We start from the raw sequence: 144,179 nt of genomic DNA on the forward strand, positions 1-144,179 counted from the left end.
CTTTCCGCTGACCCTCCTCTTTCAGGAGCTGCTCATAGGGTGCGGCCTGCAGCACCAGCTGACCGAGGTCAACAAAGTACTGACTAGCAAACCTTTTTCGAAGCTCAAAATTGAGTCCCCCCAAGGCCATCTTGGCGTATTCGGCCTCGGGCAAAGTGGTTGGGCATTTGTATTTGCCCGTCTTGAACCGGGTGATGGACCCCTCGACGGCCTCACCCGGTTCCTGGATTATTTTGGCCAGGTCCCCTATGGTGATCTCAGGCTCAGTTTGGAAGAACTGAGTGTGAAAGAGCTCCTCCATTTCCTGCCAACTCCGGACTGAGTTGGCGGGTAGATTGAAGTACCAAGTAAAGGCCAATCCCATAAGGGAGTTGTGGAACAACCTGAGCTTGGCCGCTTCCAGTCAGCCCAAATTGCCACATTGGACTGTGAAGCAGGCTATGTGTTCAATAGTGGACACCTTGTCCTCGCCTGAGAACTTGGTGAATTCTGGGATCTTAGGGTTCCTTCCGAGGTCCACTGCGTCAAAGTACTCAGGGTAAGGCTTCCTATATGCAGGACGTGGGGTCGTCCTATAGAAAGTGTTAATGCTGTCCTTAATGATCCTGGCCAGCTCTCCCCTGTCAATTACCAGTGGTGCCCCTTGAGCAGCTAGATATCTTGCTGTGTCTGGCGGCCATGGGTTACTGGGGTAGGCCAGGTCGGGTTGAGCGTTTGGGAATGCCTCCGGCCTTGGTTGGAATCCGGGCACACTTTCCCTGATGTTCGCCCCTGCGGATCTGTATCCAGACACTTCGATGGTCACATTGTCGCGTCCTGGAGGGGGTATCCTCCTAAGGGAATAGCGTTTGCCCTTATGGCGGCTGTGTTACCGGCCCCTGGGATGGGCCTGATGCCCCCTGTCTGGGCAGCACTTGTGGCAGCTGACCACTACAGCGCCGCTACGGGCGCATGGCCTGCCCTTAAGGTTGCTGCCTGATTTAGCGCCCCCTGGGACGCCTGTGGGAGGGCTATTGACCACATAGCTCCCAACAGGGTTAGGGGCGTAGGGTGCGGCGGCCTGATATAGGGGATTGACGAAAGTCATTGCTGGCAAACTGACCCTAGGCCGGTCCCCGACAACGGGATTTTGGCTAGAGCTGCCGCCATACATAGGCTGAGCCGGCAAGCCTACTCTGCCTACCTCAAGTCCTCTACCTTCAGCCCCCACGACAGTCCCATCAGGTGGTGTGACCGTGGCATTCGGTCTTGCCCCTGACGTGGCCTACTGCCTCAAGGCAACAAGGGTTTCACGGAACTCTTCAAACTGACTTTGCTGACTGACCACAGACTTATCAACCGTAGCCATCATGTGGCGTAAGTCATTGGAAATGGGTCTAAAGACATCCACAAGCTACTGTATACTGCCCGCGAGGGGGTCTACAACGTCATGCACCATAACCGCCAGCTGATGTACTGAGTCATGACTAGTATTACTGCCATGTGAACCGCATGGTTCATCCTCGACTTGGTCTGCAAATTCAGCCGCCGTGGGATTCTCCATTTCTTCATCCACCATAGTTTCCTTTTGGATACAAGGACGTCCTGGTCCTTTCTTTTGCTTGACCATAGCAGTTGTTGGCTTATGAGGGTCCCACTGGGGGTGTCAAAATGTGTTGGTGATAGAAATCCCAAACACTCACACGCGGGGATACGCACGTGGTGCGAATAGTGCGGGCGTGCCAGAACCTTTGCGCAGGTTCAAACAAGGCTGAGAACAGCCTAATCTGACTCCTTACCAGGCTAGTAGGTTTCCCTCCTGCCTGAGTAGCTCTAAGGTCTTTTGGGTTAAGCCAACAACTACGGACTACAGCCCAAACTACTATTGTTCAACCAAAAGAGAAAGAGATATCTAAGACACAAACGACAATGAACTGAAATAAAAAATGCATTAATCAATCATATCAGACACAAGGGTGAATCCTTTGCATGCACTCTTGTTGCCTTTAGCATGTGACCGTACATCCCTCCAGTCTCAAATGATGACAAACAACAATAGAAAACGAAACAAGGAATAGTAAAATGCGAAAACAAGTAAAATAAGTGTTGGTTGTCAGGTGTGTTTGTGTGTCCCCCTCAGATCTGTCATCCTCCTTATATAAGATAAGCACTAGCGGTTATCAGTTTGTGCAACTGTTTCCACCAGGGCTACTCCTCTCGGTCCATGATTCCTTTCCTCCAATCGGGCGCTGCCACGTACGTCACCAACCTGTTCTGCCCCCAACTGCTAAGGCAGTGGTGGGACCCACTAGCATCGTCCTTATTCACGTTCCTTGCGAGACGTGGCCCTGCGTCTGGTACTGCTTGTGCCCCTAACACGTGGGCCAACCCCTACCCGTCAGGGTGCAGCCACGTTCTGGTGTCTTCCCTTGATCTCGACCCAATGACGAGTGCTCAGCCTTGGTTCTCTCCTGGCCCAGCCTGGCCAGAATCGGGTGGTTTGGGCCACAAACAGAGACCTAACTTAAGCATTAGAGAGCCCTTGTCGAAGTCACCCCAACTCTCTGGTGCTAACTCAGTTTTTGCAGGTTCATCCGTGGGCGAACCGGTTGACGGAGGTTTTCACACACAACACTTCCCCTTCCCCAGCCTTATCCTTCTGCAACTCCACTCCTCCGCCCCACCCCAGCCACGAAGCCACCCATCAACAGAGTGCATTCTATCTCTCTCTCTCTTTGCAAAATTACAAAATAAGACTTTGTATTATACTCGCATCATTTTATGGAGGACAAAAGAGTCCGGTTACAACGTTTGTTTGTAACCTGCTTGGTTACAAACACTGACCCAAAATTAAAATATAGGATCCTTTATCCTTGTGACCGTGTGTGTGATCTTAGTGTGACTTCAAAACACCACTTTAGTCCTTTTAAATCATAGATATTTATCACCAAAAAAAATCATAGATATCCGGTGAAAGTTGAAGGTCTCCCCAGTTGATTTCAGACGAGTGGCGGCAGTGGTAATTCATGCGCTTTTAAAGTCCATGCTTTTGCCTCTTACGTCTTTAGTGTTCCCTTGTGGGTGTCGTACATCTCACCGTGTGGAGACTGAAACCATTTTGTCTGCTTTCGAGTTACTGTTTCTGCCTCTCTGAGAAAACCATGGCCGGCAAGGTTATGCGTGCTGTGCGGTTCGATGGTTATGGTGGCGGAGTTGCTGGTTTGAAGGTGATTCTCTGTTTACCCCTCCCCCCTCTTTCGTTCTGTTTCTTCCTTTGTTATTTTATTTCCTTTTTAATTTTTAATTTGCCCTTTTAGTTCCCTGGGTTCATGTTTGTTCAGTATTTTAAGATAATAAGAGTTCAATTTGTTTATATCACGACAACCCCATCTTTAGTTGCATGGAGAGGATGCGATCTGTGACCAATTAAATGGGTTTATTGTGATAATGTTGAAACAGATCCATCTGCTCTGCGGAGTATTCTTCCATGTTATAAGAAACTCAAAAGTGTGGAATATGCAATTTTTTTTTCGGAACTTAATTTATTCTACTGGCAGTATTGATGATTTTAAGATTTCTAATTCAACATAAATCTCACATAGAGGGGCTTGGTGTAGGAGTTTAATTTGAAGAAGCACCTTAAATTTGAAGACAGTATGGCTGTTAATTTGGTAGAATTACCAGGAAGTTAGTAGCCTGACTGAGTTTCCTCTGATGTACTGGTTCTCCTGTTCCAAAGCCACACACAAAAAAATAATAATAAATACATAAATAAAAAGAAATAATTCAAGTTCCTCACCCTGCAAACTCTTAAAATCATTTTCCTCTTTCTCACACTCCAGCTAAAGCTAAGGCACCGCTTGATAACCTTACCTGGTGTTTCTGTTCTAGAAGTGTGCTGCGTAACAAGAAAACATTTTTTTGTTGTGCAGCACATTTTTTTTCATTTTCTTTGCTGAGAAACTGTTTTTTACCTGGTTGGTAAACCTGTTCTGTTTTACCCTAAGATCTTGAACAGGGAGCAACAGAGAGGGAAAGAGAGAGTGAGCGAGAGAGAGTGCATGATGGAAAAGACAGAGAGTTACCTTGAGAGTTGCAGAAAACCACTGAAATCCGTTCAGATCGAGAACCCCCAAAGCGCGACAGAGCGAGAGAGCGAGACGAGACAGTGAGACCAGGGAGAAGAGTGCGTGAAGAAGCTCTTTTTGCGCCACCGAGATCCCTTCTGATCTGTAGGAGAACCCCCAGAGAGTTCCAGGCAGCGAGAGAGCGAGAGAGCGAGAGAACGAGACCTTCGTGAAGTTGTGAGATTGATCTGTAGGAGAACCCACAGAGAGCAAGAGATCAGAGCAAGAGATCGAGAGAGTGAGAGATCGAGGGAGCGACAGAGTGAGAGAGTTCCTTCGTTGAAGAATAGTGTTAGGTTTTGGGGTGGGGTTGGGTTAAAAGTATCGGGCACAGTTTTTAATCAGTTTGTGCTGAGCAAGCAGAACATGTAAGACATGTTCTGTAAAATGTCTTCTGGAGAGTAGAAATTCTGATTTATGCTCCAGAAAACAATTTATAAAGAACAGTGGTTATCAAGCAGTTTTTGTGCTCTGGTGTGTTTCTCAGCATAAAAGAACACCAGAAACTGTTTTTGGGAATGTTATCAAGCGGTGCCTAAAGTTCCATTAAAGAGTGTTTCCATGGGGTAGAACCTCCTCAGGGAATTGTTTTCATGAGGCTGATTCTGAGCTGCCATGCAATCCATTGTCCCTTCATGTAGACATATGCAGGAATTTCTGAGCCGCCATCCAATCCATTGTCCCTTCATGCAGACATATGCAGGAATCTTATCCCAAAATAATGAAAACTAATCTTCTGACGGAATAGTTCTAATAGAAGAATACTGATAACAGAATAGTGATTTACTGAAGTGTCCTAATGCTATAAGGAATACTGTTAATCAGATTCAGGTTGCAGTAATCGACTAGAAGGTCCAGAAGTCCAGAACAGAATATCTAAAGGATGTAAATGTAGAAATTACTGAAGCTATCTGAATGCTAACTGATAGAATATAGCAGAAAGAGTAAACATTAACAGAATCTGATAAGCACCAGAGAACAGAACAACCGCAGGGTAAATAAGTGTTCAGATCTGACCTGTATCTCTGATAGAAGGATAGATAATAGAATTGATAGAAAGATATATGATTAGAAGACTAGGAATCCACCTAAGCCTCACCCGGAACCTACCAGGTACACCACTGAATCCAGAGCAGCTTGCTTCGGAAATTCTGAAGTCCGTAGAACAATTTTATAATATACCATAAATCCCAAATCATGATTGACTTATGAAAGGTTAAATTCAACCTGATGTGGAAAGAAAAGCAAAAGCAAACCTGATGCTAACTCTTCCCATCGACCAGCTTTGAGAGAGTTTAATTCTGACTAGGAAAGTTAAATAATAAAGAAAACATAATGCAAACAGGACTGGAAATTAATTAAGCCTAATCCTGCTTGATTAATACAATCAGAAAAGGAAAATAAAATTGATAAAAGACCCCACGGTTGGACTGGAGATAACATTCCTGATGTGACCAGGAATCTAGAATAAAAAACTGGACATAAACTGAAACCGCAGGTTATCGGATTCTGTCAGTCTGTCAGGGTGTGGAATCTGATCTGGTCTTCTTCCTCCTCTGGTACTGCTGCTGGTACCATGCTTCTGCATCATAAGCTTATCTTGACAGTTAGCCTCTTTGGAGCCACATGGAGGGTTCTGCTGGTCAAAATGACCCTTATATGGAGAGTACGGCTGGATTAGGGACATGTCAAATTATATATTCCAACTCCACTAAATGGCCCACCATTTTACGAATTTTATCCTTGTATTTCAAGAGTTAAACCAAAGTTCCCCTGATGTTTCCAAAGTTGAATCTTCAACCAATTTTCAAAGTTTTATAGCTGTATGTCGGGAAATCAGATTGGGCTGAAATTAACCAGAGATATGGAAAAGTCATGCTTAAGAGAAAATTGGAGCACCATCAGAGCTGGAAGCTGGCAGATATGTGGGTCTACAAGAGAACTTCTGCCCATAAAGTATTCAGGTTTTCATGGTAATGTTCAATGGGTGGAAACATATGTTAGCATAATTCACTTGTTGATAATGGATCTTATTAAGTTATTTTGCTTGTTGTCCTTGCTTTTCCCCATTTTTTTTAATTCTTCTGATGGGTAGGTGTTTCTTTATTTATTTAACAAATAGCCTAAACACTGGTATGTCATTTTTGGCATTTGGTAGGTTTTCAGTGACTTTTGAGTTGAGAATAATTTTTCTTTTCAAGAAGAGCAACATCTGAGTGCTTCCTTATTAATCTCGTTGAGTAAAAATTAAAAATGATAAAAAATAAGCAGTGGAAGATTAGAAGCAGAAAAACATTGGCTGCTTGTCAGTAGTCATTTTCTCAGTAACTTACCCACCCTCACTCACCCCCCAAAAAAAAAAAAAGAAAAAAAAAAAGAGGGGAAAATAATCCTGTCCTAGTTGAAAACCATCAGACAGATAACACTTTCCATGTTGAGCAATGGAGTTTCCTTGATCTTATATGTTGTGGTTTTCCTTTCTTTTCTCATGCAATTTTTATCATTTAGTTTTAATGAATCATGATTTATACTACCTGACTTGCTTTAGCAGAGGGTTGACACTTTTCTTAAGTTTGGTTCTTGCTTAGGCTTTTTAACTTTTGCTTCCTCCTTTTGTAGCATGTGGAAGTTCCAGTTCCTGCTCCAAAGAAAGACGAAGTTTTGCTGAAGGTGGAAGCAAGAAGTCTAAATCCAGTCGATTGGAAGATTCAGAAAGGCATGCTACGACCACTTATGCCAGGCAAATTCCCTTACATACCAGGTAAAACCAGAGGATTTTGGTGTTATGCATTTTCTTTTGGATTATCTATATTCTGATACTGATTTCATGAGGGTTACAATGACAATGATTATCGAATACATTTCAACTGTAGGAAACCGTATGTTTTGTTATGAACACTAGATTTGGATTTTGATTTCAAAATGTTAACATATTAGGTGGTGCATATATAATCCTGGATTACTTTATCAATCCTTGACATTTTAAAGTTTTTCTATAATACATGATAGTCCAGGGCCCTGGTTATGCCCTTGATGCGAACCCAGGTTCCGAAACCCTTAAATTGGATTGCTATGGGCCCACATAAATGAAATAGGACACAATTTAAAGATGTAGTGGCAATTTGGTTATTCTTCAGAACAATTTAGGACCTTTTAAAAAAAGAAAACAAAATCAGGGGCATATAGGTAAATAATATTCGGGAGGATGGGACATGTCTGGAATTTTCGAAAGACAGAGATAAACCAGAAACAATGCATAACAGATTGGCTTATGGGTAAATTTATGATGGACTGTCCTTATTTGTAATTTAAGTAGTTGGTCATCCCCAACCTCTCGGCCAACTGAACTGCAACCCTTTCCAGTTTCAGCAGTGTGTTCCAACTCATAAGGGGTCCCATCAAGTTGAAACTATAGGATTAGATTTCTTCTTTAAAATCCTATCGAGGCAACCAATAACAAACCAGCTAGTTAATGGTGAAATAAATATAAACCTCTATAATCTGATGGGGCAGTGGTCAAGGACAGATTTAAAAATTTGGATAGAACTTCCAATTGCGACCAGATTTAGACCCCAGAATACACAAGCTTGATTGTTTCTGAGAGGGTTAAACTCGGTAAATGGCAAGTATAATACCCGTCCGACAAGTAGGACTGAAAAACAGCAATTCTAGCTGCAAGAGTGAACCGATAGGTAAAGTACCAGGGCTTAGATCAAGCCCAAAGTCTGGTCGAAAAGGTATCTAGGGTAGGGGAATAATACCCTAATAAATTTTGGTGCTGATCCAAGGGTTGTATCAATGGCTGTAGCAGGTAGAACTGAAAAAGAAAGTATGAACAGATTTAGTAACAACCTAGTACTGACAATCCATTGGACAGATCAAAACCAAAGTTGAATCGATTATAGGACTTGGTCAATGGAGGTGGACCTCCAAATATCACAGCATGTTAATGGTCAGATCAGGAAATATGATAGTAGGAATGAAAATAGTAACTTACTGCTTGTAGCAGATCCTGCCATTGGATGTGACTGAAACTGAGGCCGATACTAGTGTACCAACAGCAGTAGAGCACTTCAAAATTCCTTGGGTAGCTGATAACCAGATGTGGAGATAAAACCACAGGTCTGAAATTAGAACTAAAACAGATTTGGCAACATACAGATTGAAGTAGATGTAACAGTTAAAGGAGCCTGATGTTCAGGTCCATGGAGGTTCTCAAAGGGAGGACTACATGCTCAAAACAATAGTTGATTCTGATGGCCAGAATAAAGGTTGTAGAAGGATGAAGGTCTGCTGCAATATATCACCACAGAGGCTTCCGCAGGACAGGGAAGATGGAGAAGTATCTTCACTTAATGTGATTCTACTGATAACAGCACCTCAACTCCATGTATCAACAGGCAACACCTCAGCTTCAAACAGGTTTCGGACAGAACTTGTAGTGGCAGGATGGGCCTCTAGTTGTTAGAAGTTCATCTTTGATTCAGTGTTCCTGCTTTGAGACATCAACCTTGAAAAATTACAGGCAATATCCGTTTCCCAGAAATTTGTTGTTGATGGACCTCTGAAGTGGTACAGGACAAGAGCTTGATTTATTCTTGTTCTATTTCAATATTGTGTATATTTTTTTATGGGCAAGAGATTGCTGCTTGGTCGTGTAGCCCCTGCACCAGTGCGAGGGCCAGTGAGAGTGCGCACAGGGGTATGATACAGATGGGATTTTTAATTTCAGTAGGGGCTGGCGGTAATTTTGCGCTTGCCAGTGTCTCGGCACAGGAGCCACTCGACCAAGCAGCATTCTTTTTCCAATTTTTTATATATTCAATTGTGTTTTTGAATTTGAGAACTGTAGAAAACCTAGGACCTGTAACCAGTAACTTGAGAGAGAAGAGAAGATGGAAGAAGAATTGATTGTAATGCTTGAGTTATTTAATTGATAGGTAAACCCCTCTATTTATAATAGAGGGGAAATTACAAAGTGACTAAACTAGGCGATGTGGGACTAAAACCCACATAGCCGACATAAACTTAATAATATAAGAAGAATAAAATTACCCCAAAAAGACCAGAATACCCCCATGGTATTCTGGATTACATGTTCCAACACTCCCTCTCAAGCTGGATTATACAAATAAGAGTAGAAGAAAAATCCAGCTTGAACTAAATAAAAAAAGAACTCCATAATGATGCTAACACTCCCCCTCAAGTTGGCACATACAAGGTACTAATGTCCAACTTGAACAAAATGGGAAAAACCAAGTTGCAGTAGAATCCAGCTTGACATATGAATACAACTCCCAAATAAACCTTCAAGAACTTGAAAAAAATAGAGCTTCAAAACATGGACAAACATGATCAGCAAACCAGGACTGGAATGTCTTCCAAAAAAGGCAGCTTTCAACGATCTTCAATAGCTATCCAGTGATGAATCTCAGATTGTCATAGTGACATAAAATCTTGAAGTGAAATAACTAGAGTAGCAAGTAGCGAAAACAAACTGAATCAGGCAGCAGAAAAAATACTGTATCAACCCGACTGAAAGTCCTCAAATAGGCAACAACCAAATATCTTCAATACTCTTCAATACTTCAATCTCCCCTTTACGGCAAACTCAACCCAATAACGAAGGATACCCAATGGTAATGGTGGAGAAAACTGATCTTCTGTGTTTTGCACCAATGTTCCTGCAAGTTCTGCATTCTGCAATGTCTGCAGGTGTATTGTACATAATCCCCCCCTCACGTGTAGTACACGTGGACATAATAGAGATGATGTCAGAGATAGGGCAAAAACATAATATTCCAGAATTTTCCAAAGTTGCTATGGGTAAATAAAAAGGAAGGAATGGCAAAATTATAATTTACCAGAAGTTTTCAAAGGTGTTATGGGTAAATACCAAAGGTATGGGATGTGAAGGGAATTAGAATTATTGAAAGAGAAAGGTGTTGGAAAAAATGATGACATGGCTGTAATTTGGTGGAAATCCACTTTTAAATACAATCCAAGCCAAAGGGCAAACTGGTAATAAATCAGAATTTTCAAGGGTCAATTGGGTAGTCAAATAGGGGAATGTATAAAAAAGTAATGGCAGTTCCGTAAATAACCAGAATTTTGCAAGGGGAATGGCAGAATTGAAAATAACACAATTAAAAAAGGGATGGCATAGTTGTAATTTAGATGAAATCTAATTACAAATACCACCCAAGGCAAAAGGGTGATTTAAGAAAGTGATAAACTATAGAATATAATGAACTATGTGGATTTTATGGATGTATGATAGACATGGGGGACATGTGTGACATAGGGGACAAAACTGACATGAGATAATAATGAAGTTTGAGAAACCAAAGAAAGTAAAAGAAACCCATCCATCCTAAACGAGACTGCATACCAATATACAGGTTAAAAATAGAGGAAATAAAGAGGGTGGGGACCACGAGTAATGGTAATTTGGTAAAAGACAAAGCAGAAATACCAAGATAAAAAAAGAGGGTTGCGTCTTCAACCTTGCAACCGAGAAATCTGGGAAAGAATGGCTTCAACGTTGCAACCGAGAAACCAAGGAAAGAAAGCGTCAAAGACCAGATTCAAGACCGGCGGAGATCAGAAATCTCTAACAACCAGCGAACGAGAACAGTGAAGAAGATTTCTTCTTCCTCCCGACAAGCAAAGAGAAACCGAGCAAAAATTAGGCAGGTCATAAACTTCAGCCCCTCAATTACTCTCAAATCGAGAAAGAAATAAAAAGGTTTGCACCTTCAACGCAAGCAGGTTCTTTAGAAGCAACTACAGCCCAGAACCAGGTTCCTCATTAATCGATCAACAAATCATTATGCAGTCTGCAACGCATCTCAACGGAAGAGCAGAAATCATATTCAAAATCTAATGTGGAGTTTTCAGAATCGAATAAATCTTCAACAGAGATATTCAAATATCAACGATGGAACCAACAGTAGCAATTCAACAATGGAACCAACAGTAGCAAACTAGAGTAAAATCAAATAATTCAGCACCAGCAGTATACGAAAGTCATACGAACTTGGTACATGAGACCCTAGTTCTTCTTCTTCTATGAACTAGGGTTTTCTTCTTCAAACCAGAAACCCAAACCGACTCTCAAAACGGCAATCACGAATAGGAACAAGTACTGGTTACAACTGCTTTGATACCATGTAGAAAACCTAGGACCTGTAACCAGTAACTTGAGAGAGAAGAGAAGATGGAAGAAGAATTGATTGTAATGCTTGAGTTATTTAATTGATAGGTAAGCCGTTCTATTATATGGGAAATTACAAAGTGACTAAACTAAGCGATGTGGGACTAAAACCCACATAGCCAACATAAACTTAATAATATAAGAAGAATAAAGTTACCCCAAAAGACCAGAATACCCCCATGGTATTCTGGATTACATATTCCAACAAGAACCTTAGCGATTATGATATTCATATGATTCACATGTAAAGAACCTATTGTCCAGGTATGACAACAGACGTGTGTGTATATTTGTCACTTCTACGTATCCATGTGAATGCTATGTAGCTCGCTCCTATCTAAATAGGTGACATTGCACATTAATCATCAGTGTTCAGATTATCATCTACAGGGAAGGCTATTATCTCCTGTGATAAAATCTCTATGATTTAATTTTTGGCAAAATGCATTATGGATTTTTCTAATTCATGCTAGTTGGACTTTAAATCTTGTCATTTACTTATATTCAGTGGCTGAGCAATGTCTAATTCACTTTTGCCACGACATACAATTGCTAGCAACTAGTCCTGAGATGTGGAAGACTCAATAAAACCAATCCTCGTTGTCTGGTCATTTTGTTGGCCAAGGAATAGAACTGATAATTCTTGTGAGTTACTTCATGGTTAGGCTAGGCTTTATGTTATTTAGTACATTCAACAACTTCCTCTGTTTGTTTGTTCCAGTCACTGTGGACACAGAGGGATTACCTGTTCAAGTGGTCATGCCAATTAAAACATATCATGGATTTTTTTTATTTGGATAATGGAAGTAATTGATATTTCAGCCAACAACATAAATGTAGTATTGGATGAGCATCTGACAGTGTCAATACTGCTGATTCATAAGGTCTAACCTATGTTTGCGGACTCGTTGATTGTGCTCTAAAGCACCAAATTATATAAATAAATGTGGTCGGCTACATGGATCCTTGCCCTCCAATCAGCTCTATTCGAGGTCATATTTGAAACAAGCCCTAAGTTATGCATGTCTTTCCTCACCACTTCTCATAAGGTCATTTTAGGTCTGCCTCTGGCTCTTTTAGTTTATTCAATCTGAATCAAATCACTCCTCCGTACTGGAGCATCCAAAGGCCTCCGTTGAACATGGCCATGCCACCTCAAATATGCTCCCAAACCGGCTCTAATATGCTCATTCCTTACTTTATCCTTCCTAGTTTTTCCTCTCATCCATCTCAACATCCTCATCTGCGCTACATTGAGTTGAACTATACATCATAGCCGGTCGTAAGGCTGTCCTATAAAATTTTCCTTTTAAGTTTTAAAAGAATACACCGATCACACAACACTTTGGACGCACCTTTCCACTTTATCCATCCTATTTTAATTCTTTGTGAAACATTTTCCTCTATATCATCTTCTTATTTATGATTGAGCCAAGATTATCTAAAATAATCGCTTTGGGGAACTTCCATCTCATCAAGTTTCACCACCTCATTATCTGTCCTAGTGTAACTAAAGTTTTTCTTTTTTAATGAAAAAATAAAAATTAAATTAAGGAAAGAAATGTACAGCAGAGTTATGTTTATAGGAGTTACAGTCATCCTTGAGGGTATTTGAGGCCAAAGTCCTAATCGAGCTATAAAAAAGATCTTTACTATTCCATTCAAAACTAATACTAGTGAAGTTTTTAGTTAGATCGGCTAACTCAAAATAAAGCCTTACTAGGTTCCATGGAATGCACATTTGGTCAAAAGGTTATAGATATGTACATAGAGCTCTATTGTTGCACCAAATCGCTTTGAGTTAAATCTTAGCTTCTTCAACATGTTTCCACCCATGCAGAATTCCAAATAATTCGGCTTCCATTGAATCAGTTGTTGTGAGTGAACTTGTAAATGTTAAAGCACCCTTCAATGGCACATTTGTGTGCTTCTCTTCTCCATTCTAAAGCCTTGGATAAACAATCCTCTATTTGGTTTTATTCTGTTTTTATTAGTACCTGCTATTTTGTTTGGAATATACGGAACAAAGTAATTAGAGGGTTAGCAAGAGCTGATCCTCATTTGGTTATCAGGGATGGAATTAAATGGCTTTCGGTTTTACATATACAACCCCTTACCCTAACAACAATCCAAATTGCATCTTCACAAACCACACACTCCACAACTGGGATGAATCATGCTTCTAACCATGAGTTACAACTCTTTGTTTTAATTTATGCAGGCATATATGACCCTAAACTAAAATTAACCGGTTGGGCTTTTTGCATTTTGCTTTGGTTACACACTATAAACTCCGTCTTCGTTCTACTTACCTTAAAACCTTTTGATTCCAAGGTTGATCTCCATAACTCTAATTTGACATTAATCCCTGCTTTTGTCTCATCCACCAAAATAATATCATCAGCAAAAAGCATACACCAAAGAACCTCATCTTGAATGTCTCTGGTTAAACCATCCATGATAAGCGTAAACAAATAAGGGCTTAAAACTGATCCTTGATATAACCCAATTGTAATTGGGAATTTACTACTTTGTCCCCCTACAGTTCTTACACTTGTTACTATTCTATCATACATATCTTTAATTATGTCCACATATTTAGTTGAAACACTTCTTTTTTCTAGTACTTGCTAGATTAACTCTCTAGGGGCTCTGTCATAAGCTTTTTCTAGGTCAATAAAGACCATATGGAGATCCTTCTTGCAATCTCTATATCTTTCCATAAGTCTCCTAATTAGGTTAAATAGCTTTTTGCATTTTGCTAGTGTAACCAAAGTTGCACACTATATACTCCGTCTTCGTTCTACTTACCTTAAAACCTTTTGATTCCAAGGTTGATCTCCATAACTCTAATTTGACATTAATCCCTGCTTTTGTCTCATCCACCAAAATAATATCATCAGCAAAAAGCATACACCAAAGAACCTCATCTTGAATGTCTCTGGTTAAACCATCCATGATAAGCGTAAACAAATAAGGGCTTAAAACTGATCCTTGATATAACCCAATTGTAATTGGGAATTTACTACTTTGTCCCCCTACAATTCTTGTACTTGTTACTATTCTATCATACATATCTTTAATTATGTCCACATATTTAGTTGAAATACTTCTTTTCTCTAGTACTTGTTAGATTAACTCTCTAGGGGCTCTGTCATAAGCTTTTTCTAGGTCAATAAAGACCATATGGAGATCCTTCTTGCAATCTCTATATCTTTCCATAAGTCTCCTAATTAGGTTAAATAGCTTTCGTTCTGGAAATTCCTGGCATTAAACCAAATTGGTTCTCTGTAATGGTAGTTTCTCATCTCAAGTGGGTTTCAATAACCCTCGCCCATAATTTTATAGTATGACCCGTTAGTTTTATGCCTCTATAGTTATTGCAACTCTGAATATCACCTTTATTTTTGTAAATCAGAACCACGATGCTTCTCCTCCATTCATTTGGCATTTTCATTGTGCTCATAATCTTATTGAATAGCTTAGTTAGCCAAGATAAACCACAAATTCCTAAGCTCTTCAACACTTCTATTGGGATCTCATCTGGGCCTTGTGCCTTGCCTACTTTCATCCTCAAAGGTTCTTTTACTTCAGACACCCTAATTCTTCGTATATATCTATGACATGTGGTGTCTTGATGGATAATGCAATCTTCTGGAACATTATTACTTGAAGTGTCTTCATTTAGTAGGCTGCAAAAATAACCTTCCCATTTCCTCTTAATGTCCTCATCCCTTATTAATACCTTACCATCTTTACTTTTAATACATCTAACATAGTCGAGATCTTTACTCTTCCTTTCCCTCACTTTAGCGATCTTATAAATAGCCTTTTCCCCTTCTTTTGTGCTCAAATTGTTATAAATATCTTGATATTTCTTCGCCCTTACGTTTCCCACAATCTTCTTAGCTTCATTGCTAGCAAATTTATACCTTTATAAATCCTCTACATCCTTAGTCCTTTGCCTTGTCTTAAAACAACTTTCTTAGTCTTAACGGTTGTTTGAACCTCATCATCCGACCACCAAGTCTTTCTAGAGGAATGGCGTTTTCCTTTCGATTCGCTTAGGACATTTTTAGCACCCTTCTTAATACAAGTAGTCATCTCATTCCACATCGTATTAGTATTTAGTGCCTCCCTCAAAGTCCCACTTTCCTTGTTTGACCACTTCATTAGTAAATGATTTCAAAGTATCTCCTTCTAAGCTCCACCACCTTATCCTAGAGCAAATAAGCTTACCTTTATTACGATTCTGTGTAGTGAGGTACATATCCATGACCACTAATCTATGTTGTGCGGTTAGCCTCTCCCCTGGTATAACCTTACAATCTTTACATAACAATCCATCGGACCTTCTAGTTAGGAAGAAATCTATTTGGCTACACTGATGTCCACTTTTGAAGGTAACTAAATGTTAGAAGTTATGTAATAAGGGTAGTTTAGGAACTAGTCTTATTTCTAGTTGCCTTATTATGTATTTTTCCTCTTTTATCCTTTTTAACCTTTTACCTCCCTAGGGAGGTGGATGAAATACTTTCCTTAATATTATTGAAGTAATATAGATGTGTGGAGGACTCTCTCCAACACAAGTCATTCAACCGAAACTATTCTTCTCTGTTCTCTCTTGTCTCCTTCTTTCTCCTTTCTCATCTCCTTCCTCCTCCAATGTCTTCTTCCTCTCCTACTTACTTTCTTAACCTAGAATCCAACTTGGTATCAGAGCAGGTTAGGGTTTGAGAGTCGAATCGAGCTTTTTATCGCCATTTTTTTTTCTTCTCTTTGAAATCCTAGGGCACAAAGGGTTTCAAGGAGAAGCTTCCTATGTAAAGAATCTGTTGAAAGAACTATGAAATAGCTTCGAAATAACCTATTCTAGTGTTTGCTACTACTGTTTGAGCTTGGATGAAGCTCTCTTGATGAATTGAAGGTCTTCTAGCCATTGCTAGAGTTATCGCCAGCTCTATATTGCAGTCCCTTTATCTCTCTCTTTCTCTCGGCATGGGTTTGAGGATTGGAATAGGTCACTAGAATCGCCCAAGGGTGTTGTTTAAGGGTCATATGCTTCCTCTTGTTGCTTGAAGGCTCAATCTGAGCACAACTCCTTTTCGTGGAATCCTTTTTTTCTGCCCAGGTAAAGCCGAGAATGTCTGATTTCCCTTTTTATTGCATTTGGACTGCAATATGCTGTCTCCTTTGTTGGGTAATGCTTGTGCACAACTTTTGTGAAGCTTTTGAACTTGTTTAAGGTTGATGTTACCCCTTGGAGAGTATTAGAGTGAAGTATTCTCAAGGCTGTTTCTGCTCTTTTCTTGTATTTGGTTCCTTTTTTGGGTTGAGTGTGTACTCCCCACTTGGATTGGTATCCTAGTATATGATCAAGTTCCATTTTCCCTACAAGATGGTTGATTCAGAGACTTCTGGACTTGGTTTGGCTGATTCACAACCCACTCCAACAGCCCTCAATTTGTTTATGATAACTCTCATGCACAGATCTCCATTGTGAAGCTTGATAACACCAATTTCTTGGACTGGTCACGTTCTGTGAAGTTATCCCTTACGAGTATAGGAAAACTTGGATATATTACTGGCGCTATTAAAGCCCTAGAGGCTGGTTCCCCTACTTATGAGAAATGGGAGACAGAAAATTCCACAGTCATGACATGGTTAATCTTCTCCATGAAGCCTAAGATTGGGAGAAGGTTTATGAGAAAAAAACTGCCAAAGCAATTTGGGAAAGTGTCTCCCAGACATTTGACAGGGTTGGTGACTCCGCCAAGGTCTATCAGCTCCACCAAAAAATTAGTTCAATGAGGCAAGGTGACAGGACCATTTATGAGTACTACAATGCTTATATTTGTCTCTTGGAGGAGTATGATCACTACAAAGATCTTCAATTGAGCAATCTAGAGGATGAATCAAAGGTGTATCGTACTCTTAAAAAGAAGTGTGTCTTTACTTGGTGGTTTGAACCCTGATTATGAGCCAATCAGGCTCCAGATTTTAGGCCGGTCCCCACTTCCATCTCTTGATGAGGTTTGTAGTTATTTATGGAGTGTGGAGACTCGGCATGTTGCTATGGAATCAGCTCCAGTATCTTCTCTTGAGAAGTTAGCCCTCAATTCTAGCTCTTTCTGGGACACCCGTTGAGGTAATAGAGGCCAGTGGCCTAACCTTGGGGAAGACAGAGTAGTTGAGACCGGTGGTACTAGTGGAGGTGGTAGAGACCGGTTTAAATGTGATCATTGTGGGAGATCTGAACATACCAAGGATAGGTGTTGGGTTCTTCATGGCCGTCCTCCTGGCACACGGGGTGGTGCTCGTGGTGGCTGTAGAGGGGGAGCTCGAGGAGCATACTCTGTTATGACTGAGGCAGATGCTATCTAGGATGATTCCACTCTGGTAAATGCAGTGTTTTGCCGGGTCATGTCATAGCTGAGCACATCTCCTACACCCACAGTGCCCAACTCTTCTTCATCCTCAGCTTTGTAGGTCTTCACCTTAGCTTCTACTGCAGCCCAGTCTTGGGTCATTGACTCTGGTGCCACTGACGACATGACTGGTACGTCCCATTATTATGATTCCTATACCATTTGTTTTGGTAAGGATAAGGTTAGGGTGGCTGATGGCTCCCTTTTCTCCATCTCTGGTAAGGGCAGTATCCCTGTTACATCATCTATCTCTCTTACTTCGGTTCTTCATGTCCATAACCTTACCCTTAATCTTCTATCTGTGAGTCATTTGACTAAATCTTTGAATTGTTGTCACTTTTTTTCCTTCTCATTGTCTGTTTTAGGATTTGGTGACGAAGAGGATTATTGGCAGTGGTCGTGAGGAGCAAGACCTTTATATTTTTTAACCTTTTTTGCCCACAGCTCAGTCCTATGTGTGTGGATGTAATGTTAGTAGTTCTGTGGATTCTGTTATGTTATCGCATTGTCGTCTTGGCCATCCATCTTTTGTTGTAATGAGGAAACAATTACCTCACTTATTTTCTTCTATTGCCTCTTCTCATGTTTTTCAATGTGAACCATGTATGTTTGCCAAATACTGTCGTTCACCTTATCTATATCATGGTAATAGATCTGCTTCTCTTTTTCATATTGTGTATACAGATGTTTGGGGATCTTCCCCTGCTACCTCTGTATTTGGCTATCGTTACTTTGTTTCCTTTGTTGATGATTTTTCTCGTGCTATTTGGACTGTTCTTCTGAAGCATAAAAGTGATGTCTGTGACACATTTAAAAATTTTTATCAGATGATTCTTACTCAGTTTGATACTCGAATCAAAATTGTTTGTTTTGACAAAGGGGGGGGGAGTACATGTTTAGTTACCTCCAATCCTTTTTTATTGACAATGGCATTATCCATCAGTTAGCGTGTGTTGACATACCCTAACAAAATGGGGTAGCTGAGAGGAAAAATCATCATTTATTGGAGGTCACTCAGAGTCTTCTCTTTGGCATGCATGTTCCTAAGACCTTCTGGTCTGAAGCTCTTCTCACTGCTTCTTTTCTCATAAATCGCATGCTTACCAAACGCCTTGGTTCCAAATCTCCCTTAGAAACCGTATCTTCACAAGTTTCTGCTTTCTCTCTTCCTCCCAAAGTCTTGGCTGTGTTTGTTATGTGCATGTTAACAAACTCCATCGCACCAAACTTGATCCTAAAGCTTTCAAGTGTCTCTTTCTTGGGTATTCTTCTACTTCCAAAGGCTACAAGTGTTATCATCCTTCTTCTCATCGGTGTTTTCTCTTCAAAGATGTCACCTTCCTTGAATCTGTCCCTTTCTTTGCCCCTTCTCAGCATCCTCTTCAGGGGGAGAATTATGAAAGTGAACAGGCTGCTGATTTCCTTCATTCTCCTCTCCCTATCTCTCCATCTATGCTTGACATTGGAAAACACAGAACTGTGGATGTGGTTGATACTGATGATCAATCAGGTGTGAATATAGAATTGGTTTGATTGAGAAGGAGAAGGATTACCACATTAAGTACAAAAAAGGTGAAAGCTTGCAGAGTAAAGGAAAGAAGACCTGCTAAGAGTACTCTTTGGATCCAGATCCACATCCTGAGATTCATTCTCCTCAATCAGGTGACATCCCTTCTTCTCCATCTGATTTAGACCTTCCTATTGCTGTTAGAAAAGAGAAAAGAGCGTGTACTAATCCTATAGCCCAGTTTGTTTCCTGTGATGCTCTTTCTCCTACAGGTCTTGCCTTTATTACTGCTCTCTGTACTGCTTCTATTCTCAGGAATGTTACTGATGGTATGTCTGACCAAAAGTGGAGACAAGCTATGTCTGAGGAGATGATGGCTCTTGAGAAGAATGGTACTTGGAAATTGGTGGATCTTCCCAGGGGACGTGTCCCAGTTGGCTGTAGATGGGTCTATACAATAAAGTATAAATCTGATGGTACTGTTGAGAGATACAAAGCAAGGTTGGTGGCTAAGGGCAGTCAAGTCTATTGAATTGACAATTAGGAAATATTTGCTCCTGTGGCTAAGCACAACTTTATAAGAGTTCTTCTATCATTGGATGCCAATAAAGATTGGTCATTATATAAGTTAGATGTCAAGAATGCCTTCCTCCATGGTGACTTGGAAGAGGAAGTGTACATGTAAACTCCACCAGCTTTCAACATACCTTCAGCAAAAGGGAAAGTGTGTCTTCTCAAAAAGGCACTATATGGTCTCAAACAGTCACCAAAGGCATGGTTTGAGCGCTTCCGACAGGCCATTCTGAAGAATGGGTATTCTCAGAATCAAGTCGACCACACTCTCTTTACCAAGCGGGGCAATGGTACCATTACAGCTCTTATTGTCTATGTTGATGATATTGTGGTAAGTGGAGATTATACAGCTGAGATAGATAAACTGAAGGTCTACTTGGCTCAACAGTTTGAATCAAAGATCTGGGTCCCTTGAATTACTTCTTAGGGATTGAAGTATCAAGATCCAAGAAGGGAATCAACATATGTCAACGGAAGTTTGTTCTTGAATTGTTGACAAAGACAGGGATGTTAGGCTGCAAACCAGCAAGCTCTCCTATTGAGCAGAACCACAAATTAGGAGAAGCTTGTGGTCCCTCTTTTGTTGATGCAGGAAAGTACTAGAGGCTAGTGGGAAAGCTTATCTATCTTTCTATGATACGCCCAGATATTTCCTATGCAGTAGGAGTAGTGAGCTAATTTATGCACGCCCCCAAGAGTGGCCACTTAGATGCTGTGTATCGTATTCTCAGATATCTGAAGTCTTCCCCAGGGAAAGGGCTGTTGTATGCCAAGCATGATCACTTGAGAGTGGAAGGTTTCACTGATGCTGATTGGGCTAGATCCATCACAGGCAGGAGATCTAGCTACGGCTATTGTACCTTTGTGGGAGGCAATTTGGTTACATGGAGAAGCAAAAAACAGCATGTTGTTGCCAGATCTAGTACAGAAGCGGAATTTAGAGCTATGGCTCATGGAGTGTGTGAACTCATTTGGCTGAAGAGACTAGTTCAAGAATTGGGGTTTGACACTAAAGGGCCTATGAGATTCTACTGTGATAACAAGGCAGCCATCAGTATTGCTCACAATCCAGTGCAACATGACAAAACAAAACATATTGAAGTGGATCGACACTTTATCAAAGAGAAGATTGATTCCGGCTGCATTTGTACCCCTTTTGTGAAGACTGGTGATCAATTGGCAGACATCTTCACCGAGGAGCTTATCTCCCTTCAGTTTAGTACCCTCTTATGCAAGCTGGGAATGCATGACATTTATTCTCCAGCTTGAGGGGGAATGTTAGAAGTTATGTAATAAGGGTAGTTTAGGAACTAGTCTTATTTCTAGTTGCCTTATTATGTATTTTTCCTCTTTTATCATTTTTTACCTTTTACCTCCCTAAGGAGATGGATGTAATACTTTCCTTAATATTAATATATTATTGAAGTAATATAGATGTGTGGAGGACTCTCCAACACAAGTCATTCAACCGAAACTATTCTCCTCTCTTCTCTCTTGTCTCCTTCTTTCTCCTTTCTCATCTCCTTCCTCCTCTCCTACCTACTTTCGTAACCTAGAATCCAACTCTAAATGCTCCTCTCTCTTTTCAAAGTAAGTGTTTACAATGGATAAATCATAAGCCACGGCAAAATCTAAAATTGAGGTGTCCTCCTCATGCCTCTCTCCAAAACCATATCCTCCATGTAAATCTTCATATCCTCTACGATCTTTCCCAACATGTCCATTCAAATCACCCCCTATGATAATCTTTTATCCTTGACGAAAACCTTGCAATAATCCATCCATGTATTCCCAAAATTGTACTTACTATTTTCATCCAATCCTGCTTGAGGTGCATTTGCGCTAATTATATAAATAAGTGAATAATATATGAAAATAAGGAACATTAATGTTGGTAGTTAATGATTTATGATATGTCTAGAAATGGAGTTGGTTGTTAACACCTGTGAAAGATGAGACCAGGAGCAAGCTTATAAGAGCTTATAGACGAGGTATGTCAGAGAATCGTAGTATTGAATGATCATATCAAATTAGAGTTTGAATTTTTTTAATGATCAAAACAGAGGAAGTTTAATTTATAGCTGATTCTTATGTCTAAATATCAATGTAGGCCAAGAAGTGCTATTTCATTGGCAAATGAGAAAGTAATATGAAATTGGATGATGTTTGTCAGCTTAGAGGAATACTGTTTGAACTTTAGTAACTCATAATTTCAAAGGAGTGGCTTGTGTTGAAAAGTATCTATTTGATACCTCATACTACAGTGTATCTTTTGTCCTAACTTTTTGTCATAAACATTCTGAAATCCAAAAATGAAAAACATCAGAAACTGTGTCCTGATATTCACTCTTGATGAAACAGCTACCGACATAGCAGGAGAAGTAGTAGAAGTTGGTTCTGGTGTCAAGAATTTCAAAGCTGGTGACAAAGTTGTAGCTGCGCTTAGTCACTCTGTGAGTAATCACCGACATTTATATATAGAAACTGACTCTTCGTTTTGGAATGATCACCTGCATAGTTGTCAAGTTGTTGCCCAGGCGATCCCAAGGTATCATGCTGCCTAGGCAATAAGGTGCCCAGACATGTCCAAGGCGACCCAGTCATCTTATGTGTCTAGGTGCCCAAACCAGATTTAGTCCAAAAATGGAAAAAAATAAGGCATGGAAAGGGTGGAAAGTGGGAAGAAGAAGAAGAAAAGGGCTAGAAGAAAATAAAGAACTAGCACACAACATGCCTAGAACTGGAATCAGCGCAAGGAATGGGGCATGTTTTGTGAATATGGTGCTTGCCTTTGCAACTTGGCCTCGCCTAGGTGTCACTAGGGCATCAAGTCGCCTGGCAACTACCATGGCTCACGTTAGCACCATTACAAGTTTACAACTATGAATTTAACCTGAAATTGAAAAAAAAAAACTAAGTTTTCAGCTTCCCGACTATGATCGCTGTCTCAACATTTAGCATGGTTCATATTAGACTGGTCACAACTAGATGTTGAGAATTATCCTAGACTACCTGTTTTGGGAATAATCCCACATCTACTATGTTTCTTTCTATGTATGATGATTGTTATGAATCTTTCTATTGGCAGACAGGAGGTGGGCTTGCTGAGTTTGCTGTGGCCAAGGAAAGTTTGACTGTGAATAGGCCTGCTGAGGTATCAGCAGCTGAAGGAGCAGGCTTACCTGTAGCCGGCCTCACTGCACTCCAGGCCCTCACCCAGTCTGCTGGGATCAAGCTCGACAGCAGTGGAAAGCCAACGAACGTTCTAATAACTGCTGCATCAGGTGGTGTTGGTCACTATGCTGTTCAGCTGGCAAAACTTGGGAACACACATGTTACTGCAAGTTGTGGGGCTCGGAACATTGAGTTTGTCAAGAGCTTAGGAGCAGATGAGGTTCTCGACTATAAAACCCCAGATGGGGCAGCGTTGAAGAGCCCCTCAGGTCGGAAGTATGATGCAGTAATCCACTGTGCAACAGGAATCCCTTGGTCTACGTTTGAGCCTAATTTAAGTGAGCAAGGAAAGGTGGTAGATATCACTCCCAGTCCTAGTGCCATGCTCACCTTTGCAGTAAAGAAGCTAACCTTTTCCAAGAAGCAGCTGCTGCCTTTGCTTTTGTCCACCAAGCGTGAGAACCTGGAATTTCTTGTTAATTTGGTGAAAGAAGGGAAGCTGAAGACAGTAGTGGACTCGAAACACCCTCTGAGCAAGGCCGAAGACGCCTGGGCAAAGAGTATGGATGGCCATGCTACAGGGAAGGTCATTGTGGAGCCTTAAGTATGATGTTTGGGTTATTGGCTACTTTTATTGTGTTTATGTGAGTTGAAAGAAACTGTGTGTATTGATATTGCATGTAGATAGGCTTGTATTACAGCATATGCTTTTCCCTAGTTCGGCTTTCAAACTTAAGTTGATTTATATTTTTGTAATATAAGGTAAATCTTTACAGAACTGCCTTAGTAAAAAAGGTTACAAGGTGACCCAATAATCTGCCACGTGGTATATGGAATGAGGCCCTTGCTAACTTGTAAAAGTTTGCCAAGTCGTAAAATAGAGGTTTGGAAGTCCAGAAAAATGGGAGAATGCAGAGTCAATCAAGCATTGTTGGCAGGCATCAGTGGAACAGTCTTGTTAAAGGCAAATTTGTCCAGAAAACAAATTCTTTATTTCATTTACTGCCAAGGGACCACTCAAATTCACATCTTGTTTATGATACAGCCTTAATGAAGTCTGAGAGAGATAGATGTCTATGTCTAGCAGCCATCACAATGTACTTCTTATGGCAATGATACAGGAACATAGCAGTTTTTCAAAAAATTCAACTTGACCCACTCTTAGACCTAAAACAGATACAGAGATAGGTAACTGAGAGTCTTCTCATACAAGGTGAGATGGAGGATCTCCATCACCTACAGGAAACAACCTAATTACAGCAGCAAATTCCACCACCCATCGATTTTTATCTGGAACAGGAAACTCTGGATTCTTGCATCCTAATCACAGATGGCAGCTTTGACCCAACTTCAAAGCAAGGAGGATAGGATCAGTCATTATCTCTAAACATCAATTAGTTGCATCTTCAATGAACACTTTGGATTTGTAGAGAAAGCATAGGAGACGGAGCTCAGAGGATTCAAAGAAGGAATCGAAAAGGCACTTCTATTGGAATGCAGAAAACTAACAATCTGGACCGACTCTGAGAAATTGAAAAACTGGCTGACCGATGCTGAAGCTCACCCCTGGCCGTGGGAACTTTTTCATTTAATTTTTGACATTAAAGCTACCTTTAGTCTATTTATTTTTGTATCTATACTTAAACAACCAAGACCTTATATTCAGCCTGCACACAACTTAGCACAATATGCTAGATCTAAATAACAATCATCTAATTGTATGGTTCCGAATGTACCCATTATGTTTTAATTAAATGTTTTTCTTTTTCATAAAAAAAAGGGGACCATTCAAATTTTCGGCTTATTTACAGTAATTTAGGGTATTGGTTATGTTGAGCACTCCAACTCACCAGCCCTTATGATCTTCCGTCCTCTCTCTCACACACACACACACACCCGCCTTTCCTGTTGGTAATCACGAATCCGGATCAGCTACCCACATGGGGATGGGTGGGGACAGATCTGACCCCTCCATGGGGCGTAGGTCCCACACCCTAGAGATGGGTCCCACATCCCCATGGAGGGTTCAGATCTGTCCCCACCCGTCCCCATGTGGGTAGCAGATCTGAACTCGGTAATCACACATACACATAGAATTTATCATGGTCCAATACGAATATATACATCCACCTGAGAGGGGGGGAAAAAAATTGCACCTTGCTCCACCTCACTATCTGATCCTATAAGGTTTTCCCTAAAGATACAATAACTAAGCACCCTGAAAACCCTGACTCACACACAATTATAACTTTACCCTTGTATAAGAAATGGACCCAGAACTAACCTAGTAAAATATATACAAGCCCAATAATAATTGGTTGGTCCTGCAGATATAAGACACAACCCTAACAAATTTTCACCTTGGTTTGGATTCTGCAAGCCTCCCTAAAGTGAGAATGGTGTTGATGTCGATTCTACAATCTTCCCTATTATCTCTGCCTATCCATCACATCCAAATCGACATGATCCACACCCTCGCCCAGGTGTCCTGTATAGCTCACTGTCGCTCAATATGATGTGACTTTACCTCTCCTACTACTGCAACTCAATCAGAGAGATCACTTTTACTCACAAGATCTGAAGCGAAAGAGACCCGCTTCTTCTTAGATTTGCATTTGTTCTTAGCCTGAAATATCAGCTGTCTTCGTCACCCAGCTATACCTATTACATGAGTTCTAATGATAGCTTCACCTATTTCAACATTTCCTAAAAGTTTGTATATATTCCCAATTATGTGTTCTTGCATCATAACTATGACCCCTTTGGAGAACCTGAGAACTCCACCTTTTGATTAGCATACGTAACTTCTTGAATCCATTGTTCCAATGAAATCAAATTTTATTTTTAGATCTGGCACATGTCTAATCCTAGTCAAAGTTCATGCAATCCCATTAAACATGTGAATCCATACTTTCCTAATCCTGAAAATCTTGCTTTCAACATTGTTAGTCATTATGATCGTACCATTATCAAATACACGATATGTTTTAAACTCATGACTGAACACATGAAATGAACAACCCGAATCTAATATCCAATCTGAAGATTTTGTACCTGATGAGATTGACATCTCCATCACCCTAGAACCCTTCCACAATTGCAGCTTTGGATGATTTATTTCCATTCTTTTAAGAATTTTTTTTTTTGGTTTTTTGTCCTTCTTACGCTTTGAAATTTTCTTTAGATCCGGTACATGTGTAACCCTAGTTAAAATTTGTACAATCCTACTAGACATGCAAATCTGTATTGTTTCAATCCCGATAATCTTGCTTTCAACATTATTTGTCATTTTGACCGTACCATTATCACATTCATGATAATATCATTCCATCTTTTCAAAAATCAAAATTGCCACAACAGTCGTTTCTTGGGGGTAAAATAGATGACACAATCGGGTGCTCCACATAGAAAGGCCTTCCTATTGCAAAGAAAAAAAAATCCTAAAAAAGACTAAATAAAAGAAGGGATAAAGGACTCCATCAAAGAGCATGACTCTTGCACCCAGACATGGGATGGGGTAACATTATTGGATATTTTTGACATTTGATGTGTGTCAATCAAACCAATTTAATTGGATTAAATTAATCAAATGCAATTTTATTATGTGCTTGTTAGAATTGTTATACTTGTTCAACTACCCATAATGTACTGTTATTTGTTCTCAAGTATGGATAGACTTAGGCTCTCTGTTCTAGGGTTGTCATATTGTATAATTCCCTAATGGGGATTGGCTGGAAATATAAATATAGGCACTTTAATCAATGTGTTGAACATTGATACATAGAAATTCCTAAATCGTTCACCGTCAATTGTGTTTAGCAATAAAAATTTCTAGTAGTTACTTTTTTTCGTACCTACGAGGCACTTACCCTTATATTTGTGTTTTGTGCATCTGTGGTATACCAATGGTTGATATCTACCAACATGATTGACTACACATTGGCCGCTCTATATAAATGATGTTATGGGTGACACTCAATAAGGTATTCACTACCTGTTTAGGGAGCAACATCCAAATTAGAAAGTTGTTGGATTGTGACTAGTCAAAATTTAGGGCCTCATAATTGTTTTGTAACGTATTTACAAAAAGTGTTTCATTTTATTATTATATTAAATAATATATTGAAAAGTATTATCAAATGTTTTTATGCCTAATCACTGGTAATAACAATTTCAGTTTTATGTACAATGGATTTCTTACATGCCAGTGATTTTATTCCATGTTTTGCTATGTCTATTGTGGGTGTTGTGTTGTAGGGGAGAAAGTGTAATGAAAATATCTACCACTTGGGGATTTTAGGTTACACCTTTTGTAGTATTATCCTTTTGTGCAATTAAAAACAACTTAAAAACTACCCTTTATGATTACACTACTTGGTGCGATCGAGTCTATTAGATTGTAATCTCCTAAGTTAGCTTATTCTATATAAGAGAAGTTTGGCTGAAATCCTAATTGCACTAAGCATATAATTTGAATTACAAAAATGAGAGAAAATTGAAGGGAAAAAAGAGTCATCTTCTTCTTCAAGCAAGGGGTTTGGCCATTGGAGGTAGTGCACTCAATGGAGATCGTGATCTTGTGCTGCATTCCTTTGAAGGAGCACGTCACTTGTTTATTCTAGGTAACTTGCATACTCTATTTGTATCATTATAATATGTGTTCAGTGAAATCTTTATTTCCTTAAATTTTTGTATGGATATTATATCGTTGCGCTCCCGCCGCCACCTGCAGAAATGTTTGCCCCCCCCCCCCCCCAATGAAATATGGAAATTCCACCTTTGTTGATGCTTCCGCAAGCTCCCGAACTGAAAACCTCCTCCCAAAAAAAAAAAATTTAAAAAATAGACCAAGTTTTCCTTCAGCCGTAGTGAATGAGAATCCATTCACCATGGCCATGACGGCTTTAAATGCTCAGGGGGAGGGGGTATGAGGAGGGTATTTTGGGGAAGAAACTACAACCTTGTAGGAGTTTGTGAACCCTAGGATGATGGTTGAATGTTCACTGTGTGGAGGAAAAATTTATCCTTAAAAAAATCAAAGGGTAAGTGTTCTCTGTTCGAAACGGCGGCCAATAAGAGAACACATAAAAACATCAAGCGATACATCATTTGCACATTTCATGGGGCGTAGCGATCATTTCACCCTCAATGTGTCTAGACGTAGAACGCACACTCCCGAAGTGAATTCTCTTTCCCAAAATTAGAGGATAGAAGGTAGCGTAATGTTTTTTTGGAATTGGGAGCTTTATATATATATATATATATATATATATTTTGTATAAGGGGGAGGGGATCGAACTAGGGAGGGGATAAGGTACCAGCCTGGAGACTCGAACTCGAGACCTCCTGGTGAACATGGGCATGAAGCGCACCACAGCTCACCAATTGAGCTAGGGAGTTGTTGGTAGGTAGCGTAATGTTGTATCAAGTCCGGTACAATGGCCTGCCTATTTTGAACCACGTGGAGGATGATGTTCAATTCAATCATTGAAAGGTAGGGTTTCCCGTTGGTTTGGTTGTATGTCAAATTTAAGTCCAACTCAACTATGTAGCTTCCATTTTTTTTAGGGTTATTTCCAAATGTCCTCCTTAAAAATGGTCAAACTTATAGTTGCCCCCCCTGAACTTTCACTAATTCCACGTGCACTCTTGCTTTCCAAACTAAGTACCACTATAGTCCCTCCCATTAGACAGAGACGTTATGTTATAATGAATCCTAATTTTTGAACATCAATGGACCATTCTGCCCCTTGATAGGATAAAATGACTAAAATAAACTTACCTGGAAAAAAATAAAAACTGCAACTCATCTTCCCCAAATCGTTTAGGGTTTGGGGAAGATGAGTTTTTGAATCAGAAATCAAGAATATGAGAAGGTATCCCACCATGAGCCAAGGGCTATAAGAAGACTTCAATCTTCCCAGCTCCAGCTAGAGAGAAGGTCTCTAACTATTACCGTTCTCACACAAACACACACAACAGAGTCTATTTCTCCTTCCTGAACTCAATTCACTAAACCTTATTCCAAACACACAATCAATTAAGAGAACCTTTAACACATTAATTTGTACTTGCCGAGCGAAATTATATGTTTATTATTTTGATAAAATTTCATGTACCCAATTCCGAAAACTTAAACCACCTGACATTTTATTAATGAAATAAAATATTTCGATTATCATCTCTAGTCTTCAGTCTACCGATCAATCAAGAAGAAGCCATCGAAAATTCCTCGATAAATAAGTTTACGACCATAGAAGACCAATCTCGCAATGGAAAAAAACCAAAAAATGAACTTAAAAAGATGCAGCAACCATTTAAGTCGTTAAGGGCGGGTTTACAAAACAAAAACAAAAATGAAAGCGAAAAAAATAAAATTGCTAATGAACGCAGAGAAAAGATGAACGGATTAAGAGAGAAATAAACATAAAGAGCAATGGCTGAAAGTAGACGAACTGGTTTTAGGTCCGGCGGGGTGGTTCCATAGCGCGTGAAGCTTAGAAGCCGCCATGAAATATCTCATGGTCATGGGGAGGAGTATCAGAATTGGGCAATCTTTCCCGGTTGGAGAAACTGTCTGCAAGTTATAATAGTTTCTCTGGTGGGATACCTTCTCATATTCTTGATTTCTGATTCAAAAACTCATCTTCCCCCAAACCCTAAACGATTTGGGGAAGATGAATTGCAGGTTTTTTTTTCTTTTTGGGTAAGGTCATTTTGGTCATTTTATCCTATGAAGGAGCAGAATGATCCATCAATGTTAAAAAACTGGGATCCATTGTAGCATACCTTCTCTGTCTAACGGGAGGGAGTATATTGGTACTTAATTCAGAAAACAGAGGTACACGAAAAATTAGTGAAAGTTCAAGGAGGCAACTGTAAGTTCGGTCATTTTCAAGGGGCATTTAGAAATAACCCTTTTATTTTGCGACAGTATAGCTTAAATTTTATTTGATCTTTACTCTTGTATTCTCAATTATTAATCCATTGCTGCTACCTTGATTCTTTGTTTTCGCCTCTTTTTTGTCCCATGTAAAATTCTATTTATACTTAAAAGTAGCACATCACAGTGGGTCGTTGCTCCATTACCTTCGCATGGTTTGAAGTATCCGAACAGATCGGATCGGCCGATTTTGGTTGGATCGGATTGGTAAAAATAAACATTTTTTTTTATAAGAAAATAAGGACAAAAGTGTCATATTTGCCTGAGTTTGGGCGATCCGGATCCGATCCAGCCAATGTCGAGATCACGAACCATGTTCTCAAGTTTATACCGATCCAATCCAGCTGTACGAACAAGGGTTAAAATGTAAATACATTAGTTTTTTTTATAAGAAAACGGGGACAAAAGTGTCATATTTGCCTGAGTTTGGGCGGTCCCGATCCGATCCAGCCGATACCGAGATCACGAACCATGTTCTCAAATTTATACTCAAATATTAAACTATAAAAACAAAGGAGTGGAAGTTCAGGAAAAGAGCAGTTTGCTGGCTATGGGGTTCGAACCCATGCGCACTTATGTGCAGAAGATCTTAAGTCTTCCCCCTTAACCTCTCGGGCAAACCAGCTTGAATGGGCTGTTATATATGTAATTTGTTAATAATAAATATACTTCTGTCATCTCTTGGGTCCAACTTTCAAGTTTTGGTGGTTTTTCAATCCAAAAATAAATAAATAAATAAATATATTTAGGATTATTTTATTAAAATCCATAAAGATGTCACATAATTTGTATCTTATTTTTTCCCCTTTTTAGTATTACACATAATTTTTTCCAATGAGGATAAATATTGTCATTTTACTTGTGTAATCGAAATATGTGCATGACAATGACACATTTTGATAATAACATATGATATATTACTTTCAAATTAATTCTGAAAAAATATTACTCTCCCAGAAACTTAGAACTTACATTCAGAGAAAATAGTATAATACTCTACGGCAAAGAAGAAACACAATTTTCATCTTCCAAAAGAACAAGAATACATACTTCTCGCCCTTCATCATTAAGGGCTTCATGTTCCTCTATTCCACAAATAGAGCATGAAAAGAAGAATGATGATTTTATCCTCAGAGGAATTGGACTATCAAAATCACAAGTTCAGCATCCATGCCATAGGGTCGAAATTCCTGAAACCAGTAGTACTCGTCTAAATCAAGACAAGATAGAATTTATAGGATCCATATACTTCAACATGAACTTTCAACTAAATATTATACAGTTAGAAAAACCTTTCATCATCAATAAAGAATTTCTTAAAAAAGACTTTTTTTTCAAATGAAAACAGGCAAAACCGTGATTGGTTTTTTAGGCAATTTAGGCTTGATTTGGTATGATTTTTATTTTGATTTCATGGGGTGATTTCTATTCGAAAATTTGTTTGGTTTGATTTTTTCACCTTTTTCAGAAATTCTATTTCATTTTATTTCTATCATGCTCTTTAATATGCACATGGTTTATATGATGGGTAAAGTACTAATTTTAGGTAAAAATTAGTACACCGCCCTTCTTCTCCTAATGGTTGCACCAACACCACCACCACCTCGCACTGCTACCACCACCACCACTACCACTGCACCACCACCTCCTTGCCACCACCGCCACCACTACCATCCTCTCCAGTACTGCCCAGTCAAATGGATTTCTTATTGGCTGCCGTTAGAGAATCTATTCTCCAAAACTGAACTATGAAATGGATTTCTTATTCTTTAAATATTTCAGATTGATGCAACCAACATAATTTTAAAATTTTCTCCAAAAATCAATTTGTTGACCAATTTTTTTTTTAAATCAATCGAAATTGAAATAGAAATCATACAAAATAAGCCCTTAAAGCAGGAATAACCACACTCCATACTCAGATTCTATCTCATTGGCTCCCATTAACCCCGCAAGCATCTTGATGGAATTAGTGGGATCTAACAATCCAGATTTCACCCTGTGTTAGAACAAGATCGAATGGAACAAATTGATCCCAGATGACCTCGTGACACTTCAAAATGTCTCGATGCCTGTGACACTTTGAAATGTCATGAAATACCCTTAAAATTATAGTTTTACCGTTAGATCGCAGGGTTTCATAGAAATTGGGATATCTCATTTATTTAACTACTCATAGAGGGCTCAGTTTTCATAAAAAACATCTTCAATGGATTTTTTTCTCGATCCACGTGCACATGAGAATGTGTGCAAGTTGCTGATTTGCCTCTGAAGATGCTTCAGAGTGTGTGGGAGAGATATTCTAGAGTTGTGAGACCCTATTTTTTGGTGAAGGGTTTTTGATGAGTGGTTGACTACTTTGAAGATCGTAGCACACGTTGACCGATTTCAATGCCTTGGGAGAGATAGTCATTAGTGGGATTGCATTGGTTGAGGTAATCTACGTCATGCAAATTCTTATTTTTATTTAGGATCAACAAGGTCTCGGAAGAGCCTTCCACTCTATATTCGGGTAAAGTATCCATCAATGAACATCTATCAATTGGATAAGCAATAGCCAGTTATTGGCCCTCACCGGCTCTGACTGACCGATTCCAAAACTAATTAATTAGAGGCCCGTGAGGATAGGAGAAAGTGAATGATCTACCCCATTGATAAGGAAAGGAAGCAAAGAAAATGCGTTACTATTACTTACTCATGGGGGACAAAGCACTTTTCGCTTTCAACTGGCCTGGAAGGCTGGAACGGTCAAGCCTTTTTTTGATGCAATGGAAATATGGGGTCCAATATTTTGAAATTCATGAGTGGTATTGTCAATCAGATTTTTAAGCTATGTGAAATCACTGTGATGCGCGCTTGCTTTCGGCACGACCGCAGGTATAGCTGAATGAGAAGGCTCAACGCACTAGCCTAGCGCATTTAAGCAGCTTAGTTTGCTTTCCTTTATTCCCGGTAGCTCACGAGCAAAACCACCTTTTGCCGCCCCTCATGTAGCATGAGCGGATCTTCACTAAAAGTCGTCTCTATTGGCGGACACTATGGACAACTTACTCTGCCATGATAACAAAGAAAGCCGCACTATCTCCTTGCATCTTTCCCTGTTCGTTGTGCACCTATAAGTTCTCCTTTGTTTTCTTTAGTCCATTCCGACATTTGGGGACCTTGTTGAGTTCGTAATAGAATAGGATTTTCTTATTTTGTCAGTGTTGTAGATGATTACTCCCGTTTAACAAGGGTTTATTTGTTAAAAGATCGATTTCAATTTCTTACAATGTTTCAAAACTTTAATCCAGAAATAAAAACTCAGTTTGATGTTTCTATGAAGACATTTCGTTCTGATAATGTCCTTGAATACACTCAAACTAAGATCTCTGATTTTTTCTTTTCTCATGGTGTAATTCATCAGGCTAGTAGTTCATACACTCCATAACAAAATGCGGGTGGCCGAAGAATAGACATCTATTGGAGGTAGCCCGATCTATTATGATTCATATGCATATTCCCAAACAGTTCATGAAGCTTCAGGAGTCAATGTTGCATAGGGAATAGTTGGAGCTGGAGACTCTGGTGATGGTGAAGGCTTTGGGGGAGATTTGCAAGTAGGAGGCTTTGGAGGTAGCCGGCGGCCACCTTACTATACCAAAAATTGATATTTTCCTGTCTTCACCTAAAGGGCTAATTGTAGGATTACCTGCCCTATATCGCTGCCATAATTCTCTCTCAGTGGAGGATCGACCTTTCTTCTTCTGAGGCTTTTTCCACATAATTTCATCATCGGATGAGAATGAACAAACAGGACAATCACAAACATCAAACCATTTATGGTTGTGGCTTGTGGGAGACTCAAATTCATAAATAGGATGGCCATCATGGCTATATGCTCAAATGCAAACATTCTATAGTCTCTCAAATTCGGTTAAAATGGGGATTGTTGTCATGAGATGTTATGTGTCGATTTTTATTAAGGTGTAGTTCTTTGTGATTATAGTTGGTTATTATAAATTTATTATTAATTATATGTATCTACGGGATGGTGGTTATTTATTATATGTAGTTATTAAAAATGGGATAAGTTTAGAGAGATATTTTAAGAGTTGAGAGAAATTGTAGGAGTGGGGAAGTGGATAGTTAATATTAGCCGTGTATTTATTGATGTATGAAGAAGTAGAAAGGAATGAGAAAAATATTAATTAATTCTTGAGTTTATCTTGAGAGAGGATTGGCGACCTCCCAATTGCACCAGGACGCCATTGCTTCGTCTGTAAAGCAAAACTCTATCTCAAATTTATCTCTCTCTTCCTCTCTTTCTATCTTTACTATTTCTCTCTTATTTTATTTTATTTTTCAGATTATCTTGCTCGTAACAGGATTGTTGTCTTGAGATCTGGTAGCTGTGGTGGTTTTTGGAATCTGATTTCAACACTTCCATCACGGTGCCTAGAAAAGATTGGATTTGTAGAAACGACCGTCTAAGTTTCAAGCTGTTGAGTCTTTTCATATAATTGGATATGGCCCTATATACATATCCCATCCTTTACCCCATCCCTAGCTAGTGAGTTTCCTGACATAGTTCTCCCAATAAATGATTTTAGGGCTTAGTTAAAATCATTTACTTTTTTTTTTTTTTAAATTTTAACCCTTAATTAGTTTTTCTTTCTTTCCAATTTAACACCCTTAAATATATGATAACCCCCCCCCCCCCCAACACACGCAAAAAGCCCAAAATGGCACCTGCCTAGTTTAAATCCAGGCCAAGGCGTTAAAGACGATGCCTAGGAAAGGCCTACACGACCAAGACAATACCTAGGTGAGGCATTGGTGACCAAGGCAAGGGCCAAGTTGTAAAAATCTAGGCGAGTGTTGGTCTTACTCCTTACTCATTCTAAAGGGCCTTAGAGCCTAGTAGTTGCCTAGACGATGCCTTGATAACTATGAATGTAGGGGATTGGGTTTTCATTGAACATGTGCTCTCTACACTCGGCTTCTCAAAGAAATGGGTGTCCATGGTCACTAAGTATATCAACTCAGCCACTTATCAAGTGCTTATTATTGGTGCTACAAGAGGAAAATCATTCTGTCACGTAGAATTAGGCAGGGTGACCCCTTCTCTCCATCCATCTTTATCCTTTGTGCTCAAGCGCTGAGTGATTTCCTCAAACATGTTGAATTGGTTGGAAGAATCTAAGGCATTAAGGTTCAAAATGGAACATACCCTATTTCTCACCTTCTTTTTGCCAATAATTGCCTTTTCTTTACTAAGGTAAATTTGTAGGAAATCTGTGACCTAAAGAAGTGCTTTGATAATACCTATTTCCTAGCTAGTGACCAATCAATAAATCATTCAAAATCTTACATTACCTTCGGTCCGAATAATTTCTATAAAAATCAAGAAGACTCCCTCCTGCTTTAACTCTTGACAACGTAAAGGCAAGGACTCCAATCCCAAAACCATAGGCAAGTCCCCACTTGTTAGATTCAACCACCATCTTTGGGAGTTCAGGAACTGCTTATCCCCATGTATCCCTTGTTAACCGCTATCATTGTAGTGTTAGCTGCTGGGTACCTTGCGGTTACAACTGTCCTGGCCCCACTAACTCTCTTTATGGGGATTTCAAATTGTTGATCGATCTCCATTGTTCAATCGGTCTGTCATTACCAATCAATTGGTTATTTTAGCGTGTAGAAAACACTAAAAGAGCATTTCTAAAACAATAAAATATGAAGAGAAAACTTAGCAAGAGAAGAACATGACTGTTTGTACGGAAAACAAATGGCTCTTTTTAGAAAATAAAATCCTAATCTACCTAAACTATATAGGATAGGTCTTGTTTATGGACTCAATTTTGGAGGCTAACTGGTCGTGGACTATGGAAATAGGACCAAAACTATCATGTGACATTGATTTAAGAGTATGGGTTTGTGGCCCCAACATTTAGATGCTAATCAAGTTGATATCAATCTTGAAATTAAACATGTATCCAACTAATGGAGAACCAATCCAGATCCTACCCACCAGGAAGTCGGAATTCATAGCACAAAGCTAGTTCATGATGGATTTATGATCACATTGTGTAAGATATTTCACCATGGCCAGAAAAATTTGATCTCAGACCTTTATCTTAGAATAATGTGTTGTGAGCTTGTAACTAATTGATTGGTTAAATTGGATTATGACTATTTTAATTGTTTCGCATGACAAAGTAAGTGTTTCAAATCAGACACTAACTAATCAGTCGAAGAGTGGAGAAGAAGAAGAGAAGAGGCACACTATCAAGAGAGAGATGACGGCAGCTTGCGATAGAGCTTGTATGTTCTATCACATGACCTGGGTTCTATTAATAATAAAGGAAAGAAGTAAGGTAAGTTGGTTAGGGGTTTATTATGAAATTACCCTTAAGCCCTTACCAATTACAACTTAACAAATAAAGATAGAAAAGAAAGTAAATAACATAGAATCCCAAAACCCAAAATAACAATGACTAAACTACCTCTAATTCTCAACACTCTCCCTCAAGCTGGAGCATATAGATCTCCCATGCTTAGCTTGTTACAACATGTGCAAAAATTAGGGACACACAATGACTTGGTGAAGACATCAGCTAGCTGATTTGAAGATGAAACAAACGGGGTCTCAACTAGCTTTTTCAAGACGGCATCCCGAACAAAGTGACAGTCCACCACAATATATTTAGTCCGCTCATGGTAAACAGGATTACTTGCTGTAACGCCTACAAAACCACCCTAACGGTTTAGGGACATTGACGGTCCACAAGATCGTTTATGTCAAGGAGATATGAACTGGAATAGAACCAAAACACAAACACATGACTAAAATATATAGATTAAGACTTCAACTAAAGTAGGGTAGTTAAACTAAGTTATTACAACTTCCAAATTAAACTTAAAATTCTGAAATAAAGGTTAAAATCTTCAAAATTAAATTATACTCAAACAAATTATAAGTTCTTCAAAAATTGAAAGAAAGTGTAAAGTTTCTAATAGTAGTTGTCTTCTTCTAATCCAAATGTTTCGTCTTCTTGGACCTCCTCCTCTAGGACATCCTCACATTCAGGTTCGCATTCATAAAGTTGTTCATCTGAAAATGGGTGAGGGTAAGTTTCGAAAAAAACTTAGCAAGTAAATCCACAACAACTACACAGGTGTGAAAATATGCATAAGTAATACAAAAATGTAAAAACATACAATAATATGTATATATAGATTTTAAACAGAAAAAAAAAACAAAATGATCGCAACTATATTTGCTTATCACCACTACCATAATAAAAAGTATATATGGCAACAATCAACAAAAGATATATCAAAAAACATAAAATAACAAACACACCACTCCCTGATAGACTAGTGTGAATTAGTTACCACACATTGGTCAAGGCCCTCATGATAGCGACGTATAAACTCCAGTTATGATCAACCACAACACCATTGTCCCCTCTCACATACAGAAAATAAAGGGATGCTAGCTACCAATCTTACCATCCAGATAGAGTAATGACCCCTAAAGGTTTTTCCAGTCATACCGTTCCGATGGCTAATTGATCAACATAAAATATAGCCAACACTCTTTAAGTTTCAGTAAAGACAAGCTCAAATTAATAAGAACCATAATCCGAAGGCATCATCTTTATCCCAACATATTCACCAATGTCGGTAGGTAAACAACAAAATAACAATCAAGGGTTTGCTTATAATTTAAAGCTATACATCCAAGTTTGGAACTTAGGGATCATGACTCCCCAATTTCACCCTAACACATGCTATTGAAAAGACTGAAAATAAAGTGTGAAAACAGTAACTTTCATCAACATATCAATGCATAAAGTGAAAAACAACAATAGAGAGGATTGGGCAAAATCTTCGCAATCACTTATCCAACAATAACATCAATGAAAATTAAAGGGTAAACCCTAAACAAAATTAGATTTTTATGCATCATTCATAAACATCATGCATTAGGTTATAATCATGAAGAATCATTCATAGACCTTCCTCATACTATCAACAAATAAACATTGGATTCATTAATCTATAACATAACATTATTAAAATTTCTGCACACATATATGTGAATTAAATCATAAGAAAATCACCATTCCTTACAAGCAATCATGTGTGAACAATTTAATTGAGTAAAAAACATGAATAAAATTTATTTTTGGCATGATAAATCTCAATCTAAAATTAAATTTCAGATTTAAAACAATGTTTCAAAACAAATTTTATATGTAGGAAAAATATCAAGTATAATGGTTGAAGATCTACTCACCTTGTGTGAAGCGACTAGGGTTTCTATAGGTGACCTCAAATCAATCCTTCAATGGTGTTGATCTACCTCTTCCTAGTTTAGAATCACTTTAATGGAGTTCTATGAGTAAGGTAATGATGAAATCAACTTCAAGGTATTGCTTAAACTCGGATTTGGGAAACACAGATTTTTGATAGAAAGACCTACCTTCAGTAAAGTAGAGATATCTCTCTGTTCAGATATCCGATTAGAGTGATTCAAGTTTGGTTATGAAGATAAGAGATGAGGTTATGTTTTATCGTGAAATAATATTTTCTCAATTCCACTCTTAAAAGAGTCAAAATTGACCTTCAAGTGATTGATTCTGTACAGTTCGAATGCCCCTCTTCTCCTTCCTTCCTTCCTTCTTCTCTTCTTTTTCTTTTCTTCCGCTCGATAGGCCACGAATTTCTCTCTCTCTCTCTCTCTCTCTCTCTCTCTCAAGTTTTTGATAAAGGGAATAGGGTTTGGGATTTGATTATGAGAATTTATTCCTAACAAGAGAGGAGGTGGGAAGAATCTGATTTAGTCTCTAACCAGATCTCTTTACTTTCTCTCCAATGAAAATATTTTAAAAGGAATCTTGAATTAAGATTTTAAATTTAAAACTTTAGATTTGGTAGTTTACTTTTACCTAAATTCCTAATTTAATTAAATCTCTCGTAGATTCCTACTTAATTCAATCTCTGTTTCTTACTTACTTTCTTTCTTTTTTTTATTATTTATTTTTCTTTCAAGTTCCCTTCTTGGCTTCTCAAACGTGGAGAGTGAAAATCCTCTATTTGAACCCCAAGGGTCAGCTCAGTTGGCAAAAGACCAACTCCTCAAATAAGAGGTCATGAGTTCAAACCACCTTGGGGCCTATCCCCATCCCCTAATTCCCCCTATTATACAAGCTTTTAATCCAAAAAAAAAAAATAATAAAAAAAAAAAAGCCTCTATTTGGTAGTTTACAAGTGGGGCCCACCGATGACTAGGATTCAAAATTATTAAATCTTAAATAAAATATACTTAATGCAGAAATGAGGTCTTAAACATCTAATCTCTCACTAATTAAGTCCAGTTCAAACCACTGGACTGCATTACTAGTTATGCATTAGTTTCCAAATCAAATTATCCATATTATTTTTAAACAAAACCCTAATTCTACAGTAAGAATAAATTCAATTAAGAGTGTTACACTGGGTACACTACTTAAGAATAAATTCAATTCAAAATATTACAATTTTCCACCTCTTGTAAATTTTGTTATAAATTTAAAATTATGATTAATAAATGGATATTACAATCCACCTCCTTAAAGAAATTTCATCCTCGAAATTTCTATATCAAGATCTCTAAACAGTTGCGGATACTTAGATCGCATTTCATCTTCTTTCTAACAACAAAACCTCTTGAATATCATGATTCTTCTAGAGAATCGTCACAGTTGAAATGGTACGATTTCGTAGGACTTTCTCCTTACGATCCAAAATCGATATAGGTGTTTCTTAAAAATCTGATTCACCCTCTCTGACTGTCCTTCCGCCTATGGGTGAAATGTTGTACGCAACTCTCTCTTATCTCTTCTTTTTCTTCTTAAAAGTTTCCTCATCCAATGCTCTTTATGGCTGACCAACACTCCATCTCTTTTGCTAGCAAAATAATATCAAAACCTGATGAAACTTGTTAAGTTAACTTGGCACATGCCTATATAACTTGCTGGTGGAAACTATTACCAATAAGCTTACTGGGACAAGACATTATGTCCATAATCTTAGCCTATTTACTAAATTAGAATTCTAAAATTTAACTTTGATCAGACTAAATCTATTGACCGATATGAATAATATCCAAAATGATCTATTTGGTTCTTGGTTAAAATATTGAGTCACTAAGCTGAACCAAAATCAACCTATTATTCTTGAGCCACTGAAATAACATGCAACCTAGCCAAATCAATCTCTAAAAGTTTCTAGATCATTATCTCTATATTTTTATTTATTCAATCATGGTCTATATCAAAGGTCCAAAATAACTTGGCTACAACTGAATTACTCACACTTGAGTTGGACTAACCAAGAAATTGACCCAGAATTGACTTGGTCCACAACCATTCAACATTTATCCATATAGAATCACACAAGCTCAAACCATTCAAGTTCTTTTGTGTGAACCAACTGTAAAATCACCTAGAGGGGGGGTGAATAGGTGATGCTAATATAAAATAAAATCTTTTGCGGAATAATGAGTTATTAACAAAACTTCAAATAATTGCGCCAATAACACAGATTTTATAGTGGTTCAACCAAAGCTTGCTTACATCCACTCCTCTCACCTTAGAGAGAATTCCACTAAAAACAATCTTAAGAAGGAGCAAGAGGACTTTTACACAAATCCTAATTCCGAGCAAGAAGACTCAAACAACTCTTGATTCTGAGCAAGAGGACTCAACTAATCTTGATTCCGAGCAAGAGGACTCAATTAATACATAAAATAAAACTACTAAGTAAAGGGTTACCTCAACCTTAGTAGGAGTGTATGCTATCTTCCACCCTTGAAGGCTGAAGCTAGATGAGGTAGAGGAGCTTGAGTGTGTGAGCTTGTGATGATTAGATGCTTGAAATCAATGAATGCTCAATTGAGGCTATGGCACTTAGAGCTTGTAGTAAAGTCTCTTAATGATGGTGATTAGTATTAATTTGAGCTTAAATAGGTGCCTATTTATAGGCTAGGTAGCTCAAATTAATTAGAGATCTGTCTTAAGATCGGATTCAAAAGACAGAGCTAATCCGGTATACCGTTTTCCAATCCAGTATGCAGGATCACCAAATTACTTAAAATATGGCCTTTGACTCAATGTTCAAATCTCAACGGTTATAATTGAATTCGGTATGCTGGATCAAGGTTTGTAGTGATATTTTTGATCTGGTATGCCGGATTTAGATCAAGAGCATTTCGTTTGCTCTTTGTGACTTATATCTGTGGGATTAATGGGATTCGGTATGCCATTTTCAGATCCGATATACCGAATCAGCAGTTTTGTTGGAATACTGCAAGTCCTTTGAAGGACTGATATGGGATGACTTCCAATTGGCATGGGCACATAGATTTGGGTTATTTTTAGCCTCCTAAGGTCTTTCTTCATGTATGCATGTGTGTGTGTGTGCGATACATTAATTTAGACCTTAATACATCTTTACAACTTTAATACAATTCCAACATTTCAAAAGTACTTCAAGTCTTGGGTGCTTCATGTCTTGGGTACTTCATAGCTTAGCTTGAATATTTTCTTCCATGAATCATTGAAGTGCTTGTGTATATAGACTCTTGAAATTAGGTGCTCCCCCTCACTTGTTGCTATGCTCTTGTAAAGGGCTTCTTATGCATCTAGAACAAGAGTTAATACACAATTGGTTTATTTGTTATCATCAAAACCATGATATGAAGGAGTGTGTGAGGTCCTTTCCTCAACAATCTCCCTCTTTTTGATGATGATAAATAATTTACCAAAGAAATAAAAATAAAATAATCGTGCACAATAATAAATCCATAATGCATATCATAATTGAAATTGAATATAGAGATTGCAAATAAATAAGTACAATAAGTAAAAAGTTTCAAGATTACATCCATTTTCCCCTTTTTCTCCCTCTTTGACATTATCAAAAAGTGTTAAAAACTGAAAAAATTAGGGATTTTTGGGATTGAGTGGATCTTGAGAAGACATCCCGGGAAAAGGTGGAATAGAGGGAATAGAACTAGATTCTCTGGGGTAGGGTGCCCGAAAGGATGGTCGAAAGCCTTGAGGTGGAGCGGCTTGGGGAGTGACTCCCAGAGTGTCAAGAGATAGAAACCCAAGATTGAGAGATAAGGTTTGGACCACGGTGAGGATCCTATCTTATCTAGAGTTCATTGAATCAAAACTTGTTTTGACTTCTTGACGTAATGAAACCACATCTTGTTGGAGTTGTTGTTGTCCCATTTCAAGGTCAATTACCCTTGTATTGGTTTCTTCCATGTATTCTTCCGAGTTGGAAACCCAATTTTGAAAAACTTCGGGTGCCCAATGTTGTTGACGGGGTTGTTTCCTTGGTTGCCGTTCTTCTTCATTACCCGAGTCACCTTCCTCATATTCTTTATCAAAGTCTAGAATGTTTATTGTGTGGAAAGAATTTTGAGTGATAGGAAGGAAGGAAGTAGTAGATTCCATCTCTCGATCAAGGTCAATGTCGAAGTCCTTGAAGATGCGGGTGAGATGACGACCATAAGGAAGATTTGTGGTCCTCCTTGGATATGCAATTGTCTCCATGTACCGCATGATGAAATAGGAAAGGCACATTGGAGTGGTGGTATTGACAAAATAGGTAAGATAGGCTTAAGGGGTCCAGCACTTACTCCAATCTCCTCCACTTGGGATGAAGTTATGTTGGATGATGTACGAAATGACATGAGGGATGAGCTTGAGGCGAGCAATAAGAACGGATTCCTCATCTCCATAATATTCTTCAAGAATGGTGGAGTACACTTCCTCATGATTGATCAGATCTTAGAAGGAGGAACTCTTGGGAGTCCAAAAGAGGCAAGGTCCTTCACTAAAGATTTTGAAGAAACTAGCAAGGTCATTAATGGAGATGTCTATTTGGATGCCGCTGACAAAGGTACTAATCTTGAAATCCCGTTCTGACCCGCTAAAATGGAGGTTGTTGTAGAAGTATTTGATAAGATTTGGGAAGCAAGGTTTTGAGAGGTGAAGAAAAGAATCCCAGCCAATGTCCTTGAATTTTTCTTCAAGATGCAAACTGTGAAAAGTGAATACATCAAGATCTCTTCCTTCTTCAATTTTTCTATCATAGAAGAGAGGCCAAGTTTCACGGCATTCGGGGTTAGGAAAGAGTACTTGGTGGATTTGCACTAGCTCCCGCTATCGAAGAGCCACCACGAATTGGTATAAATCGACATCTTTTTGAAGGTGGAGCCTCTTGGGTCATCAGTTGGTTATCTTTTTTACTCATATTTGAGGGATAGAGTAAGAGATTTGAGACAATAAGTGAAAGTGAGTGATTAGGAGTGTTTAGCACAAGGGGAGAGATGTGTGAGTGAAATAATGTAAAAAAAATGAGCAAATAGTGAGCTTTATATAGGCCCAGCTGTGTCTCCAACGACTAGAAAATGGCCAAAAAACAGCCAGTAAAAAGCAATTCGGTATACCGAATCTAATCCGGCGTACGCCGTTTCCTCTCGGGAAGCTTATAACTGTTGGAGAGTTATGAAACGGTATACCATTTCCAGATTCGGTATGCCAAATCGAGTTTTTCAGTATATTTCATAGTTTTTAAGAATGACAAAGATACAATTAATCATTCAAAGGGGTTACATATCCCTAGTTATCTTCTTAATATACAAAATCTCTCTTCTCTTAGGGGTTTTGTAAAATATCTACGAGTTGCTTCTCGGTCTCTATAAAGTCAAGTCTGATTTCACCTCTTTGAGCTGTATCACGTAAGAAGTGATGGCGAATGTCAATGTGTTTTGCTCTAGAGTGTAAAATCGGATTTTTGCTAAGATTTATAGTACTCGTGTTATCACAACGGATTGAGGAAGTGTCAAACTTTATTCCATAGTCCTGGAGAGTTTGCCTCATCCATAACACTTGTGCACAACACCGATGAGCTGCAATATATTCGGTCTTAGTGGTTGACAAGGCCACAAAATTTTGTTTCTTGCTAAACCACGAAACCAAACAAGATCCAAGGAAGTGACAAGTCCCACTTGTACTCTTTCGATCAACATGACATCCGACAAAGTCGGCATCGAAAAAGCTAATTAGGTCAAAGTCATGGTTTAAAGGTACCAAAGACCAATGCTTGGAGTCCCTTTCAAATATTTAAATACTCTTTTTATAGCACTTAAATGGGATTGCATAGGTTTGGCTTGAAACCTAGCACAAGCATAGACACTGAACATTATGTCAGGTCTACTAGCTAATAAGTAAAGCAAATTACCAATCATTCCTCTCTATTTTGTAGGGTCAGTAGGTGTACCATCTTCATCCATGGACATTTTCATAGATGTACTCATAGGAGTACTAGAGGATTTTTGTCCACTAATGTCAAACTTTTTCAAAAGTTCTTTAAGATACTTAGTTTGACTTATGAAGATACCATATGTGTTTTGTTTTATTTGAAGTCCTAAAAAGAAATTCCATTTACTCATATGACTCATTTCAAATTCATTTCTCATTGTTTGACTGCATTCAAGACAGAGTGCATCATTAGTAGATCCAAAAATTATGTCATCTACATAGATTTATACAATAATAAGATCATTTCTTTTATGCTTAACAAATAAAGTTGTGTCAATCTTCCCCATTGAAAAACCATTGTCAAGAAGAAACTTACTTAATCTTTCATACCAAGCTCTTGGAGCTTGTTTCAAACCATACAAAGTTTTCTTAAGTTTATAGACATGGTTTGGATACTTTGTATCCTCAAATCTGGGGGGTTGAATAACATGTACTTCTTCATTTATAAAACCATTCAAGAATACACTTTTAACATCCATTTGATGCAATTTAAAGTTTTTATGACATGCAAATGCAAGTAACATACGAATGGATTCAAGTCTATCTACAGGAGCATAAGTTTCATCAAAATCGATACCTTCTTGTTGGTTATAGCCTTGAGCAACCAACCTAGTCTTGTTTCTGGTTATGTTTCCATCTTCATCAAGCTTGTTTCTAAATACCCATTTTGTTCCAATTATCTTGGTGTTAATGGGTTTTGGCACTAATTCCCAAACTTGATTTCTTTCAAATTAATTGAGCTCTTCTTGCATATCAATTATCCAATTTCTATCCAATAAGGCTTCTTTTATACTTTTAGGTTCAATGGTAGAGATAAAGGCTACATTTGAACAAACATTTTGAATTTTACTTCTAGTTTGTATGCCCTTCTCTAAGTTTCCAATAACAAAGTCAAGAGGGTGATCTTTGATGGTTCTTATTTCCTTTGGGAATTGATGTTCATTAGATTCTTCTACAGAAATATTTTTAATTCTATTTCTTATTTCAAGTACTTCATCTTCATCTTCTTCTTCTAAGTCTTGTATTTTTCTTTGGCCATTGATTCATCAAATCTAACATTCATAGACTCTTCCACAACTAGAGTTCTCTTATTGAATACTCTATAAGCTCGACTATTTGTGGAGTAGCCTAGAAATATACCATCATCGGCCTTTTCTTCAAATTTTTCTAAGTTATCTTTTGTGTTTAAGATAAAACAGGCACAACAAAAAACTTTAAAGTAGTCAACTTTGGAAAGTTTATTATGAAAAAGTTCATATGAAGTTTTTAAGAGAATAGGTCTTATTAAAACTCAGTTCAAAACATTACATGCTGTATGAACGGCTTTGACCTAAAGATACTTTGGCAAAGAGTACTCATTGAGCATTGTCCTTGCGGTTTCTTAGATTGTTCTATTTTTTCTTTCAACTACACCATTTGATTGTGGTGTTCTAGGAGCTGAAAAATTATGAGTTATACCTTGTTTTCTACAAAAATCTTCAAATTCATTTATATTGTCAAATCACCACCATGGTCACTTGATAGAGGTGATCAAGTAACCTTTCTAATTTTGTATTCTCTTACAAAGAGATATAAATTCCTCAAATGCATCATTTTTATGCTTAAGAAAGAGAATCCAAGTGAATCTAGAGTAGTCATCTACTATAACAAAAGTATATTTCTTTTCTCCTAGGCTTGTGGTTTGAATAGGTCCAAATAAGTCAAGGTGGAGTAGTTCCAAAAGCCTAGAAGTAGCAACTAAGTTTATGGCCTTGTGAGAAGCTTTTGTTAATTTACTTCTTTGATGTGCATCACACACATGATGGTTTTCAAAGCTTAACTTAGGAAGATTTCTCACCAAATTTTTTATAGAGAGGGATTTAATTAACTTAGAGTTTATATGCCCTAATTTTCTATGCCATAAGATAGCATCATCAACTTTAGATATAAGGCATGCATAATGAGAATCTAAGTTAAATAAACAGGTATAAATATTGTTTTTTCTACATCCTTTAAGAATCACATGATTTTCATGATCTCTAACCACACATTTAGAGGTATCAAAATTAACAAAATATCCAATGTTGCATAATTGACTTACACTAAGTAGATTGTACTTTAAGTTGTCAACTAAGCTAACATTAGAGATGACTATACCTCCAAATTTGATTGAGCCATTTCCAATGATTCTTCCTTTGCTGCTGTCTCCAAAGGATACTCATCCTCCTTTTTGTCTCTTGAGCTCGAAGAAGAGCTTTGGGTTGGATGTCATGTGCTTGGAGCAACCACTATCAATGTACCATTCTATGTTGCTATTATGCACCTACAAAACAATAATGCTTAATCAAATTTTGGTCCCCATTTCATGTTGGGTTCGTCAAGGTTAGTATCATACATTTCTCTTGGTCTCCAAACCATTTGATTTCCATTCACCTTTTAGTTGCCATACCAATTGTTGTATGATTGGGGGTTCCAAGGACTTTGATTTTGGGTTACCTTATGTGGTCTTTGCATCTTAGGAGGGTTCCTAGGTCTCTGCACCTTTGGAGGATCTCTCCTATATTGATCATAATAAGGTCTTCTAGATTTGTAATATGCTTGATTTGTATTCTTTGATCCCATGTACTAATTTCTCCATCGAGTATCATGACAATCCCAAATTGAATGTCCCTTTTTATTGCAGTTATTGCATACAACATTCTGGGAAGTTTATGATCTTTGAGTTTTACTTTTGGGATTGAGTTTCTTCACTTGAGGACTTTTTTTCTTGGAATAACATTCCTTAAGAGAGTTTCATTTCTTTCTACAATAGTTGCAATAATTGTTTTTCTTTGCTTCATTGCTTGCTATCTTACTTGAACTTGGCTTTTGGGTTTGTTTTGAATTGTTATCCAAACCATACCCATCCTTCCTTATTGAAAGATACCTTTGATGAGGTTCCAAGTAAGATTTCTAGATTCTTTTTACCATTTGTAAATGATTCTAAGGCTTTAGACAAGTTTTCTTTTTCTTCAACCAAATTATTTACTTGAGAGAATAAGGTCATGATTTGGTCTTTAAGAGAATCAATCTCTTTTAGGACGTGTTTGGTTGCATAAACCAAGTGGTGGTCGCATTGATATTGGTGAGGATATTACCAATTCTATGCTATTTTGATAAAGTTCCTCAAAGGCTTCTTCTAATTCTGAGTTATTATTAGGAGACGGAGGTGTGGAAGTTACCTCAACTTGGTCTTCCTCATCTTCAAGAGCCATGAGAGCTAAATTAGTTTGCTTTGTTTCTTGAGATTCCTCATCTTCTTTCTCTTCATCACTGGAATCAAATGTGTGTTCGGCTTTGTATGCCTTTTTATATTTTTTCAATTTTGGACAATCTCCTTTGAAGTGTCCTGGTTTTCTACACTCAAAACAAACAATATCTTTTGAAGAGGAGTCATCATTTTCTTTGAAAATACTCTTACCTTTTTTGTCTTTAGAGAATCTCCTCTTATTGAATGAGGTTTTGACCTTGTTCTTAAGAAACCTTGAAAACTTCTTTGACAGATATGCAATATCATCATCAGAGAGTTCGTCTTCATCGTCACTTATTTCATAGCATGATTTGAAAGCCTCGATCTTCTTCTTAGAATCTTTTGGTTCATCTTCTTTGGCATCTTACTTGAGTTCTATTTCATGAGTTTGAAGAGATCCCAATAATTCATCAAGAATTAATTTCTCTATATCCTTTGACTCCTTGATGGCCATAGATTAGGGTCTCTATTCCTTAGAAAGGGATCTCAAGATCTTTCTCACATTTTCTCCATTTATATAGACTTTACCTAAGCCTTTCAACTTACTGATAATGTTAGTGAATTTAGTAAACATAACATAAATATCTTCATCATTTTTCCTTTTGAACAATTCATATTCATTCACTAACATATCAATTTTAGACTGTTTGAATTCAGTAGTTCCTTCATAAGTAACAATAAGTTTGTCAAATATTTTTTTAGCAGAATCACACATACAAATTCTATTATATTCTTTTTCTCTCAAGGCACATTGTATATAGCTAATGGCTACATAGTTAAGTTGGACTTTTGCTTTTTCAACGATAGTCCATTCTTCTTTGGGTTTGTGTATGACATTTGATCCATTTTCAATGACCTCCCAAGCATCAATATTATTAGCACACACAAAGTTTTTGAAGCAATTTTTTCAATAGAAAAATCCTTCTCCTTCAAAGAAAGGTGGTCTAGTGATGTTATATCCTTCAATCTTTCGATTGATAGAGGATCCTGTGGATTTTTTACTCTTAATAAGATTAAGATATTAATCAAGGTCTTGAGCTCCCGCTCTAATACCAAATGTAAAATCACCTAGAGGGGGGGTGAATAGGTGATGCTAATATAAAATAAATCTTTTGCAAAATATTGAGTTATTAACCAAACTTAAAAGTAATTGCGCCAATAACACATAGATTTTATAGTGGTTCGGTCAAAACTTGCCTACATCCACTCCTCTTACCTTAGAGAGAATTCTATTAAAAACAATCTTGAGAATGAGTAAGAGGACTCTTACACAGATTTTGATTCCGAGTAAGAGGACTCAAACTACTCTTGATTCTGAGCAAGAGGACTCAACTAATCTTGATTCCGAGTAAGAGGACTCAATTAATACACAAAGTAAAACTATTAAGTAAGGCTTACCTCAACCTTAGTAGGAGTGTATGCTACCTTCCACCCTTGGAGCTTGAAGCTAGATGAGGTAGAGGAGCTTGAGTGTGTGAGCTTGTGATGATTAGATCCTTGAAATCAATGAATGCTCACTTGAGGCTATGACACTTAGAGCTTGTAGTAAAATCTCTTAATGATGGTGATTAGTATTAATTTGAGCTTAAACAGATGCCTATTTATATGCTAGGTAGCTCAAATTAATTAGAGATTTATCTTAAGATCGGATTCGAAAGACAGAGCTAATCTGTTATACCGTTTCCTAATCTGGTATGCCGGATCACCAAATTATTTAAAATATAACCTTTGACTCAACGGTCAAATCCCAATGGTTATAATTGAATTCGGTATGTTGGATCAAGGTCTGTAGTGACATTTTTGATCCGGTATACCGGATTCAGATCCAGAGCATTCCGTTTGCTCATTGTGACTTATATTTGTGGGATTAATGGGATTCCGTATGCCATTTTCAGATCCGGTATATCGAATCAGCAGTTTTGCTGGAATACTGCAAGTCCTTTGAAGGACTGATATGGGATGACTTCCAATTGGCATGGGCACATGGATTTGGGTTATTTTTAACCTCCTAAGGTCTTTCTTCATGTATGCATGTGTGTGTGTGTGTGCGATACATTAATTTAGACCTTAATACATCTTTACAACTTTAATACAATTCCAACACTTCAAAAGTACTTCAAGCCTTGGGTGCTTCGTGTCTTGGGTACTTCATAGCTTAGCTTGAATATTTTCTTCCAATAATCATTGAAGTGCTTGTGTATATAGACTCTTGAAATTAGGTGCTCCCCCTCACTTGTTGCCATGCTCTTGGGCTTCTTATGCATCTAGAACAAGAGTTAGTGCACAATTGGTTTATTTGTTACCATCAAAACCATGATATGAAGGAGGGGCTGCTCGATTGGGCGCTTGGCTACATTGCACGCAGCTGGCTCCCTGGCTAGGCAGGCCTGTGAGACAGGGCTGCTTGGCCAGGTACCTGGCTATGTGGCTAGGCTGGCCTACGGGGTGGGGCTACTCGGCCAAGTGTCTGGCTGTGTGGCCTTGCGTGCTACTGGGCAAGCCTGCACGGTGGGGCTGCTCAGTCGGGTTCCTGGCTGTGTGGCCTTGCGTACGGCTAGGTGCCTGGTTGGGCAGGCCTATACGGCAGGGCTGCTTGGTCGGGTGCCTGGCCACATGGCCTTGCACGCGGCTGGGTGCCTGGCTGGGCAGGCCTATGCGGCAGGGCTGCTCAATCGGGTGTCTGGCTGCGGGCCTTGCGCATGGCTAGGTGCCTGGCTAGGCAAGCCTTCGCAGGGGGGCTGCTCGGTTGGGTGCCTGGCTGCGGGGCCGTGCGAGCTGCTGGGTGCCTGGCTGCCTGGCTTGGCAAGCCTACGCGGTGGGGCTGCTCAGCCTGGTGTCTGGTTGCGGGCCTTGCATGCGGCTGGGTGCCTGGCTGGGCAGGCCTGTGCCGTGGGGCTACTCGGTTGGGCGCCTGGCTGCGGGGTTGCGCGTGGCTGGGCGCTTGGCCGGGCAGGCTTGTTCGACGAGGCTAGTCGGTAGGGTGCCTGGCTACGTGCGGCTACGTGCGACTGGGTGCCTTTGGTGCTTGGTGTGATGGCTTTGTGAGTGCCCTTGTGAAAGTCAACTCTCATTAATTGATGTGACCTTTGCTTGTTCCACCATCTTAACCCAAAAAGCTAGCCTTAGCTTTCTTTTCCCAAAGCATGCTAACTTTGGGAATCCAATTGAGGCCTTCTGAGGTCTCCAATCAATTTGACTAAACCCAACTTGAGAAAGTTTTAAAGCAAACTTTACCTTGGGAAATGCACTGATGTGACCTGAGCTTTGGCTTCTTCCACTCTTTCCTATAAATTGGTGAGGACCCTCCATTTTTCACTTGATATAAAAAGATTGTGGTGCTTTGCTCACTTGGTAGCTTGAGGTGCTCAAAAAGCTCCTTCCTTCTAAGAGGTCTTGGGTTCAAGCCTCCCCTCCACATTTTCCTTCCACTTTGCTCTGTTTGGGTGATCGTTGGTGGCTTGGGCGCTGTACTTTGCTCATCTCAAGTAATCAGTAAGTCGTCTTCCTTTATTTATTTTATGGCTTCTGGTAGTTTCACTCCCTTGGTCAACAAGATCCCCTTAGAGGATTCGAGTACCCATTCCAACCCTGAGCAGTCACGATCAAATTCATCTATCGAGTCGAGCTTGGTGTCTGCGCTGTCTCCCATTCTCCCTGTGGCTGAGGGGGATGAGGGGGAGAATTTTATTGAGTCGTGTGCTACGGCTGCGGCCCTTGCGGACCCCATCCTCGAGGTTACGGCCAGGGATGTCCCTTCTTTCGTCAAGGAGGCAGGCCTGGTCGGGATTAGGGACTTGTATGGTATTCCAGGTTCTTTCACCATTAGGGCGGCCCATGATGGGAAAGGGCATATTTTAGGAACTGGGATGAGATGTGCTTTTACTTGGATTATTTTGAAGCTGGTCTCCGCCTGCCCTTCACGCCTTCTTCACATTGTTTTTTCGCTTCTACAAGTTAGCCCCTGCCCAATTCACTCCGAATGTGTGGCGTCTGGTAACTGCCTTTCTTCTATTCTTCTCTTAGCACAAGAGGAGGGTAAATATGAGCCTATTTATTTATTGTTTCACTCTCTATAGCCTCCCCGAGGTCGATGGTTTGTATTACTTCCATCAGCGTGATGGGATAAAAATTCTTGATAAGCTTAAATCATCTATCCATGGATGGAAAAATTGGTTTTTCTTCGTGAAGTCCGAGGATAGGTTTCCTTTTAGTACCTTGTGGGGCGCCACTGTCTGTGCCGAGGTGAATGAGAGGAGGTTTATTGATGCTAAAGATGAAGCTTCACTTGCTTTGGCCAAATCTGGTGGGGGGGGGGCCTTCGATCATTCGATATTGAGAATGAATCTTTGTTGGTCAGGTTTGGGTTGAGCCCCGGTGAGCTTCTAGGCCGACTTTCTTTGTACGTTTTGTTGACATCTTATTTTGTTCTAATCCTTTTTTCTTTTTGGGTTTCTGCAGTGGTCGTTGATTCACAGAATTACATGGTTGCGGTGGCTAATTGCAATGCGAGGAAGGGGGGAAAGAGGGTTCACTCCGAGGAACCAGTGGCAGAGGGAGGTTCCCCCAGTATGCTCGGCCTGCACCACGTCCTCCCATGGTGCTTTCCCTTTCTGACCCTGGCTCGAGATCGGGTGGCAATCTTCCTCCGCCTACTGCTGAGGGGATCCGTACCTTTCGCAATGAGGTGCTTTTCTGACCCGACTAGGTCGTGAAGGATGATGACATGGCATTGGGTGATGCTAGGGTTGCTAGAGAGATCCTTCTGGGTAGTCATCTTCCTCGAGATGTCGAGGTTATGAAGGGCCTCACCAATGGAGCGATCGCCAACCGCTTGTTCTTCGCTGCAATCGGGCTATTCCCTTTGTCTTTGTCTCTTCTTTAGTTAAATTATTTTGGCCCCTTTCTTTTTTTTGATTGTTTTTTGTGGTAGGCTGCATTGCACACAGTTGAGGTGACTTGTCGCCTTGAGGATCTAACCGCCTTGTACCATCAAGTGCTCGAAGAGAAGAACGAGCTCGTCAAGGAATAAGAGGAGTGGGAGAAGAAGATTGCCTCTTTGGAGAAAGAGGGAAGGAAGCGCAAAAAGGATTTTGAGAGGACAGTTTAGAGAGCTTTCTGTGAAGGTGTCGGACGAGAAAGAGGCGGTCTGCGCTGCAGCCATTGAGGAGTTCAAGAAATTTAAGGAATTCGCCCAGGCGGTTGTCAAGGAGGGGGTGGATTCTTCATTCAGGGAGGCACTGTGGTGTGTGACAGGGTTTTGGAGTCTCACCCCAATTTTACCTTCTGTGATTGTCCAGTGTTTCGCAGCGAGGACACTGGTCAGGAGGAGAATGCCGAGGCGGCCGATCTATCGGCTGTTGGCTCCATGGCTGTTGATCAGCGGGCTGATGATGGGCTTGCTACCGAGAGCATCGAGGAACATGGGCTGCCCCCTATGCTCGGCCGTGATTTGTGACTTATTCATCGAGCAGAGGCAATTTACATGCTTTTTGAAAGGCTGAGTGCCTAGAACTTGTGGTTAATCCATTTTGTAGGGCCTGATGCCCAGAACCTTGACTTTTGATTTATGGACCTCTTTGTTACTTTATTCTCCCTTCGTTGATTTCTGTTTCTTCTGGTGTTGGCATTACCCTTGTGTGCTTCAAGGGCATAGTTGATCAACTTGAGGGTGCAGCCGAGGTGGCCCCCTTGATGCATTTTACCCCTTCAAAGGTGTAACCGGGGCGACCTGCTCGGCGTGCTCTGCTCATTTTGAGGGGTAGCCAAGGTGATCTACTCGGCGTATTCTGCTCATTCAAGGGCGTAGCTGAGGTGGACTGCTCAGCTTATTTTGCTTGTCCAAGGGTGTAGCCGAGGTGCTCTGCTCAGCGTATTTTGCTCATTCAAGGACGTAGCCGAGGTGATCTGCTCAGCATATTCTGCTCGTTTAAGGGCGTAGTCGGGGTGATCTGCTCGGCCTATTTGGCCCATTTAAGGGCGTAACAAGGTGACCTGCTCAGTGCATTCTGCCCGTGTTTGCAAGAAATAATTACCGCAAGCGTATGGGTCAATTGTAGCTACGGGTCGAACACAAGAGATGTATGCCACTTTATCTTACTCACTTAAAAGCAACGCAAAGTGAACCAAATTAATTAAAGTGTTGGATTAAACTAACGATAATTAAACTAACAAATCCTAACTCACAAGCATCTATGTCCTAACACACATCCATCTAACCTACTATACATCTAATGTAGAGTGACGAAATTGGAGGAATTAAAATTACACAACCACACAATCAAAAGCTAGAAATCAAAGAAATAAAACTAACGGATTTTTGCTTGAATCGGATTGAATTTGATTGGCTTTCTCTACCACACTTGAATGCTCCTACCAAATCTAAAAAATAAAACAAAAATAATTAAATTAAGAGCTTAACATAATGCATGATGATGATAGTAAATAAAAAACTAAAATTCCATAAGCATGGAAGAATTAGAGAGGTAGAGAATGAGAATAAAAATAAAAAGAATGAAGAAATAAAATTCTAATAGAATTCAGGGAATAGAGGGGATGAGAGTAAGAATAAAATAAAAATAATGGAAGAAATAAGAGGCTAAGAACAAGAGAAAGAAAAAAAAAATAAGAACTTTGAACCAATACTCCCTTCTATCAAACTTGTAATTGCATGAATTGATTAGGCATTGGATGGATGTAGTTGATGAAGCTTGAAAAACTTGAATGAACTTTGCATGTCTTCCTCTTCCAAATCTCTAAGTCTTCTCATAAGAATTAGAAACCTAGACTAGAAAGCTTAAACTAGAACTAGAGATTAAAAGATTACAACCATATTGAAGACAATAATTGAATTAAAGCTTGCATAAAATTATTACAACCATTGAATTAAACTCATAAAATCAAACTAGAACTAGAAAACCAAAAATTAGAAGGAGACGAAGAAGAAAATTTCATTAAAATTCAACTAGAACTAGCACTAGAATAATCAGTTACAACCCCAAAGCCTTAGGGGTATTTATAGGAGAAGGGGGAGAAGAAGAGAGGAGAGGGAGAGAGCTCCACGGTTTTGGCAGGCTCTCTCCTTCTAAAACCGTGGAGGGTGGAGAGAATCTCCCCCAAAATTGATTCTCTTATCTCTCTTTCTCTTTACAAATAGCTTGAATCCCAAGGAAAATAAAAAAAATAAAAAGTAAGAGAGATACAAAGCTTGGTCCAATAGACCTGCTATTTTGTAAAAAGTAGACTTTTCAGTTTAATTCTTGTGCTTCCTTTTCCTTGCAGGAGTCTTCTTCAAGTAATATGATCATGGCATCTCCAATCTTTGACTTTTCAACCTTCCACGGATGAGAGAATATTCTCCAAAAGATATCTATCTATAGTTAAATTCCTAAAATACCCTTGAAAAGTTGGAGGAGAGAGAGAGTGATGACTAGGATTCCATTCAAGAATAAATAAAATACCCATTATGTCCTCCAAAAAAATCGTGAAGCCTTGCACTCTTCAAAAATCGTGGGAGCTTGTGGGTCTTCAAAAATTATGGAAGGTGTGGGTCCCCACATGTGTGGATGACAGCTCTTCTCTCTCTTCAAGATTTGAAAATCGTAGAAAGGGTCCTGTACTTGCAGTAAATCTCAGTCCTTGATTAGAAACACCTTCTTTAATGTCAAAAATACCCTTGGGAAGTGGCAGACATGCTTGGGCTTGCATTCCAGCTCATTTGTGGCCCATTATTCTTTCTTAGCCTGAAAAGAATAATCGCTTGCATGGTGGCCTAAACGAATGCGTACTTGAATTCCGTCACATCCATCTTGCTCAAAATTCAGTCCTCTTTACAGCCATGGAAAGAAATATGGTGACTTTATGTGTAGATTAGGACATGCAGCTTCCGATAGCCCAGAATAGCATAAAATGGCCAAAAACCTAAAAAGTACAGGAAAGCACCCAAGTAACTCTGTTCAATGTGGTAAAATGTATGCTTTATACCCTAAGATTTCAGACATAAATGTGATCATTAGATTCCTCCACACTTAAACTTTGCTTGTCCTCAAGCAAACAAAAACAAAAACTAATCTAAAATGCAGAAATCCTAACTCACTTTCGTAGGAATCACGGTTGCATTTAGCATGTGTAACAAGCCTTTAAACCTGTAGGTTACCCCTAGTGGACAAGTATTGTCTCGTGGGTGTTTGCAGTGAATGTACACCCAAAATTCAACAAGTAAAAAAGAATGCTGTAAATTTTAATCATGGCATGAGTAGGATAGTGCACACAAGCTCTAAGAATGCTCAACTAAAGATCAAGGAGCCAAAGATTCCCCCACACTTGAATTTTAGCACCCCACATCAATTCAAGTAACAAGCATTTATCAAGATTAAGGGATTTCCTCATATCTTTTGAACGCTACTCACCTTTAGGTAAACCACTCATAGCATCGATGGAACCAAAGACTCAGGCTTTGAGCATTTTTTACCATACTTTCTTTTCAGGCATTAAGGCAGTAGCTTTTCTTTCTCAACAATAAATTCTATTTCTACTCCACTACTATTCCCTGAATGACATGGTAGAGCATACACCAGACACCCAAGTACTTGGTAGCTTCGCTTTTTGCATATATCTATAAAGACATTGAGACATTGATGCTAGAGGTTTTTTTTTTTTTTTTTGAGTTTCCTTCCAAAGAATTTTGAACAAGTCACCCTGCTTCCTGAGGCAACAGTGCCCTGTCTAGTTCCAAGGAATTCCACTTTCCTTTCTTGTTTCTCTTTTTTTTTCGTTCACTTTTATGCCTTGCCACAAACAAATTGGTCTCAACTACTAGCCAAAAGATCAACGGGTCCATAAAACATATAGAGGAATCTAGCCATAAATTAAATAGTACTCATATTTTCTAACTTAGTCCCTCTCACCGGATACATACCAATTACCATCCTTGAAAAGGGATTCTTTTATTATTTTGCATGCCAGGGCACCTAATTCCCTCTTTCTCTCGCTTCGCAATCAAAGAAACGTATGCACAAAACCAAAACTACCGCTACGATCAAAATTCACCAATTAAGTTCACATACCCCCCCCCCCCACACTTAATTTATGCAGTGTCCTCAAAGCATACAGAGAATAAAGAATAAGGACAAGGGAGGAGATGAAGGGGGCTTACCAGATATAATCAACAAAGAGGATCATGAAGAGTCACGAGCTCTACAAAAAGTACTAGGGGCAGCAACAGAAATCTCAATCCATGGCCGGTAAATGTAGAAAGAGCTTCAGAACTAGAAAATACTCGACCATGAATTTTAGTAAAGAGAGAAATAACATGGAAGTCAAGCACAAATGATAAATACCCAACAAAAAAATCTGTCCTCGTGGGATAGTGGAAAATGAAGGCAGTGAAAAATAGTCAATGTAGACAAATCCTCCCATTCCCTCCCATGGTCAATGTAGAATGCATGTCATTATCGTAAAAACCAACTCAAGAATGGATCGTAGTAAGCATCAAAAGGATCATGAATATTAGTAACCTCACCAAGATAATCATAAAAAATGGGAGGTTTACTCAAATCAATCCTAGCAATAAAACTATCCGCCCTTTGCATAACTTGGTTTGCCAAATAAGGATCACGATAATATGCTTGAAAAGCATCATAACTAACATTGTCCTTCTCAATAAAATCATCAAACCTAGGAGGTTTAGACAAATCAACATGTGAGACAAAACAATCCTCAGTATGACAATCATCTAGGTTTTCCAAAGAAAGAGATGGAGATTGAATTTCCTGGGTTTCTATGCTATAATGAAAATCTGGTTTTAAATCAGTGGAAACACTAGGCTCACTAAGATAAAAAATTTCAGGCAAAAGTTGGACTTCCCCAGGTGGCTCATCAAACTTCGTTTCACTAACATCTTCAGGAAACTCAATCTCAACAAATAAATCATCTTGAAAATCATCTTGTTGGGAATGACTGTCATTAACTTCAAACTGGGGTGGTGGAATTTCAACATCATTAAACTGAGGATGGGGCGGTTCATTCTGAATTGAAATCTGGTAACATAGATTAGGTTCAGGCTAACTAGGTGATTTACCCGTTTCCTCCTCCTGCATCATGGTGATCAGTTGGGAGAGTTGCTTCTCTATGTTATTACTACTTTCTATGAAAAGGGCAGAGTTCTTTGCAAACTCACTCATTCCGGCCTTCTCACCCATTTTTTGAAACTCAAGGGTTGTTGATATGGTGCAAGGAGAAGTGGTTCATTGAGAGTCAATGGAGGGTTGGGGATTTGATATTGAAAATTGGGTGATCTAGCTTGGTTATTCCATTGATCCCACGAGAAATTGGGATGATCACTCCACCCCTGATTGTAAGTGCCAAAAGAATTGTACTGAAATAGAGGAGTCACATTCTCATCACCATAGCTACCCCCATAAATATTAGGGCATCCTTCCATAACATGGATAGTCTGGGGATGTGACCAATCAAAATTTCCTGGAAGCCCATAGTTGGGTTGGGGAACAAAATTGTACTGGGGAGGTGCAAAGTTGTTCTCTAACCCACTACTTTTGGCTGCCCTAGCCTGTTTAAATCTTTCCCCCAAAGTCATGGCTGCCTTAGCATGGTTCCACCTTTCCCCCAAAGTCATAAGTGGAGGTGTATTTCCCATTATTCCAAACATGCATAAACTAACCACCTATCCAAAATTGAAGTCTCCCTAAGACATTTTTTTTTTAAGAAAAGGAAAAAAAAAAAAAAAAATAAAGCACTTTGATTTACTTAAAAATAAGAAAAATAAAGTGGACAATTATCTCCCCGGCAACGGCGCCAAAAACTTGTTTGCAAGAAATAATTACCGCAAGCGTACTGGTCAATCGTAGCTACGGGTCGAACACAAGAGATGTATGCCACTTTATCTTACTCACTTAAAAGCAACGCAAAGTGAACCAAATTAATTAAAGTGTTGGATTAAACTAACGATAATTAAACTAACGAATCCTAACTCACAAGCATTTACGTCCTAACATACATCCATCTAACCTACTATGCATCTAACGCTGATTGACGAAATTAGAGGAATTAAAATTACCACAACCATACAATCAAAAGCTAGAAATCAAAGAAATAAAACTAACGAATTATCGCTTGAACCGGACTGAAGTTGATTGGCTTTCTCTACCACACTTGAATGCTCCTATCAAATCTGAAAAATAAAACAAAAATAATTAAATTAAGAGCTTAACATAATGCATGATGATGATAGTAAATAAAAAATAAAATTCCATAAGCATGGAAGAATAAGAGAGGTAGAGAATGAGAATAAAAATAAAAAGAGTGGAGAAATAAAATCCTAATAGAATGGAGGGAATAGAGGGGATGAGAGTAAGAATAAAATAAAAATAATGGAAGAAATAAGAGGCTAAGAACAAGAGAAAGAAGGAAAAAAAAAATAAGAACTTTGAACCAATGCTCCCTTCTACCAAACTTGTAATTGCATGAATTGATTAGGCATTGGATGGATGTAGTTGATGAAGCTTGAAAAACTTGAATGAACTTTGCATGTCTTCCTCTTCCAAATCTCTAAGTCTTCTCACAAGAAGTAGAAACCTAGACTAGAAAGCTTAAACTAGAACTAGAGATTAAGAGATTAAAACCATCTTAAAGACAATAATTGAGTTAAAGCTTACATAAAATTATTACAACCATTGAATTAAACTCATAAAATCAAACTAGAACTAGAAAACCAAAAATTAAAAGGAGAAGAAGAAGAAAATTTCATTAAAATTCAACTAGAACTAGAATAATCACTTACAACCCCAAAGCCTTAGGGATATTTATAGGAGAAGGGGAGAAGAAGAGAGGAGAGGGAGAGAGCTCCACAGTTTTGGGAGGCTCTCTCCTTCTAAAACCGTGGAGGGTGGAGAGAATCTCCCCCAAAATTGATTCTCTTATCTCTCTTTCTCTTTACAAATAGCTTGAATCCCAAGGAAAATAAAAAAAAAATAGAAAGTAAGAGAGATACAAAGCTTGGTCCAATAGACCTGCTATTTTCCAAAAAGTAGACTTTCTAATTTAATTCTTGTGCTTCCTTTTCCTTGCAGGAGTCTTCTCCAAGTAATATGATCAAGGCATCTCCAATCTTTGACTTTTCAACCTTCCAAAGATAAGAGAATATTCTCCAAAAGATATCTATCCATAGTCAAATTCCTAAAATACCCTTGAAAAGTTGGAGGAGAGAGAGAGTGATAACTAGGATTCCATTCAAGAATAAATAAAATACCCATTATGTCCTCTAGAAAAATCGTGGAGCCTTGCACTCTTCAAAAATTGTGGGAGCTTGTGGGTCTTCAAAAATTGTGGAAGGTGTGGGTCCCCCCATGTGTGGATGGCAGCTCTTCTCTCTCTTCAAGATTTAAAAATCGCAGAAAGGGTCTTGTATTTGCAGTAAATCTCAGTCCTTGATTAGAAACACCTTCTTTAATATCAAAAATACCCTTGGGAAGTGGCAGACAGGCTTGGGCTTGCATTCCAGCTCATTTGTGGCCCATTATTCTTTCTTAGCCTAAAAAGAATAATCGCTTTCATGGTGGCCTAAATGAATGCGTACTTGAATTCCATCGCATTTATCTTGCTCAAAATTCAGTCATCTTTACAGCCATAGAAAGAAATATGGTGACTTTACATGTAGATTAGGACATACAACTCCCGATAGCCCAGAATAGCATAAAATGGCCAAAAACCTGAAAAATACAGGAAAGCACCCAAGTAACTCTATTCAATGTGGTAAAATGCATGATTTATACCCTAAGATTTGACACATAAATGTGCTCATCAGGCCGTTTAAGGGTGTGGCCGAGGTGACCTGTTCGGCGTATTCTGCCCATTTTAAGGGCGTGGCCGGGGTGACTTGCTCGGTGTATTCTGCCCATTTAAGGGCGTAATTGAGTTGACCTACTCGGCGTATTCTGCCTTTAGTTGGCATACATCTTGATGAAAAATTTCTTTACTACTGATGAGAATAAAGTGGGCATACAAGAGTGCACGCCGACACATAAAACATACAAGGTGGAATACTTATGAAAGAAAATATGGAAATTAAAAGGAAAGTGAACATTATTGACTCAACTACTGCAACTTAACTTCTTACGGGTAGTACTTCTTGAGGTTCTCCGAATTCTCTCCGAATTCGAAGGCCTTTCTATCTTCTTGCCCCCCAAAATCTCTAGGTGATATGTCCCTAGTCGGATCATCTTGGTGACTCTGTAAGGTCCTTCCCAGTTCGGTGCGAGTTTCCCCTGGTTCGTTGGGTCTGACACCTCGGCCTTTCTTAGCACTAGATCTTCGAGCTGGTATACCCTCACCTTCACTCGTGAGCTGTAGTACTTCGGCGTTCTGCGCTGGTATGCCAAGATTTTTGTATGGGATCGATCTCGAACCTCGTCGATGAGGTCAAGGTTCGCCCTGAGTGCTTCATCATTCTCTTCATTGTATGCTTGGACCCAATGGGATGGTAACCCTATCTCAATCGGGGATTATGGCTTCAGTACCGTAGGCGAGGTTGAAAGGGGTTTTCCCCATCGGTGATCGGTTTGTAGTTCTATATGCCCATAAGATGGCGAGTAGCTCTTCTGCCCAAAGACCCTTAGTGTCGTCTAACTTCTTCTTGATGCCGTCCAGTAAGGTTCTATTGTGACTTCTGTCTAGTCGTTAGCTTGGGGGTAGCCGACCGAGGTGTTCTGGTGTTCGATCCCATATGTGTTACAGAACTCATTAAAGGCTGGGTTATCGAATTGCTTCCCATTAGCAGTTACTAAGACCTTAGGTGTGCAAAATCTATATATGATGGATTCCCAGAAGAATTTCTCCATGTTCTTCTCGGTTATTGTGGCCTGCGGTTTAGCTTCTACCCACTTTGTGAAGTAGTCAATCGCGACTACCATGAACTTCCTCTGTTTTGAAGGTGGCCCCCACATGGCAAAGGGGAGCGGGCTTGATATGGACTTCAGCCTGTGTTGCCAGTTGGTGGGGGATGAGGGCGAAGAGTTGGCACTTGGTGCATTTTCGGACGAAGTCCAGAGTGTCTTACATATTGTGGACCAGTAGTATCCGTGCCTTAGGATTTTTTGGACTAAGGCCCTGCCCCCTAGATGTTGCCTGCATAGTCCTTCATAGACTTCTCTTATGGTATAGTCTACCTCTGACGGCCTCAAGCACCTGAGGTATGGCATCATGTATCCTATCTTATAGAGCATACGCTCTAGGATGACATACCTTGCTACTCTTACTCAGAGCTTCTTGGCTTCTTCTCTATTGTCGGGTTGAATATTCTCCATTAGGTAAGCCCTTATTGGATCTATCTAGCTCTCTTATGCTACTATGGGGAGTATCTCCTCATCTTTTCCAATGCTCCGGTACGGCAGGACTTTAACATAGACCATTCTACCAAGCTTGGAGAATTCTGACGTGGCCAGCTTTAATAGAGCATCCACACTTGAATTTTTGTTCCTTCCAACTTGGCGGATGTCAAACTCTTCAAAACTGTTCTCCATCATCTTCACTTTACTCAAGTACTCTGCCATTCTCTCTTCCTTTGCCTCCTACTCTCCGTTCACCTGTCTTACGACTAGCTGGGAGTCGTTGTAGGTGATTAGCTTTTTGGCCATCACCAACTTGGCTAAGCTCATGCCTGCGACCAGTGCCTCATACTCGGCTTCGTTGTTTGATGCCGGGAAGGGGAACCTTAGCGCGTACTCTATCGTGAATCCTTATGGGCTCGTAAGGATGAGTCTGGCTCCACTTCCAGACGAGTTGGAGGCTCCGTCCACATATAGGGTCTATGGCAGCTCTTCTTACTCTTGCTCTACTTCTATGCCGGGGAGTGTGCATTCGACTACGAAGTCCGCCAGCGCCTGAGCTTAGATGGCCATCCTGGACTTGTATTGAATGTTGAATTCTCCTAATTCAAATGCCCAGTTGACAAGCCTTCCCGATAATTCAGGTTTCTACAGGATTTTCTTAAGGGGCTGGTCGGTCTGTACTGCTATAGTATGGGCCTGAAAGTATGGTCGCAACTTCCTTGCCGCCGTGACCAGGGCATAAGCAACCTTCTCCACTTTTTGATATCTAATTTTGGCGTCCAATAGTACCGGGCTGCTATAGTACATGGGCTTTTGATCTTTGTTACCTTCTTAGACTAGTACCGTACTTACGGTCACAGGGGAGACAGCAAGGTAGAGCTGTAGCTCGTCCCCTGGTTATGGCTTTGCAAGCATCGGCGGGGTCGACAGGTACTTCTTTAGCTGCTGGAAGGTTGTTTCACATTCTTCTATCCATTGGAACTGCTTGGCGTGTCTTAGGGTCTTGAAGAATGGAAGGCATTTATCCGCCGACCTTGACATGAATCTGCCTAGGGCGGCGACACGCCCTATTAGCTCCTGCACCTCTTTGATGGACCGTGGTGTGGTCATCTTCTGGATCATCTCAATTTTGTTGGGGTTTGCCTTAATCCCCCGCTTCGAGACCATAAACCCAAGGAATTTCCCTGAGGTGACACTGAACGCGCACTTAGTGGGGTTCAGTTTCATCTGGTTTTTCCTTAACATCCCAAAGGCTTCTTCCAGGTCCCCAATGTAGTTTGGGGTCTCAACACTCTTGACTACCATATCGTCCACGTAGACCTCTATGTTTCTTCCGATCTATTCCCTGAAGATCTTGTTGACAAGTCGTTGGTAGGTCGCGCCCGCATTTTTCAGGCCGAAGGGCATCACTCTGTAGCAATACTGATTATCACTTACGAGGAAGGCTGTCTTTGGCACATCTGGCTTGTACATCTTTATTTGGTTGTAGCCCGAATAGGCATCCATGAAGGAGAGTATCTCATGACCAGTGGTCGTATTGATCAACTGGTCGATCCTGGGGAGCGAATAGGTATCTTTTGGGCAGGCCTTATTTAAGTCGGTGTAGTCTATGCATATCCTCCATTTGTCGTTTGCTTTTGGCACCATCACTACATTGGCCAACCACTCGGGGTACGAGATCTCCTTGATGAATCTTGCATTGAGAAGTTTATCTACCTCTTCCCGGATCTTCTCTTGCCTCTTTTGTGCGAAGTTCCTGCCTTTCTTTCATACTGGTTTTCTTGTGGGGTCCATGCTCAACCTATGCTCTAAAATGTTGCGTGGTAGTCCCGGCATGTCCAAGGCTGACTAGGAAAAGACATCTGAATTTGCCCTCAAGAACTCCACCATCCCATCTTGATGGGCTCCTTGTAGGTGGCTTCTAATCTGGAACTATCGGTTGTTGTCTCCTTCCCAGACGTCAACTAAGACCAAGTTCTCGACTGGCTTGCTTTGGGTGGACTCGTCTCTGAGATCTTCTATTGCAATCGGGAGTGCCTCTCCCAACTTATTTTTCCTCAGAGGGCGGTCGCATAGTAACTCTGTGACGTTTGTTGGTTGCCCCTACACTCTCCTATTCCTTAGCTCGTAGGGAATTTCATCTTGAGGTGGGGCATTGACACGATGGCTTTCAGCGTGTTGAGTCCCACTCGCCCCAGAATGGCATTGTAAATGGATGGGATGTCCACCACGAGGAAGGTGACCATTATTGTGGTTTGCTTATCCCCTGTCCCTGCGATCACGACAGTTCGATTGAGCCCTCAACCCTAACCGTTGTGCCAGTGAATCCTTGTAATGGGTAGCTGACTTTCTTCAATCTATCTTTGCCCAGCTTCATCCTGTCGTAGGCTTCCATGAACAGGATGTCTGCCGAGTTGCCATTATCGATGAGTATCCGCTTGATTTCAAAATTTGCCACCTTCATGGTTATGACTAGGGCATCGTCAGGCGGGGTTTGCACTCCGTCGAGGTCTTTATCAGAGAATGATGATGGCCTGGCTTGTTTTAGCTTTCTTATTTGGAACTTGGGCCATGTTGACTCTCCTCGCATATGCCTTGGCTTTTTGGGTCAAGGTTGAGCTCTTTCATGCCGCCGACCCTCCGTATATGGTGGAGATCACCCCGGTTAGAGCGTTCTGCCTTCCACGGTTCTCCTGTCAGCCGCGGTTGGGGTCCCATCTCACCTCTGGCCCTCTCGGCTTCTGTTTTGGCCTCTACCTTCGTAGCGATCGCGATCTTCTCTTCTGGGTGGCCGAGCGTCCTGGTTATCCTGGGTCTCCCGATTCCTTCGATCATGTACATATCGACCGAGGTATCCCCTCTGTATGAGGCTTTCGATCTCTCCCTTTAGGTAGTGGCACTCATCCGTGTCGTGCCTTGTACCATTGTGGAAGTGACAGAATTTGTCTCCATTTCTTCTGTCGGGGTGGTTGCCCATCTTCGCGAGCCACTTTATGAACTTTTCATCCTGGATTTGCATTAGTATTTTTGACTGAGGCCGATTGAGGGGGGTGTAGAGCTCGAATTCTTTAGGTGGGCTCTTGGTTCGGTGCCTTCGTCCTTCCTATCTTCTTTGCGTGAATCCCCCTCTCGATCGGTTCTCTTCTTCTCGCTACGGCCTTCCCGAATCTTGAATTTCACGTCGAGGGTCTCCAAGGCATTCATGTACTCTTCCAAGCATGCACGCAGCTCAATGAGATTTCTGGGCTATTTCTTACAGAGCTCCCAATTGAGATCTTTATCATTGATCCTGGACAGGAGGGTAGTGAACTCGACTGCCGGGTCTAGGTCTTCTACCTCCAACTTCACCTGGTTGAACCTGGTGAGGTATGATCTGAGGGACTCGCTGGTCCTCTGTTTCACCGTGGTTAGACTTACGGGTGTCTTCTTGAAAATCCGATTGCTTGCGAAAGCTGTTACAAATGTTGTGCTCAGCTCTCGGAAGGCTTTGATCGACTTGGGTTCCAATCGATTGAACCACGTCTTGGCTGCTTTCCGCAGGGTCGTGGGGAAGGCTCGACACATGATGGGGTCCAAGGGTCCACAAAAAGCCATGAGTGAGTTGAAGCCTTCTAGATGCTGCACTGGATCTGTGGTGTTGTAGTATTGCTCCAATGCCAGCATTTTGAATTCTTTGGGAAATCGAACATTCATAATCTCATCGGTAAGTGTCGTCGTGCCCAAGAAAATGGGTTTTACAACATCAACTTGTTTCGACAAGAATTTGTTGAACTATTCTTGTAGTTCTTTCATCTGCTTACTGAGGTCATCCTAGGTAGGAGCTTTGTCGCGGGGGTCGACAGATGTCGGCTTCGAGTTTGCTTCCATGTTTCCGTCACCTTGTTTCTGGCAATTCTCGCGTTGATGATGAGGGGTCTTGCTCTGAATCGCTGATCCTGAACTGCTGTGGTTGCTGGCATCGTCGCCTGCAGTGAGGGGCACAATGGGACTATTTTTTGACTGCAGTGTGTTGACTGGGACCGTCTGTTGGATTGCCTAGGCAATTTTTTGGAGCTCTTCCTGGTGGGCTTGGAATTGTCCTTGGGTGACAGGTGCCCGGGGATCAAGTTGACCCCGCGGCTGTTTTGATTGGCCTCGATGACCGCCTGATCGTTTTGAGGCTCGGCTTTATGACCCTCTGGCCAGAACAGAATCATGCAGGGGTGAACGAGTGCGTTGCACACTCGGCTCAGAGCAAGGGTTGTCCTGGCTTGGCTCAGCAGGGTTTTTGTTGAGGTTGGATCTCGCTTTGTTTCTTGTGCTCACCATGATGATTACCTTTCGTCTTACTCTATCTCTCAGTGTAACGCCCCCAAACCGGCCTAGGGGTAAGGGTCGTCACACAAATCCACAAGATCGAAATGGTTTTAGATTGATGAACCAAAATTGAACCATTAGTCATAATCCCCAAATAAATCCTTAATAATACCATCATATAACACAGTGGAAGACTTAAGCAGTTAAATTCAACATTCGATTAATATAAATTCGAATATTCAAAACTAAGGTGTTGGTGGCACCACAACTAAAAGTAAGAATAAATCCCTATTACATCCATCCATCCAAATATTAAAATAATCCTTGTATCTGGGTCAAATACAAATCCAAATCATTACAATCGTTCCAAATAAAAAAAAAAAAGGATAAATGGTTCCATAAATTTTCTAATCATCCCCAATCTGAGTATCATCTCCTTCAATAACTCCAGTGCACTCATCACATGAGCATGGCTCCTGACTCTCGTCCTCTGTGTGGTTAAATAAAGGGGTAAGTTTGGGGAAAGCTTAATGAGTAAGGGGAAACAGAACATAAATATCGATACACAAATGCATATTCCGAAATGTAATAGAATCTCAAAACATATGTTATATAAATCTGAAAATATCACAAATTCCAGTAAAACATGCCATGAGTTCAAAAGTTCATAAATTTAGTTCCAATTAATAGCCTCAGTAGGTTCATAAAATGGCACTGCTAAAAATCAACATATCACCAATATAATCAATGGGATGGGACTCAAGCTCTTGGCTCACAGAACCGGTAACAGGCTCCTATGGAGGGAAAACCATGTTCCTTAAACGTCACGCTCTTGCCTCACCCCCCGGTCCACATACCAAACATAATGGAATTGTGAGCTTCGAGCTCTTGGCTCACAGAATCGGACCATGTCCTTAAACGTCAAGCTCTTGCCTCACTCCTTTGCTCAACAATCCACCCCAACACATAACCCCCTGTTGAAAGGGTTGCAGTCCAACAATATTACATTCAAATCATATCTTATAAAATGACAAATCTCATCATGTTTTTGATAAATTCACAATCATGCATTCTTTCCATAAAAATCATAATATATTTCAAAACATGTATAATACTTCAAAATAGAGTTCAAGACAATTATGCACAAATAGTCATGTTGTTTCAAATCATGAAATTTCATAAAACGACAAATCAAATAAAAGAGATTTGTATATGAAAATAATACATAGGTTCTGCGGGGTCTCACTCATCTTGTAAGTTTTAACTCAATTCTCACTGCACTTCAAATCACAAAAATAACGATCCAATATCCCCTACATAGATTATAAATAGCAAAATCAATAGGTTTATGTACCCTTACAAAGCTGTACCCAACTTGTAAACATGGACAGCCCTCAAATTGCAATATTTCCCCCACTTGTACATATCTGGAGACTCTCAAAATTTACAGGGGAGCAATTTACCCTAATACGAAGATCTCCACCAAAAATCATCTTCAAATTCTCTTATTTTATATTTAAATCATTTGTTTCAATCTTAGTGGACAGATTCTGCCAGAATCTGCGCAACATATTTACAAGATATATAAATATCATATCCCAAACATGATTAAATCCAAAATTTATTTGGTATTAAACTAAACTAAATAATAATGATCCACACCAAATTTCAAGTCTAAATTCCAAGTATTAGTTGGGCTTTCATTATTCCCAAGTTCAGGTTTAAATTCTGCCAAGACAGCAGACTAGTCCCAAGTTCTCATTTAGATGGGATATCAAACGAAATTGGATGGGCCTCAAATTTGAAACAATATTTCATCTACATGTCATCTATAATCCCACCAAAATTGAGGCCCAAAATCCTCACTGATTAAGAAATATAATTCTTTTCCTAACAGAAGACAGAATCTATCTAAAACAGTATACTGTAACAATACAACCTTAAGACTCCATCTCCTATATTCAAATGACCATGATATAAAGTATGAAAGTATGATAATATATACCTTCTGAATAATGACAAGCCCAATGAATCCTCTTCTCTCTTGCTCTTACGTGAAACTCTTTTCTCCCTCTTTTTTTTTTGTTTTTCCTCCTCCTTCTTCTTTAATCCTTCTTTATTTCCTCTTCTTTACTTCTTCTTCTTTTTTTGTTAGAATAGGTTTCAACCCCCTTTTAATTAAATTTTAAATTTTAATATCTCAACTTCTCAAGTACACTTGACAAAGAGAATCTTTCTTCTCCTTTTAATATCGATTATAGTCCCCAAGTCAAAAGTCAATATTGTGTCCACCAAGCTATCTAAAGCAAAACAAATAAAATTCTTTTCAATTGCTTCCCTCAAGAATTGATCCTTTGACCTGTTCAAATCCATATGGGGTCCTAACCACTAGGCTAACCTCTCTTAGATATTAATAAACTTATAAATAAATATATTTGGGTACTAGCAACATATAACCATGCACAAAGAAGGAAAAAAAAAAATAAATAAATAAGCATACCCTACATTAATACTAATAAAATACTAGCAAGGTTTTACCTCTAGTGTACATGCTAACAACCACAATTCCACCCTTCATTGGTCCATTGGTACAGATTCTGCACACAAAGTGAAAAGTCCAAATTACCCTTATATTTTGGGCATGGGTATTACACTCAGGGCCCCACGGTGGGCGCCAATCTGTTGCGGCTGGAAAGTCTTCTGATGACATGTATGACCAGCAAGGGGAGAAAGGATAAAGAAGAGGCTCGAAGCGGACTCCGAGAGGGGACTCTCCGATGCTAAAGTCAATCCGGCGCACAGATGATTTTTCAGAGAAGGCGTATGGAGAGAGCAGTAAGTCAGTAAAAAATCAGGATATCGTACCTGGGTCCCCTCCTCTCTTTTTTTTCCTGGTGCAGTTATCAAGGCGGTTGGTTGCCTCCCTGTCTCCCACCTTTTGACACGTGTCGTAGTGGGGTTGGTTACTTGCCTTAATGAGGGGGACGTCTCCTAGTGGGAAACGAGATTCCCTCCCAAGTGCCGTTAGGGGGAACGGCTCTCTGGTTCGTGGTCTGAGCGGTTGCTTGCCCCCCAAGCCAAGTTTGGTTACACATGTCGCGCGATCCATCTTGTCGGCTATCGGTTAGGATCGTACCACATGTCGGCCGCTCGATGGTCGAATGTTTTTGGGTGTATCAGGTTGAATGACTGCTAAGAAGTCCATTTTACCAAGAGCTTAGTTGTAATGTTTTTTAGAGTGATTGAGATCTGGAGAAGAACATTAGAGAGTTGGAATGATTTCAAGTTGTCCTTTTGGTGCTAGAACAAGGGATTTGTAAGAGCTTTATTTGATTGAGAGTGCAAGATTGAGAAATTTAATTTGTTTGGAAGATCTAGACATGTTTGATACAAGATTTTACTGCTTATTTTTAGTTTTTAAAGAGAAGTAAAAGGAGTTCTTGCTATTCCAATTGGAAGGATTGAAACGCAAGTTCTTGCTATTTGAACCTCCACAGTCTCCACTGATGCAAATTCAAAGCACTTGGATTCGGTTATCTGGAATCTGATTGAATGAGCAAGCAGAATGTTGCCGTGCAAGGCTGCGATGTCACTCAGCAGATCCGACTTGTAGTTAAAGGAAGTTTGTCGGGTTGATCGGGGAATCTGCCGGGTTTCCGTCCCGACCAAAACAAACTCCCCGACACCGGAGACATGTACATACAACAGGACGACAGGTGTGGTGATTAATCTCTACATAATTTCGGATTGCTAACACCCTCAAAACAACCTTTCGCTTTCCCATCCTTAAATTCATGTGTCATCTCTTTCGATATTAAAAAATTGTTCAGCGCAACTTGTGCCCAATGCTTGAAGTTACGTGTTAAGTTTTGTCGTCCGCTGTTTTAGATTAGTAGGAGCTGCTTCTGTTGAACTTTTTGTCCTCACATCTCCAGCTCGTTCACATGTGAAGATTATTGACCTTTATAAATCATCTCTGAGATTTTATATATGCTTGGATTCCAAAAAATGGATAGAAATTTTTATGTTTTCGGGTCAAACACGAAGGTCTTCCCAGATGATTCCAGACGAGCCAGGTTCACTTTCACATATAGAATCCACATCATGTGGGTGTTATCTAGTTGCACATCGGTCTCATAAGGGATTGGATGTGGGCATATATGATATTGGGTTTCCTCTCCTTGTAGACCGGTTTATGAGGATGAGTTCTTCCAATCTCACAGTGGATTCTATTTGAACGGTTCAGAGCTGATTTCACACGCTCACATACGTAAACGTGAGCCCAACTCATTCCAAACTATTGGCGGCCGTGGCCATTCATAAAGGCTATGCTTTTTTGCCTCTTTAGTCTATAGTGTTGCCTTGTGGATGTTGCACATCTCTACGCGTGGCGAGTGAAACCATTTTTGTATGCTTTCGAGTTTCTGTTTCCGCCTCTCTGGGAAAACCATGGCCGGTAAGGTCATGAACGCTGTGCAGTTCAATGGTTATGGTGGCGGAGTTGCTGGTTTGAAGGTGATTTTCTGTGTTTTACTTTTCCCCCCGCTTCTTCCTTTGTTTTTCTTATTTCCTTTTTTAAATTTGCCCTTTTAATTCCCTGGGTGACGTTTGTTCATTATTTTAATAAGAATTCAATTTGTTTATATTACAACTACCCCATCTTTAGTTGCATGGAGAGGATGCGATCTGTGACAAATTAAATGGATTTGTATTGATAATATTGAAACAGATCCCTCTGCTCAGCGGAGTATTCTTCCATGTTATAAGCAACCCATAAGTGTGAAATATGCATTTTTTTTAAATATATATATATATATATATAGATAGATAGAGGTCCATTGCACTTCAATGAATAGTAAAAGAGTCCAATGCACTTCAGTTCAAAATTACTTTCGATGCTTTCTGTCCCAAAAGTCAAAAGATTTCATCTTTTCCCTCGATAAACAGGCCCAATGATCTCCAAAGTCAAAAGTAGCCGACAAGCCCATGTGCTCTACCAAGACTCCTTCCGGATAAGGCTTCTTTTGGTGGAAAGAAGCAACAAGCTCTCTATAAAAGACCCCATTCGTCTCCAAACAAAGGGAGGAGAATTCGAGAGACACAAGAGCAGACATTCTGCAACTCTCTTCGAAGATCTTCAACAAAGTAGGAACTAAGTAGTTCTTCAAGTTTTTCATTTTATTTTTCAAATTGTAACCCAAGTTCTATATATATATTCTAGTTGCAGTATAGATGATTTTAAGATTTCTAAAGCAACATAAATCTGACATAGAGGGGCTTGGACTAAGAGTTTAATTTTGAAGAAGCATCTTACATTGGTAGCTAGTATTGTTGGATTCCACATGGTAGGCGGAAAAAAAATAGTCTAACATCGGATATGAATAGGGATTTGAGTGGGTTAATATGTATATAGGTATCCTTTCCTTAACGGCTAGTTTTGAGGATAATTCTGCCCAAGCCCCTAACAAGGGGACTTAACTCTTCTCAGGTTCCCTGCCCAGTCAGGTTCGTAGGTTCCTCTCATAGGGGACCGAAAATGACAACCTCACCCCCTGCCCGAATACACTACCCGGGTGGGGTGAGGTCCTCATTTCCACTCTCCCTATGAGAGGAACCTACGAACTTGACCGGGCAGGGAACTTGAGAGGAGAAAAATTCCTAATGAGGATGTGGAAAAAACGAAGGATACTCTGAAGTTCGCTTTTGAAGAATAGTATTATTACTTTGAATTGAAAAAAAATTTATCTTCCTCACCCTGTAAACTCTTTAAAGAATAGTATTACTACTTTGACTTGAAATTTTCTAATAAATAAAAAAAAAAAAATTCAACTTCTTTACAATGCAAACTCTTAATGCTAACTGATAGAATATAGCAGAATGAGTAAACACTAACAGCATCTGATAATCACCAGAGAACAGAACAACTGCAGGGTAAAATAAGTGTTCAGATCTGACCTGTATCTCTGATAGAAGGATAGATTGTAGAATCTACCAGAGCAGCTTGCTTCAGAAAATCTGACATTTTTCTTAAGTTTGTTATCATATAGACTTCATGAATCATGATTTATACTATCAGCTGACTTGCTTTAGTAGAGGGCAGACATTTTTCTTAAGTTTTGTTCTTGCTTAGGTTTTTTTAACTTTTTCTTCCTCCTTTTGTAGCATGTGGAAATTCCAGTTCCTGCTCCAAAGAAAGACGAAGTTTTGGTGAAAGTGGAAGCAAGAAGTCTAAATCCAATCGATTTGAATATTCAGAAAGGCAGGCTACGACCACTTATGCCAGCCAAATTCCCTCACATACCAGGTAAATCCTGTAGAGGGTTTTGGTGTTATGCATTTTCTTTTGTTTGTTCCAGTCATTGTGGACAGAGAAGGATTAACTGGTCAAGTGGTCATTTCTCTGATATTCAATCTTGATGAAACAGCTACAGACATAGCAGGAGAAGTGGTAGAAGTTGGTTCTGGTGTCAAGAATTTCAAAGCTGGTGACAAAGTTGTAACTGTGCTTACTCTCTCTGTGAGTAATCACCGACATTTATTTATACCTATTTTGGGAATAAACTTGGGTTGGGCCTCTCTACCTAACAGCCTAAGCTTTTGGGTTGGATAATTCAATACTACCCTTTACCTTATGACTTATCTAAAGGAGGGAAGGGGTGGTTGGCCTTAAAATTCAACCTAGCTCCCTTCCTGGTTGATTCCTTTTATCTTTGTTTTGGTTCTCCCACAGTAGGCAATGGATCATGTGGTTATGGATAGTCTAATTTGGAGGGTCCTGAACCTGTACAATTACTCAACCATGTTCCTATTCATCCCTCATGAATAGAGAAAAAGTACCTACTGGAGAAATGTGGAAAATTGATCCATTTACAAGATATTTTACTTATATGTATGATGATTGTTCTGAATCTTTCTATTGGCAGACAGGAGGTGGGCTTGCTGAGTTTGCTGTGGCCAAGGAGAGTTTGACTGCAAATAGGCCTGCTGAGGTAACAGCAGCTGAAGGAGCAGGCTTACCCGTAGCCGGCCTCACTGCACTCCAGGCCCTCACCCAGTCTGCTGGGATCAAGCTCAACAGCAGTGGAAAGCCAACGAACGTTCTAATTACTGCTGCATCAGGTGGTGTTGGTCACTATGCTGTTCAGTTGGCAAAACTTGGGAACACACATGTTACTGCAACTTGTGGGGCTCGGAACATTGAGTTTGTCAAGAGCTTAGGAGCAGATGAGGTTCTCGACTATAAAACCCCTGATGGGGCAGCCTTGAAGAGCCCCTCAGGTCGGAAGTATGATGCAGTAATCCACTGTGCAAAAGGAATCCCTTGGTCTACTTTTGAGCCTAATTTAAGTGAGCAAGGAAAGGTGGTAGATATCACTGCTGGTCCTAGTGCCATCCTCACCTTTGCAGTACAGAAGCTAACCTTCTCCAAGAAGCAGCTGGTGCCTATGATTGTGACTCCCAAGCGTGAGAACCTGGAATTTCTTGTTCAGTTGGTCAAAGAAGGGAAGCTGAAGACAGTAGTGGACTCGAAACATCCTCTGAGCAAGGCCGAAGACACCTGGGCAAAGATCATGGATGGCCATGCTACAGGGAAGGTCATTGTAGAGCCTTAAGAATGAAGTTTGGGTTATTGGCTACTTTATGGTGTTTCTGTGACTTGAAAGAGAATTGTGTGTATATATTGCATGTAGATAGGGTATATTACAATATATGCTTTTCCCTAGTTTGGCTTTCAAACTTGAGTTGATTCATATTTTTGTAATATAAGGTAAATCTTTACAGAACTGCCTTACTAAGCTAGCTTACAAGGTGTCTCAATTATCTGTCACATTGTATATGGAATGAGGCCCTTGCTAATTTGTAAAAGTTTGCCAAGTTGCAAAATAGAGGTTTAGAAGTCCAAAAAAATGGTGGTCAAAGTGGGATGATATTTGATTGAATTAGGCTCTAAAATTTGACATGTGGCTTATCATGTCGATGCACATCCTCATGCTCCCATCCTTCTTCTTGATAAAGAGGACCAGTGATCCCCATGGGGACACACTAGGACGGATAAAACCCTTCTTCAACAAATCTTGCAATTGCTCTTGCAATTCTCTCAATTCGGTTGAAGCCATCCTGTAAGGGGCTTTGGACACCGGTGCTGCTCCAGGTAGTAAATCAAAGGCAAACTCAGTCTCCCAGTCGGGGGGTAATTCGGTCAAGTCATCTGAAAATACATCCGGATAGTCTTTCACAACCTCCAACTCTCCTAATGGTTTCACCTTGGCCTCCATGTCAGTTACCGAAGCTAGGTAGCATTCACATCCTTGATCCATAAGCTTCTTGGCTTGAAGAGCCAAAATCACGAGCCTCTTGGATCGCTTCTTCCTGTCCCCCTGGAATACGAATTCTTCCCCGTCTGTCACCCTATAGGCAGCCAACCAGTCAATACCCAAGATCGCATCGAAATCCCTCATGTCTAACTCCACAAGATGTGCAATCATATCACGACCACAGATCCATATGGGGCAGGGCTCATAAATTGTGTCTAAGCCAACTACACCTCCCGTAGGCATACTAACTGTCAATCCTTGCGCTAGGCCCTTCGGACTAATACCCAACTTCTTGGCAAAAGAAGAGGATACAAAAGAATGCGATGCCCCCGAGTCAAAGAGAACGTACGCGGGGATGGAAGCAATAGAAACGGTACCTATTACAGTTATACCATACAACCATGCATGCATGAAATGACATGATGCATCACGATAGCTTCAAATAAGTCAAGGGTAGGATAATACCTGTCAATACTCCAGGTGTTGCCTCTGCTTCGGCATCAGTCAAAACATAAGCCTGTGCCAGGATCCTACTCCCCTGAGTTGGCACAGGGGCCTTGCCGGCCAGTTTGGAATGAGACACCTGCGAAGCTGAGGGCTGAGCTGCAGGCTGCGGTGCCCAAGGCTTGGGCTGAGGACAAGCCTTGGAGATATGTCCGTGCTTGTTACAATTGTAACACCGCATCGCTCCTCCTGTAGGTAAGGATGAAGCTGCAGACTGAGTAGGTTGTGTGGGCTGAGTTGATTCCGCACGCTTGAAAAAGGTGGGGGTATAGCTCTAGTACTGTGCCCGAGGGAACTTGCTTGGTTCACGGCTAAATGATGTTGTGGCCGCCCACTTGCTCTGCCGGACTGAGCAAAGTATGAACGCCTTTGCCTGTCTTCAATAGTCTTGGCTACCTGGACCATCTTAGCATAGGTCTGGGGCCCATGAGATGACAAAATCGAGCTAATCCCCGGCCTCAAACCCTTCTCAAATCTCTTCCCTTTCTCAATATTTGTTCTCAGGTGGGGAGGTGCAAAGTAAAATAATTCCTCGAATTTTTGTTGATATTCGAGAATAGACTTGGCCTCTTGCAAAACATCTGTGAATTTCGTTGCCTTCCTCTCTTGAAAGCTCTTCGAATAGTAACTCTCAAAGAATGCCTCTTTGAAATGTTCCCACTTGAGGTTAGGATGGGCAACAAGTAGGTTAGGCTCTGTAGATCTCCACCAGTCATCCACTTCGCCTTTCAACATATAGGCGGCACACCGAATCTTATAATCTTCGGTGCAATCAAGTATAGTGAAGGTCTTCTCCATTTCCCAGATCCACACCGCCGGGTGCAATGGATCTTTGTTAAGACCGTTAAATTCTATAGGTCTCATCTTTTGGAACCTCTCCGTGATCTTTGTAATTTTGGTTTGCACTTGAGCCGGCTGAGCCGCCACCTCCAGTGTCGGAGGGGGAGGGGGTGGAACATAGGTTGTTGCCCTAACCCTTTCGTTGGCCTCATACCGACCAGTCAAGTAATCCACAAACTCCCTTTGTTGTTGCTGGAAAGTGCGGCTAATCTCTTCCAAGTAGTCCATTTGTTGGACCCAGAATTCTCTCATCATATCTCCAACCATTTGGCTCACATCATGAGCCGTAGCATACCTAGGGGCATCCAGAAATGGGTCGCTGGAAGTACCAGTCATGTCCCAGTCATAGCCCTGACCAGGTGTAGGTGCCCTAGGACCACGTCCACATCGTCCACTTGCCATGACTATCCTCCTAGAAGGAAGGGAAAGAAACCACAAAGATTAGGCTTGCAATTAAACATATTACGAAAAATCGACATAAATGCAAAAAAAAATAAAAAATTTACACAACTATATACGTGAAGTCATGTTTGGAGGGTCTATAGAGTGTACTCAGCGTGCATGCCCAACGGGGCGATCAAAAACATAAAAATAGGCCCAGATTGTACCTGGCGGACGATGTGTTTGGCGGATCATGCATCGTCCGCTAGTTCAGGCAGCTCTTGTACACAGTAGTTGGCCCAGTTTTTCCAGACGGACCATGTGAATAGTTATGGTGTCCACCACGACAGGAACAGGTTTTTAAAACAGAGCTGCGACTCCTTGGCTCTTATTTCTTTTTCTCCATCAGCCAAGGCAGAGTAAGGGCAACCGAGAGAGGTCCATTCCCACTCTAAGCTTCACCCCTGGGGTTCCAAACGTCGCACCTTCATCATCCCCACATCACACGAGGTAATTCTCCCTCTCCAAACCCTCTTTTCCACCTTCCTTCTTCCCCATCTATCCATGCCTAGGTTTTAGGGTTTTCTTTGAAGTCTCTTGTTCCCTTTTTGTTTGATTGATCATAACCTTGCATGATCAAACCCTAAATGCATCCATGTTTGGTACAAATGATTGCAATGGTTGTTGATTCCATGTTTCGATATGATCTCTGTAGCCCTAATTTAGGATTTTTGATGGGTTTTTTACTTAACAATGGAATTTTACAGCATGGGTTAGGGCAAAATCCATGATACGGTGATTATTTGAAATTAGTACATCGAACACACACCACTACACGCACTCGTTTGCATATGTTCATGGATTTACCTCTTATTGGGCACCAGAATCGAAGTTGTTGCTTGTTTGGTACGGTTGAATGTGTCCAAGTAGGGGTTTCTCTCATATGTAGGGTCCCTTCCACACCGTTCTAATTATTGATACTGGATCTAGGGTTTTAAAACCTTCGCGTCATTACTCGACCTATCTCAGTTGTTTATTCTCTTATTTGTCATGCATTTCGCACACCAGGTATTTGTGTTTTAGCTTCAATGGATATCATTCTATTTTTTGTCCTAACCGAGGTATCCTTGGCCATGTTTCCTCTTCCCGTGTAGGTATCCCATGGCGTTTAATGAGCACTTGTTCCGTGATCCAGCCTATGCAGAGTTGTGGGGTGACCTACAACATGCCTCCGTTCTACCCGAGAGACGGGTCGTGGCCGGGGACTTCCGCTCCTTCAGTGTAGCGGAGAGGTTTGCCCACCTAGGGTGGTCGAACATACTTGAACCGGAGAACAACTACTACCCTCTGCTGGTCCGATACTTTTATTCCAACCTAGAGTTGGAGGACATTGGCGCCATGGGGTATCGACTCACCACCCGAGTCACCGGGGTGGATATTGCCATTACTACAGCCGAGTTGGGCGAGTTGTTGGGTGTGTCCATGGCCGGTTCTCAAAAATACGGACCCTCGGGAAGTGATTACACATCCTTCCTCACTGATGATGAGTACACTGCTATGGTCAAGGTCCTACGTCCGGAGGGAATCACCACTCGCCTCCTTATCAGGGATTACTTCCCTTACCTTTGCATCCTCTCGCGTCTGGTCAACTTGTCTTCCTCCCTTCGGGCGGTCACAAGGATCAAGTAAGAATTTTCCATTCATTTATATTTATTTAATCACCTTATTCTGTATATATATAGTCATACTTCATCCTGTTTCAATTTGTTAAATTTCTCCTTAACTCTAGCCTTCTATTTCTTGACAGGTATCCAATATGTAGAGCTACTGCGCTTACTGTCTATACAAGGGGATACCACTGTGTCTCCCTAATGTGATCATCCGAAGTATGGGGCGTCGTGGCGAGTACCCCCTCGATGGTAAATTACTCTACGCCAAGCTGATCACTTGCATCCTTTGTGTTTGAGTTAAAATAATACCGCAAGTGTACGGGTCAATCGTAGCTACGGGTCGAACACGAGGAGATATACGCCACTCTATTTAACTAACTTAAAAGTAATGCAAAGTGAACCAAATTAAAGTGTTAAATTAAACTAATTAAATTAATGAAAATTAATGCATCCTAACTCATAAGCATCTAACAAAATTAAGGGATTAAATTGGCGTCCTAACACATGAGCATTTAACCTATCAGACTAACGCAAATTGAAAGAAATAAAAATACAGCCACACATAATAACCACATAAAAAGGAATAAGGGAATAAAAGTGCATCCACAAACCACAACCATATAAAAAAAAATAAAAGAAATAGAGGGAGAAGAAGAAGAAGATAGAGAGAGATAGAGGAGAGGGAGAATGAGATTAAGGGTTTAGAGAATGAGATACCCTGATGTGCTTGAATACTTAAATAAACTCACCATGGCTTCCTCTTCTAAATCTCCATGTCTTGTCATCAACATAGGAACTTAGTCTAGGAAGCTTTAAACTAAAACTATTACAACCATTAAACTAGACTTATGAAATCAAAATTACGAACTTGAAATCAAAACTAAGAACTTAAGCCAAAAATAGGAAAAGAAGAGAAAATTTCACTAAGTGAATGAAGTAAAAATTACACTAAAAAACTGAATTAAAATTGAACTAAAAACTAACTAAAAACTGAACTAAAAAACTAACTTCTTACAACCCAAAGGGCAAGGGGTATTTATAGGGAGAAGAGAAGAGAAGAGAGAAGAGGGAAGTGTAGGAGAAATATTCCCTAAGAAAAGAGAATATTCTCTTCTCCTTCCTCTTTTACAATGCCTTGAATCCTAAGAAAAAAAGGCAAAAAATAGAAAGAAGAAGAAGAGAAAATTGTTTACATAGAACTTCTATTTCTAGAAAAGTAAACTTCCAATTATAACAAGTGCTTCCTTTTCTTTGTAGATATCTTCTCCAAGCAATAAAATCAAAGATGCTTTGACTTTTCAACTTTCCATAGGTGAGAGAATATCTTTCAAAATAAATCTATCCCAAGTAGAATTTCAGAAGTGCCCTTGAGAAGTTGGAGGAGAGAGAGAGTAAGGGTGATGACTAGGATTCCTTCAAGAATAAATAAAATACCCATTCTGTCTTTCAGGAAACGTGAAGCATGGGGTGTTTATATAGGCCTCACCATTGTGTTCCTTGCGAAAAATCACCCAAAATAGACTCAAATTTCGTCCAATTTGGAGTTCGGGAGCCCAAGATATCTCAAGTTGAAGTTGGACTGTCCAGAGCCCTCCAAATGGAATCTTTCGGGTACAGGAAATATAACTTCTGGTTATTGCGTTAAGACCCTAGAATCCGAACTTCTGCTTCATTTTGTCCCCGGCCGACTGTCAATAATTATAAATAAACCCTTATAGACCATTTTCGCGCGTCGTTACGAAAACGGCCGTAACTTCTTCGTTTCAACTCGGAATCAAGTACCGTTTGAACAGTGAAGAAGCTGACTCGATGGGCTACGCATCCATGCCATTAACACCTCTAAAGAGCTTTAAAACATTTTCTTAGCATCATCTCCTCCATTTTCACAAGAATTCACCTAAAACCTGAAAAGCACAAGAAAGCACCGAGTAACTCTGTCCAATGTGGTAAAATGTATGCTTTATGCCCTAAGATTTCACACATAAATGTGCTCATCACTTTGCCAGTTTAATGTTCCCTTGAGTAATGATTGGTTGGGCAAGGGTGTCACCCCTGTCAGTAGAACCACTCTATCGAAGATGAAGATGACGATGAGGGATGGGAGCTTGGAGTTATCTCCAGAGAGGCCATTAGGGGGTGATGATGGTGATGACAGTTTTGATAGTTCTGACGGAGGTGGTGATGGTGGTGCAGTCAGTTGTTAGTGAGGCCAGAGTTACCCGAGCTTCGGCATGGGCTGCAACACGGGGTCATGGACGGAGAGGTGGTACCACTGCAGGCCGAGGTACCGTTGCTACAGGTTGAGATGCTGGGGCTTCTAGTTCCAAGGTCCCTGAGGGGCCACCTCCACCAGGGAAGAGAGAGACGTGGTGAATGCACCAGGTTGGGGATACCTGATGCTGAGGTTTGCAGCCATGGAGCAGGCGTTGCAGCATAGGCTTTCTGCCATAGAGAAGAAGTCTGAGGCCCAGTACAATGACATAGTGGCCCTAGTGAATGCGGGGTTTGATGATACAGATCAGAGGTTGGCTGACATCGAGTCCCGCTTGATAATGGACAGAGCTGCCACTAAGAAGACAGGGCCGGCCTCGACACAGGACAAGGGAAAGGGAAAAGCAGTAGACCAGTCTTAGGAGCTGCCTATGTTATTATTCTTATGTTATTATGCTTTTTAGTTTTATTTCAGCTTAGCATCTATTGTTCGAGGAGGTAGAGAGAGTGAACGAGGACATTGTACTTTTCTCTGTTCTTTCTTTGTATTTTGACTATTCCTTGAGTTATGTCGGCCTTGGACAGCCTATCTATATGTAATTAAGCTTTACCTAGTGGAATTTTTATTTTCAAGCATCAACATGTCTCTATCTTAGTCTTCTTAACTGTACTTGTTAAGATTTTTATCATTCGACCCCTAGCACGGTATAGATCAAGATAGGGCAGATCTGGTTGTGTACATGACAGGGCAAAGAGTGGCTCTGATACCATACTGTCACATCCCCATCCCTCATCAGGGGAAATGTGACGAGAATACTCCTGTATTCCACGCCAAATAACAGGATCGACATACTTTGCTGTGACATGTACACTACCTGACTTCTCATTCAATGAATAAGAAAAAATCAGAGTTATGGCGGAAGAATATATGCATAATGATCACAATAGATTAGGAGTTCTAAGTGATATCTTATAAGTAAAATAATCAGTTTAACACAAATATCCCAATTCACAAGTGTAACACCAGTAATAATCACCATATAAGAGTAAGAGAAGAAAGTCAAATATTATGTCATTATTACATCCATCCTCGAATCCACAAGTACGTGATATCCAATCCAAGTTCAAGCTCTAGGCTCAAACTAATAACCCTCATGGGTGCACTCATCGCAAAGATAACCCGACGTTGGCTCCGACTCTGGCTGAGCACCCCAAGCCTCGAAGTCCTTGCCCAAGGGTAATGTCGAATCTCCCTCAACTGTGTCCGCTGCCCCTGTATCCACATCTAAAAACAAGGTTCCCAAGGGATGAGCTTACAAAGCCCAGCGAGTGATCAAACCATCCACAATATAAATCAATAAATACACCAACAATGCATGCTGAAGTATGCTCCTCACATATGATGCATGAATGCTCTTACCCAATTTCTCACCTAGCAATAAGATTCTAAGTCAGGTCAAGTACTACAATAACACAGGCAGCATCGTCGGCAAATAGTATCATAAACAGATGACAATTAACGATGCCATAAACGAATGACAATAACAGTGTCATAAACGAATGACAATAACGGTGCCATGTTTGCACAAAAATAATAACCGCAAGCCTACGGATCAATCGTAGCTACGGGTCGAACTCAAGGAGATGTACGCCACTCTATTTTACTCACTTAAAAGCAATGCAAAGTGAACCAAATTAATTAAAGTGGTGGACTATACTAATGATAATTAAATTAACGCGTCCTACCTCGCAAACATCTAGCGAAATTACACATCTAAGGAATTAAATTGACGTCCTAACGCATAAGCATCTAATCTATCAATACTAACGCGGGTTTGAAGGAATAAATTGTAGCAACACATCACAACCACATAAAAAAATAAAACAAAAGAAAGAGATTAGAGAGGGAGAATGAGACTAAGAGATTAGAGATGTAAAACCCGAAGGGGCTTGAACCGGATTGAAATTGTTTGTTTCTCACACTTGAAATGACGCTACCAAATCTGAAATTAAAACAAAAATAATTAAATTAAAATCCTAACATAATGCATGATGATAATAATAACTAAAAAATAAAGTTCTAAAAGCATGATTGAATTAGAGAGGTAGAGAATGAGAATGAAAATAAAAATAATGGAGAATGAAAATTCCTAATAGAATGGAGGGATTAATAGAGATGAGAATACTAATAACATAAAACTAATAGAAGAAGAAAGAGGTAGAGAATAAGAAGAAGAAATTAGAAACTAGAAGATTTAAGAGGTTAAGAAGAAGAAAAACAAAAAAAATAAAAATAAGAAATTGATACTCCCTTCTACCAAAGTTGAAAGTGTATGAATTAATTAAGTCTTGCATGAATATAGTTGAAGAAACTTGAACACTTGAACAATCCTTGCATGGCTTCCTCTTCCAAGTCTCTAATTCTTCTCACTAGAATTAGAAACCTAGACTAGAAAGCTCTAAAACTAAACTAGAATTAAATTATTTCAACCAAATTGAAGACATAAATTGAAAGTAAAGCTTGAATTAAACCTATTACAACCATTAAATTAACCTCATAAATCAAACTAGAAAACTTAGAAAGCCAAAAATTGAAAGAAGAAAGAAAAACTCCACCAAGCAATTGAACAACTTTATAAGAGTATGCTAAGGGGTATTTATAGGGGGAAGGAGAGGAGGAGGGAGAAGAGGAAAGAGGGAGAGAGGCCTCCACGGTTTTGGGGGCTTCTCTCCTTCTAAAATCGTGGAGAGGAGAGAGAGGAGGATCCCAAATAAAAAATATTCCTTTCTCCTTCGCTTTACATCATGCTTGGACCCCAAGAAAAAAAGAAAAAAATAGAAACTAAGAGAGATAAAAATCCTAGCTACAAAAACCTTCTATTTTTCAAAAAGTAACTTTCTAATTATAAACTTGTGCTTCCTTTTCTTTGTAGGTGTCTTCTCCAAGCAATGAGATCAAGGCATCTTTGACTTTTCAACCTTCCAAGGATAAGAGAATATTTTTCAAAAGAAATCTATCCATAGTAGAATTCCAAAAGTGCCCTTGAAAAGTTGGAGGAGAGAGAGAATAAGGGAGATGACTAGGATTCCACTCAAAACAATTAATGCAATACCCATCATGTCGTCTAAAAATCGTGGAGCCTTGTGTGCTCCTTCTAAAAATCGTGGAGGGTATGTGGGCCTTCAAAAATCATGGAATCTTGTGACAGTGTAGGTCCCCCCATATGGATGGCAGCTCTTCTCTCTCTTCAAGATTGTAAAATTGTCGAAACGGTCATGTAATTGCAGTGGATCTCAACCATTGATTAGAAGTACCTTCCTTGATGCCAAAAATATCCTTGGGAAGTGGCAGACTGGCTATGGGCTTGCATTTCGGCTCTTTTTTGACCCATTATCCTTTCTTGGCCTGAAAAGAATAATCAACTGCATGGAGGCCTAAACGGATGCGTAACAGAATTCTGTCACGTCCATCTTGCTCAAAATTTAGTCCTCTTTACAGTCATGCAAAAACATTGGGTAGCTTTACATAGAAATTTGGACATGCAACTCCCAATAGTCCAGAATAGCAATAAATAGCCCAAAAACCTGAAAACCACAAGAAAGCACCGAGTAACTCTATCCAATGTGGTAAAATGCATGCTTTATGCCCTAAGATTTCACACATAAATGTGCTCATCAGATTCCCCCACACTTGAACGTTACTTGTCCTCAAGTAAACAAAACAACGAAAACTAATCTAGAATGCAAAAAATCCTAACTCACTTTCGTAGGAATCACAGTTGCACTTAGCATGTGCAACAAGCCTTTGAACCCCTAGGTTACCCCTAGTGGACGAGTTTTGTCTCATGGGTGTTTGTAGTGAATGTACGCCCAAAATTCAATAAGTCAAAAATATGTTATAAATTTCAATCATGGCATAAGTAGGATAGTGCACACAAGCCCATAAAATGCTCAACTAAAGATCAAGGAGCCAAAGGTTCCCCCACACTTGAATTTTATCACCCCACCTCAATTCAAGCATGCATCAAGATTAAGGGATCTCCTCATATTTTCTGAACACTACTCACCTTCAGGTAAACCACTCATAGCATCGATGGAACCAACGACTTAGGCTTTGAGTATTTTTTACCATACTTTCTTTTCAGGCGTTGTGACAACAACTTTTCTTTCACAATAGCAAACTCTATTTCTACTCCACTACTGTTCTCTGAATGACATGGTGGAGCATACACCAGACACCCAAATACTTGGTAGCTTCGCTTTTTGCATATATCCATAAGACATTGAGACATTGATGCAAGATTTTTTTTTGAGTTTCCTTCTAAGGAATTTTGAACAAGTCACCCTGCTTCCTGAGGCAACAGTGCCCTGTCTAGTCCCAAGGAATTCCACTTTCTTTTCTTTTCTTTTTTTTTCATTCACTTTCATGCCTTGCCTTACCACAAACAAATTGGTCTAAACTACTAGCCAAAAGATCAAAGGGTCCATAAAACACATAGAGGAATCCAGCCATCAAACGAAATAGTGCTCATATTTTTTAATTCAGTCCCTCTTACCGGATACATACCAATTACCGTCCTTGAAATGGGATTTTTTATTATTTCGCATGCTAGGGCACCTAATTCCCTCTCTCTCGCGCTTCGCACTCAAAGAAAAGTATGAACAAAACCAAACTACCGCCACAATCAAAATTCAAAAAATTCACCAATTAAGTCCAACACACCTCCCCCCCCCCCCCCACACACATACTTAATTCATGCAGTGTCCTCAATGCATGCAGAAAAGAGAGAATAAGGACAAGGGAGGGGATACATACTAGGAAATCAGTCTTCAAGGTAAAGAGGCTCATGGAGATCCATGACCTCTTCCACACTTGGAATGGGCATCTCAATGTATGGCTTCAAACGTTGGTCATTTGCCTTAAATGTAGTACTTGTACTTGGATTGGCCACTTTAATAGCCCCATGAGGATAAACAGTCTAAACAATATAGCGGCCATCCCATCTAGAGCGCAACTTACATGGAAAGATGTGCAAATGAGAGTTGTACAATAAAACTTTCTGGCCTACCTCAAAAGATTTTCTCAAAATGTGCCTATCATGGAAAGCCTTGGTTTTTGCCTTGTAAATCTGAGCATTCTCATATGCCTCATTTTTAAGCTCTTCCAACTCAGATAGTTGGAGTTTCCTATGGGCACCTGCAGTGGGTAGGTCAAAGTTAAGCTTCTTAATAGCCCAAAAGGCCTTGTGCTCAAGCTCAACAGATAAGTGACATGCCTTTTCATACACCAGACGGTACAGAGATTGACCAAGATCTATCTTAAAGGCAGGTCCTATGGGCCCACAAAGCATCTACCAATCGGTTAGACCAATCCTTACGATTCGGGTTGATGATTTTCTCAAGAATTTACTTTATCTGCCGATTTGAAACCTCAACCTGTCCACTAGTTTAAGGATGGTAGGGTGTGGCCAACTTGTGAATGACACCATATTTTCTTATAAGGGCCTCAAAGGGCGGGTTACAAAAGTGCTTGCCCCGATCGCTAATGATAGCACAGGGAGTACCAAAACGGGAGAAGATGTTCTCCTTTAGGAATTTCACAATCACTTTGTGGTCATTGGTCTTACAAGCAACTGCCTTAATCCATTTGGACACATAGTCCACAACAAGTAATATGTACAGGTTACCAAAAGGATTAGGGAAAGGCCCCATGAAGTCTATGCCGCATACATCAAACACCTCAACCACCAGAATTGGGTTGAGGGGCATCATGTTCTTCCTGGTAAGACGCCCTAAAGATTGGCATGAGGAACATGCCTTGTAATAAGTAAAAGCGTCTCTAAAAAGAGTAGACGAATAAAATCCACACTGTAAAACCTTGACCGCTGTCTTATTGGACCCAAAGTGGCCTCCACAAATTGTTGCTCATGATCAGGAACACACTTCTGGATTACTTGATCCAGACAAGTCTTAAAGAGATAAGGATCATCTCATAAGAAATACTTTACCTGTGAAAAGAAATGATTCTTATCTTGGGTGGACCAATGTGCAGATGTCACACCCGTAAGCAGATAATTGACAATGTCAGCAAACCAAGGTTTACTAGACACTGCCATCAGAAACTCATCAGGAAAGTTCTCGTTGACTGAAGAATCAACAGTCAAAGAATTAGGCAGCCGGGATAGATGGTCTGCAACCAAATTCTCACATCCTTTCTTATCCCAAATTTCAAGATCAAATTCCTGCAATAAGAGGACCCACCTAATGAGGCGAGCCTTAGTATCTTTCTTCTGCACAAGATATTTGATAGCTGCATGGTCAGTATAAACAATCACATGTGATCCAATTAAGTAGGGCCTAAACTTTTCTTATGCAAACACAACAGCTAAAAATTCTTTCTCAGTGGTGGTATAATTAAGTTGTGCATCATCAAGAGTCCTGCTTGCATAATAAATCATATGGGGCAATTTGTTAATTCTTTGCCCAAGAACAACCCCTATAGCAAAATCAGAGGTATCACACATAAGCTCATAAGGAACTGTCCAATTTGGAGCTTAAATAATGGGAGCTGAGGTCCATGCTTTTTTTAATTGCTCAAAACTCTTATGACACTCAGGGGAGAACTCAATGGGCAGTTCTTTGCCAAAAGGGAAGTTAGAGGTCTAGCTATCTTGCTAAAGTCTTTGATGAACCTTCTATAAAAACCTGCATGGCCCAGAAAAGATCTAATATCCTTCACACTCTTGGGTGGTGGTAAATTGACAATAAGATCCACCTTAGATCTATCAACTTGAATCCCATCCTTGGACATAATGTGACCAAGAACTATGCCTTGCTTCACCATGAAGTGGCACTTCTCCCAATTCAAGATTAAGTTCTTTTTTATGCATCTTTTGAGAACCAAGGAAAGGTGATGCAAGCAATTAGAAAAGGTAGAGCCGTGAATAGAAAAATCATCCATAAACACCTCTAGGGCGAGCTCTATCATATCAGAAAAGATACTCATCATGCACCTTTGGAATGTAGCAAGGGCATTACAAAGCCTAAAAGGCATATGCCAGTAAGCAAAGGTTCCATAAGGTCATGTGAATGTGGTCTTGTGTTGGTCCTCCAAAGCAATAGGAATTTGATTATAGCATGCATATCCATCAAGAAAATAATGATATTCATGACTAGTTAGTCTTTCTAACATCTGATTGATGAAAGGCAAGCGAAAGTGGTCCTTTTAAGTTGCTGCATTCAATTTCTTGTAGTCAATGCACACTCTCCATCCCATTTGGATACGGGTTGGAATCAATTCATTATTGGCATTCTAAACTATAGTGACTCCTCCTTTCTTTGGCACAACCTACACAGGACTCACCCATTGGATATCAGAAATAGGATAAATTATGCCATGATCTAAGTACTTTAGGATCTCTTTCTTGATTTCCTCTTTCATCACAGGATTAGCCCTCCTTTGGGGTTCCCTAGAAGGTTTAGAACTCTCCATCTGATGAATATGATGTTGAACAATGGAGGTCTGAGATGGTCTAACCTATGGCTTCCTTATGTTCTTTCAGAAGCTTAATCAAATCTTCTTCCTGTATAAAAGTCAAATCAAAAGCAATAATTACAGGGAGAGTGTCATCTTGCCCTAATAAGGCATACTTGAGGTTGGAGGGCAATGCTTTCAACTCTAATGTGGGGGGCTCAATAATAAAGGGTTTAGGAATGGAGGTGGATAGGGGTCCAAGGGACTCCAATGGTGGTTGGATGCTCTAGACCTCAGATAAGGGGGTATCATCAACACCTTCCAATTCCTGTATACAATCCTGAAATCCTGAATCAAAATCAATCTCAAAGAAAGTGTCAACATCATCAGGAAATCCCTGAAGCATATGTACCTCTTCATCTATATCAGACTGTTTTTCCAACCTAAATACATTAAAGTCCATAGAAGTATTGCCAAAAGATAGTTTTATAAGACCATTCCTGCAATTGATCAAAGCATTACTAGTAACAAGGAAGGGTCTACCCAAGATAATTGGGATTTGATCCTTAAAATTGGCAGTAGGTTGGGCGTCTAAGACAATAAAATCCACAGGAAAGATAAATTCTCCAACCTTTAACAGGACATCCTCAATCATCCCCTTAGGAACTTTAATCGACCTATATACAAGTTGAAGAGTAATTCTGGTCGATTTTAGCTCTCCCAATCGCAACTGTTGGTAGACATGAAAGGGTAATAGGTTCACACTTGCACCAAGGTCCAATAAGGCATGATCAATAGTGGTGTTGCCTATAGTACAAGAGATGGTGGGGCTTTCAGGATCCTTATGTTTGGCTGCTACCGGCTGTGCGATAAGAGAACTGATGTTAGCAGCCAAGAATGCCTTTTTAGGCACATTGGTAGTCCGCTTTTGGGTGCATAAGTCTTTGAGGATTTTAGCATAAGCAAGGACCTGGGCTATAGCATCCAATAGAGGAATATTCACCTGAACCTACTTAAAAACATCCAATATTTTTTTCACAGAAGGAGACTTCTTGCTAATCAACCTATTTGGGACAGGGGCAAGTGGGGTATAAACTCTCTCAGGGGTGGTCCTTTTCACTGTCTCAATAGAATCATCTTTAGTTTTCTCAACCAAATTATCTGGAATCTCTTTAGGTTCATCAGACGAACCTAGAACAGAAGGCACTACAATGGCCTCTTCAGAAGGGGGAGAGTCAACAAGAGTATAAGATGGTAAAGATTGAGGTGTACTAACCTGTTGATACTCACGGCCACTCCTTAAAGCATATACTGCATTTACCTGATTGGAGGGCCCTTGATGCTATTGGCCTTGTACAGTAGAGGAGCTTAGGTACCTTGCTGAATACGAACCTGATGCCTAGGATTTGGCTCAAGTTGGCTACGTAACTTCCCTGTTTTCCTCTTATGCAGGATTGTGACAAGCTGGGTAAGTTGTTTCTCCATATTATTGTGGCTTGTCATGAGAAGGGCTATCTTATTTTTCATCTCACTCATTCTTGTTGCTTCTCCTGTATTGGTAAACCCTGGGGGTTGCTGATAAGGTGCAAGGAGAGGTGGCCTAGCAGAATTCATAGTGGGTCCTAAATGAGGACGAGAGGGAAAGGGGTGATGAGACATACCTTGATTTTGTGGTGTAAAGTTGGGCTTTTGGAGACCAAGCTGGCCTTGATGGTTAAAGTTGGATGGGCCTGCTTGATTTCTTTGATTCCAAGAGAAATTGGGGTGATTTCTCCATCCTGGATTGTAAGTGTTGTTGTATGAATTATTTTGGTAGAGAGCACTCACATTCTCAGTGTTGGAATTACCCACAAAGGTGTTGGGACATTCCTCCATAAGATGTGCAGGTGTATGGCACCAACTGCATATTGACCCATGGTTGACCTGGTTAACTGGCATAGGCTCTTTAGGCATTAGGGACTCCAACCTTTTGATGAGGCTGTCAAGTTTGGCCTCTTTGGTTGGAACACCCGCAATGAGATATTTCTTAGTGGTCCTTTCACCCTCTTGGGAAATTCCCACTCCCTAGTCTTTTCAGTCAAGTTAGTCAAGAACGTCCAAGCCTCATTCTCATCAGAAAAAGAGGTAAAGCCTGCAGGACACATAGATTCTAAAAGCTGCTTGGTCTGAAAGTCTATACCCTCATAAATAATTTGGCAAAGCTGTCGCAAATCAATACCATAGTGAGGGCATTATAAAAGGAGGTCCTTGAATCTCTCCATGAACTTAGAAAATGACTCATGTGGTTTCTGCCTAAACTGGAGGATGTCACTCTTAAGCTTATTGGTCTTGTGAAGAGGGAAAATTTTTTTCAAGAAGACAATGGTGAACTCATCCCATCTATTAATTGAATTTGTTTGCAGTCCATAGAGCTAATTCTTGGCCTGGTCCTTTAGGGTAAAGTTTATAAACCTCAGCCTAACTGCATCATCAGTTAAATTTTGAACCTTAATTAGAATACGAACCTCCTCAAATTTCTCAAGGAAAATATAGGCATCCTCATTAGCCATCCCATGGAAGTGGGATAGCATACTAATGAAGTGGGTCTTGAGTTCATAGTTGTTCCCTATAGCAACTGGCAGATTGATGCATGAAGGCTATGCAACCCTAGCAGGGTAAAACCTATCCTTAAGAGTCTTGGATTGTTGGTCACCCATGGTCAAAGGTGGTGGAGAAGGTGGTATTCTAATAAGACGGTTAGATGAATCACGAGTCCACATTGTAGCCACCTAAACAGATATGAGGTCTCCTTTTGAAAAATTAAAGAAAAATGAAAAGCTAGAAAAAATCACCAAAAATAAGAGGGAGTCCAAGGTAGATAGTGCATCTATCCCTCAAGAATCGAAACAGTGGTTCCAAAGCTGTAAGGTTGCTATATAGGTTGACAGCAAGGGAACCTGTATAGTCTATAATAGCCACCTACAGGCGATTCCAAGTGGATTCTGATGTAGAGTGGAGGACTACTATACGTTTCTGTTTCCAATAGCACTCACTATGTCGCTTTCCTGTTATCAAAGTTAGTCACCTCCAAAGATAAGTCACATGCCAATCCACCCAATCAAGTCAAGATGTAGCATCATAGGTAACTTAATCCTATGAGGGACACCAAAAGAGGTAGGGTTTTGGCATATGAAGGACTTTAGATTGGGCGCATAGTCTTTGAAACAAAAGAGAAACAAGATGAGGTTTTCAAAAACTCAAATTTTTTTTTTCTGAAAAAAGAAGAGGAGAAAGAGAAGAAACTAAAGCACTTCGAATTACTTAAAAATCAAAAAAATAAAGTGGTCAATAATCTCCCCGACAATGGCTCTAAAAACTTGTTTGCACAAAAATAATAATCGCAAGCGTACGGATCAATCATAGCTACGGGTCGAACTCAAGGAGATGTACGCCACTCTCTTTTACTCACTTAAAAGCAATGCAAAGTGAATCAAACTAATTAAAGTGGTGGACTAAACAAATGATAATTAAATTAACACGTCCTAACTCACAAGGATCTAGGGAAATTACGCATCTAAGGAATTGAATTAGCGTCCTAACACATAAGCATCTAACCTATCAATACTAAAGCGAGTTTGAAGGAATAAATTGCAGCCACACATCACAACCACATAAAAAAAACATAAAAGAAAGAGATTAGAGAGGGAGAATGAGACTAAGAGATTAGAGATGTAAAACCCAAAGGGGCTTGAACCGAATTGAAATTGCTTGCTTCTCACACTTAAAATGGCGCTACCAAATCTGAAATTAAAAAATATATAATTAAATTAAAATCCTAACATAATACATGATGATAATAATAACTAAAAAATAAAATCCTAAAAGCATGATTGAATTAGAGAGGTAGAGAATGAGAATGAAAATTCCTAATAAAATGGAGGGATTAATGGAGATGAGAATACTAATAACATAAAACTAATAGAAGAAGAAAGAGGTAGAGAATAGGAAGAAGAAATTAGAAACTAGAAGAATTAAGAGGTTAAGAAGAAGAAGAACAAAAAAAATAAAAAATAAAAAATGATACTTCCTTCTACCAAAGTTGAAAGTGCATGAATTAATTAAGCTTTGCATGAATATAGTTGAAGAAGCTTGAACACTTGAACAATCATTGCATGGCTTCCTCTTTCAAGTCTCTAATTTTTCTCACTAGAATTAGAAGCCTAGACTAAAAAGCTCCAAAACTAAACTAGAATTAAATTATTACAACCAAATTGAAGACAAATTGAAAGTAAAACTTGAATTAAACCTATTACAACCATTAAACTAAGCTCATAAATCAAACTAGAAAACTTAGAAAGCCCAAAATGGTAAGAAGAAAGAGAAATTCCACTAGGCAATTGAACAACTTTACAAGAGAATGCTAAGGGGTATTTATCGGGGGAAGGAGAGGAGAAGGGAGAAGAGGGAAGAGGGAGAGAGGCCTCCACGGTTTTGGGGGCTTCTCTCCTTCTAAAACCGTGGAGAGGAGAGGGAGGAGGATCCCAAATAAAAAATATTCCCTTCTCCTTCCCTTTACATCATGCTTGGACCCCAAGAAAAAAATAAAAAAAAATAGAAACTAAGGGAGATAAAAATCCTAGCTACATAAACCTTCTATTTTTCAAAAAATAACTTTCTAATTCTAAACTTGTGCTTCATTTTCTTTGTAGGTGTCTTCTCCAAGCAATGAGATCAAGGCATCTTTGACTTTTCAACCTTCCAATGATAAGAGAATATTTTTCAAAAGAAATCTATCCATAGTAGAATTTCAAAAGTGCCCTTGAAAAGTTGGAGGAGAGAGAAAATAAAGGTAATGACTAGGATTCCACTTAAAACAATTAATGCAATACCCATCATGTCCTCTAAAAATCGTTGAGGGTATGTGGGCCTTAAAAAATCATGGAATCTTGTGGCAGTGTGGGTCCACCCATATGGATGGCAGGTCTTCTCTCTCTTCAAGATTGGAAAATTGTCGAAACAGTCTTGTACTTGTAGTGGATCTCAACCATTGATTATAAGTACCTTCCATGATGCAAAAAATATCCTTGGGAAGTTACAGAATGTCTATGGGCTTGCATTCCAGCTCTTTTCTGACCCATTATCCTTTCTTGGTCTAAAAAAGAATAATCAACTGCATGGAGGCCTAAACGGATGCGTAATTGAATTCCATCACGTCCATCTTGCTCAAAATTTAGTCCTCTTTACAGCCATGCAAAAACATTGGACAGCTTTATGTGTAAATTTGGACATACAGCTCCCGATAGTCCAGAATAGTAATAAATAGCCCAAAAACCTGAAAAGCACAAGAAATCACCGAGTAACTCTGTCCAATGTGGTAAAATGCATGCTTTATGCCCTAAGATTTCACACATAAATGTGTTCATCATGCCATAAACGGATGGCAATAACGGTGCCATAGAAATGGATGGTATTCTAACCATGTCAACCCCATCTTACCAAGGAAACCCATGAGATCGGACCCACTCACCGAGTTGTCCGCGAGCCCCCAATACAAACCCCCTCTTGGCGTCACTGAAATACGATGATGACTTCCTGTTGGACTACCCCAAAATACGATCAAGACCCATAGGTTTGCCGGACACCTACACCCCTGTCGGAAGGGTCGTAGTACTGGGTACATCATTTCCTAGCCAGCAAACAACTATTGAATGCAATATTTATAATTACAATCCCATATTGTGCGAGTGTAGTCTGGAGATTGAGTCCATAGTGCCTAATCCGGAGGTCACTATCCTCTTGTCTTTCCAGCTTACGCCCACACCAAATAACAATACGGCGGGTGTGATATCGAAATTACGGTCGATCGATCACCACCCGAATCAATTACATAAATCAATCAATATAAAGAATTATACGTAAAGTATCCTACAATATACATATCTCCTTCTCAATATTATCAATATGCATAGCTCATCATGTTCCCTTACATTTAAAGTCCGATTCCATTAATTAAACATGTTATAGATGGAGCAATCATACATATCATACATACAGCCAATCAGCATGCACAACTAGCTGGATGCCTAATGAGAAACATGCCGTAAAATGGTTCAAGTGTTCGATCCACTCACCGAGTTCCACGCGTAAGAGATAAGGGCTCCCGTGTAATGTACGTCCCTCCCACACGTGTATGTCAACCTAACATGTCATAATAAGAGTGTGCAACAAGTGAGAGGTGACCCAAATGAAGTCCCAAAGCTGGAACCACCAAAACAAGGTATTTTGGCCTTTGTGGACAATGCCCTGTATAATCTAGCGAATCATTCATCTTCCGCCCACTGCATCATCTGCCAGACTCCAAGAGAGCTATATTCAGCTCGGATGCCATCCAAATTGAGACCAACGGCCAAGGGTTCTTCAGGGACAGCATGGGGGGTGCCAAGGGTCCCTAATGGAGTCATTAGGTCAGTGGATATAACTCCCATTTGTACCCAATGGGCTGGAACTTGACCCAAGCACCCAATATCCATAGAAATGGTGTTCCAATTGGGGTTTCCAAGCTATCTAAGCTAAGAGCTGAGGGATTGGTCCCTTATTGGGCCTTAATTGGTTCAATCAAGCCATAATCAGTGGGCTAGGTCCTTAGAAATGAAAAGCCCCTTGGTTGGAGCATGGATTGGACATCAATACATGAAATCTACATAGATTAGCATAAGAACTAGCTGGAAGTAATGCCTTACAATGAGTTCTAGCCAAGAGTAACAAGAGAAGGAGTTCCTTAGCTGAGCTTGGGCTCTAAGTTAACCTTTCCATGAACTCCTAATCCATTGGTGAGTGAGGGGCTGGTTGGAGAAGAGATGTGAGCTCAAGGCTAGCTCAAATGGAGGTAGAGACCTTCTTCTCTCCCTCCTTCTCCTTTCTTCCTCCTTCTCCCTCCTTGGTTTGCTCTTCATGTTTTTAGTTCTCTCAAGGGTTGTGAGATGAGTGAAATGAGGAGGAATAGGGTTTGGTTAGGTTATATAAGTGGTCTAGGTCTTGTCAGGCTTGGGGATGGGTTTAAGGTCCAAAAATGGGTTTACTTTAAGGTGTAGCCCAAATGGGTCATAGGTTCATGGCTTGTAACCCATAGTGAGTCCCTTGGGTCCCAAATACCCTAAATTAAACCTTGGCTAAGCCCTGGGTCAAGGCAAGGCCGGACCAAGTTGCCCTTGGCCTCACAGAGACAAACCTGACATCTGGCGGATCATGGGCTAGCGGTCCATGCATGATCTGTCAGTTTTCCTGTTGCATGATCCGCCAATCCCAAATGGCAGTTCAGAGGCTCCAAAGTGTTAAGACCTCTATGAGTGGGTCCCAATCAAAGAGGGGGTATTAATGGGCATCAATGGAGGTGGTTGGTACACCAATTCCCCAAGGGTATAATTGGAATTAAAATAATGTGAGTTGCACATACCTTCAATCCTCTAAGGGGGGTAGTCTCGAGGGAAGGTTGACATGTGCGGAGTCGTTGATGAACCTCCCTTGATCCCTATCGAAAATTCTTTCATCAACAGGCTCACCATCTGACATATTCAAGATCTTATAGGTTGGTTTCATGGTGATGTTCCAGAGGTCTCCAACATAATAGAGCTCCGCTCCTACACATAAGTTTAAATTAGTAGAGGTTTGGGAACGGGTGTAACAGGGGGCAATGAACCAAGGCCGACCACCCGAGGGCGATGAGTGAGGGCGACCAAGCTGGCGATGATCCGAGGGCGACCAGACGGGCAATGACCACTGGCAACTAGGCAGGCGACGAGCATGGGTGATGCGCGAGCGACCCGGGGGGCAACGATCGCTGGCACCAGCTGAAGGTGACGATCGAGGGCAACGGGCGAAGAGAGCAACTTGGGAGAGGCCTCAGGCACAGACAAAAAAAAAAAAAAAAATCTCTCTCTCAAAAGGGAAAAATGGCAAGCACTATGGGAGCAAGAAATGCAGTTGGGACTTGGAAGACAAGGGAAAGAAAATGCACTTGATCAATGAGGAAAAATAGCAAACACTTGGAGGGCAAGAGCAAACACACTTGGTGAAGAATGGTGAAAGGGGAGGAGAGCAAAAGCACTTGAGTAAGGATGGACAAAAGTGAAAATGGCAAGGCTTCAATGAAGGGAAAAAGAAAAGCAAAAAGGTACAGAAAGGTAGTGGGGGAGATTGAACCCCTCACCCCTCACAAGATTAAGACAACACAGATACTAGTCTCTTGAGCAATCCGTTCCAAGAGAGTGGGGGGTAAGTGATAAACCAAAAATATATGGGCCAGTCCCGAGATGCCACATGTCCTGACCCGAAGGGGAGGCTAGCTTAAGCCCGGCCGCGACAGAATCAGTTCGGTAACCCAAGAGGAATAGGAACTAAGAAGTCACCTCAAAGGCCAAGTCTACCATGCAAGCCGAAGGGGTCCAACCATGACGTCATCGGCAAGATCTATGTTATCCTATCACTAAAAGATCACAACTGGATGTATACCAAAGGGAGGGCTATCCCAAAGAGGTATAAGTATAACCAAACTCAATACGTGAAGAAGACGCTTAGGGAACCTCTTCCCTACTAGGACTCTACATCTCACGAGGAACCATTCCAAGTACAACTCTACTACGTGATGATCTACCCTGCGTAACATATTCATCACCGATGAGGACTCTCCACACCGTCATGCTCAACTATAAATACTAAGGTATTCCAACCCATTATCCATCTTGAATTCCAATAATTCATCTGTTGCTAAGAGAGATCTAACTTAAGCATCAGAGTCCTAGGCCGGAACCACACCGATTCTCCCTTGTCCCTGACGTCCTTTTACAGGTTGCGGTACTTGAAGAACCTACCGAAGATTTCCTGACGCAACACCATCTAATTAATCTAGATAATTAATTAAGTCCATAATTCTTACAACATGCACTTCAACTAGGTAGCCACTTACCAACCGAACAAATGACTGTTCACATGTGAGGATTATTGACTTCTACAAGTCATATATGTTTGGATCCCAAGATATGGAGAATTTGGTTTTTTCTTTTCTTATAGTCTTATGTTAAAAATCAAAGATACCTGAATGTTTGACCAAAGGAATCTTAATTATTTACCAAAAAAACGGAATCTTAGTTCGATTAATCCAGAAAAAATTAAAGAATATAACATAGTAGATCCTTGTGTGATCTTGGTTTCAAAACACCGACTTTTAAATCATAGATGTCAGGTTCAAACACGAAGATCTCCCCAGTTGATTTCAACGAGTGGCGGCTGCGGCCAACTGGCAATTCATGCCCTTTTAAAGTCCACGCTTTTTTGCCTCTTTAATCTGTAGTGTTGCCTTGTGGGTGTTGTACATCTCCACGCGTGGCAACTGAAACCATTTTTGTATGCTTTCGAGTTTCTGTTTCCACCTCTCTGGGAAAACCATGGCGGGCAAGGTCATGAAAGCTGTGCAGATCAATGGTTATGGTGGCGGAGTTGCTGGTTTGAAGGTGATTTTCTCCCCTCCCCCTCCCTCTCCCCCCTCTTTCGTTTTGTTTCTTCCTTCCTTTTTTTTTTTTTTTTTTTTATTAATATATTTCCTTTTATTAATTTGCCCTTTAAATTCCCTGGATTCATGTTTGTTCAATATTTTAAGATAATAAGAGGTCTATTTGTTTATATCAATGCGATCTGTGACCAAGTAAACTGATTCAATTAAATGAATTTATTCGACTGGAAGTATTGCTGATTTTAAGGTTTCTAAAGCAACATAAATCTCACATAGAGGCTTGGTCTAGGAGTTTTAAGTTTGAAGCAGCACTTTAAATTGGTAGGCAGTGTTGTTGGCGTTGCACCCGAATAAAATAATCGCATATAAATAGGCACTTGAGCACTTTCTCTTTAATGGTTAGTTTTTGATGATGAATTCTATATAAGTCCCTAACAATGATTGGAAAAAACAAAGATTATCCTAAAGTCCACAAGAATAGTAATTTTCTATTAAATAAAAAAAAATTCACTTCCTCACTAGTACTTTGACTTGAAATTTTCTAATAAATTAAAAAAAAAAAATACAACTTCCTCACCTTGCAAACTCTTTGAAGAATAGTATTATTACTTTGACTTGAAATTTTCTAATAAATAAAAAAAAATAAATTCAACTCCCTCACCTGCAAGCTCTTTGAAGAATAGTATTATTACTTTGACTTTAACTTTTGTAATAAAAAAAAAAAAAAAAATCCCACTTCCTCACCCTGCAAACTCTTAAAATCATTATGGTCTTTCTCACACTCCAGTTAAATCCATTGTCCATTAAATCATTGCAAAGTCGCAGACATATGCAAGAATCTTATCCCAAAATAATGGAATCTAATCTTCTAATGGAATAGTTCTAATAGAAGAATACACACACACACAACAACAAAAAAAAAAAAAAAAAAAAAAAATCGCAGGATAGGGAAAACAGAACAGAATGTGAGAAATTTCTGCAACTAAAGTTAAACAGGCCAGAATAGGTTTAAAAACCATTGGATGGGACAATTATATTGAAAGAAAAGGCCTTCAAAGTATCTCAGAATAGTGATTCAAATCTCAGGAAGATGTAAATAAGTGTTCAGATCTGACCTGTATCTCTGATAGATGGAATCCACCTAAGTCTCACCTGGAATTTACCAGTTACACCACTGAATCCAGAGCAGCTTGCTTCAGAAAATTAAATGGCCCACCATTTTACAAATGTTATCCTTGTATTTCAAGAGTTAAACCAAAGTTGAATCTTCAACCAATTTGCAAAGCTTTATATCTTTATGTTGGGAAATCAGATTGGGCTGAAATTAACCAGATGCTTAAGAGAAAATTGGAACACCATCCAGCTAGTATTTATAGGGAAACTAGGGTGTAGGTTAGATGGACTAATTACTAGATTGCCCCTCACAGTCCGAATCATAATACATGTAGGTTTATATTAGAGCATATAAAGGGATATTACCATAATACACTTATAATTTTTGGCATTTTGTAGGTTTTTTTTCAGTGACTGAGTTGAGATTTATGTTTTTTTTTTTTTTCAACAAGAGCAACATATGAGTGTTTCCTTATTAATTTTGTTGAGTACAAATTTAATTAATGATAAAAAAATATAAGCAGTGAAAGATTAGAATCAGAAAAGCATTGGCTGCTTGTCAGTAGTCATCAGACAGATAACACTTTCCATGTTGAGCAATGAAGTTTCCCTGATCTTATTATATGTTGTGTTGTGGTTTTCCTTTCTTTTCTCATGCAATTGTTATCATTTAGATTTCATGAATCATGATTTATACTACCTGACTTGCTTTAGCAGAGAGTTGACACTTTTGTTATGTTTGATTCTTGTTTAGGCTTTTTAAACTTTTGCTTCTTCCTTTTGTAGCATGTGGAAGTTCCAGTTCCTGCTCCAAAGAAAGACGAAGTTTTGGTGAAGGTAGAAGCAAGAAGTATAAATCCAGTCGATTGGAGGATTCAGAAAGGCAAGACACGACCAATTATACCAAGCAAATTCCCTTACATACCAGGTAGCTAAATCAAGAGGATTTTGGTGTTATGCATTTTCTTTTGAATTGTTTATATTCTGTTACTGTTTTTTCATGAGGGTTACAATGACAATGATTATCAAATATTTTTTCAACTGTAGGAAACCATATGTTTTGTTATGAACATTAGATTTGGATTTCTTTTTTGAAATGTTAACATTTTGGGTGTTGCTTATATAATCCTGGATTACTTTATCAATCCTTGACTTTTTACAAGTAACCATGAGACCTTCCCACAAACCACAAACGATGAATAACAGATTGGTTTATGGGTAAATTTATGATGGACTGTCCTTATTTGTCACTTATACATCTCCATCTTAAAGCTATGTAGCTTGCTGCTATCTAAATAGGTGACAGTGCACATTAATCATCAATGTTCAGATTATCATCTGCAGAGAAGGCTATTATCATTCGTGCTAACATATCTTTGAATTAATTTCTCGCAAAATGCTTGATGGTTTTTTTCTAATTCACCCTAGTTGGACTTTAAATCTTGTCTTTGCTGGATATTTACTTGTATTCAGTGGCTGAGCAATGTCTAATTCACTTTTGTCATGACATACAAATGCTAGCAACTAGGCCTAAAATTTGGAGGACTCGATAAAATCAATCCTGGTTGTCTGGTCATTTCGTTGGCCAAGGAATAGAACTGATAATTCTTGTGAGTTACTAAATGCTTAGGCTAGGGTTTATGTTATTTAGTACATTCAACAACTTCCTCTGTTTGTTTGGTCCAGTCACTGTGGACAGAGGGGAATTAACTGGTCAAGTGGTCATGCCAAGTAATGGATGTAATTAATATTTCAGCCAACAACATGAATGTAGTATTGGATGACCATCTGACAGTGTCAATACTGCTGATTCAGAAGATCTAAACTATGTTTGCGGACTCGTTGAGTGTGCTCTAAAACACCAAATTCTATAAATAAAGGAAGTTGGTTGTCAAAGATTTGTGATATGTCTAGAGATGGAGTTGGTTGTTAACACCTGTAAAAGATGAGACCAGGAGCAAGCTTAGAAGAGCTCTTAGACGGGGTATGCCAGAGAATTCTTGGTATTTAATGATCATTTCAAATTAGAGTTTGAACTTGGTAACATGAAATGGTTGAATAATTGAAAAATGAGATTATTCAGGAATACACATTGATTGCTGAGATTGAATTTTCTTAATAATAAAAAAATGTGGAAGTTTAATTTATAGCTTATTCTTATGTCTAAATATCAATGTAAGCCAAGAAGTGCTATTTCATTGGCCAAGGAGAAAGTAATATGAAATTGGATAATGTTTGTCAGCTTAGAGGATTACTATTTGAACTTTAGTACCTCATATACTACATTGTATCTTTTGTCCTAAATTTTTTTCATAAGCATTTTGAAATCCAAAAATGAAAAGCATCAGAAACTGTGTCTTGATATTCACTCTTGATGAAACAGCACTCGACATAGCAGGAGAAGTGGTAGAAGTTGGTTCTGGTGTCAAGAATTTCAAAGCTGGTGACAAAGTTGTAGCTGTGCTTAGTATGTCTGTGAGTAATCACCGAAATTTATTTATACAAACTAACTCGATCTTCATTTTGGAATGATCATCTGCATAGTTCTCAAGATGTTGCCCAGGCAATGCCTAGGCGCCATGTAGACAACAAGGTGCCCAGACACGTCCAAGGCGACCCAGTGCTTCCCCCCAACTATGATCGCTGCCTCAACATTAACTAGATCTTGAGAAATGTCCTAGACTACCTATTTTGGGAATAATCCCACATCGAATATGTCTAGAAACTTGGGTTGGGCCTCTCCACCTAACAGCCTAAGCTTTTGGGTTGTGGATAATTCAATACTACCCCACTTTATGACTTATATGGAGGAGGGAAGGGGTGGTTGGCCTTAAAATTCAATCTAGCTCTCTTTTCTTCCTTCCTGGTTGATTCCTTTTATCTTTGTTTTCGTCCTCCCACAGTAGGCAATGGATCATGTGGTTATGATAGTCTAATTTGGAGGGTCCTGAACCTGTAAAATTACTCAACCATGCTCCTTCATATTTCTTTATATGTATGATGATTTTTATGAATCTTTCTATTGGCAGACGGGAGGTGGGCTTGCTGAGTTTGCTGTGGCCAAGGGGAGTTTGACTGTGAATAGGCCTACTGAGGTATCAGCAGCTGAAGGAGCAGGCTTACCCATAGCCGGCCTCACTGCACTCCAGGCCCTCACCCAGTCTTGTGGGATCAAGCTCGACAGCAGTGGAAAGCCAACGAACGTTCTAATCACTGCTGCATCAGGTGGTGTTGGTCACTATGCTGTTCAGCTGGCAAAACTTGGGAACACACATGTTACTGCTACTTGTGGGGCTCGGAACATTGAGTTTGTCAAGAGCTTAGGAGCAGATGAGGTTCTCGACTATAAAACCCCAGATGGGGCAGCCTTGAAGAGCCCCTCCGGTCGGAAGTATGATGCAGTAATCCACTGTGCAACAGGAATCCCTTGGTCTACTTTTGAGCCTAATTTAAGTGAGCAAGGAAAGGTGATAGATATCACTCCTAGTCCTAGTGCCATGCTCACCTTTGCAGTACAGAAGCTAACTTTCTCCAAGAAGCAGCTGCTGCCTCTGATTGTGACCACCAAGGGTGAGAACCTGGAATTTCTTGTTAAGTTGGTGAAAGAAGGGAAGCTGAAGACAGTAGTGGACTCAAAACACCCTCTGAGCAAGGCTGAAGACGCCTGGGCAAAGAGCATGGATGGCCATGCTACAGGGAAGGTCATTGTGGAGCCTTAAGAATGACGTTTGGGTTATTGGCTACTTTATGGTGTTTCTGTGAGTTGAAAGAAACTTGTGAGTAGATATTGCATGTAGATAGGGTATATTACAGTATATGCTTTTCCCTAATTTGGCTTTCAAACTTAACTTGATTCATATTTTTGTAATATAAGGTAAATCTTTACAGAGCTGCCTTAGTAAGCTTACAAGGTGTCCCAATTATCTGTCACGTGGTATATGGAAGGAGGCCCTTGCTAACTTGTAAAGGTTTGCCAAGATGCAAAATAGAGGTTTAGAAGTCCAAAAATGGTGGTCGAAGTGGGATAATATTTGATTGAATTAGGCTCTAAAATTTGACATGTGGCTGATCTAGGCCATGTGTTATGCAATATACCTAAATAAGGCTCGCCAATAATAGCATGACACGTAGCAAAGCCACAACCACATGGAATGATCCCCAGCCCGTCGTTTATAATTGCACAACACCCGACCGATCCAGATCAAGAAACCTTGTCATGTGAGGATACGATCCCTACATAGAAGGCAACATGCATATCTAAATCCTAATATAATGCTGGCAGCGAGCAAGTGCACTCCTACATGGAAACAAAATCTTCCACTGATCAATAATATGGAAACTTCCATTAATGATGGCAATCTCCAACCATCACTCTCCTAACAGGACTCTTACCTTAATAAGCTCAACGTAGAGCTCAAGACTCGTTTTCTCCTTGTGAGGCATAACCAGAGCATGGCACCTTCATTCTTGAAGGAAGCCTTGGTCACTAGGAGGATTTGAGAGGTTAGCACATCTGCAAGTATGAATCCACTACCTGTTGCATTAGAAGATGCAGGTAGGCCTAAGAAGAACTTCTTGGCCAGAACGTTCGTCATCCATAGCTTCCAAGAATTCAAAATATTTGTGAGAATACCAAAATTGTACTCACATTGAGGGTTGTTATAGAATTGAACACAAACATAGTCACAAAGACTGGTATTAAGAGCATAGCAAAGATATTTGTCAGGATAGGAACATTGTGGTGTTGTCGTCAAGTAAACTTTCTTGCAGGGCTTACTATATTTGGAGAGGTACCTTGCGAGATGGCCCCAGTATTTTGTTGATCCTATCTCAATCGAGGATAAAACAATCTCTAAGAGGGCCAACAATGCCTTAAATACTTGCTAGGATTAGAATACCAGATAAATATGTAATTCTGCCAAGCAAAACAGAGTATCACCTACACTCCATGGAGATCTCAAATTTCAGCGACTCAAGGGCAAAGACCAGGCTCAAATTTGGGTCAAAGGACCTCGTCAAGCAGCATATAATATCCTCATCCATATTCCCGTTTAGGAAAACCATTTTAACGTCCATTGAATGCAGCTCCAAGTCATAATTCGCCACAAGTGCCATGATAATCTTGAAAGAATCTTTTGATAACACTAGAGAAAAGGTTTCCTTGAAGTCAATTCCTTCCTTCTGTGTAAATCCCTTTGCTACCAATCTTGCCTTGTAGCGATCAACATTGCCTTGGGAATCTTTCTTGGTCTTGTAAACTCATTTGCAGCCTATGGCGCCTTTACAACCCTTTGGAATTTCAACCAACTCCTAAACATCATTGTTACTCATGGATAACAATTCATCATCCATAGCTTCTACCCTACTTGGGACAATTCTTGTTGCTAATGGCCTGCTCATAACTAACTAGAACATCGTCTTCTCCTAAGTCAAAATCGCATTCATTCAGATAAACAATGTAGTCTAAAGAAATGGCTGACTCTCACTAGTCAATTTTTGTGGTAATGCAACCTCAACTACAAGTACATCTGGTAAAACTGTGTCAAGAATCACATTGTCACCAATAGCTTCAACAACAGACCCACTCTAGCAAACCATCTCCAACCATCAAGGACAGCTCATCAAAATGAACTCTCAACTCTTTTTTCTTCAAACACAAGATTGTGTCTCAGAAGTTTCAACATCATCTTTAATGAATTTAGCAACATTAGTCTCAACAAGTCTGATACCTGAGTTAGGGCAATAAAATCTGAAGCCTTTTGACCTCTCAGGATATCCCACAAAATAACAACTGACAGTTTTAGGATCAAACACATTTTTGTTTGGGTTGTATAATTTTGCTTCCGTCCTACAACCCCAAACATGCAAGTGTCTAAGGTTGGGCTTCCTGCCAATCCAAAGCTCATATAGGGTTTTGGAAACCGATTTGCTTGGTACTCGGTTAAGAATATAAGTGGCAGTCTTAAACGCCTCACCCCATAACGATTTTGGTAGACCACTATAACTAATCATACTCCACACCATGTCTTTCAAGGAACGGTTTCTCCTTTCTGCAACACCACTTTATTGTGGTGTCCTAGGAATAGAATATTGACGAGTTATTCCATGCTCCTGTAGGTATTTGGTAAACGGTCCACTTTACTGATCTGTATCACCATGCTTCTCATAGTACTCACCACCTCTGTCATACCTGAAAACCTTGATTTTCTTAAAAAGAAAATTCTTCACTTCTGTTTTAAAGATTATGAAAACATCTGGGCACTGGAATTTTCAAAATAATATATACATATCCATAACAAGAAAATTCATCAATAAATGGAATGAAGTATCGATGACCTCCAAGGGTGGGAGTAGGGAAATGCCCACAAATATCTGTGTGAATAAGCTCCAACAATTCCTTGCTTCGGACTATCTTCTTCTTTCTAGACTTTATCATTCCCCTTCATGCAGTCCACACACACATGCATGTCATGTGAATCAAGTTCATTTAATATACCATCCTTCACAAGTCTGTCTATTCTCTCCTTTGAAATGTGTCCCAAGCATTTGTGCCACAATGTGAAAGATTGTTCATTAATGATAGGGCGCATAGTATCAATACTCATCATCCATGAAGATTCATGATTCAATTTATAAAGTCCATCAACTAAACATCCACTACCAACAATACTAGATCCATGAGAAAAAGTAAAACCATCTTTATTGAAATTATTTGAATAACCATCTCTAGTAACAGTTGAAACGGAAATCAAATTCCTCCTTATGGAGGGAACATAAATTGTATATATCATTCAAATCAATGTAAATATCTAAACTCGAGTAAATCCTAACTAATCCAATAGCATCAACTTCTACTTGCTCTCCATTGCCAACAAACACGTGCAAGTCATCCTTGCGGACCAAAAGTCTAGATCAGATTTGATCCCCACCACAATCCAACTTAAAAAATGGAAACCAGTTTTGAAGCCCATGAAGTTGAAGAACACTCTAGATCACAAAAGCTTTAGGGCATGGGGCTCAAGAGAGAAGACAGTGAGGGAGGGGGTGGTTGTAGGGTTTGTGGCGAGGAGAGAGAGAGAGAGAGAGAGAGAGAAAAAAAAGTTTGACATTAGGTTAACCTATTCCATGCCATAGTACTCAAGATCCTATTTCGAAAACCCACCGTTCAGTAGAGGGGGTGAGGGAAAGTAGGAAGGAGAAAGAAGACAAAGCATAGGTGGCTACTCAAGTATATTACACAATTACCCATGTTCTTAACTACAATTCAACATAAAAATAAGGTTAAGAAATAGTGAAATATTTCTTTTCACTCTCTTTTGTGACGTATATATATATATATATATATATATATATATATATATATATATATGAAGTCTTTCTTCCTACTGTCGTTGTCTATTATTTGCTATTGTCATCGGCTTCCACACCTAATCAAGTCTTCTTCCTAGGTTTTTTACACACATTCCAGTTATTCTTTTTGGAAGCTTTTAAATTAAACCCTAATTGTGTGGAGTAGATCAGGAGTCCGCTAAACTGTGGTTGGTGCAAAGCATCACACTCTGATACCATGTTGTCACGCCCCCATTCTAGGCAAGAATAAAATATAATAAAAGCGGTGATTAGGATGACACCCGTCATCCCAATAAGCCGTCAGGATCACAGATATAGTGTCCCAACACATAGTCATAATCAATATTAAAATAATATAATATTAGAATGTAGAAAGAGGGAATATTGCATTCCAGAATCATCAAAAATAAAGCGGAAGCGTTAAATTAGGAGTTACAATATGTTCAATCGTCAAGTGACACATCCAAAGTTCTAACACTGTTTCTCGATTGACCATGGTGTAACTACTCAAAATAAGGAATATAACATGATAAATGTTTATACAAGGTTCGAGGCGCAAAATAACAAAAGAGGAATAAGTTCCAAATATCAGTATGGTCCATAGGAGCAGTCATCGTAAGGACAACCATCACCGTGTTCCTCAAACACTGCCTTAGGCTCCTCGGCGCCTATTTCATCATACCCAGTAAATTGGACATCAAGGCCAGCAAGGTAACCACCATCTATATCATAATCTAAAAAGAGTGTACACAGGGGGTTAGCCCCACTGAGCAAGTGAGGGGATTGGGAATGCACAAACACACAGTTCATGAATAGTCCATGATGTATGCAATATTAATAGATTTTCCACCTATCAATCAATATAAGTCAATGGTATATGCTACTATGATAAACTCGGGTAAGCACCATAGTTCACTTATCTTATTGTCACAGTGAAACCTCTGCTATCACAAGGAAGCCCGCGTCGGTTGAAGCCTCAATACCACCTAGTGGCATCCATCCCTTACCTGGCCTCTCTCCCCCACAGGTAAATGGAGCTCTGATCAACCAACACCTAAACCCCTATTGGTAAGGGTTGTAGTATAGGGAAGCAAAACCTAACCACAATTATACTACATGTAAAGTCCTATCATCTCGAGAGGTATTTTGGGTGCATCAACGTCCCATACCATCAAGCATTCGGGTACCAGCATGACACGAGGCATACAGACCAATATGACAAGCAATGAAAGATCATATACATTTCTTGGGTTTCGGCACCCGTATTTCTCGACACCATAACCCGATACAAGATAAAGCCCAACATATAACCATAATCATATCAATCACAACAAGATAAATAATATGCAGTATGCAACATGCTTGATAATGCTGCACTAGCATATGATATATGTTTAAGAAATAAGCAAACCCAAACAAAGCCCAAAACCTACTCACCTTTAGTTTGCTTAAAGTTTGTTTCGCCTTGATACATGTTCCCATGTAGTAGTTATATAGCCTAGGGATGCATGAACCATGTGTTAGAGGGTGTAGGTAGGTCCCATATGGAGTCCCCAAAGGTTATTACATAGTACATCATAAGGATACTCGAACGGATTCTCGGAAGTAACCCACCCATAGGTGGATCTGTTCGAGAACCCGTTCTGAGGTATAACGAAGCAGAGTTGAATGGATTCTTGGAAGTAGGCCACTCCTGTGGATCCGTCCGTGAATCTGTTTAGGCCAAACTTTCAAAAATCAAGTTTTAAATGGAACGGATTCTCCGAAGTAACCCCTGATATGTGGGTCTGTCCATCAATCCGTTCAAACCAGAACATGGATTCCATATGTTATTGCTTTCCAAACTTAACCTTTCATGATTTTAGGACTTTGAGGTCTAAAAAAGATCATCCCATGGTCCATTAAGGTCTTAAGGGTTTAACCTAAGCCTTAGTCTTAGTGTTCCAAGGATTTGAACCCTTTTTAGGTTCATTTAAGAGGTTAGGTCAATAGCTAACTTGGGACAACAACTTGGGTTACTTAGAGGGAAGCTCCTATGGTTGTAGATGGGGAGGGTGGAGTCCATTCAATGGATTCTTACACCCCCAAGGTTAGTCCTTGGGTTCAAATAGAACCCTAAACCTCAACTAATCAAGTAGGGGCTCAAACCATGGGCTTACAAAAGGGAAGGGAAGAGAGCTACTTACTTAGTCAAGGAAGGAGCTCCAATGGTAGCTCTCCAAATCAGTAAGCCTCCACCAATCACCTCCCTCTTCTCTTCTTCCCCTTCTTCTCTCACTCAATAACTCCCACGGTACTTGGTTGGTGAAGAATTGAATGAGCCAATGAATGGCTTAGGAGGGCTATTTATAGTAAGTGACCCACTTAGGGCCTATTGGTTGGGTTATTAAGTCCATGACACATATTTTAATCACAATATAAGGCTTGTGGGCCTACTAACATGGCCCAACAACACAAGGGAAACCAAGACTGGGGTCCACCATGCCCGGGGACGTAGCCACAATGTCCGGGACACAGGTATGTGGGTCCCACACAATAAAACATGCAAAAAGCTCATGATAGCACGCATGGATTCTCGGAAGTAACCCACTCCTGTGGATCCGTCTGTGAATCCTTTCCAGCCAAAAAGTGCAAAACAGGAAGGAAAAAGGTTTCGGCCTTAGCCCGTACTTCAAAGACTTAAACGAGAGGTGCACAAGTGTACTATGAGGTTAGTAACTCACCCATCAACGATCATGGTGTGCCACCAATGATCCCAAAGAGTTTCCCCACCGCAATGTTGACTTCATTATTTAACGAGGTGTCCAAATGGGACGACACGGGGTATGCCCTCAGGTACTTCTTGCTCTTAGGGCTGGTACTAGGAGGGTAGTTAATGAAGTTCCCATCAATGAATTTTCCCCACTGCCGGTTGAGGAACATTTCTTCGACTGGAAAACCCGTGAAGTGGTCAATGATCTTATGACTGGGCATGACCACCATGGAGAACAACTCACCGGCATATGTGGCAGCACTATCTACACGTCACAAGGATAAAAATAAAATATTAGGATCTCGGGTGCGGGTATAACATTGCTGCCCCCTTAAATGATGCTAAAAAAGCTCGGTAGAGCACCGTATCTGTTCCCCCGTAGATCATCATGACAGAGATGTAGTAACTGATATGGTCGATCGGATCGGTTTTCCCTTCATACATTATGAAATTGGGTAATTTGAAGCTTTTGGGAGGGTCGACATTTATGATTTCATCGCTGTAAGGATGAGGTCGTGTCAACAAGAGAGGGCCTGCCCCTTTTTTGTCTAGATTTTTTATCCCGTCATCTAACTCTTACAATCGCTTCTCCCACACCCTATCTGAAGCACAGTTAAGGTTCTTTTGCTTTGATTCACCGACCTCTACTTCATCGAATCTCTTTCCTTTATCAACCGAAGGACTCTCTGACCCGAGCCGAAATTGCTTCGAGTTGTTTCAAGCTTCTCTATTTTATTCTAAAATGACTCCTTATTATGCCCCTCTCTGGTTTGGGATGCACTGCCCTGCATCAGATCTTTAGGGCTTATTGACCATCAAGCCGACCTTCTGTCAAAAGGAGGTGGTATTACTGGATTAGGTTGAGGATTTTGCTGAGTCAAAATCTCGAGCCGGTCTAGACATGCTTTGAACAAAGTCTGGTTTTCCAGGATCTGGAGCCGTAGTCATTGGATTTGTTCGCTGGCACGTTCGGATCGAGGGTGCCGAGTTCGATCAATGAGGATGGTGGAGGTGGAATAGTTGTGCCCTGATCTGCCTGGACCGAAGGTGGGAAGTTGGGATCTCCCTACACCACTAGATCCTGTCAGACGTCAGCAACTGGCGGTGGTATTTCTCTCACCGTTCGCTGGGTGTTTGGTCGGCCAACTCGACCATATGCCTAACTTAACCTTTGCCGAGATGTTTTTGATCTGTCGATGGCCATGTTGGCTTTTTTGATGTGGTTTCCCATAGACGACGCGCCAATTAGTTATGACGAGAACTGGACATGCTGACCTGGAGTTGAACCATCTTGTAAAAATAGCAAACTCAGACTGAGGAGTGCCGGTCTGAGCCGACAGAGTTAGCTCTGATACCTAAATTAGATCGCGCACCACAGATAATTTCAGAGTTGGAAAATCTGAGAAGTTAAGTCCGCCTTTACTTGTGTGGTGCTTGGCTATTTAAGGATAATCATAGGCTTTTGTTGACATTAGACAGTTGTTCTGATCTACAAAACGCATAGGTGGAGCTTCTCTGGTGAGGACATCTATTCCAGAGGGTCATGCATTCGACTCACATAGAATGCATGACATGGGTGAAGTGATCCAGTCCTTAACTTGCGGGCTAATTGATGGGTGCTAGAAGGTCAGTTCTGTCATGACTATCCCGACCCGATCTTCATTTGTAGTTTCACATGGGTCGCTTTGTTGTATCGATCTAGTTTGGTCCAATCTTCAGCAGTTTAGATCAGTTCGGCTTGTCTGACCTTTGTTGATGCCAAGTGTCCGTGCGCAATTGGCTGGGTAGAAACGGGTATATTGCAGTGAAATTAAAATTTTCTTTAGATCCGGCACATGTCTAACCCTAGTCAAAGTTCATACAATCCCATTAAACATGTGAATCCACACTATCCCAATCCTGAAAATCTTGCTTTTAGCATTGTTAATCATTATGATCGTATCATTATCACATACACGATATGTTATAAACTCCTGACTGAATACATATGAAATGAACAATCCGAATCTAATATCCAATCTGAAGCTTCCGTACCTGAAGAAGTGGTGAGATTGATATCACCATCACCCTAGAACCCTTCCACAATTGCAACCTTGGATGATTTATCTCCATTTTTTAAAATTCTTTTCTCCTTTTTATCCTCCTTATGTTTTGAAATTTTCTTTAGATCCGGTACATGTCTAACCCTAGTCAAAATTTGTACAATCCTATCAACACATGCAAATTCGTATTGTCTCAATCCTGCAATCTTGCTTTCAACATTGTTTAATTGACATTTTAACCGTACCATTATCCCATTCATGATATCTTCATCCCATCTTTTCAACAATCAAAATTGCCACATCACCCATTTCAAATGGTACAATCGTTTCTTGGGGGTAAAATACATGACACAATCAGGTGCTCCACATAGAAAGGCCTTCCTATTGCAAAGAAGAAAAAAAATCCTAAAAAAGACTAAATAAAAGAAGGGATAAAGGACTCTGTCCAAGAGCATGGCTCCTGTGCCAAGACATGGGATGGGACGAAATTGTTGGATATTTTGATATTTGATATGAGTCAATCAAACCCAATTTAATTGATTAAATTAATCAAATGCAATTTTATTATGTTCTTGTTAAAATTGTTATACTTTTTTCAACCATCCATAATGTACTATTATTTGTTCTCAACTATGGATAGACTTCGGCACTCTGTTTTAGGGTTGTCATATTGTATAATTCCATAGTGGGGTTTGGTTGGAAATAAAAATATAGACAATTTAATCAATGTGTTGAACGCTGATCCATAAAAATTCCTAAATGATTCACCGCCAGTTGTGTTTAGCAACAAATATCTCCTTTACTGTTATATTTATGTTTTGTACATTTGTTGTGTGCCAATGATTGATGTCTACTGATAGAACTGACTATACATTGGCCACTTGATATAAATGATGATGTGGGTGACACTCAATAAGGTATTCACTACCTGTTTAGTGAGCAACATCCAAATTAGAGAGTTGTTGGATAGCACCTAAGGACTAAGGTATCCAATGGTTGGAAAATTACAGTTTAATTTACCTCATGTTTCACCAATGTTACATTTGAGGTATCTCACGTTTCACCAATGTTGCATTTGTGGTTTCTTATTTTTTAGGGAAAATTACGTTTACCACCCCTATAGTTTGAATCTATTACGTGTTCTACGCTTATAAATTAATTTATTATGCCCATACCCCTGAGTGCTAACTCTATTAGTTTTGGGAAGGAAATGACACTTTTACCCTTTCTTAATACTTAACGAAAAAACTTTTTTAATTAAAAGAATCAAGAATCAAAGATACTCCCTCTCCTTCTTCCCCAAATCGTGAAACATAATAGGATCATACCGACGAAGGGAACGATGGAGCTCTTGAAGTGGAAGGGAATCTCCATGTAAAAGTCTCGCATCTGGCGGAGGATGACGATAAGGCAAGGGAGGGAGGCGGCAACGCCACTTGGCCCAGGCGGAGTGGTGGTGATGGCAGAGGAGAGAGAGTGCAATGTCGGAAGAGCGACGGCATAGAGCCTCCTGTAAGGAATTCCATCCAGAAGTGTTCTGGAGGGAGACATCAGCAATAGCGGCGGTGAGTGAGCAAGCGGAGAAGAGGTCGTTGAGGCGGATGACGAGGTGGAGTGGGGTCTCCCTGTGAGGAACGTCATGACGGTTGAGCATAGAGGAGATTTGTTCAGCGATGCGCTCTTGGGCGAGGGAGTCAAATTCTGTGAGGATCTGGGAAGGGTCGGGGAGCGTAGGTAGGGAAGTGAGGAGACGACACAAAGTGGTGTGGTCTCCCAGTGCTATGGCAAAGTGAACTAGGCTGTGCTTGTAGTCTTCTAAACAAATGCATGTCATCGCCATTGGAGAAATGGAGACAGACAAGACCACAGTCCATACACAGAGGGACAAGGGAGGGCCCTTCGGAGTTTGGCTGCAAATTGGATATCCAAAGGGTTTGGATGTTTCAGATGAGATGGAGATTAGGGGTTTTTGTCTTCTACAGTTCTTCGACAATACCTACCGAGCTTATAAATTGATCTCCAGGGTTAGAAAACGAGAGTAACAATGACACGACACCAGAGTTATGTTAGGAAAACTCTGTTTGGAGAAGGAAACTTCAAACTGCTTTGAACGCGATCTCGCTATCTTAAAGGAGATATTTGCCCCATACGACAAATTCACCTTTAGGACTCAACAAAGCAATTAAAATATAAACACAAAACTTCTTTTAAAGATACTGAAATCAAGAGAGAGAGATATTTCGTTTGAACATAGCACTTCTATTTTATAGAAGTGGAGCACCTCTTCTGAATAGGCATATCTATTCATACTTATTCATTTTGTATTTAAACCATTAGATTGATTGCCATCTAATCTAACAGTCCAGATTAAATCAGAGATGAACCTGTTCACAATAGTCACATCCTATCAAACATGACCATAGGATTTTCTAATCCGACGGATCTGATCACTTCAAAAAAGCAATGTACCAAATCAGATCACTTGTATCGCGCAAGCGTGCAAATGCCACTAACGCCTTTACAGCCCACTGCCCACGTCGCACGTGCGCGTGTGCGGACAACTATGCCATCCTCACATATACACCGTAGAATGTCTCCCTTTTCCGGTTTAACTCAAGAGACAAAGAAGGTAATATAATAAATACCATTTATAACTCTTGTAGTTTTTCGATGTGAGACTAAAGCACTTTACCCAAATAACAAAATATTTATTTAATCTCTCATATTATTACAATCTATCTAACAAGTTATAGCGACGAAAACGCAGGCAATGCACGAGTTTTGGCGTTAGATGTCGGATGATTTGAAAAAAATGAGATTCAGAGGAAGAAGAAGAAGAGCACATTAGTGTCATTTTATCCTTTCAAGGGTATTATAGGCATTTAAATTAAAATTGGGCGATGACATCATCACTTAACTGTTCTAATCTAATGGTAAGGGTACGGTTGTAAGATTTTTTCAAAATACAAGGGAGGTTTTTAAAATAGACGAATTTTTAGGGGTGGTAAACGTAATAGATTCAAACTATAGGGGTGGTAAATGTAATTTTTTCTATTTTTTATATTTTCAATTTTACCCCTCCCTTACCAACTCCCTCGTCCCTCTCAATTAATCCTACCCCCGGCCGCCTCCTTGCAAACCTACTCACACCCATAGTTAGTAAGTTTGGAAACGGCAACAATACGAAAACGGATACATACGGCAATCAAATGGACTGTACGACAATAATATTTTTCAAAAATCCGGTGCAATAAAATGCTATGGTAATAATACGGTACGTGTTTAATACGTGTATAATACGATTGCTCTGTAAAAATCCAAAAACAAAAATACGGACATATATTCACTATACAATAGACTTGTACACCTAAGAAACACAATAATAGCATTTACTGTTTAAATGATACCTCACAGTTACTGTTTCCAAAAGTAAGAAACTCCGGACCCACTTCAATACTTAATAGAGTTTTATCAAATAGCGGAAACAAATGGGAATCACTGTATCAGATAATACAAAATTATATCATAGATGGGTTAATCTTATTGTACATAATCTAACTAATATTAGAATGACAGTTAATTTAGCTTAAACATTTCTGGGTTTTCACTAGTTTGGTAGAGTTTAGTGCTCCTCTCCTTCTGCAACTTTCCTTTTTAACTCTCTCTCTCTCTCTCTCTCTCTCTCTCTAGCTCTCTTATGTTATTGCACACGCTCGTATTCCTTTCCAATCGATATACAAAAGGGTCATCAATCGCTACAACCATCAAATCTGCCAGAACAATCAAATGGGTCGTCTAGAACCACTCTCTGAAGAACCGATCAATGAAGACGACATAAAGAGCAGCTCAAGGAAAGGTTAGGCATGGCGAAATTGGCTCTAGAACCCTTTCCCACTCCTCTTCAACAAGAAGTCCAATCTCAAGATCCTTTTGAGTGTTCTGGGTTGCCCTCTCTCCCCTGTCTCTGTTCCCCCAACACAATCCATCAAAGACGTAAGTTAGTTACTCTAGAGTATACTAATTGATTCTTCTTCTCTTTGCTTCTCTGTTTCGAAAGTCTAAACCAATTTTGCTACACAGGTGGAATCATCGGCACAATATATTATCTAGCACTTCACTGCGGCGACTGGTTGTAGGAAAATAGAGGGGACAGTAAAGAGCATCTATATAGTAGGGAAAGTGAAGATGGCGATGGCAGAGGAGCTTGCATCTCCCTCACATGTCCCTGCAACTCCAGCTACTGGAGTTTCACAGAGGGGATGCTTCGTGGTCTGGCAAATGTTCCCTGATAAATGGCTGGTAGAGCTGGTCGTTGGTGGCCACAAAGTCGTCGCCGGCAGTGACGGCAATGTGGCCTGGAGACACACTCCTTGGCTCGGTAGTTAATTTAGCTTAAACATTTCTGGGTTTTCACTAGCTTGGAAAAAGAACGAGGATGAACATATTGATTATTTAAAAGAACGGGGAAATCTCGGTTCGCTGAAGCTCATGCCTTTGGGTTTCTTGTTGAACTAGGAATACGCACCACCGGGGCTGAATGGCTGATGCTTGTTGAGAATTGAGATAGAAATATGCAGCACCGCAAGACAACGTGGGAGAGAATGGAGAGTACAAAAGTTTCCTGCCCTAGGTTGCAGAGGAGATGCCGAGATGCCTGCACTTCTGCCTTGAAACCAGAACGGAATCTATATGAAAGAAGATGAAATAGGGTGGGTGAGCGAGCGAGCAAGAGAGAGAGACCAACAGATATGGGAAGTCTGCCACCACTGAGCTACAGGAGACCGTGAGGTTTGCTTTGCCCTAGGTTGAGATTTGAGAATGGAGAAATCGAGGATGAAAGATTTGGTATTTTGATTTGAGTTTTATCTTTTTTCTTTTTAGTTTTTAGTTTTGTAGTAAAAAACATATAATACACGTATTATATGCGTTTCAATCGAGTATCATACGGCAACCTTTAAAATCCGCATATTTATCCAACTCTGAAATATTATATGCAATATGGAGTATTTTTCATTCAAACGCTCGGATACGCATATAATACACGTATTTACTAACTATGCTCACATCCCTAATCCCCCTCCCTCTCCCCCGCCCCACCCCCCACCCCCCAATGCAAAATCTGCCTCCCACTCATCCCAATCTCTTCACTCTCCCCCGCCACACCCCTGTTGAAATCACCCTTCCATCCCTGTTGCAACCTCAATCGACTCCCCCCCCCCCCCCCCCCCCACATAATTTCCTGGAGAAAACCTCCGTAAATTTATAGATTTCTTACCGATTCAAAAACGGGAGGAAAGCAAACCGTTTCTATAAATTGTGGCTTGTAGATAAGAGCAAAACATTACGGAAGAATCGAACCAATAGATAGGCCAGCGAAAACTTGAGTCGAGAGGAGAAGAAAGATGGAAGATACTAGATCCTTACCATAAAATCTATTATTTATCTTAATCGGTTGCTTAGGTGTTAGCCCACAGATTATGTGATGGAGTTTGGTAGCTAATTATCTTAACCTTTCACATGTTAGTGACTGTCAATGTCTCATTTCTTTGAGCTTCATTTTCTTAGGCCAGCTGGTAGAATGAAAGGGGAAGAGTTAGTTAGTACAGGAGAAATAAGAAATGCAAGATGTAATTAATACTTGTTTTGGGGATCTTACTACCTTAGTAAAGAGAGAGAGAGAGAGAGAGAGAGAGGGGAAAGCAGGAATGGAAAATATACCAAAGCTCGCTTTGGTGAGATACTGAGAAATGAGATCTGCATCTAGGGAAATTGTTGTTCTACCACCGCCATGCTTTGGTGGTAGCACCGGTGGTGGTCATAGTGACAGCAATGGATCTGGATCCTCTACTGCCGAGCTGCCTGGCAAGACCGTGCTGCCCAGACACGGTGCTGCATGCAAAGACCGCCTTATCCCCACTCGGGCAAGGCGTTTGGGCAGGGGTAAGCGGACATTGTGCGCAACACTGTGTCTGGGCAGCACGGTCCTGTCGGGCAGCTCGGCAGTAGAGGATCCAAATTCGACAGCGATGGGGTAAAAAATTAAAAGGGTATAACTGGAAATATAAAAAATTTATCTTAAATATAATTTTACAAACGTCAGGTATCTTATGTGAAGTTTCTATGAACGTTAGGTCCCCCAAGTGTTATTTACCCAAAATTTAAATGGTAAGTGTTCTTTGTCTAAGAGCGTGGCTCCTGCATTTGCATAAAGGCCAATGGGAGAGTGCGCAGAGACATCAAGCGATATATCATTTTGCACATTTCATGGGGTACAACAATCATTTCACTCTCCATGTATCTAGATGCAGGATGCACACCGGTAGAGTTCTTTTGTCCAAAAGTAAAAGATAGAAGGTAGCATTATGAATGTTGTATCAAGTCTCGTATATATAATGGCCTGCCTATTTTGAGCCACATGGAGGATGGTGCAGTCAATTTCAATCATTGAATAGAGGTAGAGTTTCCCATTGGTTTGGTTGTATGTAAAATTTAATAGTCCAACTCAACCATGTAGCTTTCAATTAATTTTATGTAACCGAACAGCTTTAATTATAGGGTAAATTACTTGTACACCTCTATACTATGGCCCAGTTGCTTAACACCCCCAACTTTTGAAACTATTACTTAAAGCCCCATGAAACTTGACGGTGTTAGTCTCTTGTTAATGGTTGAATGGAAACGTCCATTTTACCCTTTTGAGTTATTCAACTAAAACTTTTGAAATTAAAATGACCAACTAACCCTTTTAATGTTGTCTTCTTCTTCTTCCTGCAACCACTCCTCCTACTGCAACCCACCCACCCCCTACCCCCTGAACTTCACGCCATCCCTGCTGCTGTCCTCCTCTCCACCCCTGCCCCTACCCCTGCCCTCCCCGCCACCTTTGCCCTGCACTCCCAGCGACCACCGCCAAACCCACCCCAGGCCCCAACCCACCCGCATGCCATCTCCCAAGCCCCTGCACCCCTTGCCCCTGTGTGCCTCCGCCCCTACCCACTACCCTGTCTGCCAGCCTCATGTGATTCATGATTTTTCTCCCTCTGAATACACTCAAGAAATTTTGCAGGTTGGCATTAAAGATGAAAAACAATTAGATGACAACTCTGAAAACTTACGAGAGATGGTTAACTTCTTTTCATTATCCTTGTCTTCTACTATATTCAAATTCACTCTGATTATTACATGGACCTTACATGTGTTGCATTAGGGCCACTTGATACCTCTTTGATTTTCTTGTTGGTTTCACAAACAATATAAGACAATAATGCTGAGCTCTTTCTTACCCTCCATGGCTAACAAAAATAAGGGAAAAATATGCTAATCTCCCCTAAGGTTTAACGTAATATAAAGAACCTCCCCTCCTGTTTCAAAAATTAACTCCGGCCCTTTCATTCTAACGGTGTTAAATCTGAAATGAAAATGTCTATATTACCTTTTTCTTTAGATTACCCAACCCAATCTTCATCCCTGCATCTGAAGACCTACAAGCTCTTTGGTCACCTGAGCTTGGTGCATCCTTCCGGCCACCTGTGGAACTTGCAACCTCCGGCGAAGGTAAGTTGATCATCTCCCCTTGTTCTCTCCTTATTCTCTCTTAACTCCATTCCATCTCTCTCATTTCACTTCGTCTGCGTGAAATTAGGGCATATTTTTTGGTTTCTTGCACAAAAGTGGGTGATGTTTTTGTTTTTTCCCCAATCAAAGCCACTTCAATTTGCGAAAAGCATGGCATCTCCTCATTGGGTAGTTTTAAAAGATGCTGCAACTTCTGAGCTTTGTGTTATTAGGAATTAACTTCCTTTGTAGTCTTATAAATCCTCTAATCTTCTCTGCTCCTCCTGAGAAGTTTCTTGCTTGGCTTCGATGTTTGTTTCTCACTATTTCATCCACCATGTCCACCACAACTATTTCAACTTCCATCACCGAAGCTTCAACAAAATAAGAGAATAAAGATAAGAAGAACAACGCACATAGCCACAACTAAGTGGAGCTGGAGAGGATTTTTCCTACCTTCGATAAGAAAGGAGATGTGTTCATAACGAAGCATGAATTAGGGGAGTCCCTAAAGAATATGGGTTTGTTCACTACAGAAGAGGAAGTGGAAAGCATGGTTGCAGATTTGGATTCGAATGGTGAATTATATGATTCGATGGGGAGGAATCGAGGAAAGAAGGAGGAAGAGGAGGGAAATGATGAAGGGGAGAGGGATTTGAGAGAAGCGTTTGATGTGTTCGATGGGAATGGAGATGGGATGATTACGGTGGATAAGTTGGGATTGGTGTGGTCGTCAGTGGGATTGAAGCAAGGGATTGGGATTTAGGATCGTAGAGAGATGATTAAGATGGTTGATGTAGATGATCGTCGGGGTGAAGCCTTTCTTCGTCAAATGTTGCCGGAGTGTATCATAGCAGTAGAGGTAAGGTTGCAGGCTGGTGGTTCTTCATCTGGGAAGTGTTTTTGGGTTGGGGACGGAGAAGAGAAGGATAGTTAAGGTTAAAGTATACAAGGGTAGAATAGGTACTTCATTATATAAAAAGGGTATTTTTGAGTTTTAATAAAATTCACTCCTTCCACGTCACCACTTCACAATAATTCACTAATGGATTGGATGTAGTGTTAATTAATTTTTGAAAATATGGTATGTAGGGTTAATTTTTGAAACATGAGGGAAGGTTCTTAATATTACGTTGAACCTCCAAAAATAATGATCCTTCCGAATGAAATGATAGATAAGTTTATTTCGAGCTGAAATTTTGCTACTTATGGTGCTTGCGGAGTCATGTATCTCATGGATTCACCTACGTACAACAGCAGGTTGTGAAACATTAAAATTGTGCATCAACACTCGGTGATGTAATTTGTAATCTTGAGGTCCTTCTGCTAAAAAGGGCCAACATGATTGAGGCTAAACCAATGGCTACACCAAGCTCCACGACATCACTGGTCCCTAGTAACAGGTCAGCATTTGAGGATCCAACAATGTACAGAAGCACAGTTGGAGCATTACAATATTTGACCCTCACACGGCCAGACATTGCCTTCTCAGTTAACAGGGTCTGTCAATTTATGCATGCTCCCACAACTGATCACTGGGCTGCAGTCAAGAGGATACTTCGGTATTTAAAAGACACACAATTGACATGGGGATTCATATTCGGCCATCCCAATGCACCCAGCTCTATGCATACGCAGATGCAGACTGGGCTGGATGCCCTTATGATAGAAGGTCTACAAGTGGCTACTGCATATATATTGGTGACAATTTAATATCGTGGAGCTCTAAGAAACAGCATACGGTGGCTAGGTCATCAACAAAATCGGAGTATAAAGGTGTGACAAATGCGTCAGCTGAACTACTATGGCTTCGGCAATTACTCCTTGACCTTGGTATAGAAATCCCTTCACCGATGCTTTATTGTAACAATATTGGAGCAACATATCTAGCAGTCAATCCTCTATTCCATGCGCGTACAAAACACATCGAGATAGACTACCACTTCATCAGAGAACAAGTGGCATCCAATCGTCTATGCATACGTTTTGTGCCAAGTCAAGATCAATTGGCTGATATCCTCACAAAGGGCCTACTAGGACCACGATTCAAGCTGCTGCGGGACAAGCTCACCATGCGCAAGCGGTCGTTTCGCTTGAGGGGGAGTGTAAAGGATAACTCAAATTTGAATTCAAATATTCAAGTTTTGAATACACCGTTGCTAGAGTCAAGGACGGTTGGGGATACTCCATCTCTTAAGGAAACTCTAACTCCTACAAGATAGGAAGAGATACCTTATCTTTTGTAACAAAGTAATCCATTGTATACATTTGAAATTCAACTATATATACCACTCCTTATCACAAGAAAACGATAAGGAGAATTCAACCTCAACCATAACTCTTACTCACTGACTTCATTTGTGCAAAGTCCTCCTCGGTTCCGCAGTCTGAGCTGTTATGATTTGGATGGGTTTAATTGAGGAACAACAGTCAATCGAATCATAGGGGGGTTTACATGCGCTTCTCTTGGAGATTTCCAGAGAAAAACAACATTTTTCCTGGCTTTTGGTGATTCTGAGTGGGGTGAAAAACAACATTTTTACAAAGGAACAGGGTGAGATGCAGGGCTGGTGTCGCAGGGCAAGGTCGCGGAGGGAGGCTGTGTGACCAAATGGAGGTGAGGGGTGGGGGAGATTGGGAGGGAGTGTGGGGCGGGCTGCAGTATGGGGTTGGAGCGGTAGGGATGAAGGAAGAAGGGTAAAAATGTCACCTCACTACCCTTAAAAGGGTAGTTTGGACATTTAAGATTTTTCTAATCCATGACATCATCACCAAACAGTGACTGACTAACGGACAAAGACTACTAGTAAAAAATCTTAAAATTCAGGTGGTGTTCAAGTAATAGTTTCAAAAGTTGGGGGTGTCAAGCAATCGGGCCATAGTACAGGGATATACAAGTAATTTACCCTAAATCATATTTGATCCTTTTCTTTACAAATTAGTAAAAAGAATGCGGGATCTTTTTATTAAAAGAGAGAGAAAAAAAAAAAGGCTTAATAAAGCATAAAAACAAAATGAGTGAAATTATGTCCACAGATTCAGTATTGGTTGGAGTGTCAACTAGGGGTGCACGTTTGGCCCTGTCGGCCCGAACCCGCCTTGGCCTGCCCTGAGCCCGAACAGGGCCTGGGCTACGATTTCTGGCCCTGAGGGCGGGTTAGGGTAAAAAATTCCTGACCCTGAGTCAGGGTGGGTCGGGTCGGGTCAGGGTTGAGACCTAGGGTCGGCCCGACCCTGATTTTGGCCCTGAGTTTTTTGCCCCGATTTTGGCCCTGATTATGGCCCTGATTTTGACCCTGGTTTTTTTTGGGCTTAAGCAAGTGAAGTCTTAAAACGAGTGAATCTCATTCCCTTAATCTCTTCGTTTCCCATTCTATTCGAACCCTAGCAGCCGCAGCCTGCCCCCAAACCCCAATCATCTTGTGATTCTTCTCCATCTCCGATCTACGACCGCCGGCGAATCTTCCTACAAGACTTAAAGCCTCAACTCTTCAACGGTGACGGTGACGGCGACAACGATAACTCTTTTCCTCCTCTTCTCCATCTCTGTTCGGTTGTAGCGGCGCCAACCCGATTCCTCCTCTTCTTCTCCATCTCCGTTCGGTTGCAGCGACGACGACTCTGTTCCTCCTCTTCTTCTCCATCTTTGTTCGATTGTTGCGGCGACAGATTTGTTCCACCTCTTCTTCTGCATCTTTGTTGTAACTTGTAAGTTCACAACAACAAAAATAAAGATAAATTCACAGAACCAGAAACCACCACAACACAACTCCACCGTCTATTCATCCCTCCCCTGTATTTATTGTCTGCTGTCTAGAGATCTCAATTCCCCCACATGCCCTTACTCGGTTACTCTAGTTTGTTGTAGTTATCTTGGCCATGACTGGTTACTCAAGTAAGTTTTTAGATTATTTGTTTTTTTATTATCTTTTTAATATGAGATTAAGAGTCCTAAATTTGTTTCCCTACATTTTTCAGTGAGTGGCTTTTTCTCTTGTGAATTATCTTCCCTTGCTTCTACAATTTGATGACTAAATAGTCTTTAGAATCCTTAAAACGTTTCTTATTTTCCCCTCTTTGAACATGGGTTTTCCTCTTCTCCAATTCTTCTCTCCTTTTATCAATGCTTTTTGTTTTTCTTTTTGTGTGACGTTGCTGTTTCTGTACAATTTTATATACTTGAAAATGGTTTTGATGGTGTTCTAGACTTATTTTTTCTGTAATTATTGATTAATTCTTTTTTTTTATTTTTATTTCTCCATTCTTTAGATGGTAGGCTGAGCATGGTTTTGAGACTGTGAAGGAAGCTCTTGTGGTCAAAGTGAGAAACCCAACCAGTTGTTCATGGAAGCCATGTTTTTCCTTGACTCCTTTGTGTTGGGTTTTGTGTCTTTAAAAAGCTCCAAAAATCAGTTCCTATATATAGGAGATGGAGAACCCATGAGAAGAAAACATTTCTAGCTTAGCAAACAGAACAATTTATATGTCAGGGTCAGGGTCAGGGTCAGGGTCAGGGTCAGGGTCAATAGGCCAAGCCCAACCCAATCAGGGCCAATCAGGGCGGGTTTGGGCTGGGCTTGGCCCATCAGGGTCAGGGTCAGGGTCAGGGTCAGGGTCAAGGTTTTTAGGCCCTGAGTCAGGGTTAGGGCGGGTCTGGGCCTTGCTAAGGGGACTCAGGGTTGGGCTAGGGTTTTAAAAAGCCCCCTGTTGCAGCCCTAGTGTCAACTATATCAAGAGGACAAAATAAGAAATAAAACCGATTCATAAGAAAGTGCTGGCTATGGTGTTCGAACCCATGCGCACTTATGTGCAGAAGATCTTAAGTCTTCCCCCTTAACCTCTCGGGCAAACCAGCTGGAATGAAGGATTTTGAATATAAGTTATTAATAAAAACATACTTCTGTCATCTCATGGGTCTAACTTCCAAGTATTGGTTTCTATCCAAAAAAAAACTTCCACGTTTTGGTAGTTTTTTTATCCAAAAATAAATAAATAAAAATAGAAATTTTTTTATTAACAATCATAAAGGTGTCAAATAATTTGTACCTTACTTTTTTTTCCCTTTAGAATTATACAATTTTTTCTAATGAGGATAAATATTGTCATTTTCAAGTGTACTCAAAATATGTGCATGACAATTTACACATTTTGTTAATAACATAATGATATGTTATTTTCAAATTATTTTGAAAACCTTTTTATACTCTTGTGTCCGATCCTTATGGAGTAACAGGAAAAATACAACCTATAAATCCGGCGTGGAGCGTGGAAGGTTTTGATCCTTTTGTTTGGGAGGAATAGTCTCTCATCATATTGCAGTAGGGACATGGGCATATTAGCGGGCCTATTCCATCTTAGTGTCCGACTGCCCCGATGTAACCTTAAAAAAATTTTGAGAATACAACAAGGGGCAATTAAAAGATGATGTCCAGTTCTAAATACACCTATAGAGGTCTCTCTCTCTCTCGTCTTATTTTCTAATGGAAGATTGGTATCAAAGCCAGAAGAGAAAAGATTGCTATAGTAAGATACTATCTCTTAGTTTCACTCAATTCACACTGACCTCGGATTTTAGTCACTAAAGATTAAGGGCTTGTTGTTTAGAGGATTGATTCTTGTTTACAGAAACTAGAAATATAGAAATTCTACTATGGAAAGCCTATTTTAGAACTATTTCTAGACGTCAATGATAATTCTAGGTCCGTTAATAATTTTGAAGTAATACTTTTTAGAGATGTTGAAAATCAAGTTGAAAACTGGAGCATTCCTAAAGTAAATATTTATGAGGTATACAATAAAAGAAAATTAAGAACAATTCCAATTGTTATTTAAAAGACAAATTGAAGAACATATAAGTCGTAAATATAACTATCTCCATATTGATTTAGTTCAGATAGCTATTAAGCCCCTAACTAGTCTTGGTTTAAACAATTCAATGTTAGCAGTTGTAAGAGATGCTAGACATGTATTTTTAGAGATTCTATGTTTGAATTAAGAAAATTCAGCCTTAGTGAAGGGCTAATATATTTTAATTATTATCCAAATTTTCCTATGGCCCTAACGGACCCTAATATCCTAGAGGGTCTTACCTTGAACATCAAAATTGATGGTTTCAATACGATGCCTGGATCCCTAAATTTGGCAACTATTTATAGAGTATATTACAAAGTAATTACTACCTTAGCCCCGAACTCTAACAGAATTGAGACAAAGGTAAATGCAATACTTTTCTATGCTAATTAAGCTAAATGGAATGTAATGGTACCAAGAATAATCTCATGGAAAGATATTACTCTCCCAGAAACTTGGAACTTACATTCAGTAGCTAAACCCCTCCCATTAGAAAATAAGACTCTAGAGAAAATAGTAAAATACTGTAACGACGAAGAAGAAATACAATTTTCAGCTTTTAGAAGAACAAGAATACTTACTTGTCACCCTTCATCATCAAGGGCTTCATGTTCCTCAGTTCCACAAACAGAACATGAAAAGGAGAAGGATCATTTTATCCTTAGAGGATCTAGACTATCAAAATCACAAGTTCAACATCCATGCTATAGGGTCGAAATTCCTGAACCCAGTGGTACTTGTCTAAATCAAGAAGAGACAGAATTTATAGTACGCATATGCGTCGACATGAACTTTCGAATAAATGTTCTACAATTAGAAAAACCTTTCATCATCAATAAAAAGTATCTTAAAAAAGACTTCTTTTCAAATGAAAACAAGCAAAACCGTGATTAGGTTTTGATGTGACTTTCTCCTTAGGAAGTGGTATCTGATATCAATATACTTCATCCTAGAGTGCATGACTGGATTTTTGGAAATATTAATGGCACTCATACTGTCACTCTGAATGCCAAAGTCTGCTATCTGGCGTTTCATCCAAAGTACCTGAGTACAACTAGCCACTGTTGCAATATATTTTGCCTCTGCTATAGACAATGACACTGACTCTTGCTTCTTGCTGTGCCAAGAGACAAGACTCTTGCCCAAGTAAAAAGCTCCACCACTGGTACTTTTTCGATCATCAACACTACCAGCCCAATCAGCATCTGAGAATGCTATCAAAGTGAAATAGCCTGTCTTAGGATACCATAAGCCATAAGTCATTGTACCCTTAAGATATCGAAAAATCCTCTTTACTGCTTCAACATGAGACTTCTTAGGACAAGCTTGAAACCTTGCAACCAAACAAGCTGGTTGTTGAATATCTGGTCTTGTAGCTGTCAGGTATAATAGACTTCCAATCATGGATCTGTAGAGTGTTTGATCTACTGCAGGTGAGTCATCTTCTTTGCTGAGTTTACAACCCATTGTCATAGGTGTGCTCACAGGTTTGTTGTCTTCCATTATGAATCTTTTCAACATTTCCTTGACATATTTAACTTGGGAAACGAAGATCCCACTATCCTTCTGATTCACTTGCAAACCAAGAAAATATGTTAGCTCATCTAACATTGACATTTCAAACTCACTTTTCATCCTGTCTGCAAAATACATGCATAACTCAGTACGATGTCCACCGAAAATGATGTCATCAACGTATACAACAACTATAAGCTGACTGTCATCCTCTGCCATGACATATAAGTTGTTGTCCACCATTCCTTTCTTGAAACCCAACTTTTGCAGATATGTATCTAGCCGTGAATACCATGCTCTTGGTGCTTGCTTTAATCCATATAGAGCCTTCTTCAATTTGCATACCATATTTGGACTGTCACCCAATTGAAAACCATCAGGTAGTTCTATGTAGACTTCTTCCTCAAGAATACCATTTAGAAATGTTGATTTAACGTCCATTTGGTAAACTTTGAATTTTTTATAGACTGCGAATGCAAGAAACATGCGAATAGACTCAAGTCTAGCTACTGTTGCAAAAGTCTCATCAAAGCCTATGCCCTCAACTTGAGCGTAACCTTTACACACGAGTCTGGCTTTATTTCTTACAACCTTTCTGTCTTCATTCAACTTGTTTCTAAAGACCCACTTAGTACCTATCACATTCTTGTCAGGTGGTCTTGGTACTAAAACCCATGTTTCATTTTTCTCTATCTAATCCAGCTCCTCATTCATGGCTTTGACCCAATTCTTATCTCTACATGCTTCTGTGACTGACTTTTCTACCTGCAATAGCAATGAAAAGGTTTCCTTCATCTTTATGGTTTGAACACCTTCTATTGGATCTCCAATTATTTGCTTCTGAGGGTGATCTTTCTGCCATTTACTCTCTTGTGATCTACCACTACTGGAAGAGTCAATGTCGATCTGTCTCCTGCTCATCTGTCACTGGAGGTGGCTCCTCTAGTGTGCCAATAACTTCATCTTCTTCTACAAGCTCTTCAAAAAGGGGAATGTCTATAGCACTATTTGTAGAAGTAATTCTCCTCTCATCGACCATGACGTCTGAGCTTTCAACTATCTTTCCAAGTCTTTTGTTGTAACATCTGTAGGCTTTGCTCTTTGAGGGGTAACCTAGGAACGCCAGTTCCATTGAAGGAATATGAAGAACTTTCTTCAACAACTCAACCACTTTGTATCCTTGCAACATAAAAGAAATAATCTCTTTCAACACTGGTGGTGACATTATAAGGGTTATCCCGTAAAGTCAGAGGGACTCGCTTCTTAGAAACTCCATTGAATTGACATAGGTGAGTCATCTCACTTTCTCACTCAATCCTCCTATTTCCTTGTTGGACAGGATTTTCCAAACTATACATTGAACCAAAATGGTAAATGCAAAGTGACTAATGTACGACCAAAGGATCATCAGAAACTTCATTGAGCCCTTGTCGTAATTTTGGTATCTAATGGGGAAGATAATCTGTATGATAGTAAGTGTATATATTGTTGTGGATGGGTTGTCATTGTTGGCAACCATAATGGCAGACACACTATTGTATCAGTGATAAGGTGGCTAGATAGTTGATGATGTGTTTAGTCAGCTCAGTAGTTAGTGGTTGGAGTATGCAATCCATATATGGTACAGTGCCCTAGCAAACTCACCAAGTGTGGTCTGCATATATGGTTCCACATGTGGTTGATGTTGAGAAGAACTGCCACATGTCAGATGAGGTGGCACTTGGTTTGACATGGTACATAGAGTGGCATTATGATTCAGCATAAGAGTGTACAAATGGATGTTAGATGGTAGCAAGATAGGCCAGCTACACAGCTCACATGGCTACAACATGGTTGGACAACATCACAAGGGACACGAGGCATAGCCCATGGCAGCTCAAGGCATAAATGGACCATGGCAGCACTAGCAACACAATGGCACGACCATGTGTACATGACAACCAAGGCTCTGTGCGCATGACAACATGTGGCAGAGGCCCTGATTGCAGGAGTCCATGTCATATGAGTTGGTCCAATGAAAATGAAAAATCGGCTAAGTATGGAGAGTTCTTCAAAGTGTTCAACCCTTTGTCCCTAATGCATATGTATCCTCAGGGGTTAATCTCTAATTAAGGAATATCATCAGGGGCAAATTATAAATGTCTGTTGGTCCCAGGTTGACACTGAGAGGGGGGATGAATCAGTGTTCTCAAAAATTTTCTAACTCTCACGATGTTAGGTATGGTTGATTTGCATAAACACCGACTGGCTGGGGCACCCTAATTTACCAGTATATAATTCGTATGCACACGCACCTCACAACCACTGTGTGGCTAGGCCTACCAGGTAGTGCACACCCACTCTGCAGAACAAGACACTTCAAAATCCATAATAGCAACCACACAAAACACAATATGTACGTGGTTCGGCAATATGCCTAAGTCCAAGGGGTAATACCCTAATTAGGGTTTCATATTATACCCAATACGCTTCACTATTTAGATTGCTACAATGACCAAGGAGCTTCTACCCCTATTACAAACCTTTGCCCCAATAAAGATTCCTAGGGCCACAACCCTAACTCTATCAAGCCCCCACTTGATAGCCCTTACAATGATATTTGATAAAGAAATCAAATCCCCTTCCCATACATTCAAGATTGTAGGTCTTTTCAACAATAATCCAAACCTAGAATCATAAAATAGGGATTTGTACACTGGGATAAAATAGGGATTTGTACAATGGGTTACCTCAACCTCAATAACTCCACATGGAAGAACTGCAGATGACGTTCTTGTCCTCACATACACCTTCTTGCAATTATAGATGATGTAGATCGATCTTCTTCTCCAAATGCTTTTAGAGATCTATTGATGTTAAAAAATCAATGTTTTTTCACTCACAATGGCCTCTCACTCTTTTTCTTTTTCTTCTCCTTTCTTCTCTCTTTCTCCACTTTTTCGTTTTCTGGACAAATGCCCAAAAAGAGCCCAAAAACCCTTTTAAATACCCAATTATCAGGTTACAATTCGCCGCCAAACGGCTTGCCATTTCATGATCCGGCATGCCGTTAGACAAATGGGTGTCCTCTGTTTCCTCTCTGGAAGTAATCTGGCGTGCAACTTTTATAATTCAGTTGCAATGCCGTCTCATTGTTGCACATTTCAAAATTCGATCGCGATGCCGTCTCATCATTACACATTACAAAATTCGATCGTGATGCCGTCTCATCGTTGCATATTTCAAAATTCGATCGCGATGTCGTCTCATTGTTACACATTTCAAAATTCGATGGCGATGTCGTCTCATCGTCACACATTTCAAAATTTGGTCGCGATGTCGTCCCATCATTACCCATTTTAAAATTTGATCGTGATGCCGTCTCATCGATACATATTGCAAAATTCGGTCACGATGCCGTCTCATCGTATAATTCCAAAACCTTTTCGGTCACGATGCCTTTGCCAAGCGTTGCTCAAAACCACAAACCCTTGCTGAGCGTTGCTCAAAATCAGAATCCAACGGAGCATCGCTCAAAACCATTACCCCATTTGATTTGTTGATCACCCATTGTCATCCAATCCTTGGATTGCCCATTGTCATTTGAACTGCTGATCGCCCATTGTCATCCGATCCTCGGATCGCCCATTGCCATTTGATCTGCTGATCACCTATTGCCATCCGATCCCTGGATCACCTGTTGCCATTTGACTTTGTGATTATACGCTGTCATCCAATCTGTTGATCGCCCGCTGCCATCAGATCTTTGATCCCCGTTGACACTCGATCCTCTAGATTTATTGATTGAGCACCAGTTGCTACCGAACGATTTATCAAGATAGGTTTTATCGTTCAAAACAAGAGATTTCATCAGATGGTTTACCAAGATAGGTTTTATCATTTAAAATAAGAGATTTCATCAGACGGTTTGCCAAGATAGGTTTTATCATTTAAAATAAAAGACTTCACCGAGCGGTTTGTCGAATTAGGTTTTATTGTTCAAAACGTCGTCAGACCAAAGTGGCGATAGTAGTTGCTCAACCCGAGGAAGTTTACCAAAAGGTTTACTAAGGGCCCTTCGTCGCCTATAAGCAAAGCAACGTTAGTAGTTGCTCAAAAGACTAATCGAATGGTTTACTGAGACGCGGTTTTAATCGTTCAACTCCTCCACCTGTGAGCAAAGTGGCGATGATGCATGCTCCTGGTGACAAAATCAAGCAGTCTTTTATCTTTGTCCTTCGGCTATTGGCACAAGTCTCGGCCAAAGAGGGGCAAACTATAGACGTTGGATTTTGCCACCCCCCAGCGATGACGACAATCGGACGTGAAAGACTGGCAATGCCCTTTAAATACCCTTTCCCTTCGGAGTGATTCGGACACCCCCTGTTCCATCTCGTTTCCACCTGTGGTCCCCCCGCACTCCAGAACGATCCTACATGATGCCCTCGCCTGGAGCCCTGACCCAGTGGCATCGCGCGAGGCCGCGGCACTGCATGGCAGCATCGCGTGCGGCCATGGTACTACACGACAGCACCATGCCTGGCTGCGGCCCTGCACGGCAGTATCGCACTTAGCAGAGTCATCGCATTGGGGCGCGGCACCGCCAGGTACCCCAACTGCAATTTTTTTGATTCGGCGACGCCGTCAATTTCGTCGTAATACCGCCAAATGAATTTTTTTGCTATAAATAACCCCCCTATCCCTCATTTCAACTGGTCTCAAGTTGAGGAGAGGGGGGGGGACCCCCAGAGCTCCAATTTTCAGTTTTTTTCCTTTTTTCCTAGTTTCAGGGGTCCTGGCCTTGTCCAATTTTGAGCTTTCGAGCCTAGTCCCTCTGTCTGGAGTCTGGGTCCTTTGGACCCACCTTTCCTAACCCATTTCATCCCAAAACCCCGAAGCCTCCCATGGAATAGTCACCCTACCCAACGTATTAATTCCTAGTTTCTGAAGCGCTTTTCATCGCTATCATTCTGTCCGAGGTCCTAGTACCTGACACCCGTGCGCCGTTACTCTACCCGATATTTGTAGAAGCCTAGTTTTCAAAGATTTCTGACTCTGTTATTCTGTCTGAGGTTCCAATACCCGACACCCGTACGCCTTTACGCTGCTTGACATCCGGGTAAGTACTCTCCAAATGTTTTTCGACGTTGTTATTCTGCCTGATATCCAGGTAATTATTTTTCGACGTCGTTACTCTCTCCGACGAAGGACAAAGCCAGTCTGTTGCCTCCACGCGAGCTGGGGGGATGCGATTCATCATGTATAACTGCATTGGTTTAAACGCATACATGTATTTAATCCTTTCATTGTATTTCAATTCTGTAACAATGTAGACTTTTAAATTCTGACTGTGTAGTATACAGTAGTTAATTTAATCAAGTAGTTTGTGCATCATTTTAGCCATACATGTGGAAATAGGACACTATGAAGGAAGAATATTTGAAAACCAGCATTTAGTAGAAAGATCGGTTTACCAGGGCAAGGTCGGTGCCTAACACCTTCCCACTCTCGTAACCTAACCGCTTACCCCGAATCTCTGACCAGACCAAATGAAGTCCTGTAGCCTTTCACAGGGCCACACCAACGGGTCCTAGGCCCTAATCCTAGGTGGTGACTCCATTTCATTTAATTGTATGACCCCCATCCCCTGATAAATTGGCATATACCCCTTCGAGAGAAGATGCATTCTTTCTCTCTCTCCAACCAAGGAGCATAACCCCAAAACCCCCTCTGAGTTGTGAGAAAATGCGCAGTTCTGGGAACGGATCCTCACAGGGTGCATGAAATTAAAAGAAATATGCCAACCTATATGCATGGTGTGGGGGATGAGAGATATGTAAGAATGACTATGTGACAAAAATCAAGGGAATATGATGGACGTATACATAACATGTAAAAATATGAGATATTCATGGTAGGAATACAAGCATGGGAATCTTAGGCTAATGGACATGGAATTCGCACAAGTATGCATAAGCAAAAATAAGAAGAATCATACGAGATGCTAAGTGGGTTAAGGAATATGTGAGATCACCATCTAAAGAGATGGGATCACGCACTTTCGGAGATGCAAAATGAAATGGGGGAAAATCGAGTACATCGTATGAATGGAAAATAAGAAGGGGCTACCTATTAAAAGAAGCTCAAAACAAAGTGTGGAGGTTTCCCTTTTGTAACTCAGGAGTTTTGTACATAGAGCAAGTAACGCCGCTTGAAAGGCTTCTCTTATCTCTTCATAAGCGAATACTTCATTTTCAAGCCGAGATTACCGGATTGGTGTCTTTAGGCTTTGATCTTGAAGTCTCAATGGATTATAGTATATAAGAGATGAAGGGGGTAGTCGGCTACAAAGCTCTTGAATATAGGCTAAGGATGGGTGTAGGGGAGCATTGTCTTTGAACTGAGGCTTAGGCAAAGCTCATAGAAGGTGCATGTAACCCCCTCAATGTGAGAGGGGATGTATTTATAGCTGTAAAGGGGTGTGTGCACTCCCAAATTCATGTAGGGTTGCTAGAGCTGATTCGGATTGTCCAAGGAAGTATTTGTGCATCGACAGTAGGTGTAAAGTCAAGGTTATTGCCAATGGATGAGTAGCATGTGTTTTATTGCCTCAAGGAGTGTTTCTTGGGGCCTAAGGGAGCCAAGATTGAGATCCAAGGTGTCAAAAATAGGCTGGGATGCGAAAAGAATTGCAATCGGAGCAAAATATGACAAGTTTGGGCTTCTCGGATTTGCAGATATTTGACAGTGAAATTGCCCGAGTCAACATTGAAATGGATAGGAATTGACATCGAGTAGTTATCGATGAACAAGACTTGACAATGAGGGTTGGTGTTTTACTGTCGAGTGCCATTGACTAAATGTCGAAGTGAGTTAGACAGTAAGGTTGTTCTGCTCGACAGTGAGGGGTATGGCTCGATGTCGATGGAAGGTGGGTTTGTTGGATATATTACATATTGATGTGTGTCCATCAAACCCAATTTAATTTGATTAAATTAATTAATTGATTTACTTATATTATGTGCTTGTCATAATTGTTATTCTGTGCAACTGCCCACTTTATACCGTTTGTTGTTCACAACTTTGGACAAAGTTGGCCAATCTATTCTATGGTTGTCGTATTGTACATTCGTTCAATAGGGATTGTGCAAAAAATGTTAATATGGGCACATCTACTTCTGAACATTGATCCACAGAGATTCCTGGATTATTCACCGCCATGTTTTGATATGTGACGAGAATCTCTGGTAGTTACTTTTTCCATACCTGAGAGATACTTGCTATTTTATTCGTGTTGTTTGCATTTGTGGTGAGTCAATGGATGATGTCTACCAAAAGGACTGCCTATATATCTGCCACTCGGTGTATGCAATCCGGATAGTAATAGATGTGATGCTCAATAGGGTTTCCACTGCCCTTATAGGGAGAACATCCAAAAGAGAGTTGTCAGATTGATTGTGCCAAATCTAAGGCCTTGGTATTTACGAAGTGTTTGCAAAAGAGAATTTTACTTTATTATTATTAAATTAAATTATTTTAAAAATAGATTTCAAATGTTTTTCAGCCATTCAAAGTCCTAGACACTCTCGTGATTAAATATAGTAGATCGGAATCGTGGCGGTGAATTTATTCCATGGTTGTGGGGGTCTATTATGGATGTTAGTAGTATGGGGAGTAAGTATAATAAAATATATACGGATTGGAGTTTTTAGGTTATAGCTTTTGTAGAGATGTCTTTTTATGCAATTAAAGAAAACTTTATTGTAGAGATTTCCTTATGTGTAAATATGGATAACTTAAAGGGCCACCCTTTAGGATCACACCACTTGGGCGATTTGAACCGTTAGCTTGTAATCTCCAAAATAAACATTCTCTTTAAAAGAGAAGGCTTGGGTCAATTTTAATGACTAATCGTTAGTTTTGAATTGTCGATAATTTTGGAGAGTTGAGAGTTGAAAAGAGAAGAGCCTCCTTCTTCAACCTCAAGCTTTGACCATTGGAGAGCAAAACAAGCTTCGGTGTTCGTGACCTTGTGCTCCATTCTTTTGGAGGAACACACCACTTGTGTGTTCTAGGTGACCATTCCATCCCTATCAAGGTTATTATGATGTTCATGTATTCAATGAGATCCTTGTGCTTAAATTTTTGAACTTGATTTTGAATCAATTTGCTTCCGCCGCTGCCAATAAGGTTCAGTGTTGATTCGGGGACTTTGAATGTCGATCCAAGTTCCAATGTCGATAGGGAAGAACTAGGTTGGTTGGGCCAAGCTGGTTCCAAAGGGTCTGGGTAAGGGCTAGCCTTTCCAGGGGTTATTGGAGGACTTGGAGGCTTTGGTTTGGGCTCCAGCAAGGGGGATAGATGATCGATATATAGATTCGGACAGTGCACACTGACGCTACATCCACAGATACACCAGTTCTAGGCCTTGGAGGGTACTCATCATCGTTATGGAAAACCTACGGGGGAAGGATAAAATGAGGTGTCTATAGATTAATCATAGAGGGTCGGTCAGGCTAACCAAGGAAGGCATGCTGGAGCCAACTAGTTTTCTCCAACAACTCAATGGATGTATCGTGAGAAGAGATTAGAAGGCTGCACCAGGGATACATCTACTGGGGATTGTAGTAGTGCCTTCTTACTTAGACGTAGTTTTGTTGTTAGATGGATTAAATAATAAAACTGAACCTCATGCATATAGGATAATGTTTTGTGTTGCATCTGCATGCCTGGTTTATTTTTCATTCATGGGCTCATACTCATGAAATCTTTGTTTTTAGATGATTTTGAAGGTACTAGTTTACAAATGGACGATGAAGCTGTTGATGGAACTGTAAATCTTCCTTACTTTACAGTTCGGTGGCAATTTTTTGATTATCTTATTTTTACTTCTGTCGGAAGTGTCATTATCAGGATATTGTACTTTTGAGCATAAAAGGATATGTATATATATTATAACACAAGATCTTTAGGATTTTACTATAAATTACATAAATTATCCTTTGGGTAGTTCAAGTTTTCCGTTGCACTCTGATGTACATTTATTATCCTTCTACCCTCGTTATGTGGTTTGTGACATATAAGTAATGCTTCTGAATCTTGGAGAATTGGCGGATATTGTAGGATATCCGGGTCACTAGTTGAATCCTCTCAGGGGGTGGGTTGCAAGTGTGACATACTTAATTCTATTGATTTTTAGGGTCTTGTTGGGCAATTGGAGCATTCTGGAGTTGTGTTGTCATTGTTAGCAATGTTTCTAGACATTTTGATGATGAGGCAATGGTTTTCGGTGAGTTGGAAGAGTTAAAATGGTCAAACAGGCTTCTACACAGTGTCAAGGGTAATTTGGTCATTTGATAGGATTAGAGTGGCATCCGAGTATGGAGGATGTACATTGGCAGTATTTTGGGTCCCTAAAAAGTGTTTGGCAAAGGCTCAAAGCAGCAGGTGAAGGTTTTGTACATCAAAAGCTATGATTTCATAGGATCGGGTAGTAGGGTCCAGTTTGAAGCTATTTTTTGAAGCATTAAAGGCTGAAATGGGTGAAGAAGTCTTCACAAGAATCATTTTGTCGAGTCTTAGTTCCAACGCAATTTGTTTCACTTATTTTCAATGTCAGACGAAGAAGTTATGGAGTTTTTCGTGTCGTTGCACGAAAACAGAGCGAATCTAAAGAAGGATGTTTTCTCCATACTTAGCCAAATTTTTTGGCTTAACTTTAACGACCATTCTATAGACAGTGATTTTCCTTTAATTTGATAAAGTTCTAGAATCTCCACGAGCGTCAGATTAGCATCTAGTGCAAGATTCCTCTTGGACATCACGGATTGATGCAAGATTCTTTTTAAAAAAGAAGGAAGAGAGAAAGGAAATAAGGGATTTGGTAGTGGACTGTGACATCAGCATGAAGTCACCTCCTATTTCTAACGAAGATGGCGTTGTGAATTTCTCTGACATGTGTCCTCGTTACACATGGTTTTGTCACGAAGAATGTAGTTATTTACGATTCTGCCACTGGTTACTAGTTTTAGAGCATCCAACTTTGGAAGGCCGTATATTTGCCATCCAAAGTTAAAATGGGATGAATTTTTTTTTGAAATTGGGTAATTTTTCAAGATAAAGCCATTGGAAGAAGTTGCAGCACCGTTTGAGCACAGAAAGTTGATGATATCACTATTTTATGCTCAATGACTCCGTATTGAAGATGGTTTGAGTAGTGGAGTGTACACAGACACAATTTCTAGGCGTCAGAGGCTTCATGATTGTTGGATTACTCTACAAGAGGTAATCCTCGATTGTAAATCCCCATAGTGAGTTTATAGGTTGCATGTTTAGTTGAAAAAAAAAACTAGTTTGATTGTAAGCCAATATTGGCCATTGCATTGGGGGATTTGGTTATGTTATTTGCAATTAATTATTGTAACTCTGTCAAGTGGGGGCTTGTACAAAGATTGGGGTAGTTGCCCTCGTTTGTGTGATTGCACAAATTGAAGCAGGGATTAGGAGTTCCTGGGTGGTTATAGCCATCAAAATTTGAGTAGTGTATAGGGGGAATACGAAACTCTATACGAGTAGTCCTCCGTGGACATAGGCACTCTGCCCGAACCACCTATATTTGGTGTTCTGTCTCGCACTTATTTTCAACATATATTTGAAGTGTGTGTTGTACAGAGTGGAGGGACACTGTCTAGTAGACCCAGCCACGTTGTGGTGTGTGGTGGACGTGTCTGTGTGTGATTGGTAATTAAGGGACTGCCTCGGCCAATCTTGAATTGTAATTGAGAAAACATCACCAGTGTGGTATCTATTAGAGATTGGAAAAAAGTTTTTGGTGACCCTGATTCACCCCCCTCTCAGTGTCATTCTGAGTTTATCAATTAGTATCAGAGCTAGGTTACTTTAGAGAGGAAACTTAACAATTTCAGGTTCGATCTGAGCTTAGTTGACAATGGCATCCAGTGAAGGAGAAGCATGTATGGGAAAATTCCAATTTTTTATGGGTCAAATTATAATTTTTGGAAGATCAGAATGGAGGCTTACCTGAAGTCTCTAGGTTATGAAGACTGGCTTAAGATATGTGAACGAAGGATCTTATGGAGCAGTGAAGACCAAAGGCACAGGAACTGCAGGAAACCCGGTGAGATTTATTAAGGAGAAATAGAGGGGCTCATAGGTTAAAAAGATTGTCAAGAAGACAATTGACGAAGATGGGTTTACTTCAGTCAGTTATCAGAAGGTATGAGGTTCTTGGCACCGATATAGCTTCAGAAGGTACTACTATGGGTGCAATAGTTATGGGCACAGAGTAACAGATTGTAAAAGACAGTCCAAGCCTACAAAGTTCACAAGTAGGAACAGGTTTGCTCCCTTGGCAGAACAGAAGGTGGAGTGTTACAGGTGTCACAAGATGTGACACATTGCCAGAAACTGCATGACTATACTTTCATCCCAGAGGCAGCCAAGAGGAAAACATAATGATAATCATCCACCCAAGCAAGGTCACAAACAAAAGGCAAGAGAACCTATTACCATAGCAAACAAGGCTGTATGGGTGGAGAATAGACAAAAAGGGACTTATGAATCATTGATTGTTCAGACAGCTTTTAAAGCACATAGCAGATCATCACCGTGGATTCTTGATAGTGGTTGCTTCACTCATATGACAGGAGACAAGGGAAGGTTTATGAGTCTGGATTCATTTGAGGGTGGTTCTGTCAGGTTTGGAAACAATGATGGGGCAAAAATAGAAGGCAAAGGCACAATGAAGTTGGACATGAGAAATGTCAAGACAAATAATGTCCTATATGTTAGCGGTCTGACGCACAACTTGCTCAGTGTGAGCCAGATTTGTGACAGTGGAAATGAAGTCTTGTTCACCAAGGAGGGTTGTGTGATCAAGAAGATAAAAAATGGAAAGACTATGGCATGAGGAATAAGAACTACAGGCAATCTATATACCTTTTCAGAAGCACAAGAAGATAGATGCATGTTGGGACATGAAGATGAAAACTTAATATGGCATAGGAGATTGGGACACATCAGCTTCAAGAATTTAGCCAAGTTGAGTAAGAAAAAGGCAGTCAGAGATCTACCCAAAATCAAGTCTCCAACAAACCATGTTTGTGCACCATGTTAGAAAGGAAAGCAGACTAGGGCCACATACAAGTCAAAGGAGCATCATACAAGTAAGCCTTTGGACTTGATCCATATGGATCTATGTGGACCCATGAGAACTGAAGCAATTGGAGGTGAAAGGTACTTCATTCTATTCATAGATGAATGTACAAGGATGAGTTGTGTCATGTTTCTGAAGGACAAAACAGAGGCCTTAGAGTGTTTTAAGATTTTTAAGAATAGAGTGGAAAATGAAACAAAAAGGACGATTAAGTGCCTCAAATGTGACCAAGGTAGGGAGTTTACTTGGAATTTATTTTCCAATTTCTGTCATGAACATGGGATCAGGATTCAGCATTTTATAGCTCATACCCCTCAACAAAATGGGGTAATGGAAAGGAAGAACAAGACCATTCAAAAAATGGCAAGGGCAATGTTGACTGAAAATAATGTTGCTAGGAGATTTTGGAAATAAGCAGTTTTTTTCTGCAGTACACATCCAGAATAGGTGTCTGCTTAGACCAAATGAATCTAAGATGCCATACGAGCTATGGTATGGAAGGAGAGCCACAGTGAAATACCTTAGGGTATTTGGGTCTAAATGCTTCATCAAGAGAAAGGAAGATAACCTTGGAAAGTTCGACGATAGAGCGGACGAAGGAATTTTCTTGGGGTATTCTTCAAAAAGCAAGGCATACAGATGCTTCAATAAAAGATTGGGGAAGGTTGTAGAGAGTTCAGATGTAAGAGTTGACGAACATTTTTCCCACTCTAACCAGTAGAGCCAGAAGAGCTAGCAAGCTTTTGAAGAGTTTGATGATGATACAGTTTTGGATGATGAAGTTGTGGAAGTTTAGAAGAATGATGATGATGCAGATACATATATTCTTAATACTAAAATAGTGACAGAGAGGGCAGACCTAAGGACACTCTAATACAGAAGAACCATCCTCCCCAACAAATCATTGGTGACCCAAGTGCTGGAATTCAAACAAGGAAAATAAAGAAGCCCAAGTAGATGTTTTCTTTGTTGTCACAAGTTGAGCCGAAGACAGTTGATGAGGCAAGTAGAGATGAGAATTGGGTCAAGGCAATGAATGAAGAGCTAGACCAAATAAAGAAGAACAATACATGGGAGCTAGTCCCTAGACCGGCAGATAAGAACATCATCAGTACCAGGTGGGTCTTCAGAAACAAGTTGAATGAAGACGGCCAGGTGGTTAGAAACAAAGCCAAACTTGTGTGCAAGGGTTATGCTCAGGTAGAGGGGATAGACTTTGATGAGACATTTGCACCGGTAGCAAGATTGGAATCCATACGGATGTTCTTGGCGTTGGTAGTATACAAGGGGTTCAAGGTTTATTAGATGGACATAAAGTCAGCGTTCTTAAATGGCAATCTTGAAGAAGAGGTGTACATCGAGTAACCAGATGGCTTTCAGATTGGTGAGGATCCAAATATGGTCTGTAGATTGAAAAAGGCTCTCTATGGCTTGAAACAAGCTCTAAGAGCCTGGTACTCCAGATTTGACACCTACTTACATCAGTTGGGGCTGCAGAAAGGCATGGTTGATAGCAACCTATATGTTATGACAGAGCATAGTCATCAACTGGTGGTTGTGGTTTATGTCGATGACATAACTTTTGGTAGACATAGTGATGAGGTGTGTAAGCAATTTGCAGAGAGGATGAAGACCGAATTTGAGATGTCCATGTTAGGAGAGTTGTCCTACTTTTTGGGTTTGTAGGTGAACCAGAAGAAAAATGGCATTTTCATTTCACAGGTAAAATATGTAAAGGACATGTTGAAAAAATTCAACATGGAGGACAGTAAACTGGTGGGTACCCCAATGGTTATAGGATGCAAGCTGAGTTCAACGGATGAATCACCTCTGGTGGATCAGACTTTATACAAGTCAATGATAGGTAGTCTACTGTATTTGACGGCATTGAGACCAGATATCTTGCAATCGGTTTGTTTAGTGGCCAGGTTTCAGGAAAATCCCAAGGAAACACACTTGTTGGCACTGAAATGGATTTTTAGGTATTTGAAAGGTACAATGGATTATGGATTATGGTACCCAAGGATAGACCACTTCACACTTACTACGTTTTCAGATGCAGATTGGGCCGGCAGTATTGATGACAGAAAAAGCACTAGTGGCAGTGCTTTCTATTTGGGGAAAAGCTTGGTGGCATGGCATAGTAAGAAACAAGAGTGTTTCATTGTCGACAATAGAGGCCGAATATATAGCAGCAGTAGCCAGTTGCACTCAGGTTATATGGATGAAGAGGCAAATAGCTGATTTTGGAATTGAAAGTGATGAACCAGTTGCTATCATGTGCAACAACATGAGCACCATCAACATTTCAAAGAACCCTGTGCAACATTCCAGGATCAAACATTGACATCAGGTATCATTTTTTGAAGGAGAAGGTAAGCACAAATGAGGTGAGACTTGAGTTTGTTCCTATTGAGGATCAGGTAGCCGAAATATTCACCAAACCGCTCCCTAAGGAGACATTTGACAGGTTGCGAGAAAAACTTGGAATTTGCATAGTAAGTGGTACAGGTGCAGGGGGAGTGTGTATGGACATAGGGGGAGATGTCATGTAGGAGGAGTCACGCTTTGTATTTGTTGTCAAAGGGGAAGAAGAATAAGAATCCATGTGTACAACTCCACAACTCAGAGTATGTCAGTGCCTCGCTAATTGGTGTTATATGGATGTGGGTTGCCAACAATTCCAAAGGGGGAGATTGTTGGGCAATTGGAGCATTCTGGAGTTGTGTTGTCATTGTTAGCAATGTTTCTAGACATTTTGATGATGCGGCAGTGGTTTTTGGTGAGTTGGAAGAGTTGAAATGGTCAAACAGGCTTCTACACAGTGTAAAGGGAAATTTGATCATTTGACAGGGTTATAGTGGCATCCGAGTATGGAGGATGTATATTGGAAGTATTTTGGGTCCCTAAAAAGTGTTTGGCAAAGGCTCAAAGCAGCAGGTGAAGGTTTTGTACATTAAAAGCTGCGATTTCATAGGATCGCACAGTAGGGTCCATTTTAAAGCTACTTTTAGAAGCCTTAATGGCTGAACTAGGAGAAGAAGTCTTCACAAGAATTTCATTTTGTTGAGTCTAGATTCCAACACAATTTGTTTCACTTATTTTCAATGTCAGACAAAGAAGTTATGGAGTTTTTTGTGTCGTTGCGCAAAAACAAAATGAATCTGGAGAAGGACGTTTTCTCCATACTTAGCCAAATTTTTTGGTTTAAATGTAGTGACCATTCTATAGACAGTTGTTTCCCTTTAATTTGATAAAGTTCCAAAATCTTCATGAGCATCGGATCAGCATCTAGTGCAAGATTCCTCTTGGACGTCGCAGATTGATGCAAGATTCTTTTTAAAAAAGAAGGAAGAGAGAAAGGAAATAAGGGATTTGGTAGTGGAGTATGACATCAGCATGATGTACCTCCTATTTCTAACAAAGATGGCATTGTGAATTTCTCTGACATATGTCCTCGTACACATGGTTTTGTCACGAAGAATCTAGTTATTTACGATTCTACCACTGGTTACCAGTTTTGGAGCATCCAACTTTGGAAGGCCGTATCTTGGCCATCCAAAGTCCAAATGGGACAAAAAAAGATTTGAAATTGGGTAAATTTTTTAGAGAAAGCCATTGCAAGGAGTTGCAGCATCGTCTGAGCATAGAAAGTCAATGATAACCGTTTTATGCTCGATGACTCCGTATTGAAGATGGTTTGAGCAATGGAGCGTACACAGACACGATTTTTATACGCCAGAGGCTTCATGATTGTTGGATTACTCTACAAGAGGTAATCCTCAATTTTGAATCCCCATTGTGAGTTTATAGGTTGCATGTTTAGTTGAAAAAAAATCTAGTTTGATTGTAAGCCAATATTGGCCATTCTTTAGATGATAATTTTGATTTGTCCATAACATTTGAAAACCATAAAGCTACCAAATGACATATATTTGGTTTTGTAGTGAAGCCTGTTTATAAAGGTCTATGGAAGGAAGTTTTTAGGTAAATGGAGAAGGAAGAGCTTTATATAGAGAACTCAAACAATGTGCTTGATAAATTTTGACAACAAAGAAATATGTATGGAAACTCTATGCTATAGTTACTAAACAAAGAATAATGCATGGTTACTCCAATGATAACTTTGGAAATGTAGTGAAACATCACCACAAATTTAATGTCTTTTTTTGTAGTTTTGTACTAAAAGGTCAAATTCAATTTATTTTTGTATATTATTACATAAAAAATAAAAAGGATGATTCATTCTATTATGGTGAAAGTTATATAAAAAGAATTTTGAATAGAATGAACCTAAATTGAGGAAAAATTATAACCGTCCAAAATGATGGAGGAGAAAACACCTACCTTAAAAACTAAATGGTCCTTGTAAGAGAAAGGACTGGGGTAACCATTCTTCCAACTAAAATTTTAAACATTTTAGGATTGGAATCAAAAAATAAGTTTAAAACAGTAAGTATATATAAAGAAGGAAACAATTAAGGGAGTGGGGTAGATCAATTGTTTCCTTCTTTATATATACTTATTATTTTAAAATTATTTTTTTAATTCCATCCCTAAAATGCCTAGATGTCATTTAGAAGAATGGTTGCTCAAATCTTTTTTCTTACAAGCACCATTCAAACATATATGGAAAACTCTATACTCTCTTTGGGTTTGGGGATTTTTTAATTATCTTTGTTTTGAGTTGCGAGAGCGATTCTTATATCTCCTTGGGTTGGGGTAAGATGGGTTATGCCCCCCCCGGTTGTATCTTTCTTATTTTAAATTATCTACTAAAGTTTAGGGGCTTCCCAGCAATATTCGGGTTTTATATATATATATATAATGCATGGTTAATACAATGATAAATTTGGGAATGTAGTGAAACATCACATAAGATTCAATGATTGTTTTTGTATATTAACAAATCAATAAAAGTGGAATCATTCTATATTACTAAAAGTTAGATAATAAAATTTTTAATTGAAGGAAACCTAAATTAAAGAAAGATTATGACGGCACCTGTCATTTAATAATAATGAAGGAGAAAACACCATCCTTAAAAACGGGATGGTCCTTGTACGAGAAAGAATTAGGGCAACCAATCTCCCAAAATGGCATCCTAGGCATTTTAAGGATGGAATTGAATAACAAATTTAAAACAGTAACTACACATATATATGCATAAATATATATAAAGAAGGAAAATGCTTTTGTTCCTACTTTATATATACTAACTGTTTTAAATTTATTTTTTGATTCCATGCATAATGATGAGTCATATAAATATCCTCCAATCAGTGGATGACACATGGACGGGGTTAGGCCGAACAGGAGTATCAAGTCGAAGAGAAACCGGTGGCACCCAGCTAGAGGAAACGGAGATGACACGTCCCCGAGACCACTTTAGTCGCCGACACGGCCGAGCACTGATGGCCAAACACTAATGTAGCCGAGCACTAAGTCGGGCCCACATTGGTCGACCACACAGCCAAGGTCACCAAGGATGAATATAAGGCCGAGCAACCCTATGGTCGGTCGAGCTAAGAGGGCCCACTGAGCCGAGCCTGAAGCCGAGGCCTCCCCGGGCAAACCCTTCGACACAACATACCCCACACCTGAGTCGACGATAGAGCCAAGCACCTCGGGGTCGGCTATCCGAGGCTGAGGTCCCTCCAGAGGCAGTGATTACGACTCGCCAAAATCGCAGAGCCACATCATTGCATCCCAACAATCATGGGATACTGATCAGGCCGTTATCCAACAACGGAATCGGATCTCGCTCCAATAAGGACTCTTACATTATCAAGAGTCCGACTCCGAGAATAACTCTCATCTTTGCTCTACGCGGAAGAGCCCAACCAAAAAAGAACTCTTACCATACAAGGACTCATCTTAGCCGCGTCAACTTCATCCTATAAATACCCAGGTATGGAGCTCAAACGCTCATCTCACTTTCACTAAGTTGAAACGTTGTTGCACTGGAGACCTGACTTAGGCATCAGAGAGTCTTTGGCCGGAGCCACACCGGCTCTCTTGTGTTCTCTTAGTTTTTGAAAGCTCATCCTTGGGCGAATCGGGCGACGAAGGTTTTCACACGCAACAGATTTGGCGCCGTTTGTGGGAACGTCATCAGCTAAACATCATCGTTTCTACCAATCGCAAGAGCTAAGATAATGGTCGTACAAATAAGATCGGGTCAGTACGATTCCGCCTCATGCGGAGATGAGTCGCAACCCGATAGACAAGCGAAGCACTCACCTCCCCCTGAGATTTCACGGTAGGGTACGACCAGAAGACCCCCATGAGGAATGGGAACTCAACGCAGTGCGAGCATCGTGGCCAACCCGATCCCACCGAGAGATGGAGGCAATGGAGGAAGTGTCTTGAACACGATGGCGGAGGGCCAGCCCCGAGCTGAGCAGACTCTGGACGGGTTGAATTTGCCGCCGCAACCCCCAGTGCCAAAAAATTTGGACCCTGAAGCCCCAGTGAACAATCGACAAGTCATGGATATTCAGTTGTAAGTACTCCGCACCAACGAGATGCTACATACCTTCATGAACCAGATGGCCCAAGGGAGGCTCTTGGGCCAACCGTCGGTCACACCACCATTAGCTCCCGCACTCGTCAAGGGAGACCCATAGCAAAACATCGGCCGACGCCGAGCTGTGCCGTGTCATCTTGTCCACCTTTCTAAAATACTCCTCCTCCACGTCCGAATAGGAGCACTCATCCGGATGATCGGGAGCGGCGCCCGAGCCCAAAG

General features: G+C 40.1%; 4 protein-coding genes and 2 non-coding genes across 6 annotated transcripts; 3 read left to right on the top strand and 3 right to left on the bottom strand.

Moving 5' to 3' along the window:
- Nucleotides 1-3,058: 3,058 nt before the first annotated feature.
- Nucleotides 3,059-102,057, top strand: LOC122657992 (chloroplast envelope quinone oxidoreductase homolog). The gene is made up of 6 exons (XM_043852824.1): nucleotides 3,059-3,206; nucleotides 6,726-6,867; nucleotides 22,192-22,283; nucleotides 22,919-23,656; nucleotides 97,164-97,189; nucleotides 101,956-102,057. Exons 1-4 carry the CDS (start codon nucleotides 3,141-3,143, stop codon nucleotides 23,606-23,608), a joined length of 990 nt encoding a protein of 329 aa, XP_043708759.1. The 5' UTR covers nucleotides 3,059-3,140; the 3' UTR covers nucleotides 23,609-23,656; nucleotides 97,164-97,189; nucleotides 101,956-102,057.
- Nucleotides 30,490-30,572, bottom strand: TRNAL-UAA. The gene has a single exon. It is a non-coding gene; the product is annotated as a tRNA-Leu (tRNA).
- LOC122657991 (chloroplast envelope quinone oxidoreductase homolog) lies at nucleotides 70,581-73,972 on the top strand. The gene is made up of 4 exons (XM_043852823.1): nucleotides 70,581-70,734; nucleotides 72,382-72,523; nucleotides 72,645-72,736; nucleotides 73,143-73,972. The coding sequence occupies exons 1-4, from the start codon at nucleotides 70,630-70,632 to the stop codon at nucleotides 73,830-73,832; spliced, it is 1,029 nt and encodes a 342-aa protein (XP_043708758.1). The 5' UTR covers nucleotides 70,581-70,629; the 3' UTR covers nucleotides 73,833-73,972.
- On the top strand, nucleotides 96,970-102,057 carry LOC122657990 (chloroplast envelope quinone oxidoreductase homolog). Its single transcript, XM_043852821.1, has 4 exons — nucleotides 96,970-97,099; nucleotides 98,998-99,139; nucleotides 100,595-100,686; nucleotides 101,241-102,057. The coding sequence occupies exons 1-4, from the start codon at nucleotides 96,995-96,997 to the stop codon at nucleotides 101,928-101,930; spliced, it is 1,029 nt and encodes a 342-aa protein (XP_043708756.1). The 5' UTR covers nucleotides 96,970-96,994; the 3' UTR covers nucleotides 101,931-102,057.
- A 411-nt stretch (nucleotides 102,058-102,468) lies between these two features.
- Nucleotides 102,469-103,326, bottom strand: LOC122659401 (hevamine-A-like). The gene is made up of 3 exons (XM_043854515.1): nucleotides 103,198-103,326; nucleotides 102,604-103,094; nucleotides 102,469-102,508 (listed from the first exon to the last, which is right to left on the bottom strand). The coding sequence occupies exons 1-3, from the start codon at nucleotides 103,324-103,326 to the stop codon at nucleotides 102,469-102,471; spliced, it is 660 nt and encodes a 219-aa protein (XP_043710450.1).
- Nucleotides 103,327-122,681: 19,355 nt separating this feature from the next.
- TRNAL-UAA lies at nucleotides 122,682-122,764 on the bottom strand. The gene has a single exon. It is a non-coding gene; the product is annotated as a tRNA-Leu (tRNA).
- Between the last annotated feature and the right edge of the window lie 21,415 nt (nucleotides 122,765-144,179).

This window comes from Telopea speciosissima, chromosome 4, assembly GCF_018873765.1.
Source record: "Telopea speciosissima isolate NSW1024214 ecotype Mountain lineage chromosome 4, Tspe_v1, whole genome shotgun sequence".
Classification (NCBI taxonomy): Eukaryota; Viridiplantae; Streptophyta; class Magnoliopsida; order Proteales; family Proteaceae; genus Telopea; species Telopea speciosissima.

Excerpts from the sequence above, each read along its gene's own strand:
- LOC122657992 (XM_043852824.1), top strand. The coding sequence starts at position 3,141 with ATGGCCGGCAAGGTTATGCGTGCTGTGCGGTTCGATGGTTATGGTGGC. Across the intron at positions 3,207-6,725 it reads GCGGAGTTGCTGGTTTGAAG|CATGTGGAAGTTCCAGTTCC; the intron begins GTGATTCTCTGT and ends CTCCTTTTGTAG. Across the intron at positions 22,284-22,918 it reads TAGCTGCGCTTAGTCACTCT|ACAGGAGGTGGGCTTGCTGA; the intron begins GTGAGTAATCAC and ends TTCTATTGGCAG.
- LOC122657991 (XM_043852823.1), top strand. The coding sequence starts at position 70,630 with ATGCTTTCGAGTTTCTGTTTCCGCCTCTCTGGGAAAACCATGGCCGGT. Across the intron at positions 72,524-72,644 it reads CAAATTCCCTCACATACCAG|CTACAGACATAGCAGGAGAA; the intron begins GTAAATCCTGTA and ends TTGATGAAACAG. Across the intron at positions 72,737-73,142 it reads TAACTGTGCTTACTCTCTCT|ACAGGAGGTGGGCTTGCTGA; the intron begins GTGAGTAATCAC and ends TTCTATTGGCAG.
- LOC122657990 (XM_043852821.1), top strand. The coding sequence starts at position 96,995 with ATGCTTTCGAGTTTCTGTTTCCACCTCTCTGGGAAAACCATGGCGGGC. Across the intron at positions 99,140-100,594 it reads CAAATTCCCTTACATACCAG|CACTCGACATAGCAGGAGAA; the intron begins GTAGCTAAATCA and ends TTGATGAAACAG. Across the intron at positions 100,687-101,240 it reads TAGCTGTGCTTAGTATGTCT|ACGGGAGGTGGGCTTGCTGA; the intron begins GTGAGTAATCAC and ends TTCTATTGGCAG.
- LOC122659401 (XM_043854515.1), bottom strand. The coding sequence starts at position 103,326 with ATGGCACTTGTGGCGAATTATGACTTGGAGCTGCATTCAATGGACGTT. Across the intron at positions 103,095-103,197 it reads TTGACCCAAATTTGAGCCTG|CAAGTATTTAAGGCATTGTT; the intron begins GTCTTTGCCCTT and ends TTCTAATCCTAG. Across the intron at positions 102,509-102,603 it reads TCTACGTTGAGCTTATTAAG|GAGTGCACTTGCTCGCTGCC; the intron begins GTAAGAGTCCTG and ends GTTTCCATGTAG.